General features: G+C 34.9%; 1 protein-coding gene across 2 annotated transcripts; it reads left to right on the forward strand.

Annotated features, from left to right (window-relative positions):
• Positions 1-47,430: 47,430 nt before the first annotated feature.
• Positions 47,431-49,027, forward strand: LOC108484338 (uncharacterized). 2 transcript variants are annotated; one of them, XM_017788090.2, is made up of 4 exons: positions 47,431-47,645; positions 47,789-47,901; positions 48,069-48,283; positions 48,540-49,027. In XM_017788090.2, the coding sequence occupies exons 2-4, from the start codon at positions 47,812-47,814 to the stop codon at positions 48,832-48,834; spliced, it is 600 nt and encodes a 199-aa protein (XP_017643579.1). In that variant the 5' UTR covers positions 47,431-47,645; positions 47,789-47,811; the 3' UTR covers positions 48,835-49,027. The 2 variants fall into 2 exon arrangements, with proteins under 2 accessions (XP_017643579.1, XP_017643580.1); XM_017788091.2 differs by having other exon boundaries at positions 47,437-47,645; positions 47,786-47,901.
• The last annotated feature ends 95,152 nt before the right edge of the window (positions 49,028-144,179 follow it).

Genomic DNA, 144,179 nt, shown 5'->3' on the forward strand with positions numbered 1-144,179 from the left:
GGGGTTGCCTGGTTTACCACCGGATAGAGAAGTTGAGTTCAATATTGAGCTCTATCTTAGTACAGCTCCGGTGTCAATTACACCCTATCGTATGGCACTTAAGGAATTGAAAGAGTTGAAACTTCTGTCGCAAGATTTGTTAGACCAGGGTTTCATTCGACTGAGTATGTTGCCATGGGGAGCATCTGTTTTGTTTGCGAAAAAGAAGTTTGAGACTTTGACGCTGCACATTGATTATCCTTAGTTGAATAAGTTGACCATCTAGAATAAGTATCCACTTCAGAGGATCGATGATCTGTTTGGCAAGTTTTGGGGAGCTTCGATTTTCTTAAAATTGATTTGAGGTTTGGGTACTATCAGTTGAAAGTAAAAGATGCAGATGTTAAGAAGACGACTTTTAGGACTTGTTATTGGAATTTCGATTTTCTTGTCATGGCATTTGGGTTCACGAATGCATCTATTGCATTTATGGACATGATGAACCATGTATTCAATTCCTAACTGGATTGGTTCATTGTGGTTTTAATAGATGATATATTGGTGTATTCTCAGAGGATGAGCATGACGAGCATTTGAGAGTGGTTTTTCAAGTTTTGCGGGAGAAGCAGTTGTATGCTAACTTGAGCAAGTGTAAGTTCTGGCTTTATAAGGTGGTTTTTCTTGGTCATGTCATTTCAGCCGAGCGTATTTGGGTTGATCCGAAGAAGGTTGAGGTGATCTTGGATTGGAAGCCTCCAAGGATTGTGTCTGAGGTCAAGAGTTTCTTGGGCTTAGCTGGTTACTATCTTTGTTTCGCCAAGGTTTTTCGAGTATTGCTGCTCTATTCATGAAGGTGCCTTAGAAAAAATCTGCCTTTAAGTAGACTGAGGCAGAAGAGTTTTGAGAAGCTGAAGTCGGTTTTGACTGAAGCTCCTGTACTGACATAGCCAGATTCTGGTAAGGAGTATATTGTTTTAAGTGATACTTTTTACAAGGGATTGGGTTGTGTGCTGATGCAAGAGGGAAAGGTAGTAGCTTATGTGTCGAGGTAGTTGAGACTGCATAAGTGTAACTATCTGACCCATGATCTAGAGTTGTCTACTGTAGTCTTTGCACTCAAGATTTGACGTCACTACTTGTATAGTGAGAGGTGTGTGATTTACATTGATCACAAGAGTCTTAAGTATCTCCTTACCCAGAATGTGTTGAACTTGAGACAGAGGCATTGGATTGAGTTGCTAAAGAACTATGACTCTGTGATTAAGTATCATCTGGAAAAGGCAAATATTGTTGTTGATGCCTTGATTTGCAAGTCTTTAATTGACTTAAGGGCAATGTTCGCAAATTTCTCGATTTCCAAGGATGGTGGTTTGTTGGCTAAGCTTCAGGTGAAGTTAACCTATGCACAGTAGATTTGAGGGAGACAATCGTTTGATGAGAGTTTGGCTTATCGTATCCGTCAAGTTAAGTTGGGTGTTCTTGGAGATTTTTATCTCAATTCTAATAGTGTTTTTTATTTTCGAGGTCGGATGTGTATTCTGATGAATAAGGATCTGAGACACTTGATTCTTACCAAGGCTCAAAGAAGTTCATGTGCTATGCATCCTGGTGGGAACAAGATGTATCAGGATATTCGGGTTTTGTATTGGTGTCCAGGGTTGAAGAAGGACGTAGCTGATTTTGTTGCTAGATGTTTAGTCTGCCAGAGGGTTAAAGATGAGTATCAACATCTGTCTGGGTTACTTATGCTAATTCAGATTCCAAAGTGGAAATGAGAGCAGATTACGATGGATTTTGTTTCGGGTTTGTCATTGACTCCATCTGGAAAAGATTTAGTTTGGGTAATAGTGGATTGGTTTATGAAGTGTGTGCATTTCTTACCTGTACGTATGACCTTCAATTTGCAATAGTTGGCCGAGCTTTACATTAAGGAGATTGTCAGATTGCATGGAGTTTTAGTTTCTATCATATCGGAGTGGGATCCACGGTTTACGTCGAGATTCTGAAAGACGTTGCATGAGGCTTTAGGTTCGAAGCTTCAATTCAATAAAACTTATCATCCACAGTCAGATGGTTAGTCTGAGAAAGTAATCTAGATTCTTGAGGATATACTTTGGAGATGTGCTATCGATTTTGGTGGCATATGGGATCGACATTTGTCGTTGGCTGAGTTCGCATATAACAGCAGTTATAAGAAAAGTATTCAAATGGCTCCGTTTGAGGCACTTTATGGTAGGAAGTGTAGGACTCCACTATGCTGGTCTGAGATAGAGGAAAAGAGGAATTTGGGTCCTGATTTGGTTTGTGAGATCGAGGACAAGGTGAAACTTATCTGTGAGTGGTTGAAGGCTACTTCAAATGGACAAAAATATTATGCTAACTTGAGACATCGAGATATTGAGTATTAGGTTGGTGATAAGGTGTTTTTGAAGGTTTCACCTTGGAAGAAGGTTTTGAGGTTTGGGCAAAATGGTAAGCTCAGCCCAAGGTTCATTGGCCCTTAAGAGGTTATTAAGCGGATTGGACCGATTGCTTATCGTCTTCTGTTGCCTCTTGAGCTTGAGCACATTCACCATGTCTTTCATGTTTCCGTGCTACGAAAGTATAGATCGGATCCTTCCCATGTTGTTCCTATTAAGGAGATTGAGGCTCGATCTGAACTTTCGTATGAAGGGGAACCAGTTGCGATCCTAGACCATTAGGTCAAGGTGCTACGCAATAAGATGGTTCCATTGGTCTTCGATTTAGGAAAATTTCAAGGACGAAATTTAGGAAAATTTCAAGGACAAAATTTCTTTTAAAAGGAAGAGAGTTGTATAGCCTCGAAAATAGGTATAGTAGTTTCGAGTAAGTTTATCAGGTTCTGAGTGAAAATTGGGAATTAATCGGGTTAATTAGCGATTTATATTCTTAATTAGTTAGCTTACTTTTATCTAAAAATCGGTAAATAATATTACGAAAAATAAAAAATATTTTTAGAAAATTTACTTTTATGGTTTTAAATAATTTTGGGTAAAAATAAATATTTTGGGTTACATTGGAATTTAAAAATAATTTAAGATAGGGTTTAATTGCGTGACTTAAAATAATAATTAAATTTGACTAATTTGAAAAATAAGGGAAATGTGTAAGAGGTTTTATAACAAATAAATCATATTTTTGAAATTTCGGAGGGAATAGGGGAAGTGGCCTGGTGGCAAATTCCCCAACTTTTGAAAATTAGGTGGGGGTTTTCAGTTTTAAAAACTCTACAACTACTTCACTTTTCACTCATTTTTCACTTGAATTATGATCTTTTCCTCTCTTTTTTTTTGCTTGTTTTCATTAAACTATCTTTCTCCCAAAATTCTCTCTAAAATCTCTCGAAATAATTTTCAAAGTTTGACAAAAAGTCATCCGAATTTCTTTAAGCATTTTGATTCAAACTTATCAATGATTTGAGTTCAATTAAAGGTAATTCTCAACTCTAAACCTGTTTTTAAGTTGATTTCAATCATTATTTTTTTAATCAAAGTGATTATAATGGATTTTCAACTTTAATTTCTTCTTTCTTAAACATGAGGATCAATAATGGTGGATCTTTAATTTTGAGTTGGAATCCAAATATTAATGGATGTCTAAGCTCAAAATAGGTCTAATAATTGGTTTTTAATCTTAAACCAAAAGATCAAACACGTTTTATGGATCAATTTTGAGAAATTCGAATTTGATCAAGAACATGGATGATTTTTTCTGGAAAATGGTTTAAATGATGAAATTAACACTTGGAATACATGTTATTGGACTAGGAATAAATATTAGAAGTGGTTTGGGGTGCTGAAAAGGGGGTTTAGTTGAGGAATTCCATATTTCGGCTTAGTTGTGCAACGTCGATAAGGTAGTTTAGAACAATGGTTTAGATTCATATACTTTATCAAATTTTGTATTTCTTGTTGCTCTTGCTAGTTTGTAATGCATACTTTTTCTCTGTTAAACCTCCACATCAAGAGGAAGAACATGCAAATCACAATTGAGGCTCAAACTTGCTTATTACACGTTTATCCAAGTTTTATTACACGTTTACTGTAACACCCCAAACCCGGCCCAGACGTTATGGCCGAATCTGACGTGCCACGTTGGAGTTGAAAACCCACGTTCCATTTTAGTGTTTTAAAAACCATATATTTTGTTGAGTTAACAAAGTGTATGGAAGCTGGACACTAGGTAGGTATTCGAGACAGAGGAGGTGAGCCATGAAGGCTGCTTAAGTACCAAGCTCTTTGATTGGATCCAATCCTAGACATGCCCACAACCATAGCCACACTTTGTTATATCGAGTTTAAATTTGTTTAAGAGGATGTATTTGATAAATCGATTAATCGTGGTGTTGAGATATTTTGAGAACAAGTATCGCTTTGAAAACACGTCCTAAGTATAGCCCATTTGAACAATTATCAACCAGGTTTGAAGTTATTAAAAATAAAATAATCCCGAAAAGAAATAAAAGAAAAGTTAAAAATGGCCTTATTACAACCCAAAAATAAATAATAATTAAAGGAAATTAACTAAAAACCAATGCTTATTTAAAGGTCCAAAGGCGATCACCGTGGCCACTCTCAATCCCCTCCGGCCCAAGTCCCCACATTCAAGGCTCACTTGCAAGGTTAAGGAAAGGGGGTGAGTTTGGAAACTCAGTGTGCAACAAGCCCCTTTCAGAGCCCAAAACAATAACAGCCTGTTGGGTCTAAGCCCAAATCCAATCTCAAACATGTACTGGGCCATAGCCCTTTTCATATTTCATATTTCATAACACTGGGCCGAAGCCTTTTCAAATTTCATATTACTGGGCCGAAGCCTTTACTGTAAACGATATGGCCCATAGGCCCATTTCAATATCACATATAATGTCAATGAAAGAATGTAAACCCATCTGAGGAGACTACTCAACCCACCATCCGCTACTCTCCACCCGTACCAACCAACACACCATGTGGGGATTAACTCGACCTACCCCGCCATAACTCTCCACTGGCAGCTTAGCTGCTTTATCATATAACTGGAGGCCTAGCCTCTTTTAATAATTGGGGCAAAAGCCCTTTTTATAACTGGGGCATAAGCCCTTTAATAACTGGGGCGTAAGCCCTTTTGATAACTGGGGCATAAGCCCTTTTGATAACTGGGGCATAAGCCCTTTAATAACTGGGGCATAAGCCCTTTTTCACTTCCTCCATTCATATAAAAACCCAACCCAATGCATTTATGAATACATCATGTGCATATCATACATATCATGTGCATATCATACATGTCATGTGCATATCATATATACCATGTTTATCAAAATCCCATGTATTAAAATCATACATAAACCCTAGGGGTATAATGGTCATTTTTACCTAGGGGCAAAACGGTCATTTTCATGTTATAAGGGTAATCTTGTAATTTTACAAAAAAATTAGGGTTTCCATGTTCATTAACAGTTACTAACAATTCATAGGTGCAAACAGTGATTCTGGCCCATTTTTAGCGAAATCGAGTTATTGGGCCTAAAACCCCTAATGGGCACCAACCAACACACCATGTGGGGATTAACTCGACCCACCCCGCCATAACTCTCCACTGGCAGCTTAGCTGCTTTATCATATAACAGGAGGCCTAGCCTCTTTTAATAACTGGGGAAAAAGCCCTTTTTATAACTGGGGCATAAGCCCTTTAACAACTGGGGCGTAAGCCCTTTTGATAACTGGGGCATAAGCCCTTTTGATAACTGGGGCATAAGCCCTTTAATAACTGGGGCATAAGCCCTTTTTCACTTCCTCCATTCATATAAAAACCCAACCCAATGCATTTATGAATACATCATGTGCATATCATACATATCATGTGCATATCATACATGTCATGTGCATATCATATATACCATGTTTATCAAAATCCCATGTATTAAAATCATACATAAACCCTAGGGGTATAATGGTCATTTTTACCTAGGGGCAAAATGGTCATTTTCATGTTATAAGGGTAATCTTGTAATTTTACCAAAAATTAGGGTTTCCATGTTCATTAACAGTTACTAACAATTCATAGGTGCAAACAGTGATTTTGGCCCATTTTTAGCGAAATCTAGTTATTGGGCCTAAAACCCCTAATGGGCCCTACTTAGCCGATTTTGTCATCTAGGCCCATTTAGCCTATATCCATAATAGTATTAATAGTCTTAACATGCAATTTAACAGATTTTCGTTTTCTACCAATTTTACCCAAATGGGCCCGAAAGCCTATTGGGCCCTATTTCAGCCCCTCGAGGCCCAACTTACCGTGAACGCTAAAAACACGTTCTTACCGTTCCCAATGTTCCTGATCATCATCTCAACGAATCTAACTAACTAATGAGCATTCGCTTGCTTACGAGTCCTCGAAATGCCAGAATTTCGGCATTTCGGCATTTATCGCTTTAAGCTAGGAAAAAGGGTTCGTTACACACCTGTTTGGAGATATTCCTCGACGAGATCTCCTACACGATTTCTCCTATAATCCATCGTTAATAATCAGCTTCCCATAATTGAACCAATCCAAAAATCATCTAATACCAATACTTACACATTCGGCCACCATCCATAATGGCCTTAGGAATCTTACCTTTGTCGTGATTGATGACTAGGTCTAGCCACTCCGGTGGTCCAAGCTACTCCAAGTCGACACTACACCTTGATGCTCCTCCACTAAATAAACCACAAAAATATTAAAAGAAGACCCCATAAGGCCTATACCCACATTCGGCCACCTCCCTAAACTAGAGGGGTTTCGGCTTTTGGCCAAAAGTTACTCTAGGAATTGTTTAGAGTTCGAGTACTTACCACAGTCTTACTCCTCTTGAATCCGGATGCCTAAAAGGTGAAGGAATTGAACGCCAACAATTGAAAAGGAAGGAAAAAGGTTGCTGGTCACAAAGAATCGGCACCCCCCTATCTTCACTGATTTCGGCTTTTGCAGATTTTGTAAGTAGAGATTAAAGAAAGAAATAATAAATGAGTAGAGGAAAGTAATGGGCTGGTTTTGAAAAGAAAAGGAGAAAAGATGAGAGGAAAGATGGTAGATTCAGCTAGGGAAGAAGAAAGAAGAGAAAAACTAAAACAAAAGAGAAAACGGCACAGCTAAGACCCTAATGCCGAAATTGCTAACCTAATACTCCTCTGCCGAAATCCCCTCTCTAATCCCTTCAAATCGGCTAGGCTCTATCCCTTTCTCAAATCCCTAAAATCTCTCCCCTTATCCCTCGTTAATCCATGCATCTTGACTATTTTAAACTCTCTCCCATAGAGTTCCATCCAACTTTAAACTCTAGCATGCACAAGCATAAAAATAACATTACCTTTGCCATTCTAGGGAATCGAACCCAGGTCTTCCTCTATGCTCCACACACCACTTTTTTTGGAGCTTAGTGGCGTCACCCTTGCCACTTTACCAAGGCTCTTTTTGTGATACACTTTACCCACAACTTTATATAAGGGCACCTCGCCAGAACCCCTAACTCCTAAGTCCAAAATTTAAAAAAATTCTACCGGGTTTTGGCCAACTCATAGGCCTTCCATAAGCCCATTTACATACCTAAATTATGAATTCCATAATCACATACCAAATTTTAGAAACTTACTTAAAATATCAAGAATCGCGAAAAACCCGAAAATCAGGATGTTACAACTCTACCCTCCTTAAAGAAATTTCGGCCTCGAAATTTACCTGATCCAAACAGTTGAGGGTACTGCTGACGCATTGCCTCTTCAGTCTCCTAAGTAGCTTCTTCCTTGCCATGGTTCCTCCAAAGTACCTTCACTAATGGGACTGACCTCCTTCTCAACACCTTGACATAACGATCAAGTATTTGCACAGGTTCCTCTTCAAAGGTCAAATCCGGCCGTACCTCGATTTCTGCAACTGGCACGATATGAGTTGGGTCAAAACGATATCGCCTTAGCATGGACACATGGAAAACGTCGTGAATACGATCCAATTCTGGAGGTAACTCTAGCTGATAAGCCACTGGCCCTATCCGCTTAATGATTCGGTAAGGCCCAATAAACCGTGGGCTTAACTTACCCTTCTTACCAAATCTCAAAATCTTCTTCCAAGGCGAAACTTTCAAAAAGACCATGTCCCCTACCGCATATTCAATATCCTTACGCTTCAGATCGGCATAAGATTTTTGTCGATCCACCGCCTCTTTTAACCGATTCCTGATCACCTTAATCTTGTCTTCAGTATCTGCTACCAACTCTGGTCCAAGTATTTGCCTTTCCCCCAATTCTGCCCAACAAGTAGGCGAACGACACCTTCGCCCATATAGTGCCTCATATGGAGCCATCTAAATACTTGCTTGGTAACTGTTGTTATACGCGAACTCCGCCAATGGCAAATGGTCCTCCCAGCTGCCTCTAAACTCAATAGCACAACCCCTCAACATATCCTTTAAAATCTGAATAACCCTCTCTAACTGCCCATCCGACTGAGGGTGAAAAGCCGTACTGAAATCCAATCGCGTTCCCAATGCCTCATGCAACTTCTGCCAAAACCGAGATGTAAACCTTGGGTCTCGGTCTGAAATTATCGACGCTGGCACCCCATGGAACCGTACTATTTCCGCCACATACAAATTGGCCAACTTCTGAAGTGAGTAATCCGTTCGGACAGGTATGAAATGAGCAGATTTCGTGAGTCTATCCACAATCACCCAAACTGAATCCTTCTTAGAATGTGTCAACGGTAATCTACTTACAAAGTCCATAGTTACCCTTTCCCACTTCCAAAGTGGTATCTTTACCGGTTGTAACAATCCCGAAGGTAGTTGATGCTCGGCCTTCACTTGTTGACATGTCAAACATCTTCCTACAAATTCGGTCACTTCTCGCTTAAGCCCAGGCCACCAATATTGCTCTCGCAAGTCATGATACAACTTACTCCCTCCTGGATGCATAGCACAAGGTCCATTATATGCCTCTTTCAAAATCATCAATCTCAAATCGGAGTTCTTCGGCATACAAATTCTCCCTCGAAAACAAAGAACTCCCTCACTATTTAACCCAAAGTCCGGATTCTCCCCCTTCTCAACTTGCTGAAACCGAGAAACCAACGACTCGTCCTCCAACTGTTGCTTCTTAATCTGTTCTACCCAAGTTGGTCTCACTTGTAACTCTGCCAACAAACTTCCATCATCATACAAACTTAGACGAGCAAACATCGCCTTTAATTCCGCCACAGCCCTTCGACTTAGCGTATCAGCCACGACATTCGCTTTCCCTGGATGGTACTCAATCGAACAGTCATAGTCCTTTAACAACTCTATCCACCTTCGCTGCCTAAGATTCACTCTCCTTTTGAGTCGCAAATCATGAAGACCGTATAGATGATGCATTTCTCTCCATACGTAATGCCTCCATATCTTAAGTGCAAAGATTACACGCCAATTCCAAGTCATGCGTAGGGTAGTTCACCTCGTGCGCTTAAGGCGTCGTGAAGCATAAGCGACCACTTTACCCTCTTACATCAACACGCAGCCCAAACCTACATGTGACACATCGCTGTACGCAGTGAAATCCTTACCAGACTCTGGCTGAATCAACACTAGCGCTTCCGTCAAAACCTTCTTCAACCTCTCAAAAGCCTATTGCTGCTTATTTGTCCAAACAAAAGGTGCTCCCTTCCTTATAAGTTTCGTTAACGGTGCTGCCAACATAGAAAATCCTTCCACGAATCTCCGGTAATAACCTGCCAACCCCAGAAAACTTAGAATCTCTGTTACCGACTTCGGTGGCTTCCATTCCAGAATTGCTTCAATCTTTCGAGGGTCCACTTTGATCCCCTCGGCAGACACGACATGCCCTAAGAAGGTAACTTCCTTCAGCCAAAACTCGCACTTACTAAACTTTGCATAAAGTTGCTTCTCCCTTAACACTTGCAGCACTACACGAAGATGCTCATCATGCTTCTCTTCCGTTTTCAAATACACCAAGATATCATCAATAAAAACGACTACGAACCGATCCAAGTATGGTTGGAACACCTGATTCATCAAATCCATGAATGCCGCCGGTGCATTAGTTAGTCCAAAAGGCATTACCAGAAACTCATAATAACCGTATCGAGTCCTGAACGCCGTCTTATAAATATCCACCTCTTTAACTCTTAATTGATGATATCCCGACCGAAGGTCGATCTTCAAAAACACCGAGGCTCCTTTAAATTGGTCGAACAGATCATCGATTCTTGGTAACGGGTACTTGTTCTTGATTGTCAGTTTATTCAACTACCGATAGTCAATACACATTCGTATGGTCCCATCTTTCTTCTTTACTGAACAAGACTGCAGAGCTTCACGGGAAACACTTGGTCTTATAAACCCTCTATCCAACAGCTCTTGAATCTGAGCTTTCAATTCTACCAACTCTTTTGGTTCCATCCGATAAGGCGCAATAGACACAGGAGCTGTTCCAGGTAGTAAGTCGATTCCAAACTCGACTTCTCTGTTCGGGGGTAATCCAGGAAGATCATCTGGGAATACATCCTGAAATTCCTTAATAGTCCTAACCGACTCTACCGTTATCTCCTCAAGTCCCGTTTGACTTACAAGGGCCAAGTACGCCTCACAACCTTTCCGAATCAACTTCTCGGCTCTTAACGCCGAAACAACATTGGACAAATAATCCCTTCGTTCCCCTATGACCATTATCTCCTTATCTTCAGCAGTTTGTAGTACCATCCTCTTTGCAGCACAATCCAACGTCGCCTTGTGCTTAGCTAACCAGTCCATGCCCAAGATAAGATCAAAATCCCCAAAGGGCAGCTCCATCAAGTCTCCTTCAAAAATTTTATCTTGTGTCACTAACGGTATTGCCCTAAAAAGTTTATCTACCTTAACCGAATGTCCCAATGGGCTTATCACTGATACCCCACTCACAGTCTCCTCAGGAAGCACATCCAAATCCCCAGATACATCACAAGCAACATACGAGTGAGTGGAACCCACATCAATCAAAGCAGTGTAAGGCATGCTATGAATGAAGAACGTACCAGTTATAACATCAGGAGCGTCACCCTCCTCACGACGTCATGCAGCATGAACCAACGCCGGTTGTCGAGCTTTAGCGTGTCCAGCACCTCTGCCAGGTGCCCCACGTCCTCGTCCATTACCATTTCCACCTCTACCTTGCCTACGACCCCTCTGTGGTGGTGGTCCTCCTCGTCGTGGTTGGACATCCCTTTGCTCTGCAGCTAGCTCCTGAGCTGTCCTCCGAGGACACTCTCTAAACTTATGCCCCTTAGACCCACATCGAAAACATGCTCCAGTTCGTTTCCAGCACTCCCCCATATGCACCTTACCGCAGTCTCTGCAAGCCTGCAGTTTATAAGTATTTACTGGAACTGCTCGAACCAGTTCCTCCATCCTTGCTCTTTTAACATTTCGATTCGTGGCACTTGAGGGTCTAAAATCCCTCTTAAATCTGGGTCGATCCTTCTCACGATTCTGTCGCTCAGTCAGCTTCACCTCCTCGGCTATCTTAGCCTTCTCTACCAATGTAGCAAAACCACGCTCCCTCTGTGGAGCTATCAATATCCTAAGCTCATCGCGGAGACCATCCTCAAATCGGACACTGCGCTCATATTCAATTGCCACTATCCCACTAGCATATCGACTCGACCTCAAAATTTCGCCTCATACTGCTACACTGTCTTATCACCCCGAGTCGATTCAAGAATTCCTTCTGACGAGCATCCACATAGCTTGCCCCAACATACCTCCCTTTAAAAGCAGTTTTGAACAATTCCCAGGTTACTTGCTCAATTGGGGTACTCTCCCTTACGGTGATCCACCATCGGTATGCCTCATCACGTAGCAGCGACACAGCTCCTTTCAACTTTTGCTCCACTGAGCAGTCTAGATCGGCCATGATCCGTTCTGTTGCCTCTAGCCATTATTCTGCCACATTTGGGGCTACTCCAGATACACCCCTAAATACTTCTGCCCCGTTGGCCCGGAGTCGCTCCGATATAGACCCCCTATTCACTGTCCCAGTACTAGCTCCAACAACACTTTCTAATACCCTTAACATGGCTTGGGACAAAGCGTCATCCCCCGTAGCCCGATCATAAGACCCAGTCTCCGTTGCTGGTGGCACAGATGCCTCCTCAGCTGGCCTATGCCCTGAGGATGAAGATTCAGCTTGCACCCTTCCGCGACCACGTCTGCGACCTCGTCCACGAACTCCTCTTGTACTCATATCGACTTATCTGATTTACGAATTTTATGAAATTAGTATAATGTTCCACTATTTATTAAGAAAAATGTCTTATGAAAATGTAGCAGTTCAAGAATTGTTTTCGTATCGTCATAGTCTAGCTACAGTCTCATTTCTATCGTTTCACAGTTTAACCCTATCTACAGCATCATAGTAGAGTCTCAGCACTATTCATAATATCATATCATTATCATATATCGTAAAGAAAATATACTTACAGACTTGGTACCGGGGATTCAGTGCGCCACTTCTTTCTCCAATCCATTTAGAACTTGAAAACCATGTTTTTGATCATCGAAAATAGAAATTTGAAAACTTTGATTTGAAAACTCCCTTTATTTTGAACTCTTGATTTAAAACAGAAAAAGCTGGTACCTTTTAACATATATTCTCCAAAAACATCTTTAAAATGAACTTTTCAAAAACCATTTCCAAAAATACCCTTCTTAGGCCTAAACTTTCGAAAAATTTTCAGACCCGATCCACAGCCGAGTTGTTGCAACCTAGGCTCTGATACCACTAAATGTAACACCCCAAACCCGGCCCAGATGTTATGGCTGAATCTGACGTGCCACGTTAGAGTTGAAAACCCACATTCCATTTCAAAGGTTTTAAAACCATATATTTTGTTGAGTTAACAAAGTGTATGGAAGTGGGCACCGTGAGGTATCTCGAGACAGAGGAGGTGAGCCATGAAGGTCGCTAAGTACCAAGCTCTTTGATTGGATCCAATCCTAGACATGCCCACAACCATAGCCACACTTTGTTATATCGAGTTTAAATTTGTTTAAGTGGACGTCTTTGATAAATCGATTAATCGTGGTGTTGAGATATTTTGAGAACAAGTATCGCATTGAAAACACGTCCTAAGTCTAGCCTATTTGAACAATTATCAACCAGGTTTGAAGTTATTAAAAATAAAATAATCCCGAGAAGAAATAAAAGAAAAGTTAAAAATGGCCTTATTACAACCCAAAAATAAATAATAATTAAAGGAAATTAACTGAAAACCAATGCTTATTTAAAGGTCCAAAGGCGATCACCGTGGCCACTCTCAATCCCCTCCGGCCCAAGTCCCCACATTCAAGGCTCACCTGCAAGGTTAAGGAAAGGGGGTGAGTTTGGAAACTCAGTGTGCAACAAGCCCCTTTCAGAGCCCAAAACAATAACAGCCTGTTGGGTCTAAGCCCAAATCCAATCTCAAACATGTACTGGGCCATAGCCCTTTTCATATTTCATATTTCATAACACTGGGCCGAAGCCTTTTCAAATTTCATATTACTGGGCCGGAGCCTTTACTGTAAACGATATGGCCCATAGGCCCATTTCAATATCACATATAATGTCAATGAAAGAATGCAAACCCATCTGGGGAGACTACTCAACCCACCATCTGCTACTCTCCACCCGTACCAACCAACACACCATGTGGGGATTAACTTGACCCACCCCGCCATAACTCTCCACGGGCAGCTTAGCTGCTTTATCATATAACTGGACGCCTAGCCTCTTTTAATAACTGGGGCAAAAGCCCTTTTTATAACTGGGGCATAAGCCCTTTAACAACTGGGGCGTAAGCCCTTTTGATAACTAGGGCATAAGCCCTTTTGATAACTGGGGCATAAGCCCTTTAATAACTGGGGCATAAGCCCTTTTTCACTTCCTCCAATCATATAAAAACCCAACCCAATGCATTTATGAATACATCATGTGCATATCATACATATCATGTGCATATCATACATGTCATGTGCATATCATATATACCATGTTTATCAAAATCCCATGTATTAAAATCATACATAAACCCTAGGGGTATAATGGTTATTTTTACCTAGGGGCAAAATGGTCATTTTCATGTTATAAGGGTAATCTTGTAATTTTACCAAAAATTAGGGTTTCCATGTTCATTAACAGTTACTAACAATTCATAGGTGCAAACAGTGATTCTGGCCCATTTTTAGCGAAATCGAGTTATTGGGCCTAAAACCCCTAATGGGCCCTACTTAGCCGATTTTGTCATCTAGGCCCATTTAGCCTATATCCATAACAGTATTAATAGTCTTAACATGCAATTTAACAGATTTTTGTTTTCTACCAATTTTACCCAAATGGGCCTGAAAGCCTATTGGGCCCTATTTCAGCCCCTCGAGGCCCACCTTACCGTGAATGCCAAAAACACGTTCTTACCGTTCCCAATGTTCCTGACCATCATCTCAATGAATCTAACTAACTAATGAGCATTCGCTTGCTCACAAGTCCTCGAAATGCCAGAATTTCGGCATTTCGGCTTTTCGGCATTTATCCCTTTAAGCTAGGAAAAAGGGTTCGTTACACACCTGTTTGGCGATATTCCTCGACGAGATCTCCTACACGATTTCTCCTATAATCCATCGTTAATAATCAGCTTCCCATAATTGAACCAAACCAAAAATCATCTAATACCAATACTTACACATTCGGCCACCATCCATAATGGCCTTAGGAATCTTACCTTTGTCGTGATTGATTACTAGGTCTAGCCACTCCGGTGATCCAAGCTACTCCAATTCAACACTACATCTTGCTGCTCCTCCACTAAATAAACCATAAAAATATTAAAAGAAGACCCCATAAGGCCTATACCCACATTCGGCCACCTCCCTAAACTAGAGGGGTTTCGGCTTTTGGCCAAAAGTTCTCTAAGAATTGTTTAGAGTTTGAGTACTTACCACAGTCTTACTCCTCTTGAATTCGGATGCCTAAAAGGTGAAGGAATTGAATGCCAACAATTGAAAAGGAAGGAAAAAGGTTGCTGGTCACAAAGAATCGGCACCCCCTATCTTCACTGATTTCGGCTTTTGCGGTATTTCGGCAGAAGTAGAGATTAAGGAAAGAAATAATAAATGAGTAGAGGAAAGTAATGGGCTGGTTTTTGAAAAAGAAAAGGGAGAAAAGATGAGAGGAAAGATGGTAGATTCAGCTAGGGAAGAAGAAAGAAGAGAAAAACTAAAACAAAAGAGAAAACGGCAAAACTAAGACCCTAATGCCGAAATTGCTTAGCTAATACCCCTCTGCCGAAATCCCTTCTCTAATCCCTTCAAATCGGCTAGGCTCTATCCCTTTCTCAAATCCCTAAAATCTCTCCCCTTATCCCTCCTTAATCCATGCATCTTGACTATTTTAAACTTTCTCCCATAGAGTTCCATCCAGCTTTAAACTCTAGCATGCAGAAGCATAAAAATAACTTTACCTTTGCCATTCCAGGGAATCGAACCCAGGTCTTCCTCTATGCTCCACACGCCACTTTTTTTGGAGCTTAGTGGCATCACCCTTGCCACTTTACCAAGGCTCTTTTTGTGATACACTTTACCCACAACTTTATATAAGGGCACCTCGCCAGAACCCCTAACTCCTAAGTCCAAAATTTAAAAAAATTCTACCGGGTTTTGGCCAACTCATGGGCCTTCCATAAGCCCATTTACATACTTAAATTATGAATTCCATAATCACATACCAAATTTTAGAAACTTACTTAAAATATCAAGAATCGCGAAAAACCCGAAAATCAGGATGTTACATTTACTTATTGCGATGGATGTATTATGCCAGTATAATTGATTGATTATGCCAATATAATTGGATGTTTATGTGTTAAAAGATTATTTTACATGCCAGGGATAAATTTATTCTTAATTCTTAAAATAGCATGTGATGTTATGGTGAAAATGTTAACATGTTGCGACTTAAAATTTAATGCTTAATTGCTTTGATTTATGCATGATTAGGTCCAAATTACTTGATTTTTTTACTATCATTTACTGAGCTTTTTAAGCTCACACCCTCACATGTCGTGCAGAGAATTTCCGGGTGTAAAGAGTTGACAAGCGAGTGCAAGGGCGATCCAAGAATAAGGCTCAGTAGTGGCCTATGAAATTTACTTTAGAGACTATATAGGGGCATTGTGATGCTTTTGCGACTAGTATTATTTTACTTGTAATGGACATTGGACATTAAATTTTGGACTTTAATTTTGTTAATTTTATAATTGCTTTAATACATGATTTTATGTCCAATTGATTTTTGATTTATGGTATGTTGATGAGTGTTCATACAGTGGTTGATAACACGGTGCATGAAGCATGTATTTTATACTAACAATGTTTAATTGAAACTTACCATGGAGTGGATTGCTTACGGCTAAGGTATGTAGTTTGTGTGAATTAATTGATGTTTTCAAAGCATGTAATTGGGTGTTAAATTTTGATTAATTGTTGCATATTTGTTGTAAATAAATTAAATTAGAGATGTGTGGATATTTATGGTAACTAATTGTAGCTATTTAAAGTTTAATGGATAAGTAAAACATGTAAAAATGAGTAATGAAAATGAATTTGTGACAAAATAGATGTAGTGGTTTGCACACAGTCGTGTGTCTTTTCACACAGGTGTGTGGGTTTTTGAGGGTTTGATTATTTTTGTTTTTATAACCTAGTATTCTAATTTGCTTAATTTATAATTTAGTCCTAAAACTTGATTAGATTAATTGAAGTAGGGAAACTTGGTAATATTTTAGGTTTAAACTTGTAACTATTAATATTTGGTAGAAACACTCTTAACTTTTAATTTGAAGAATTTACTAAAAGTTTGTTAAAGTTACGATTTAGTCCCTAATAATAAAACTTGAATTAGACATAGTAAATGAACTCGAATTAAGCTAAAATTTTTAGGGCTTGTATAATTTGATTAAAAGAAGGTCAGTAACTATTTAGTAATAAAATGGGGAAGTTTAACCTTAGGTGGTATAATTACCAAAATACCCTTAGGTTTAAATACTTAGAAAAAATTTAAAAAATTATTCACAAATTGCTTCCGCATTAATAAACTATAAAAATAAAATAAAGTTAAGTAAATAAATAAATAAAACATAAAAATAATATTACCAACAAACCAAAGATTAAAACAAAATTTTCTCTTTTTTCACATCAGGATTCGAACACAAGACCAAGGCAAACTAGCAACACATTCTACCATCGAGCAGCGGGCTCATTCTGACACTAAAATGCTAAAATAAACTCAACTGTTCAAACTACCCATTAACCCTAACTACGAACCTCAAAACTTCTAACTCCAAAATTCGGGGTGTTATAGCTTTATTAGCAGGTTGAGACAAAACTTTATTTTTCCACGATATTTCATTTCAAATTCTTTTTTTAAACAATTTATTGCATTTTTAAACTATGTAGGAGTTCTAATAATATTTAAATCATCAACATAAATTGCAATTATATGAAATTCTTATCCATATCTTTTTATAAAGACACGTGGGCAAATTTGTATAACTTTCTTTCAACAAATATTCTCTAAGATGATTGTACCACATTCGTCTAGATTGTTTTAATCTGTATAAGGATGTCCTTAATTTGATTGAATAATCTTCCCGGTTTTGTATCCTTTTTGGATAATAAATCCTACAAGGATTTTTATAGAAATTTCACTATCTAGTGAGCCATATGGATAGGCTATAACAAAATCCATTAGATGCATATCAATTTTTTCATGTGCTTCTAAACTTATAAGATATGTAAACGTGATTGCATCCGCTACACGAGAATATATATCTTCATAATCAATGTCAGGACTTTGCAAAAATCCTTGTGCTACAAGTTGTGCTTTATATCTAACGATTTCATTTTTCTCATTTCGTTTTCGTAGAAATACCCATTTGTACCCTACCGAATTTACAACTTCAGGTGTTTGGACTATAGGTTCGAAAACCTCACATTTAGAAAGAGAGTTTCATTTTACTTGTATTGCATCTTTCCAATTTGACCAATATTTTCTGTTTCTACATTCCTCACATATTTAGGTTCAAGATCTTCTTTTTCTATTACTATTTTTGCAGCAATATTATACACAAAAATGTTGTTGAAAACTATATCTTTTCGGTTCCTTCTTTTTCTTATAGTGACATAACTTATCAATATTTCTATGTACCTAAACATCTTTTGGATGTCTTTGGCCTCTTTTTAAGCACTCGCCTCTAGAATATAACCATCTAGAGTATTTACTCCTTTCCTTTTACGAGGATTCTATCTTTGGAATCGATTGATCAACCACGCTTCAAGCAGGACTTACTTTCATTTGCACTAGCAGATTGTCCTACAGCGACATCAATTCTTATTGGAGCATTTTCATCTGGCATATGAGATATAGTAACTCTTTCCAGGTTAGTAAATGCATATGAAAGTTATTTTGCAATATTTTGCAAATATATTATCTTCTGAACATATAGTTCACACTGATTTGTTCGAGGATTTAAATGAGATGATAATGATGCATCCTATGTAATTTCCTTCACTAGTTTTTCCTTCCTAAAGCTGGGAATACTATTTAATAAATGATAATTGGTAAATCGTGTTGTAAATAAATTTCCTATCAGAGTTTCAAGATACTTCATTATAGAAAGGGATTCATACCCAACATATATTCCCAATCTCTTTTAGGGACTGACCAGTATTGCGCATGTGCGCATAAAACTACGATTTTATAAAACAATTTTTAAAGTCTAGTTATACTGCAAGCGTACAGGTCATTTGTAATATTTATAGTGTTACAATGGAACACTAAAGTATTCCAAGGATCAAAACCAAAGGAGATGCAGATTGAGTGATAACTAGCATACACGATAGAGTCTAGGCGACTACTAATACGAATTTATAGTACAAAAAATCATAACAATGAAATCTTGCAAGAAAATTAAACAAGCTAATCTAGGAACTAAATTGCAAAGAATGTGAAACTAAGAATATAACCAAATAAATGACTAACAGTGGTTGGTTGATTTCAACGTGGTTCATCGATTCTTAGACAAGGAACTGAAATCACTTAAATTACTAAGTGGCTCATTTTATCTTTCGATCTCAATTTTATCGACTTAGCTCTGATTTATCTCTCGATCTCATCGGTTAATCCAGGATTAATGAATGGGTGCGTAACAAGATTACCTTTTGGTCTCACTTGCCTAGATATTCCCTTAGGGGCATCACTTCCTAAGTTTTTAGTTCTATTCGATTTAGTCCAATTTATTAGGATTTAGTCCTTAGCCCAAAAATCAGCTTACCCACAACTCCATCAACCAACCCCCTTTGGGGTTTAGCTACTCATGCTAAAAATAAAGGAGATGAACATGAAAATGGAAAATAAAACAACCATTAAAGTAAAGCTTAAGAAAAATACGAAAGTTAGGATTTTAATGCAAACAAAACTAAATAACATGAAACTAAAAGCATTTAACAAGAAAATCTAAAAAAATAAACATTAAAGGAAAAAGCTTTAACATATTTAAAGTAGAAGAAACTAAAATACATCAAACTAAAGCTTAAAGTGTCTTAGAACCAAGGTACATGGACTAAAAGTGCAAATAAACCTAAGCTACAGTGGTAACTAACTTAACTAACACTAAGAACATTAAGAACAAAAAGTAAATGCAGAAAAATAAGTTCCAAGCTAAGTAAGAAGAAGAGAAAATGAAAACCCTAGAAAAAGTGCAAAAAAACTAAGAGAAAACCTAGAGAAAACTAAACTGAAAACTAAGATAATGTGAGCCTCTCTCCTCCTCAGTCAATTTTGGCTATTTTAAATTGTCATCTGACGGTTTTTCATTGCCAAAAATGCCCCTACACGGGAATTGGGTGATTGGTGGATCGAGTGGACAAAGACTACCCTTGAAACGCCTTAAATACTTTATTTCTGTTTTTGTAAACATCTAACACAATTGTGTATCTACTTCAGTTGTTAAGTTTTTTGGGTGTGTGTGAGGGGTCTTGGGTTCAATTCTCACTTTTGGTAAATTTTGTTATTTTTCTTAATCCAAGCCTTACCCTTGTTGGGTGGGCTTATATTAAATTGGCTGTCAATTCTTATCAAAATGAGCCTGCTAGTTCGAGTGGTAAGGGAGTTAGTATGTTGGAGGTCCTATGTTTGAATTTTTACGCGTGCATGGATGTTATATTTTTGCTCGATTATCTAATGGTGTTTTGGTGGAGTTAAAATTCTAAGGGAGTTTAAGTAGCGGATTAGTGGGAGATAATTAAGGGATTTGTGGGATATCTTATTTTTATTTTTTTTCTCTTTCTTCCAAGTTCCCAAATAATTTGACGTTTCTTCCCTGTTGTCTGGCTATGTCATGTTCGAAATTCTATCGAAATCCTGTTCAACAATTCTTGTTTTCAGTTCTTCAGTGTATTTGTGCAATTTGGTAAGTACAAGGGGTGATTTTCGTATGGATTAGGGTAGTCGTTTCTTTAAGTTGTTCAATCGTTTCTATTCTTTCGTTCCGTTGGTTGATTTCAAGTTTTGACAGTAGTGAAACGTGAGGAACGGGGCTCTCCTCTTGCAGATTTGTAGTCACAATTGCTCGGAGTTTTGGGGTAAGTGATGAACGCTTATTTTGAACTGTTGTCGGTTTCGTGGGTTCAGGTAATTGTGAATAAAACTAATTTTGGAAGGTTTGTGGTATCGATTTTAGGTGCTGGTCAGCTCAAGAGTGATTTTACGTCAAAAAAATATTAGGTGTGTTCTCGAATTATGAAAAACGAGGTTTCAACGAAAGTTAAAATTGCCTACTGTCGATGCCACACAAGTGTCAGCAGTGTGGGTGGTCGTGTGCAAGACACGACCGTGTGTTTGACGAGGGCATGGCCGTGCGCATGACACGATCGTGTGATGGTGTGGGCGTGGTCGTGTGGGCCACACGGGCGTGTGGATTCTGGGCCAGGCCGTGTAGGCAACACGGGCATGTGGGCCCATAATTCTAAAATTTTTCCTAAGGTCGCATGGGTCGCTCCGATTGATTGTAGGTGAACCGTAGGGTCGGTAAGGGCTAACCAAACCCTAGATTAGGATATTAATTGTAAGGCCCCAAATATAGGGCTAATAGTTTCGAGTAAGTTTTTTGGGTTCCGAGTGAAAATTGGAAATTAATTGGGTTAATTAGCGATTTATATTCTTAATTAGTTAGCTTAATTTCATCTACAAATCGATAAATAATATTTGAAAAATAAAAAATATGTTATTAGAAAATTTAATTTTATGGTTTTAAATAATTTTTGTATAAAAATAAATATTTCGCGTTAAATTGGAATTTAAAATTGGGGATTAATTGGGTGATTTAAAATAATAATTAAATGTGACTAATTTGAAAAATAAGGGAAATGTGTAAGAGGTTTTATAACAAATAAACCATATTTTCAGAATTTTGGAGGGAAATGAGCAAATTGTAAAACAAGGGAAAAAGGGGAGTGGCCTGATGGCAAATTCCCCAAATTTTGAAAATCAAGTGAGGGATTTTTAGTTTTAAAAACTCTGCAACTATTTCACTTTTCACTCATTTTTCACCCGAATTGAGAGCTTTTTCTTTCTCTCTTTTTTTTTTTTTGCTTGTTTTCATAAACCAAATATCAAAGAATAGATCTAAACCTTTTCTCTCTCAAAATTCTCTCTAAAAGCTCTCGAAATAATTTTCAAAGTTGGGCAAAAAGTCATCCGAATTTCTTCAAGCATTTTGATTCAAACTTCCAAATCAATGATTTGATTTCAATTGAAGATAATTATCATCTCTAAACTTGTTTTTAAGTTGATTTCAATCATTATTTGTTAATTAAAGTGATTATAATAGATTTTCAACTTTAATTTCTTCTTTCTTAAACATGAGGATCAATAATGGTGGATCTTTAATTTTGAGTTGGAATCCAAATATTAATGGATGCCTAAGCTCAAAATAGGTCTAATAAGAGGTTTTTAATCTTAAACCAAAAAATCAAACACGTTTTATGGATCAATTTTGAGAAATTCGAATTTGATCAAGAACATGGATGATTTTTCTGAAAAATTATGAAACAAATTAAATGATGAAATTAACATTTAGAATACATATTATTGGACTAGAAATGAAGATTAGAAGTGGTTTGAGGTGATGAAAAGGGGGTTTAGTTGAGGAATTCTATATTTCGACTTAGTTGTGCAACGTGAGTAAGGTAGTTTAGAACAATGATTTAGACTCGTATACTTTCTCAAAATTCATGTTTCTTATTACTATTCTTAGTTTGTAATGCATACTTTTTCTCTGTTAAAGCTCCACATCAAGAGGAGGAACGTGCAAATCAGAATTGAAGCTCAAACTTGCTTGTTGGAACACATTTTTGCTTAAAGAGCTAAGTGTAGAGGTGAGTGATATTAAGGGTAATTTGGTAAATTGGCCTGATTATGTGTTAAATTAAAGGCTTAATTGGTTTTATTAATAATTTAATTGCATATTGAAGGGATGGATTTGCAAAAATAGGTTTTATTTTATAAAAGAGCAAAATGGCAATTGGTTTTGGTAAGTTGTGTATTATGTTTTTAGCATGATTAAATTGTATGGAATAAATTGATATTTTGAGCATGAATTGCTGATTTATTGAAATTTATTGAACATTTAATAAAGGTGTTCTAACTGGTATATGAATATTGGGAAAATGATATTTGCTATGCTTAATTTTATTGATGTTAAAATTGCTTAGCAACATGCTGTTACTTGCATTTTAACATCCTAAATTAAGTGATTAAACAACATGTTTCCTTGGATGTATGATTATATTGGAAACATTGCTTGGTGGATCCATTGGATATAGTAGGCATACCATAGGATTTGTGAGTACTCACCATTATTTGTGATATTGTGAGCATATGGCTCTTGGTGGACTGATTTATTTTGGAGTAGATAAGGGAGTGTTGTGCTTGAGTTTCCACTCATCGGGTTATTTGAGACACTATAAGGGAGCGTGTGGCTTCGACCCACTCAATTCGGAGGCCTGTTTTTTTTATTTATGGGAGTTTAGAGATCCGTTTATCCAATGTTTTATTACACGTTTACTTATTGCGATGGATGTATTATGCCAATATAATTGATTGATTATGCCAATATAATTGAATGTTTATGCGTTAAAAGATTATTTTACATGCCAGGGATAAATTTATTCTTAATTCTTAAAATAGCATGTGATGTTATGGTGAAATGTTAACATGCTGTGACTTAAAAATTAATGCTTAATTGCTTTGATTTATGCATGATTAGGTCCAAATTACTTGATTTTTTTACTATCATTCACTGAGCTTTTTAAGCTCACACCCTCACATGTCGTGCAGAGAATTTTCGGGTGTAAAGAGTTGAAAAGCGAGTGCAAGGGCGATCCAAGAATAAGGCTCGATAGTGGCCTATGAAATTTACTTTAGAGACTATATAGGGGCATTGTGATGCTTTTGCGACTAGTATTATTTTACTTGTGATGGACATTGGAAATTAAATTTTGGACTTTAATTTTGTTAATTTTATAATTGCTTTAATACATGATTTTATGTCCAATTGATTTTTGATTTATGGTATGTTGATGAGTGTTCGTACAGTGGTTGATAACATGGTGTATGAAGCATGTATTTTATACTAACAATGGCTAATTGAAGCTTACCATGGAGTGGATTGCTTGCGACTAAGATATGTAGTTTGTGTGAATTAATTGGTGTTTTCAAAGCATGTAATTGGGTGTTAAATTTTGATTAATTGTTACATATTTGCTGCAAATAAATTAAATTGGAGATGTGTGGATATTTATGGTAATTAATTATAGCTATTTAAAGTTTAATGGATAAGTAAAACATGTAAAATCAAGTAATGAAAATAAATTTGTGACAAAATAGATGTAGTGGTTTGCACACAGTCGTGTGTCTTTTCACACGGGTGTGTGGGTTTTTGGGGGTTTGATTCTTTTTGTTTTTATAACCTAGTATTTTAATTTGCTTAATTTATAATTTAGTCCTAAAACTTGATTAGATTAATTGAAGTAGGGAAACTTGGTAATATTTTAGGTTTAAACTTGTAACTATTAATATTTGGTAGAAACACTCTTAACTTTTAATCTGAAGAATTTACTAAAAGTTTGTTAAAGTTACGATTTAGTCCCTAATAATAAAACTTGAATTAGACATAGTAAATGAACTCGAATTAAGCTAAAATTTTTAGGGCTTGTATAATTTGATTAAAAGAAGGTCGGCAACAATTTAGTAATAAAATGGGGAAGTTTAACCTTAGGTGGTATAATGACCAAAATACCCTTAGGTTTGAATACTTAGAAAAAAATTAAAAAATTGTTCACAAATTACTTCCGCATTAATATACTATAAAAAATAAAATAAAGTTAAGTAAATAAATAAATAAAACATAAAAATAATATTACCAACAAACCAAAGTTTAAAACAAAATTTCCTCTTTTTTCACATTAGGATTTGAATACAAGACCAAGGCAAACTAGCAACACATTCTACCGTCGAACAGTAAGCTCATTCTGACACTAAAATGCTAAGATAAACTCAACTGTTCAAACTACCCATTGACCCTAACTACAAACCTCAAAACTTCTAACTGCAAAATTCTTGGTGTTATAGCTTTATTAGTAGGCTGAGACAAAACTTTATTTTTCCACGATATTTCATTTCAAATTATTTTTTTAAACAATTTATTGCATTTTGAAACTATGTACTAAAAGTTTGTAAAAGTTATGATTTAGTCCCTAATAATAAAACTTGAATTAGACACAGTAAATGAACTCGAATTAAGCTGAATTTTTTTGTGCTTTCATAATTTGACTAAAAGAAGGTCGATAACTATTTAGAAATAAAATCAGGATAGTTTAACCTTAGGTAGTAAAATGACCAAAATACCCTTCGATTTAAATACTTTGAAAAAAGTTTTAAAATGGTTCACAAATTGCTTCTGCATTAATAAATAGATAGTTAGTTAGTCATAAATGAAGGTTGGGGTGTGCATCGGGTGGTCGTTAGCTGGAAAGTTGCTTCAGTGGTTAATGTGACATTTCAAATTTGGGTCAGTCCATTCGGGTCCAGTTTGGGGTGTCACATTAATTAAGCACTTAACCACTCACTTCCTTGTTATCATTTTAACAAGAAAATAATTAAAACATGGGATGATATTTTCTAAGGGTTTGAAACAAATTTGCACCAAAAAAGGTTAATGAAAAGGAAGGAATTCGAACGCAGATCATCAAGGCCAGCTCTACCAGTAGTCAATCACAATAATTGATATTTATTTATTGTCAAATGAGCAAAATATTATCTAAATAAAAATTCGATCATGAATACTCTCGATTCATTAACCCAATTTTTAACAACCGAGTTTTAGGATGTGACACTTTTTGTCCAAGTTTGTCCCATTGACAAAAGCGATGTTGTGATACTCAGAAGTGGATATTGCGATACCTCGGGCAGTGTTAAGCTTTGGGGTCTTCTTTGAAGGGTGGATATCATGATACCACTAAAGGGAGTCTTCCATCTTCTATACCGTTAGAGGTATCATGATTCCAATGTGTGGATATCGCGATAGCTTTTTGTTTGGTTCCATTCTCGTTCGTTTTCAACCTCTAACATGTCCCTTCATCACTCAATTACACGTCAGGCCTCCCGATGACACCATTTGCCAAATTGGTTTGCAAAATGGGCAAAAATGAGACATTTTCACTTATTAACTAAAAATCTAAAAAAAAAAAACTCTATAAAAGACGCTATTTTGCTCGAGAAAAAGCTCCTTAAATATATCAAAAAAGCCTTATCTACCACATCAATCTGTGGCAGATTAAGGGCCCATATTTGTGTTGGAAAATTTTCAGTTTAAAAATGGTTATTTGCCACAACGAAAAATTAAAATTTAAAAATCAAGTCAGTTTGTGATATTTATAACAATAAAGTTTTCTCGAAAAATACATGTTCTTTGTGTGAGACGGATCCTACACATTCTTGGCTTTCAACCGAATGATCTTCTCTACTATTCTCGTACCACAAATCGCTTTGAGTGTGGGCTCGAACGATCACAAATCAAACACAAAACCAAAAATAATTTTTTTACTTTCAGTAGGGAAGTAAATCTTTCTCTGTAGAAATCGGTGGAATTGTTATTCTGAAAAATAAAATTGATACTTAGAAATAAATTCTCACTATTTTCGAGTAAAATAAAAATACTAAAAACTTATTTGTTAATAGCTTTACCAGTGTTATCTATTTATAGAGAGAGATAGAACAATCTTGTTTGAATTAATAGGATAAAATAATACTTATCTAATCGAAAAACAACTCCCCGGTTCTACTAGGAGAAAGGGACTGACTAACCCTATTGATCTACCATGATTTACACTATTATTTATATCCCTTTTCAAATAATTTTAGTTGTTTTAATAACTAATTCAAGTCATTTTAGTACTAATTCATGTTTTTATAATTGAAGTAGTAATTTATGCTTTTAAATAGTTTTACATCATTTTGATACCAAAATAAGGTTCTGTGGTCATGTAAGGTTAACCGAGCTAAAGATGCAACTCAATAAATCTACGCCAAAGTCGTGACATAAAAAACCAAAAAAATAGCCTCGAATGTGAAATTGGAGTGAATGTCGCGACATTGGGTTACGATGTCATGACATTGAAGATATAATTTGATCTGCTATAATTTGATATGTCAAATTAGGCTCTTAATTACACTTAAAGAGCTTTTTCTCAAGCAAACTAGGTGTCTTTTCTTTACTTTTTTTGATTTTTAGTTTTTTTTAATAAATAATTTTTTTTTTTAGTTTTATGCCCTTTTTTAGACCCAAATTGGCCAACAATGCCATAGGAAACCTAAAATTGAGATTGAGTGGTGTAGGGAGTCGATAATGGCCTGAACGTGAAGAAAACATCACTTAGAAGGGTTATCACCATATCGAAGCATGGAAGTTGTGATAACCCTGATATTGCTGAAATGAGGAAAATTAAGGTCATCTACAATTGTATCGCGATAACTAACCACGAAGATTTCGATGCCAAGACCTCTAATACTCTAAATCTCAAGACTATTTTAGGTATCACAATACCCAAGCCTAAGTATCGTGATACCGCTGCCTGATGAGTGAAAAAACTATAAGGGCAATTTTATGTCTACCAAGCTTAAATTTATTTTTCATTTAAGGGCATAATGGTCAATGTTAGGTAAAATTTTAGTAGGTTATAAATACAACTTTATACGCCTTTGTTTCCAGATTTTGGGGCCTGAACACTCTTCTTGGGTTTTCATAGTTTTAGGTTAGCGTTTTTCTTTTCTTTTCATTTTTTTAGATTAGGTTTTCTCCTTTCTTTTTAGAATAGATTTTGTTTTTGTTGTTTTATTTCTTTCTTGTTGAATACTATGTAAAAGAGAGAGGATTAAACTCTTAAGCCTTCATTTAACAACGTCATACAACAATCTTTCTAGCTAACTAGTAATGGCTTTCTACTTGATCTTGATGTTCCCCATAGGAATCCATGAGCTAGATTTTCAATTTTGTTGTAGATTGTGATTAGAATTTGGGTCGTAGCCATAAAATAATTGGAAACCATAAGTAATACTAACTTTCCCAATATGAGACGGCCAGTAAGTGACAACTTACTAGCATCCCACCCATTTAGCTGATTCTGAATCTTATCCAAAATAAATTGAAAAGTATTAGTCTTGACTTTGTTGTGAAAAAATGGCATACCAAGATATTTCCCTAAATCGTTAACTCTAGAGAAACCTAGTTTTCCATACACAATTGTTGCTACTTCTTTAGAAAAATTGCGATAGAAAAATAATTGAGTGTTTTGTCTATTAACTTTGTGGCCAGAGAAAAGACATAATTGATCCAGAACATGCTTTAGACAATTTGCTCCATTTTCATCGGCTCTACAAAAAAATCACCATATCATCAGCAAAAAATGGATGAGACACACTTGATCCTCTACGTAAATAGCATTAACAGTCTAATCTTCCTTATTAAATAACTACTTTAATCAAGTGACCCAATCGTTCCATTCCAAGTATAAAAGGGTATGGAGAGAGCGGATCTCCCTATCGCACCCTCTAGTTGGCTTTAAACTCTCTGAAAGAGATTCATTCCATAGCAATTGCATTGTCGATGAAGAAATGCACTTCATAATCATTCTAACAAATGATTTTGGAAGCCTAGCATCCAACAGTGTGTCATTTAAAAAAATTCTATCACACCCTATTATAAGGCTTCTCAAGATCCACCTTGATTACCATCCAACCTTTTTTGCCTTTAGTATTCTTCATGGTGTCGCTTCCAAGTAACAATAATGTTATCAGAAATGTTTTATGATGTAATGAAATTTGATTAATTATATTTTACCAGAACCTGCATAGCTTCTCGAAAACTAACAATTGTCTTTGTAATAATTTTACACAAAACCGTATATAAGCTAATAAGGCTATATTGACTGATCAAATTTGCACTAATTTTGTAACACCCCGTACCCGAGACCGTCGCCGGAGTCGGACACGAGGGGTTAACGGGCTTAATCCACTTACTTGCAGTTCATTTTAAAATTTCAGACAAATAGGCTAAGCGTGTCACTTGTCACCTTAAAAATCATATCTTGAGTTCTACAACTCGAAAATCAGTTTCGTGATTTTTCCCTAAAACTATACTCATATATGAATCTAAAATTTTTTTCTAGAATTTTTGGTTGGGCCAATTAGTACAGTTTATTAGTTAAAATCCCCCATGTTACAGGGATCGACTATACTGACCTTTGCACATTACGACTTGGATATCTCCCTGTACAGGGCTTCAATACTGATTCCGTTTGTTTCTACAGAAACTACACTCAAAAAGGAATCTGTACATATATTGCATGACTTCTAATTATCTCTGGTCAATTTATAATGAATTTCCAAAGTCGGAACAGGGACTCTAGATGCTGTTCTGGCCCTGTCTCACGAAAACTTAAATATCTCTTAACATACTGTTCATATGATCGTTTCGTTACTTTCCTATGAAAATAGACTCGTCAAGGTTCGTTTACATAATGTATTCACTATTTAATTCCATTCCTACTATTTTTAGTGATTTTTCACATCCACGTCACTTCGCAATTGTCAAGATCTGTCTTTAAGGTAGGCTTTACCTATTTCATAGTTTCCATGATTCAACTAGCCCTTTAACATAAATAGCACAAAATATGATCATGATTAACCATCCCAATGGCTAATCGTTTCCAAACATTTTCATACCTCTTAATGAACAGCATACAATGATTATAATACCATGCCCAAAGTATACTTAAGCCATTTTCGCATGGCTATCCAAATTTACAGAAAACCGAAAGGTATATGACCTACAACAAAAGGGTAGTCCTATACATGCCATTTCAAAGTCCAACCAAAAATATACCGAAAGGACCTTTGATAGTGTGGGCGACTTCGACTTCAAAATCCCGAGTCCGATAGCTGAAGAACCAAAATCTATAAAACAGAGAATCAAAGAAACGGAGTAAGCATTTAATGCTTAGTAAGTTGAGTTATGAATTTAGACACAACCAAAGTATAGCATTCATGTAGCTAAACAGATAATTTCATATGCACAAATTCTCAATATCATACTTACTTCACATTACCAACCCTTATATTCATACACAAAGATCAACTTAGCCAAAGGCCGGTAGCTCATCTATCAACTGAGCGAATACTCATTTGTAAGGGCTCAACTAATTCAAAGCACATACGAAACATACCTCATTGTTGGGATTTTACCCGCGTATTAACTGAAATTTTTACAGCAAGATCATTCATTCCGAATCACGTACCTTGAATTTAACCGGATATAGCTACTGCTTCAAATGCCTTGAACATAGCCCGGTTATAGTAACTCGCACAAATGCCTTCGGACTTAACCCGGATTTAGTAACTCGCACCAATGCCTTCGGGCTTAGCCCGGAATTAGTAACTTGCACAAATGCCTTCGGATCTTAGTTCAGATTTAGTTACTCGCACAAATGCCTTCGGATCTTAGTCCGGATATAGTCACTTAGCACAAAGCCTAGCCCGGACATCATTCGAATAACCATGCACATTTATCAATAAATAATGACACATTCGTATTTCATTTTCATTAGCAAAACTCAAACACAAGACACTTATCACACTTGCAATTTCGGCTCAATAGCCACACACAAAGAGCATGATTTTTGATTTGCTTAAAACATGATCTAATCAAATCATAATCTAAGTTCCATTACTCGAAAACTTACCTCGGATGTTGTCGAACGGCTTCAACGGCTATTCAATCACTTTTTCCTTCCCTTTATCCAACTTTGTTCCTCTAGGCTCTTGAGCTAGTTCACACAAGTTTAACTTATTAAAGTCTCATTATGCTAGCTTATGGTCGAATATGACAAGAAATTTAATAGGTCATATAGTCACCTTCTAGCTCAAATACACAATGGTCATACGCATTTTAATCACCTTAAGCAATTTAATACAATTCATTCAAGCATCAAAGAGAAGCTCAAGGTACTTAGCCCATATATACATTAGATATTAAAGTCCCATATGTACGAAATCACGTGTCGAATTTAACATATTAGCTAATATTCCCTTAGCGAATTTTCTAAGTCAAGATAAAGCCATCAATATGCTTACCTATGGCGAACATACACATTAACTCATGCACTCATTCATGTGGCGAACATACACATCTATGCTAAGGCCGATTGCAACACTTAATACGTTCTACAAGTATGGTCACTTGTATTGACTAAACACCATTTTGTTTCAAGCTCAAAACTTGGCTAATACACATATATACACTATTAATCAAATACTAACATTTTGCATTTCATCTTACTACCATTTCACATCTACTTTCTACCATGGCCGAATGCATCAAGACACCATTTCAAAATACTTCATGGGTTTGAGGTAAAACCAAGAAAGAAACTCATGAATATCGAGATATAAGCACTAACATTGTTCATCTAGATTTAGCATGACACAACATCCATCACCCTTATATTTACCATAGCCGAAAACCTTACTCATTCCAACATTCAAATCTCAACTTGGGTCACAAAATAATTTGATATCTCACCAACACAACATCAACACCAAGCAAGAATGATGTATCCATGGCAGTGTCATTTCCATCACATAGCAAGATTTAGACCATGGGCTAGGTAGAACTCAAGCTAACAACTAAAACATGCATGCATCTCATGGAACATCATCAAACATACCTTAGCCTAGTTACATGCATGGCCGAACCTCTTCAACCTTTCTCCTTCCTTCCTCCTTAAAATTTTCGGCCAAGGATGAACCAAAGGATGAACACTTTTTTTTTTGTTTTTCTTTCCTTCAACTCACGGCAATGGGGGGGCATGGATGAGACCATTTCCTTTTTTTTTTCATCACTCCTCCCTTTCATTATTTAATTACCATGCTCATTATTTTATTTTTCCTAACATACACCATTGTCACAACATGTTTTATGACATGTTTTGCCCATCACCCTTTGTCATGGCCGGCCACTAGCAAATAAAAAGGGGGAAATTGACATGCAAGTCCACCCCTTTGATTACATGCACTAATAGATCCTTATAGATTTACCTATTACATTTCAAAAGTGTCACACATAAGTCCTATCGACTAATTTCACATGCAATTTACTAAATCGAAGCTTAAAACTTTCACACATTCATAATCACATATTTTAGACAATAGATATCATATTCAAATAATTTGGTGACTCGGTTTAGCGGTCCCGAAACCGCTTTCCGACTAGGGTCACTTTAGGGCTGTCACAAATTTTTTTAGGAATAAGGGCCAAGAGAGTTCTGTTAAGTCCTATGATGGATGAGGGATTGCATTTTCTACAAATTCTCCACAACTCGTGTGAGCAGCATCGTGTAGCTTACATTCTGACCCACAACTCATGTGAGCAGGCCCATTTCACTGCTCGTGTGAGCATTGATGTAAAGGAAAGGTTATAGTTATTTGTAAAGGCACACTTTGTGTGAGCTTTCCTGAGTATCCAATGTAATTCTAAATGGCTCAACAGGTAATAAAATGAATGAAACGGTGACTTAAAGAAAGGTTCATGACTATGTGAAAGGGTTGATGCTCATGTAATGTATCTTATGAAATTCTACTTATGATGTAAATGAGTTTATGTGTTATTGATGAACCTATTAATATGTGAGTTCAATAATGCTTGAATAGGCTTATACTAAACTCATGGCACTAGTAATGGTTTATGTTTAATATCTAAATTGTAATATTGGAATTAGTAAGTAAGCAAATGGAATGAATCATGATCATATGGTAATGATGATGAATTAATTGTTATGTTTATACATGGTTGATTTCATATGTATCATGAACAAGTATACTAACATGTGAGTTTGATGGTGTTATATAGGCTTTTATTATACTTATGGCATTGGTAAATGTTTATACTTATTCTATAAATTTCATTATTGAAATGGTAAGTTATGTTTTAAGTCTATACAAGCTTACTAAGCATTCATTGTTACGTAGTTATTTTCCTTGTTTTATAGACCACCAGAAGCTCAATTTGGTTGGAAGCTCATCGGAGACCTATCACACTATCCAGTAGACAATTCGATAGTTTTTGAGTAATTTGACTAAGGTTTATAATGGCATGTATAAGGTGATTTGTAATAGTAATTAGTGAGTGTGTAAATGATAATTTAGCATGTTTGTGCCTTGATGTTTATGTAAGGTTGATGGACTTGTAATGCTTGTTATGTTAAGTCCCTTTGATCACTTTAGGTAATTGATGTGCATGGTCATATGGTATGTTGATCTTGGCTTGGAAATGGATATTTATGATGTGTTCTAGTTACATAATGGAATTAGGTATTCATGCTTAAAATAAGGCAATATTAACATGTTTAGGCAAATTATATTTGGATGCAAATGTGGTGTCTTTGAATGACATGTTGGTTAGGTGAATTAGGTTGTTTTGAAATGGTATAATTAAGCAAGTTTAAATGGTGTTTGAAACCCATGGATGTGTGTTTAAATGATTTGAAAAGTTATGTATGAAATGGTTTTTGAAATGGCTTGATTTTAGGTAATTTTGGATTCACACAGCTTGGAACACGGGTGTGTGACATAGACGTGTGAGGCACATGGCCTGGCGACATGGTCGTGTATCATCTGAGGATTTGTTGGGGTTTAAGTCAGTGAGTTACAAGACCTAGCACACGAGCGCATGACATGGTAGTATGATACGGTCGCGTGACCCTATTCAGTGAGTTAATAGGTGAAGACACGAGCTGTAACACCCCAAACCCGGCCCAGACGTTATGACCGAATCCGACATGCCACATCGAAGCGTTCAAAACATTTTATATTGTTGATCCAGAAAAACCTACTTAGTGTTTTAAAAGATAATTTCATTATAGGTTAAAGTGAATGGAAGTCATGCACCGTAGGAAACCGGAAAAGAGGAGGTGAGTCTATCGGACTACTTAAGTACCAAGCTCCCTTCGGATCCAATCCTAGACATACACACCGCCATTGCCACACCTTAACGTCATGTATATTTCTAGGAAACCGATTTGATTAAGTCATTTTTAGGAAAAGTGATTAATTTTGGAAAATACTTTCATTGTGGAAGCTTTGCTTGTTGTCATGTTATTTTGAAATCAATTGTTGTTTTTTTTTTTTGACAACGCGCCCTAAAGCTATCCAATTTCAACAGTTAAAATAAGTAATACCTATTAAAACCATCAAAAATAATTAAGCGGCCTTATTACATTTAAAAACCCAAAACTTCAAACGTAAATAAAAGGATGTCCAGTTCACGAGAAGAAAATCAAACTTTCGAGCGGGTGGCCACTCCGAATTCCCTCACGACTTCAAGCCCACTATGGTTGGGGATTTCTGCATGGATGAAAATAAAAGGGGTGAGTTTGGGGAAACTCGGTGTGTAAGGAAAACCCATTCAAAGCCCAAGTCACTCAACCCACGAAATGAATAAGTGGCCTTAGCCTGAATGCAATTTAGAATAAAGCCCATAGGCCCATAATGAACGAGCAGATATTACATGTTTATGCGAAACCAGCCAGATTCATCTATAACACCCCGTACCAGCCTTACACCATGTGGGAGACTACTCGACCCACCCAACCGCTACACACCACGTAAATCGCAATGAGGTGCCGGATATTGTGACGAAGTCACCAGATATAGATATTGTGGCGAGCCACGAATCAGATATATGTGGCAGAGCCACCAGATCAGATAATTGTGGCATAGCCACCAAGACAGATATATGTGGCAGAGCCACCAGATCAGATAATTGTGGCATAGCCACCAGGACGCTTCCTCCATAGTATAACCCAAGTCCCCATGCAACAGATATATAATCATGGCATACATCGTACAGAATCAGATCGTCATGCTTTTTAGTCAAAAGTAACCCTAGGGGTATAATGGTAATTTTGCATACATAAGGGTATTCAAGTAATTTAACTATTCTTAAGGTTTTCATACATAACATAGCCATTTACGTACAATCAGAAACACTTACCGCGTTTTCTTACCAATTTGGGCCCGTTGGCCCATTATCCGTTTTTGGCCCATTAAGCCCAAAAATATCGAAATGCATGGAATCGCGCACTCTGCAGTCTTATCACTTTAATTTACCATATACATCAAACTATTAATCTCATGAGCATTCACACACTCGCAAGATCTCAAAATACCGGGTTTTTGGCATTTCGGCATTTCGGCTTGTGCCGATCTAGCCTATAAGAGGGTGTTAGTTACACACCTGTTTGCGACGATATGCTGACGAGATCCACACACGAACTGCCTACAATTGGATTACTAACACATTAATCTAACTATTCAAATACGAACTACGTATTAACCCCTTACAATATTCGGCCAACCACACCTACAGATCATAGTAAGCTTATAAGAAAACAATAAGCAACTCATTAACAAATTTTTGTCAATGTTTACCACATAATCATAATTTCACTGCAAGCTGTCTTCCTGAGCAACAGTCACTAAATTATTTATAACTGGAGCTACGAAACTCCAAATCAAGTGCCGTTAATTTTCCCTGAAAATAGACTCATATATCTTCTATCCATAAAATGTTCAAAATTTTTGGTATGGCCAATAAATACCAGATTTTTCTTAAAGTTTCCCATGTTTCACTGTTTGACTAATCTGACCACTCTTCATTAGGAATCAAATTTCTCATTGTACAGAATTCAAAATATGTTCTCATTTATTCCATTTGAAACTAGACTCTTTAGTCTTTAATTACATAATTTATTCAGCTTCTAACTCATCTTCCACAATTTATGGTGATTTTCCAAAGTCATGTTACTGCTGCTGTCCCAAGCAGATTTATTACCAAATCACTCTTTCACACCTAACTTGCATGCTTGTTATTTAAACATGTATATCACCAATCAATCATCACATATCTATGATTTTACTTAAGTCTAATCTCCATTTCATCATTTTAAAGCACAACATGTTAGTCGATTTTTCCCCTTAGCATCTAAGGCACATGCATGCTCATTTGTTTGGCTCAACCTCACCTATCTTCCATTTTTCATCAAAAGAACATGAAACAACAACCATTTCCTTCATTTTAATTCATGACTAAATGCTCACAACACAACTAAAAACCAAAATATGCTTCAAGAGTTAAGGTAGAATCAAGAAGAACTCATGAACATCAAGATAGAAGCAAACTACCATGAACTTACCTTCAATTTTCTTCCCCAAGTGACCGAACATTCAAGAGCTTTCTCCTCTCCTTTCTCTTCTCTAACTTTAGGCTATGATGAACAAAGATGGACAAAACTTTGTTCTTTTCACCCCTTTTTTTTTAATAAAATTTCATATTTCATCCATTTAATTCTTTAATACAAAAGACATGAAATTCCCATCTTGGAACATTTACCTAAACCATTATCATGGAACATTTACCTAACCCATTATCATGGAATATTTACCTAATCCATTATCATGGAACATTTACCTAACCCATTATCAATTTGTTCCATGAATTATGGATATCAAGTGCTCATATTGTCTACAACAACGTGATGGTTGGCCACTTCATGTAAAATGGGAGGTTTGTCATGCAAATCCTCCTATTTTGCACTCCTATTTATTTGGCCACTTCAATTTAGCCTATAGCATTTTCAAACATTTTCACATAGGTTCTATTTCATAATTTCACCCCCTTTTTCTTATGGAACAAAAATTAACTAAAATTGCCGGGTTCTATCTTAAGCTTGGGCCTTCCAGAGGCCCACTAACATAATTAAACCTATGCCAACATTCACAGAATTCCCAAAAATTGGGGAGTTACACGAGCTGGGACACAACTGTGTGTCCCTTGTTCGAAAGTTACATGGCCTAGGGCTATGTCACACGGGTTGGCTACGCGAGGTGTGACCCTTGTTTTGAAATTTTTGCATCTTTTTCCTAAACTTTCCAGTTTTTTTGAAATTAGTCTCGAATCGTTTTTAAGATATTTTTTAGGGCCTCAAGGGCTCGATTTAGAGATAGAATGCATGTGATTAAATGGTTTATGATATGTTTAGATTATTTAAATGTTAATAAGTTAAATGTTTTAGATTGTATGGTAATGCACCGTAACCCTAATCCATCGACGGAAACGGATTAAAGGGTGTTACAGTTGGGACTTTCTGCACAATTTTTAATAAAGTAATCAGTTTTATATTTAAAAAAAACAAGTTACATACTTTATATTTATGCCAAGTGGCGCACTCTCATTCTTTTTACATTGAATTCTATTTTATTCTAATATTTTTTATTAATTTTTAAAAATTCTTTCCATTTAATATATAATTTTTAAATATAATTAAAAATGAAAACTGATTAAAATATTTGTAATTAAAATGATCTTTAAAAGGATTAATTTTGCAAAAAAAATTATATTTTTTATAGTTAATTAAACAAATATTAATAATAATCGATATATTATTAAAATATATTTTCACATTATGATGTGTATCAAGTAAATACATATAAATACTAATATTATGGTGACAAAAATATAATATGTTTATCTATGTTACTAGTTAAAAATATTATAAAAAAATATCAATATCATTATAAATGTTAATAAGTTTTATACTAATTTTAATTATAAGTTTATAAATAAATATTAAAATATTTGATTAGATTGAATTGGTTGAATAAGAGGATAAATACATTGATACAGGAGGACATGGGTTTGAGTGTGTTGAAATACATTATTAGAACCTATAATTTTAAAAAAATTGAATTTCAAATAAAATAATAAAACCCACTTTTTAAAATAAAATAAAATTCAAAGGACTTACTTAAAAAATATAATTTATAGAGACTAAATTATGAATTTATAAAATAGATTTTTTTCCATTTTAAGAATTTTATGACTAAATAGTAATGTTTTAAAAATACTATGGTGTGTATCAATTAAATACATAAATTTTAATAATCTTCTGTTAATATATTTTAATAACTTTTTTTATTTTAGGGTTTAGAGTTTTAGTAATCAAATATGCTTATTGCAATACGAATGTAATAAACTGTTGTCAATTTTGTTGTATTTTTCATTTACGTTTGAAAAGAATTTAAAAAATTAAAAGCTACCCTAATAGATAATGATAATCATGTTTTTAAAATTTAAATAAATATTTAATTAAATAAAAATAATTAGATAATCATAATTTTAAAATTTAAATAAATATTTAATTAAATAAAATTTTAATTAGATAATTTATCCATTTGATTTAATTTAAATATTTCTTTATATATTATTTTTAATATTATCTATTTTAAATTTAAATTTAAATTTTATATAATTTTAAAAATTAATTATAACATTTTAAAGAATAATTCGAATAAAATTATTTCAGTTGTAAGTTTATCTCATTTACTTTGAGTTACTGTGTTATCCAAAAGCCTTACTTAAAAGTACTTCATGTTTTACCTTTACGATCCGGGATAATAAAAATAATAAATTTAAAAATAAAAATTAATTAAAGAAAAATAATTTAATAAATAAAATAAACTAGAAAGAAATCTTAAAATTTACTTGAATTGTACTCTTCGATCTTTGACCTCACTAAAATCATCAATTATTTCGTTTACATCAAGATTTTTTGCATTTTTTTTCTCAATGTACACAATCAAAGACCTTAAAAAAATCATCTTCCATTTTGCTACAAAGTCGAGTCTTCACAATCTTCATAGAAGAAAAAGCATGTTCTGAGGATGCTGTTGAAACTGGAAGAGTCAATATAAGACGTATCAATTTGTCAACGAGTGGGTACATGACTGACTTTCCACTTTCAACTAAGTTTCTACAAAGTTCATAAAGTGTTGATATTTTTCTCAAATTAGAATACTTACCTACATCAAGTTCATAATGCTTCAACTCATATGGGAGACGTTCTTTCTCTTATTGAGAAAAATCTTCTGGATAGAACTTGTTTACAAGAATGCAAATTTTATCAATATCAAATAACTTGAAAAACTTCTTGGGATCTAAAGCTGTAGTAAGAGTGAGAAGCTCGACAATATTTTCGTTAAACCTACTCTTAAATTCTTGCAACTGAGTATCTATTGTAGCAAAAAATATATCCACCCGATAATGATGCTCTACTGTAACATCTTCCTTCTTGTTGCGACTACGACCCACAATGTATTGAGCATTCATATATTGTAATATCCCGAATTAGGGCATAATCAGAATAGTGGTTTCGTGACCACAAATCTGAGATAGAAATAATTATTTTATAATTATTTTGATGTTTATGATATGATTGCATGATTGTGTGAAAATTTCGTGATGAAATCGTATGCCTAAAGTGCTTAAATTGAAATTAGGGACTAAATCGAATAATTTGCAAAATTTGCATTCTAGGAGTTTTTAGTATGAAATTGTTTTGGAATATTAATGAGGAGGTCTTAAATAGAATTTGACCAATTTCTAAGTCTATGGACAATAATTGGACATGGATGGAATTTTTGGAAAGTTTAGTAGTAAGGGCATTTTGGTCATTTAGTTATTAAAATGAATTAAAAATAAAATTAAAAGCCAATTTTTGTCCATCTTCTTCATTAGGCCGAAATTTCAAGGGTTCTCCATAGTTAGGGTTTGTTTCAAGCTTCCAAGCTCCATAGTAAGTGATTCCAAGCCCCGTTTTTAATGTTCTTTACGTTTTTGGAATCCCGGTAGCTCGATTAAGCTTATGCTAGCAATAATTCAACCTAGGGTTCATATTTGGAAAAATACACATAGGTGAAATTTGTGTATTTTGGTGTTTTATGATAGAATATGAGGTTTAAATTATGTTAGACAACTTGTACTACTCGATTTTAAGCGAAAACGAGTAGAAGGGCTTAATCGGTAAAAATACCTAATAGTCATAAGTACATGTTAGAGTGTGAATTTGATGTTGCCATAGAAGGGAAAAATCATCAGCATGTCATAAAACATAATAATAAGGGATGAAGTTTAATTCCCGAGCCTAGGGGAAAAAGTGTAATTATGCAAAAGTTTTCTCGAAAAATACATGTTCTTTGTGTGAGACGGATCCTACACATTCTTGACTTTCAACCGAATGATCTTCTCTACTATTCTCGTACCACAAATCGCTTTGAGTGTGGGCTCGAACGATCACAAATCAAACACAAAACCAAAAATAATTTTTTTACTTTCAGTAGGGGAGTAAATCTTTCTCTATAGAAACCGGTGGAATTGTTATTCTGAAAAATAAAATTGATACTTAGAAATAAATTCTCACTATTTTCGAGTAAAATAAAAATACTAAAAACTTATTTGTTAATAGCTTTACCAGTGTTATCTATTTATAGAGAGAGATAGAACAATCTTGTTTGAATTAATAGGATAAAAATAATACTTATCTAATCGAAAAACAACTCCCCTGGTTCTACTAGGAGAAAGGGACGACTAACCCTATTGATCTACCATGATTTACACTATTATTTATATCCCTTTTCAAATAATTTTAGTTGTTTTAATAACTAATTCAAGTCATTTTAGTACTAATTCATGTTTTTATAATTGAAGTAGTAATTTATGCTTTTAAATAGTTTTTACATCATTTTGATACCAAAATAAGGTTCTGTGGTCATGTAAGGTTAACCGGGAGCTAAAGATGCAACTTGGGGCTGAAACTGCTGCCAAAGTCGTGACATAAAAAAACAAAAAAATAGCCTCGAATGTGAAATTGGAGTGAATGTCGCGACATTGGGTTACGATGTCACGACATTGAAGATATAATTTGATCTGCTATAATTTGATATGTCAAATTAGGCTCTTAATTACACTTAAAGAGCTTTTTCTCAAGCAAACTAGGTGTCTTTTCTTTACTTTTTTTGATTTTTAGTTTTTTTTAATAAATAATTTTTTTTTTAGTTTTATGCCCTTTTTTAGACCCAAATTGGCCGACAGTGCCATAGGAAACCTAAAATTGAGATTGAGTGGTGTAGGGAGTTGATAATGGCCTGAACGTGAAGAAAACATCACTTAGAAGGGTTATCACCATATCGAAGCATGGAATTTGTGATAACCCTGATATTGCTGAAATGAGGAAAATTAAGGTCATCTACAATTGTATCGCGATAACTAACCACGAAGATTTCGATGCCAAGACCTCTAATACTCTAAATCTCAAGACTATTTTAGGTATCACAATACCCAAGCCTAAGTATCGTGATACCGCTGCCTGATGAGTGAAAAAACTATAGGGGCAATTTTATGTCTACCAAGCTTAAATTTATTTTTCATTTAAGGGCATAATGGTCAATGTTAGGTAAAATTTTAGTAGGTTATAAATACAACTTTATACGCCTTTGTTTCCAGATTTTGGGGCCTGAACACTCTTCTTGGGTTTTCATAGTTTTAGGTTAGCGTTTTTCTTTTCTTTTCATTTTTTTAGATTAGGTTTTCTCCTTTCTTTTTAGAATAGATTTTATTTTTGTTGTTTTATTTCTTTCTTGTTGAATACTATGTAAAAGAGAGAGGATTAAACTCTTAAGCCTTCATTTAACAACGTCATACAACAATCTTTCTAGCTAACTAGTAATGGCTTTCTACTTGATCTTGATGTTCCCCATAGGAATCCATGAGCTAGATTTTCAATTTTGTTGTAGATTGTGATTAGAATTTGGGTCGTAGCCATAAAATAATTGGAAACCATAAGTAATACTAACTTTCCCAATATGAGACGGCCAGTAAGTGATAACTTACTAGCATCCCACCCATTTAGCTGATTCTGAATCTTATCCAAAATAAATTGAAAAGTATTAGTCTTGACTTTGTTGTGAAAAAATGGCATACCAAGATATTTCCCTAAATCGTTAACTCTAGAGAAACCTAGTTTTCCATACACAATTTTAGGGGGGCTGGCAGCGATTCGCCACTGTACTAGTGGCTCGCCAGTGATATACGACATGAACAAAAAGTGTCGGGATGAAGTTAGAATTGGCCGAATCCCCTGATACCATTTACTTTCATCTATGGAATGATTCGGAAAAGTTACAATTGGATGAAGTTGTGGTGATCAGTTTTGTCATGACTCCTGCCTAACTCTATTTTCATTGATCGGGATGTGAGTTTAAAAATTATATAATCAAATACACTAAAACATTAAAATAAATATTTTTCAATAAATTTAAAAATAAATTAAAAATAATTTATACTTAAATAATACTAAGATAAAAGTAAATATCTTTAAAATGGTAAGAAATTAACAATAAAATAAACAAAAATAGTAGCAATATAAAATGAGACCAAAACAATGCAAAAATAGTAGCAAAAATAAAGAAAACAACAATATTGTTGTTTATTGCAAATTCGAGACAGGACGGGCCCGAGCCTAAAAAACTTACATGAGTTTTTTGTCTAAGTCCGTTTTTCGTGCCTATATTTTTTGTAACGCCCCAATTTTCGGGAATCCTGTGAATGTTGGCATAGGTTTAATTATGTTAGTGGGCCTCTAGAAAGCCTAAGCTTAAGATAGAACCCGACAATTTTAGTTAATTTTTGTTCCATAAGAAAAAGGGGGTGAAATTATGAAATAGGACCTATGTGAAAATGTTTGAAAATGCTATAGGCTAAATTGAAGTGGCCAAATAAATAGGAGTGCAAAATAGGAGGATTTGCATGACAAACCTCCCATTTTACATGAAATGGCCAACCATCATGTTGTTGTAGACAAAATGTACACTTGATATCCATAATTTATGGTACAAATTGATACAAATTGATAATAGGTTAGGTAAATGTTCCATGATAATGGGTTAGGTAAATGTTTCATGATAATAGGTTAGGTAAATGTTCCATGATAATAGGTTAGGTAAATGTTCAATGATAATAGGTTAGGTAAATGTTCCATGATAATGGGTTAGGTAAATGTTTCATGATAATGGGTTAGGTAAATGTTTCATGATAAGAATATCATGTCTTTTGTATTAAAGAATTAAATGGATGAAATATGAAGTTTTATTAAAAGAAAAAGGGGTGAAAAGAACAAAGTTTTGTCCATCTTTGTTCATCATAGCTGAAAGTTAGAGAAGAGAAAGGAGAGTAGAAAGCTCTTGAGTATTCGGTCATTAGGAGGAGGAAAATTGAAGGTAAGTTCTTGGTACCTTGCTTTTATTTTGAGGTTCATGAGTTCTTCTTGATTCTACCTTAACTCTTGAAGTATATTTTGATTTTTAGTTGTGTTGTGAGCATTTAGTCATGAATTAAAATGAAGGAAATGGTTGTTGTTTCATGTTCTTTTGATGAAAAATGGAAGATAGGTGAAGTTGAGCCAAACAAATGAACATGCATGTGCCTTAGATGCTAAAGGGAAAAATCGGCTAACATGTTGTGCTTTAAAATGATGAAATGGAGATTATACTTAAGTAAAATCATAGATATGTGATGATTGATTGGTGATATACATGTTTAAATAACATGCATGCAAGTTAGGTGTGAAAGAGTGATTTGGTAATAAATCTGCTTGGGACAGCAGCAGTAACGTGACTTTGGAAAATCACCATAAATTGTGGGAGATGAATTAGAAGCTGAATAAATTATGTAATTAAAGATTATTGAGTCTAGTTTCTAATGAAATAAACAAAAACATATTTTGAATTCTGTACAATGAGAAATTTGATTCGTAATGAAGGGTGGTCAGATTAGTCAAACAGTGAAACATGGGAAACTTTGAGAAAAATCTGGTATTGATCGGCTAAACCAAAAATTCTGAAAATTTTATGGATAGAAGATATATGAGTCTATTTTCAAGAAAAATTAACGGCACTTGATTTGGAGTTTCGTACCTCTAGTTATAAATGATTTAGTGACTGTTGCTCAGAAAGACAGCTTGCAGTGAAATTATGATTATGTGGTAAACATTGACAAAAATTTGTTAATGAGTTGCTTATTGATTTCTTATAAGCTTACTATGATCTGTAGGTGTGGTTGGCCGAATATTGTAAGGGGTTAATACGTAGTTTGTATTTGAATAGTTAGATTAACGTGTTAGTAATCCAATTGTAGGCGGTTCGTGTGTGGATCTCGTCAGCATATCGTCACAAACAGGTGTGTAACTAACACCCTCTTTCTTAGTCTAGATCGGCAAAAGTCGAAAAGCGAAATGCCAAAAGCGGTATTTTGTAGATTTGCGAGTGTCTGAATGCTCGTAAGGTAAATCGATTAATGTTTTTGGTAAGCTGCAAAATTTGGACTGCAAAGTGCATGATTTACGTGCCCTCGATATTTTTGGGCTTAATGGGCCAAAATTGGAATGATGAATAACGGCCCAATTCGGTAAGAACCCTCGATGCGTGATTCTCGTTAGTACGTGAAAGGTAGGAATATGCATGAAAAACCATAAAATAGATAAATTACTGAAATACCTTTAAAAGTGGAAAATTTACGCTTTACCCCTAGTAGATAAATTACCAAATACCCTAGGGTTAAATTGACCTAAATGCATGTTTGATTGTTGTTATTTACTGCATGCCATGTTGTTATTATCGATGCATGGACTGGGATATTGACGGAGGAAGTATTGAAAGTGGCTTGTCCACGATCTTGGAGGCTTTGCCTCAATTCTTCGATAATCTGAGCAAAGCAAGGTCAAGCAATGTGGAGTGTTAAATTTGGGTGGGTTGAGCTATTCCCACATGGAGTGTATGGCTGGTACGGGTGGAGTGTAGTGGTTGGTGGGTTGAGTAGTCTCCCAAATGGGCTTGCATATGTTTCTTGATGTTGCATGTATTTTGAAATGGGCCTATGGGCCATCTTTATTATCTGAATAAGGGCTAAGGCCCGGTTTATTATGTCTGAAAAGGGCTCGCCCAAGATATCTGTTACCCAAATGGGCTTGCATATGTTATTGATGTTGCATGTATTTTGAAATGGGCCTATGGGCCATCTTGTTATCTGAATAAGGGCTAAGGCCCGGTTTATTATAATCTGAAAAGGGCTCGCCCAATACCACTGTTACTGAATGGGCTTAGGCCCAATGGGCTTGAGTGACTTGGACTTTGAATGGGTTTTCCTTACACTGAGTTTCCCCAAACTCACCCTTTTATTTTCATCCACGCAGAAATCCCCAACCATAGTGGGCTTGGAGTCGTGAGGGAATTCGGAGTGGCCACCCGCTCGAAAGTTTGATTTTCTTCCGTGAACTGGACATCCTTTTAATTACGTTTGAGGTTTTGGGTTTTAAATGTAATAAGGCCGCTTATTTATTTTTGATGGTTTTAATATGTATTACTAAGATAGGTATTACTTATTTTAACTGTTGAAACTGGATAGCTTTAGGGCGCGTTTTCAAAAACAACAGTTGATTTCAAAATAACACGACAAAAGCAAAGCTTCCGCAATGAAAGTATTTTCCAAAATTAATCACTTTTCCTAAAATGACTTAATCAAATCCGTTTCCTAGAAATATCCATGACGTTAAGGTGTGGCAATGGCGATGCATGTCTAGGATTGGATCCAAGGAGCTTGGTATAGCGATCCGATGGACTCACCACCTCTTTTCCGGTTTCCTACGGTGCACGACTTCCATTCACTTTAACCCTTAATGAATTAATCTTTTGAACATTAAATACGATTTTCGGACTTAGAATGGATTTTTTTTTAACGTTTTGATGTGGCATGCGGATCCGCCATAACTTTTGGGCGGGTTTGAGGTACTACATTTTTTTTAAACATTCCCACTTTTCGAACAGGTCTTCATACCAAGTTGAATGGCCCAATCCATAGTCGTCTAATATATTGTGTGCATAATGTATAAAATAAATAATTTTAATATAAAGTGATTTAATATATTTTTATTAATAAATACCATTAATTTGTACATCGCATGCGAGAATACAAACTTGTATATATTCTATATCAATATGATGTTATAAAAAGAAAATAAATAGTTCACATTACAATTTTTTTTGGCACATGACACTTTTCATTTAAAGCACTTATTTACAATTTGGATAAATTATTATTTTTATTTGTTACCTTTTAATTTTTAAAATTATTCCATGACTCCTGTTCAAAATTTTTTTATAATTTTTATATGTTAAACATAAAGTTGATTTTAAATAAATTATCTTTTTATTTTTAGATTTTAGATAAATGAATTGACTTTTATATTATTATATTAAAGTTAATAAATATTAAATTGTTAAACTTAAAATATTTAAAAGAGACACATATTAATAAGATTTGTATTTTTCAAATATAATAAAAGTTAATTATATTAAATAATTAAATCGAATATTAACAATTTTACATTAAAACAAGTAATTTAACGATATATAAAACAATGATGAATGTTGTATTTATATTTGTACCATAGCTTAGAGGTGATCATGGGCGGGTCAGTCGGGTTCGGGCCGGGCCCATATAAATTTTTAGGCCCGTCTACTAGGCCTGGACCCGGCCCGGCCCGAAATATGGGCCTAAAATTTTGCCCAAGCCCGGCCCGAAATAAAATTATTAAGCCCGAGCCCGGTCCGGCCCGACCCATATTAATTTTTTTTTATTTCATTAAATAAAAAAATTTAAAAATATAATAAATCAAATATATTTAAAAACATAAAAACAAATATTAAAACAAATAAAAATAATACTAAAACAATTCTTAAAACAATACACAAATTAATAATATAATAAAAAATCGTTATATTAAAAATTTAAAATAATTAAAAATAAAATAAAAAATATATATTAATATATAATTCGGGTCGGGCCGAATTCGGGCCAAAAAACTCTTACCCGAGGCCCGGCCCATTTTCTAAACGGGACTCATTTTTTTGCCTAAGCCCATTTTTCGGGCTTATATTTTTACTCAAACCCTCCCATTTTTTGGGCGGGCCTTCGGGCCGGGCCGAGCCGTCCAGCCCATAATCAGCTCTACCATAGCTTAATTTAAATTATTTTTAAATTTAAACAGTTAAAATTCACTATGTTGCGGAAAAAAAAAAAAAAAGAGTTCACTACCTAGGACATTCGAGATTCCTAGAATATAGCAAATATAGTTGGTGACGTGAGCTGGAAATGGAAGAAATGAAAATGAAATGGATAAACTACATTTATAGTTATCTAATTATTGATATGTATCTAATCATAAAAATTATAAAATAATTATTTAAATAAATGCAGAAGTTTTTAAATCAGCATAATAGCAATTGTGACGCTCAATTTTATACATTATGTTAATTTAATTTTAATTTTAAAAATTTAACCCTAAATATTTATAAATTATGTAATTTGATTTTTTCAATTTTGTTATTCTTTGGACCCTTTCACCTAATTGGACCCTTTCACCTAAAAGCCTAAAGAATTCTATCAACTAAATTTGATCCAAAATATACCAAAATGAAAACACCAAAAATCCAATATAATAATTTTAATATTTTCTCATTCTTTTAAAATTAACCTTTGATGTCACAAATAAAAGTAAAATTACAAAAGAAAGATCAAATTACAAAATGTGTAAATATTGAGAGTTAGTTTTTTGGACACAAGACTAAATTGACACAATTATAAAATTTGAGAGTTAAAGTTGTTATTATGTAAATCTTAAAAGTAGTCAAGTTACCTTTCCGTTAGTAATTTAATAGTTGGTGATTAAAAAAAAATTCAAATAGTTGGGTGACTAAAAAAGAAAAAGTGAAATAATTAGATGATCATTTTGTAATTTTTTACAATTGAGTAACCAAAAAAAAATTATTAATAATTATGTGACTAGCGGTATAGTTTGCCCAAATGAAATCTAAAAAGAAAGGGGTAAAAAGGTGATTGTAAAGGGCGATTGATAAGAAGAGATTTAGGGGGATAACCGGATTCTATTTGACTTATACTACTAATACTAATTCATACATGGACTATATGTTCTTCTTCTCCTCCTGATATTGATCCTGCTCGACCTTTGACGCAAGTCAAGAAAAGGAGTCCTTTTTCATCCTTCTGCCCAGGTACGTTTGTATATTGCTTCCACAAATATAATTCATCCATCGATTTTTTCGATCGGTTTTTATCCGCCAAAAATTCTTTCTTTAATTTAATTGAACTTTTCTTTTTAATTTAAAATTTTATTTTTACTATTCAACCGTAGCAGAATCGCCTAATCAAAAATCAATCATGGCTGTAACCATCAAGCGAGCGGCCCTCATCGTTGCCAGTCTTGGTGTCTTATCTTTTATCTTTGGAGTCATTGCCGAAAACAAGAAGGTTTCTGTATTTATTCTATTTCCCCCTTAACCCTAACTGTTGTGATCTTCTACAGTTATTTTAGGGTTTATTATTATTGTGAATTCTGAATATATATTGATATTTGTTGACGATGAGATTATTTTTGGGATAAAAAAAATGTTATTCCATTTGGTTTTAAATCACAGCCTGCCGCTGGAACTCCAATTTCTGGAAAAGATGTGGTTATTTGTAAGTATCCATCGGATCCTTCGGTGGTTCTGGGCTACCTATCGGTTGCATTTCTGATACTATCCACTCTCACTGGCTATTGGTCTCTGTTTTACCCCTACAGAGGAAAATCTGTTCCACAGTCTGTTCTCTTCCAAAACACTAGTTTCTTCGTCTTCTTCAACATTGCCTTGTAAGCGCTACTCTCTCTCTCTCTCTCTATATATATATATATATTTTAGTCCAGGATTATGTAGATTCAATGATTTCCTTATGATTATGTTGATTCAGTGATTTCCTTAATCCTTACTAATCTGATTGACTTGCTATTTCAAATTTCACATCATATAATCCTCCTTTGACTTTCCCCCGACACTGGTCACATCATATTTTCCGATTCTATTAAACTCACTCAAGTATTCACACCCTTGTTGATCCGGTTGTGGCAGGTTTACAGGTGGCTTAGCAGCCACTCTGCTCTTGTGGCCGACGATCACAGAGCACCTTCACTTGATCCGGAATGTTCATCACAATCTCTCCACTGAATGTCCTACTGCTAAGACTGGACTCCTTGGTGGTGGTGCGTTTGTTTCCCTTGATTCAGTCCTATTTTGGTTAGTTGCCCTTATGTTGGCTGGTAATGCCCGAGAGGATCACTTTGATGAAGTTGAAAAAGACAGGAAAGTTGAGCATGCTCAGGTTCTCGCATCTGCTGAATACCATGTCAAAGGGGGTGCTGTGTAATGCAGTTCGTGGCTCATGTTCCATCATCAACTGCCAAATATTTGTCCCCAACTATCTTCACTTTTATGTATATGGTTTAGACTTCGTTTCCATTTCTAAGTAGTAATTATCCGCTAGTAGTATTTGTTCAGCATCTCCAAGGTACGAATATTTCTTATTGTCAATTCTCATCTTTCTATGGTGCTTTTCTAAATCCTGATTCTCGAATAATACCTATAGTCTTTTCTCTGTTTTAGAAAACAAAAACAAAAGCAACCAACTATAGGATACACGACTTTTTGCTGCACATTTGCCATCTGCTTAACTATTTGATCAAGCGGGTGTGATGTTTGGTGGCCCTAACATTTAGTTGTTTCACCATCTACTGAATCTCTGTCATTAAAGGTTTATTTTCTAATGAATTGCAGTACGAACCTTCAGAATATGTTTCCATTTTAGGGTAGAATTATACTGACGTAATATACAATACCCAAATCGTAAAGTTGTAAAATATCATTTTTGATAACATTAGTCTGCCCTGCATAAGTATCATTCTTAACAACGTTAGCGTGCCCTGCATCTATGATGTCTTGGAAACAAATGATCAGCATAACTTATTCACCTCGAGATCTCGCCTTTAGTTCACTTCTAGTAGGGCTGAAATTATTACCCACCAATAGTTTATATGGAAGCTTCAATTTCTGCAACTTCTTCCAATCAAGAGAACAGTTTTGCTTCCACAGGAAATCGTGTACAGATTGTAAAGACAACTTGCCACCCTTACTGAACTTCCAAACTTACCCTCTGCACCCAGCGCAGAAAAACTTCTAGATGGGCACCAACGCAACCTGCTTCTCCACCATTTTATGATCAACAGCATCACTATAAGCATGCTCAGCTTTTTATTGCTCTTGGCCGGCCAGAATATCGTTAGTCCTTCAAAGGGCCTTTCTGGTCAACTCCCCTCTGTTGTTGCAATGGAACTTACTAACGTTCTTAATAATCTAAATGGTACCAAAGAGTGAATCAAAAGTGCCAAGATATGGTTCATGCAGAGGTCTACATTTGCACCGGCTTTGACTGAGGCACTTAGAGATAGGGTACTTGCTGTGGATGATTGAGAGAGCCAATTTCACGTGATTCATCTTGCCAATGACATTCTCTTTGGCATATGGCTGGTGTTGTTTAGTTTCCGATGGTTTCTTGGGAAATTATGAAAGAAGTTATTAAAAGTATGAGCAAACGAAAAAAAATATTTATCCTTCAGAAATTAAAAAAGAAAAAAAAAACTATTTAACATAGGTGAGAAGTGAAAATTAAAAAAAGTTATATATGAAGTGGATAATTATTTTCATATATAGTATTTTTATAAAATAACTGACTTAAGTTTTTTAAAGATACTATACAAAAATATTAAATGACATTATTGCCTTTTATAATAATATTTATTTAAAAAGGGTTTTAAGACATTTTCCTTAGTACAAAATTAACTAATAAGCAAAACAATTTTAAGTAATAAAAAGTTTATTTTTCGAAAATTGCCAAATTAATATGTAAAATCACATCATACACAAGAAAATTTTGGTAACTTATCATTTAAATTTTATTTAGTAACAAACATTTTTATTTAGAAAATGTAATTTAAGATATTTGTATTTTATATTACATACATAACTACTTTCTTTATAGTATTTAAATAAATAAATAATCAGAATTATATAATAATATGTGTGGGATATGGATTTGAAAAATTAGATTTCATTTGTTATATAAATTGTAAGAGCTAAATGCAATTAACTAAGAAATACTATTATAATGCAATTAATTAAGCTGGTAGAATTTTGAAATTATTTTTTTAGGTAAAACTAAGTTATCTTTCATGTCTATTTAATGATATCTGGAGATAAATTTTTCAAGATTCATGACTGCCCTCTCAACAATATCGTCTCCAAAATTCGAACTCAAGTTTTCTCATTAGGAATGTAATAATTACTATTAGAATGATATTTTTATCTTTTCATATTTTTATATAAAAATCTTTAAATAAAGAAACTACAAAATTGTACTTAAAACAAATAAGACTAAGAATCGAACCGTGCTAAATGAAAATTTGTACACAATCCTTTACCACTTCACTTATAATTCATTCAATAAATTATTTTTATAAATATAATTTTATATTTGTAAATACATAACTTCTTTAGGAATTTCAAATTCAACACTAATTAACCATCTAAGAAATCTATAAGATTAAGAAACTGTGGAGTTATGCCTTGTATTTGGGCTGAAACAGAGAGTGACATCGCAATAAGGAGAAGCTCCTCACCCCGACGAGCTACCGACGCCACGGCGAGAAGAAGACTGTCGTCCCAAAGATGCAACACCGCCTTGTCTCGGCGACACGAATTCCACGTTATGACGTCGCGGCGTGTCATGCAATTTTTTCGACTTTCTTCTCCTAGTTAAACTATGTTTTTAGTTTCTCACTTAGACTCTGATTAGTGTAGGTTAATTTAATACTATTTGACCTATGAATTTAACCTATAAATAGGTCATTTTTCCACATTAGAAAAAATAACGTATTAGCTTTTACAAGCTTTCTAAAAATTTTGTATTTAAATATTCTTATTTCGGGTTTCGGGCTTTAGTTTATCTCTATCTTTGTTGTAACACCCCTTACCCGTATTCAACGCTGGAATAGGATATGAGGCATTACCGGACATATCACATGAACAAACATACAATTTCGGGTTATACATTTGCGTCCAAATTAAAACTTTTTGCATTTAATTATAAAGTCCCTAATATGAGCCTACGAGGCCCAAAACATGCTTTGGAAACGGTTTGGGCCGAGAACTTTAGAAAATTTTACAAAACTTAGAAAATTTTTCACTAAACATGAGTCACACACCTGTGTGGATATGGGACATGCCCGTGTGGGCAAGCCGTGTGGTCACACGCGCTCGTGTCTCGAACCCGTGTAACTCTCTGTTTGTCACTCAAGAACAAATTGAAGACACACGGCCATGTCACACGCTCGTGTGCTAGGCCGTGTGGTCAATTTAAAATTTATGATTTTTCATTAAATAAGTGCAGACTTCACACGCTCGGGACATACACCCATGTCCAAGGCCGTGGCCCTCACACGACTAAAACACACTATCGTGTCTCTGCTCGTGTACTCAATATTGGGCATTCTGCTTTGCAAGAATTAGGGTGCAGAGGACACAAGGCCTAAACACATGCCCATCGGGGCAAGTCGTGTGTCATACATGGCCTAGACACACGCCCATGTGTCTACCTGTATGGAAAAAATAAGGCTATTTACCAAGCCATTTTGCCACCCTTTAATGCACACACCTACACAACATAACATAGCACCAATCCAAGCATATACATACAACCAAACATCCACAACCAAGACATCAACCCATAATTCATGAAAGGCATCATTATATGAATATACTTATAACCAATATTAGCCCATTCCTAATGGCCTTATACAAAATGAACTTCTAACCAATATAAGCCAACATATTTGGCCAAATCAATATGACACATAACAAAATGACCAAGTCCCCTATACATGCCGTAACTTAAAATGTTGAATTCATTGGTACCAAAATAATTATTGATAGTGTGAATGGATCTCCGACGATCTCCGAACCCCGAGCTAGCTTGATGACACTATAAGACAAGTGAAAGGAAGGGGAGTAAGCTATATAGCTTAGTAAGTTCCTATGCAAATAATAAGCATCATAACCCCACAATTAACATACAATTAACATGAAAAAGATTAGCATGAACGTTATCAATATCTCGTAGTCATAACTTACTCAATCACAATCCTACCAAGAGTCCATCACATATCGAGCTCATTAGCTATGAGTTTTACGTATATACCTGTACCAACTCGCAACATAACCATATCTTTTCACAACTTTGACATTCCCTTTGAACACTCGGAATATTAACGAATACTCGAAAATCTTGCACACAAGTGGCCCATATATATAGCCGAAGCTACCTCATATCTCATAATACATATGGGCTCATTTTTGAGCTATTCACGGGTCTGCTCACACAAGCTGTCAGTCAGGACATATCTATATAGTGCTGCTCACAGAAGCTGTCAGGTAACCGCAACACATGCCGGACTACCCAACCACTGGCAGGACGTACGAGACCAGCAATCAGATTACATAATCGCATATACACAAGGATTCCTAGTGACATGTCACTCGTATCCTATTCTATTCTTAAGGTTCAACTGGGATTTTTCGCTTGTCAAAACTTTGTCGAATACATCCAAAGAGTCAATCACAATTCATACAATATTAAAACATTCAAAACATAAATATAGCAATGCATTGTTTACATAAGAACTTACCTCGGTTCAAAAATAGTAGAATTGGATCTAATCGTCAAACACTTTGTTTTTCCCCCGATCTAGGTCCGAACCTCTTTTTTCTTGATCTATAATAACAAATTTAACTCATTTAATACTCAAGTTATTCAATTTAGCCCAAAAATCATATTATGGAAAAATTACATTTTTGCCCCTAATGTTTCACATTTTTACAATTTAGTCCCTAGGCTCGTAAATTGAAATGTATTCAATTTATTCAAAACCCAAGTCTAACCAAACCATTTTTATACTTATACCAGCCCACATTTTCCACTTAATCACACTTTTACTACTTATTTTATAACTTTTACAAATAAGTCCTTTTTGATATTTTTACCGAAAATCACTTAGCAAAAGTTGTTTATCTTACAGCTAACATACATTTTCTACCATTAGACATCAAAATATGCAAATATCTAACATGTGTAAAATTGTAAACTTCATCTTTCTTTCAAATTAGTCCTTGAAATAGCTAGATTAGGTTACAAGGATCTCAAAAACATGAAAATCATTAAAAACGGGGTAGAATGGACTTACAATCGAGCTTGGAAGCTTGAAAAACCCTAGCTATGTCTTCCTCTTGTAAATTTTGGCCAAAGGGGACTAAATGGATGAAGATGAAGATTTTATTTAGTTATTTTGGCTTTATTTGACAAATGACTAAAATGCCTTTCATGCATAACATTAAAATTTCACCTAATCATGTACATTTTTGTCCATCTAATTAACAAATGGTCTAATTACCATCTAAGGATATTCAATTTAAAATTTGATAGCAATTAGACACCTCTAGCTTCTAGAACACACATTTTGCACCTATTACAGTTTAGTCCTTTTAGCTAAATTAAATGCCCAATCGATAAAATTTTCGAACGAAATTTCCACAAAATAATTCCATGAAATTGTAAACCACAAAAATATAATAAAATAAATCTTTCTATGTAGGATTCATGGTCCCGAAACCACTGTTCCGATTTGGCCCTAAAATGGGCTGTTACAACTCTCCCCCCTTTAGGGATTTTCGTCCCCGAAAATCTTACAAGTAAATAGGTTCGAGTACTATTTTCTCATAGATTCCTCAGGTTCCCACGTACCTTCTTCGACCCTATGTCTTTTCCATAAAACTTTCACTAGGGCTATACTTTTATTTCTCAACTGTTTAACTTCTCGGGCTAAAATCTTGATCTGTTCTTCACCATAAGTCATATTAGGTCAAATCTCAATCTCTGTCAGAGAAATCACATGTGAGGGATCAAAATGGTATCGTCACAACATTGACACATGAAACATATTATGAATCTTTTCTAACTCTGTCGGTAAAGTGTGCCACTGTCCCTATTTTTTCAGTAACCTCATACGGCCCAATGAAACGTGGACTTAATTGCCTTTACAACCAAATCTCAGAATCTTCTTCTACGGAGATACTTTCAGAAATACCTTGTCACTGACTTAAAATTCAATTTCTTTCCTTTTCAAATCTACGTACGAATTTTGTCGATCTGAAGCGGCTTTCAAGCAATCACTTATTACCTTTACTTTTTCTTCGATTTCTCTAACCAAGTCAACCCATGAATCTGTTTCTCACTATGTTCTGTCCAATACAACAGAGTTCGACACTTGCGGTCATACAATGCTTCATATGGTGCCATCTTTATACTCGATTGAAAACTGTTGTTATAAACAAATTCGACCAATGGTAGATATTTCTCCTAACTACCTTCGAATTCTAGAACACAACATCAGAGCATATCTTCAAGAATTTGGATTGCTCTTTCAGATTGATCGTCAGTTTACGGATGAAAAGTAGTACTAAAATTTAACTTCGTACCTAAAGCTTCTTGTAATTTCTTCTAAAATCTCGAAGTAAATCTCAGATATCTATCCAAAATAATAGAAATAGGAACTCTGTACAATCTAAAAATTTCAGCAATGTACAATTCAGCTAGCTTATCAAGTGAATAGTCAGTACGTACCGGTATAAAATGAGTGATTTTTTCAATCTGTCAACAGCAACCCAGATGACCTCGTTCTTTTTCGGAGTCAAAGACAAACCCGTTACGAAGTCCATTGTAATCTTATCCCATTTCCATTTAGGTACCATCATTGGCTGAAGTAAACCTGAAGGCATTTGTTGTTCAGCTTTTACTTGTTGACAAATTAAATATTTCGATACAAATTCAACGATATCTCGTTTCATACCTAACCACCAAAACAATTTCTTCAAATCATTATACATTTTCATACTACCTACATGAACTGATAAACAACCTCTGTGTGCCTCGTATAAAATTTTCTGAATGAGTTCATCATTCTTTGGTACACATACTCTATCTCGAAACATCAAACAATTATCTGAACCGATCCGAAAGTCTGAATCACTGCCCGTCCGATTCACACTGAGCTCTTTTAGTTTGCAATTCATTATCATTTTTCTGAGCTTCACAAATTTGCTAAAGAAATATTGGTCTAGCTCTCAACTAGGCCAAAATTGAACCGTCATTAGACAAAGTCAATCTCGTACTCATAGTTCTCAAAGCAAACAAGGACTTCCTGCTCAAAGCATCTACAACTACATTTACCTTTCCCGAATGGTAGTCGATCACTAGTTCATAATCCTTCAGTAACTCAAGCCATCTCCGTTGTCGCATGTTCAGATCTTTCTGAGTTATCAAGTATTTTAAACTCTTATGATTAGTAAAGATAAGGCATTTATCACCGTACAAATGATGACGCCAAATTTTCAAAGTAAAAACGATGGCGGCCAATTTCAAGTCATGCGTCGGATAATTCTTCTCGTATAATTTCAACTGTTTCGAGGCACAAGCTATCACTTTGCCCTCTTGCATCAACACACATCCCAAACCACTCAATGAAGTGTCACTATAAATTACAAATTCCTTTCCTGATTTAGGTTATACTAAAATCGGTGCCCCAGTCAATAATGCTTTCAATTTCTCAAAACTTTGCTGACATTTTTCAGACCATTCAAATTTAACATCTTTTTGCAACAACTTGGTCATAGGAGTAGCAATTATCGAAAATCATTTGACAAAATGTCGGTAATAACCGGCTAAACCCAAAAAGCTTCAAACTTCAAATACATTCCTTGGCTGTTTCCACTCAACAATTGTTGAAATCTTACTTGGATCAACCACAATACCATCACCTGAAACGATATGTCCCAAAAATCTAACTTCTCGCAGCCAAAACTCACTTTTACTGAATTTAGCAAACAATTTCTTATCTTTCAACATCTGCAATACAGTTCTCAACTGTTCAGCATGCTCGGACTTATCTCGAGAATAAATCAGAATATCATCGATAAACACAACCACAAACTTATCTAAATACGATCGAAAAATTTAATTCATCAAGCCCATAAAAACTGCTGGAGCATTAGTTAGTCCGAAAGGCATAACAAGAAATTCATAATACCTATACCTTGTCCTGAAAGTAATCTTCAGCACGTCCAACTCTTTAACTCTCAATTGATAGTAGTCAGATCTCAAATCAATCTTTGAGAATACGCTGCTCCTTTTAACTGATCAAACAAGTCATCAATCCTCGACAAAGGATACTTGTTCTTTATAATCAACTTGTTGAGCTGTCGGTAATTGATACAAAGTCTCATAGATCCGTCTTTCTTCTTTACAAATAACACTGGAGCACCCTAGGGAGAAGAACTCGATCTCGTAAAACCCTTATCTGTCAACTCTTGCAACTGAGCTTTCAATTCTTTCAATTCAGTCAAAGCCATCTTATACGGAGCAATTGATATTGGTGCAGTCCCAAGTACTAAATAAATAGCAAACTCAACCTCTCTGATCGGAGATAACCCAGACAACTCCTCTGGAAACACATCCGGATATTCACTGACTACCGACAATGATTCAATTTTCAATTCAGACATTTTTGTATTCAACACATAAGCAAGATAAGCTTCACAACCTTTCCTTACGTACCTCTAAGTAGACATAGACGAAATCACAAATTCACTTGATTCATTGGTTTCAACCCGAATAACTTCACCATTTTTACATTTCATTTTAATAGTTTTCTGTCTACAATTTACTATGGCATCATGTAGTGTCAACCAATCCATACCAAAATAACATCGAATTTGTCAAATGGCAATAACATTAAGCCAGCCAGAAAACAACAACCTCGAATCATTTGTGTATTCAACGCCGGAATAAGGTACGAGGCATTACCAGACTTATCACACGAACAAATATACAATTATGGGCTATACATTTGCGTCCAAATTAAAACTTTTTGTATTTAATCATAAAGTCCCTAATACGAGCCAACGAGGCCTAAAACATGCTTTGGAAGTGGTTTGGGACTAAACCGAGAACTTTAGAAAATTTTACAAAACTTAGAAAATTTTTCACTAAACATGGGTCACACGCCTGTGTGGATATGGGACATGCCCGTGTGGGAAGGTTGTGTGGTCACACATGCCCTCGTCCTGGACCTGTGTAACTCTCTGTTTGTCGCGCAAGAACAAATTGAAGACACACGGCCATGTCACAAGCCCGTGTGCTAGACCGTGTAGTTGATTTAAAATTTATGATTTTTTATTAAATAAGTGTAGACTTCACACACCCGGGACACACGCCCGTGTCCAAGGTTGTGGGCTTCACACGGCTGAGACACACTGTGATGTCTCTACTCGTGTACTCAATATTGGGCTGTAATGCCCCCACGCCCGAAACCGTCGCCGGAGTCGAGCTTGAGGGGTTACCGAACATAATTTATCAAATTACGAACTTCAAATCATTTGTTTCTACATTCACAGCTTTCTAACTACCCGCGTCACAGTTACAAGAAAAATCATATCTCGAGTTACGAAACTCGAAATCAAGATCCATAAATTTTCCCTAAATCTAGACTCATATATCTATTTACTAATATTTTTATATAATTTTTGGTTGGGCTAATTAGTACAGTTTATTAGTTAAATTCTCCCCTATTTTAGGGTTTGACTGCTCTGACATCTGTGTATTACGAATCAGATATCTCTCTATACAGAATTTAAATGACTACAAGGTTTGTTTTTATTAAAACTAGACTCAATAAGGAATCTGTACATATAAAGAAAAACTTCTAATTATTTTTTTAAAATTTATTATGAATTTTTAAAGTCAGAACAGGGGATCCAAAAATCACTCTAGCCCTATTTCACAAAAGTTTAAATATCTCATAAAATATAATTTATATGCCTGTTTTGTTCAATCCATATGAAAATAGACTCATTAAGCTTCAATTTCATAACTTACTCATTATTTAGTTCCATTTATACTATTTTTAGTGATTTTTCAAATTTATGTCATTGCTGCAGCAATATTCTGTTTTAAGGCAAGTTTCATCTTTCCATGAATTTTTATGAACTAGATAACCTATTAAACTTCCATAATATCAAACATGATCTAAATTAGCCATCACCATGACTTATCAATATCAAACATTTTCTCAACCAAACATGGCCTTATCATAAAATTATATTTACACAAAATAAGTATATTGCTATACATGCCATACTTAAGTTTTACAAGCCATTTACCCAGATGAAAGTCCTTCGGATAGTGTGATCGAACCTTCGACCCGTCCCGATTCCTGAGCTGGCTTGTTCAAAACTACAGTAAATAAAGAGGAGGGAGTAAGCATAAATGCTTAGTAAGTTCATATGTAAATAACAAGTAACATAACAATACAAATATACCAAACAACTTTAGCTTGGTATCACCAAAACATATATCACATTTCTAAACATCATTCATCATCTTACCACCTTATCGTTGTTGTATCTAATTTCAACCCGAGGGTTAAGAACATACCTGTCCAAAGTGTCCATTTCACAACACTTACCAAAACGTCACTTGCATCTTAAGTGTTCTTCCATTTCACTAGAAATTTCACCCGTTGAACACATCGAAATACAACTCGGATACACGGATAATTTGCACATAAGTGCCTCATATGTAATCAAGAAATCATGTAACCCGTCCCTAAGTGAACTCGGATTCAACTCAACGAGCTCGGGCGTTCGCATCCATAAGTGAACTCAGACTCAACTCAACGAGTTCGGACATTCGCATCCATAAGTGAACTCGGACTCAACTCAACGAGTTTGGATGCTCAACCATCCTAGTGACATGTCACTTGTATCCTAATCTATTCCTAAGGTTCAAACGGGATTTTTTTCCTCGATCTCGCATCTTTTCCGTCTTCCACGGAATATCGGAACCGATACTCGGTGATAGTTCATACTCATCCAGTAATTCACATAATTACATATTATTCAACAATAACCACAAAGCATAATATTTCATGATAATAATCAGCATCATATCATATAAACAACATTAAATTGCTTAAAATGACAATTATGTTACTACATTTACACATGAACTTACCTTGGTACCAAAATATAAAGATTTTGCAATTTAGTCCACAATCTTTTCTTTTCCTCGATCGCGACTTGAATCTCGTTTCTCTTGATCTATAATGCCAAATTAATCTTATTTAATACATACATTCATCAAAACAGAATTTAATACGAACTTTGGAAAAATTACACTTTTGCCCCTAAACTTTTGCATAATTACACTTTTGCCCTCGGGCTCGGAATTAAACTTTATTCCTTATTCTTATGTTTTATAACATGCTGATCACTTTTCCTTCTATGGCAACATCAAATTCTCTCTCTAACATATACTTGTGACTATTAGGTATTTTTGCCGATTAAGCCCTTTTACTCGTTTTCACTCAAAATCGAGTAGCACAAGTTGTCTAACATAATTTAAAACCTCATATTCTATCATAAAACATCAAAATACACAAATTTCACCTATGGGTATTTTTCCAAATATAAACCCTAGGTTGAATTATTGCTAACATAAGCTTAATCGAGCTACCGGGATTCCAAAACGTAAAGAACATTAAAAGCGGGCTTGGAATCACTTAATATGGAGCTTGGAAGCTTGAAACAAACCCTAGCTATTGAGAACCCTTGAAATTTCGGCCTAATGAAGAAGATGGACAAAATTGGCTTTTAATTTTGTTTTTAATTCATTTTAATAACTAAATGACCAAAATACCCTTACTACTAAACTTTCCAAAAATTCCTTCCATGTCCTAATTTTGTCCATGAACTTAAAATTGGTCAAATTGCTATTTAAGACCTCCTCATTAATATTCCAAAACAATTTCATACTAAAAACTTCTAGAATGCAAGTTTTGCAACTTATTCGATTTAGTCCCTACTTTCAATTTAAGCACTTTAGGCATAGAATTTCATCACGAAATTTTCACACAATCATGCAATCATATCATAATCATCAAAATAATTATAAAATAATTATTTCTATCTCGGATTTGTGGTCACGAAACCACTATTCCGATTAAGCCCTAATTCAGGATATTACAACTCTCCCCCCCTTTTAAGGATTTTCGTCCTCGAAAATCTTACTGGTAAATAGGTGTGGATATTGGTTTCTCATAGTTTCTTCAGGTTCCCATGTAGTCTCTTCTACCCCATGCTTTTGCCACAATACTTTCACAAGTGCAACACTTTTATTTCTTAGTTGTTTGACTTCTCGAGCTAAAATCTTAATCGGTTCTTCTTCATAAGTCATATCCGGTCGTAGTTTAACTTCTGTCGGTGAAATTATATGTGAAGGATCCGAACGATACCGGCGTAACATAGATACGTGAAACACATCATGAATCTTCTCTAATTCAAGTGGTAACGCTAGCCGATATGCTACCGGTCCAACTTTTTCAATTATTTCATACGGTCCAATAAAACGCGGACTTAACTTGCCCTTTCGTCCAAATCTAAGGACTTTCTTCCATGGAGACACTTTCAAAAATACCTTATCACCAACTTGAAACTCCATTTCTTTTCGTTTCAAATCTGCATAAGATTTCTGTCTATCTGAAGCAGCTTTCAAACAATCTCGAATCACTTTCACCTTTTCTTCGGTTTCTTTTATTAAATCAACTCCATAAATCTGACTTTCCTTGAGTTCAGTCCAATACAATGGCGTCTGACATTTACGACCATATAATGCTTCATAAGGTGCCATCTTCAAACTTGTCTGATAACTACTATTATAAGCCAATTCTACCAATGGTAAGTACCTTTCCCAACTATCTTGAAATTCCAATACGCAACATCTGAGCATGTCTTCAAGAATCAATTACTCTCTCGATTGTCCATCGGTTTGTGGATGAAAGCGGTCTGAAATTTAACTTTGTACCTAATGCCTCTTGCAACTTTTTCCAAAAGCGTGAGGTAAACCTCGGATCTCTATCCGAAATGATTGACAAAGGTATCCCATGAAGTCTAACAATCTCTGGATATACAATTCAGCCAACTTATTAAGAGAATAATCAGACGCATTCGGAATAAAATGAGCCGATTTAGTCGATCATCAACTATTGCCCGGATGGCATTTTTCTTCCCTGGAGTTAACGACAACCCTGATATAAAATCTATAGTAATCCGATCCCATTTCCATTCAGGAACCATAATAGGCTGAAGTAATCCCGAAGGTACCTGGTGTTCAGCTTTCACTTGTTGACAAACTAAGCACTTTGATACAAACTCGAAAATATCTCTTTTCATTCCACTCCACCAGTACATTTTCTTTAAGTCATTATACATCTTCGTATTGCCCGGATGAACCGCCAAACAACTATTATGTGCTTCATGCAAAATCTTTTGAATCAACTCATCATTTTTTGGTACACAAACCCGATTTTTAAACATCAAACAACCATCAGAACCGATTCTGAAATCTGATCCCATATCAGCTTCACACTGTTTTCTTTTGGCTAGCAAATCTTGATCATTTTTCTGAGCTTCAAAAATCTCTTGTAAAAACATCGGTCTTGCTCTTAACTCTGCTAGAATCGAACCGTCATCTGACATTTTCAACTGATTGTTCATAACTCTCAAAGCAAACAACAACTTTCTGCTGAAAGCATCGGCTGTAACACCCCTAACCCGAGACCATCGCCGGAGTCGAACACGAGGTGTTAACAAACTTCAAACCACTTATTGATAATTTCCCAGACAAGCTGCCAATCTGTGTACTAGTCGCTTCAAAAATCATAACTTGAGTTCTACAATTCGAAAATCAGTTTCGTAATTTTTCCCTGAAACTAGACTCATATGTCCATCTACAGATTTTTTTCTAGAATTTTTGGTCAAGCCAATTAGTACAGTTTATTAGTTAAAGTCTCCCATGTTACAGGGGTCGACTACGCTGACCTTCGTACGTTGCAACTCGAATAACTCCCTGTGCAGGGCTTCAATACTGATGCCATTTGTTTCTATAGAAACTAAACTCAAAAAGAAATCTATACATATATGGCATGATTTCTAAATTTCTCGGGTTAATTTATAATGAATTTTCAAAGTCGGAACAGGGAATCCAGAAACTGTTCTGGCCCTATTTCACGAAAACCCAAATATCTCTTAACATACAACTCATATGACCATTTCGTTTCTTCCATATGAATATAGATTCATCAAGGTTCATTTACATAATTTATTCACTATTTAATTCCATTCCTACTATTTTTAGTGATTTTTCACATCCACATCACTGTTGCTGCCAGCATCTATTTCTAGGGTAGACTTTCTCTAACACATAGTTTCTATGATTCAACCACCCCTTTTCATATATAGTCCAAAATATAATCATGATGACCCATTCTAATGGCTGGTCATTGCCAAACATTTCGTGCCTCTTAATGAGCATATACATACCAAATGATTATAACATTATGGTCAAAACATTTATAAGCCATTTTCGCATGGCTATTCAAAATTTTACATACCAAGTTCAAACAAAACATAATAGCCTATACATGCCGAAATGTTCTCTTAGACCATCTAAGAAGAAGATACCAAAAAGTTGCTAGTCGGTGTGATAACTTCGATGACGGTCCCGAATACGCAAAAAGTCGAGTCCAAGAAACCTAAAATAGGTGACAAGCAAACACCGAATGAGTATATAACTCAAGAAGTCATAAGCAATGCACTACCAACCATTAATAACATTATCGCAAAAGGAAACAAAATGGAACGAGGCTAATTACTCCATTCAAACCGAACTATACCATAGTTCCTTAGACCATTCGATTCAACCACATACCAAGTTACACATTCACATTCCATATACTAATCAATAGGATATTTGAAGCATTTCTATACACCATTTTGTTTTCGTCACAATCATACATCTACATGACCTTTCACTCATTCCACGATAATTCTTATGTACGTGACTTCAATTTACATTGTCAAATAGGTTCAAACTTACCAAGCTCAACCCCAAATATAAACATAGCGCCTATTAGCCATGAACTCAAGGTAATTACCCGATCTGCTGTCCGTGATCAATTCAATAGTGTCGCACACTCAGTGTCAATAGTGATTCAAAAGCATATAGTGAGTCCGCACACTTAGTGCTATATAATCAACTCGCACACTTAGTGCTATATGATCAAACTCGCACACTTAGTGCTGTACAAGTTTTAAACCTGCACACTTAGTGCCATTCTCATGATCTCAAATGTTTATACCCGCACACTTAGTGCCGAAATCAACAACTCAATACATCTCACCTCTTTTCCTTTCATTCAATACTTCCATCACCACATACATACATGTATATAAATTCATCATTCCTTTCGGCATAATTATATAGACATTATGTCTATTCAAATCAATACAAAATATATGCTTAGTGACTTACCTTGTGTTGGGTAAAATAGTCCAAGTCGGCTACTCGATGACCTTCGTCTTTCCCTTGCTTGATTCTCCTTCTTTAACTCCTTGAGCTTAATCAATAAATCAACTAGTTTAACCATCTTGCTAAACATTCATAATTCAATTACACATGCATATGTATGTTTGTATATTCGGCAACCATCCTCACTTATTACCCATTTAGTCAATAATCTAAGCGAAGATAAGGCTTCAATATGGTTGCCTCTAACCGAATACATGCACACCAATCTACTTCATTTGGCCGAATATGCATGTCTATGTTGAGGCCAATTTTACACTTAATACTACACAAAAAACAGCATACATTTTACTAACTAACGATTACATATTGTAGCTCAATACACATCTCTCATTTATTTCATAACCAAAAACAACATCACAAGCAAATATACACCTTAAAATAGTATATATGTCATACCAATACATCATGTGCAAACATATATTCATGTAGGTGCAAGGGCCGAATCTCAAGTTGTTTATATCCAAATATAAACACATATCCAAAGCTCAAATCTTACCTACCATGCAACATGCATGAATCATACTTATGGATATACCATGACCGAATACATCACAACACCATAATTTTGGTCATGATTAAGCAAAGAACTTAATGTCTTACTCAAAATACTAAAAGATATGTTTGTATATTTGGCAACCATCCTCACTTATTACCCATTTAGTCAATAATCTAAGCGAAGATAAGGCTTCAATATGGTTGCCTCTAACCGAATACATGCACACCAATCTACTTCATTTGGCCGAATATGCATGTCTATGTTGAGGCCAATTTTACACTTAATACTACACAAAAAAACAGCATACATTTTACTAACTAACGATTACATATTGTAGCTCAATACACATCTCTCATTTACTTCATAATCAAACAACATCACAAGCAAATATACACCTTAAAATAGTATATATGTCATACCAATACATCATGTGCAAACATATATTCATGTAGGTGCAAGGGCCGAATCTCAAGTTGTTTATATCCAAATATAAACACATATCCAAAGCTCAAATCTTACCTACCATGCAACATGCATGAATCATACTTATGGATATACCATGACCGAATACATCACAACACCATAATTTTGGTCATGATTAAGCAAAGAACTTAATGTCTTACTCAAAAATACTAAAAAGATATGTTTGTATATTTGGCAACCATCCTCACTTATTACCCATTTAGTCAATAATCTAAGCGAAGATAAGGCTTCAATATGGTTGCCTCTAACCGAATACATGCACACCAATCTACTTCATTTGGCCGAATATGCATGTCTATGTTGAGGCCAATTTTACACTTAATACTACACAAAAAACAGCATACATTTTACTAACTAACGATTACATATTGTAGCTCAATACACATCTCTCATTTACTTCATAACCAAACAACATCACAAGCAAATATACACCTTAAAATAGTATATATGTCATACCAATACATCATGTGCAAACATATATTCATGTAGGTGCAAGGGTCAATCTCAAGTTGTTTATATCCAAATATAAACACATATCCAAAGCTCAAATCTTACCTACCATGCAACATGCATGAATCATACTTATGGATATACCATGACCGAATACATCACAACACCATAATTTTGGTCATGATTAAGCAAAGAACTTAATGTCTTACTCAAAATACTAAAAAGAAAGTCCAAGAGCCATCAATCCACCATCACATATACCATTAGCAAGCTTCATATTTAACATGCAATGGCATTAACACAAAATCCACCTTGGCCAAATACCATCCCCATGATATAACAAAGATTTGAACCATGGGCTAATAAGAACATCAAGCTAGCAACTAAAAACATGCATGAATCTCATGGCACAACCTCAAACATACCTTAATCTTGATGCAAGTATAGCCAAATCTCTTCCTAATCCCCTTCTAAACCAAACATGAAGCAAAAATTCCTTCTTTCCTCTTTGGTATTTTCAGTCAAGAGAGAATGAAATGGATGAGCAAAATTTTTTTCTTTTCTTTTCTTCAATGCACGGCAATGGGGGGGGTTCACTCACACACATTTTTTTTCTTTCTTTATTACCCATACTTATTTGTTTATTGTTTCTCCCTAATGCACCAACAAAACATGTTTCATGACATGTTTAGCCCATACTCCCTTGTCATGGCTGGCCACCTCCTATAAAAAGAGGGATATTTGACATGCAAGGCCATTGTTTTGCATGCATGCTTTAATTAGTCATCACACATTTCCCCATCATACTTTCAAAGTTTTCTACTAGGTCCTTTCTAGTGAAATTCACATTTATAACTCTAAATCAAACATCAAAAATGTCACACACGAATTAACACATATCATAAGCATCAAAATGAGCATTAAATTATTTTTATGCCTCGGTTTTGCGGTCCTGAAACCACATTCCGACTAGGGTCAATTTTGGGCTGTCACATCGGCAACCACATTCGCTTTTCCCGGATGATAATCAATAACAAGCTCGTAATCTTTCAATAACTCTAACCATCTTCGCTATCTCAAATTCAAGTCTTTTTGTGACATCAAGTATTTAAGACTTTTGTGATCGGTATATACTCGGCACTTTTCACCATACAAATAATGTCGCCAAATCTTCAAAGCAAACACCACTGCAGCCAATTCCAAATCGTGAGTAGGATAATTCCTCTCATGAGGTTTTAATCGCCTCAAGCATAAGCCACCACTTTTCCTTCTTGCATGAGGACACACCCAAACCATTTAGAGAAGCATCACTATACACCACAAATTCTTTACGATTCGGGTTGTATCAACACCGGTGCTTCAGCTTAATAACTTTTCAATTCTTGAAACTCATTGAAATTCTTCCGTCCATTCAAATTTAACATCCTTTCGGAGTAGTCTAGTCATAGGAGCAGCAATTATAGAAAATTCATTTACGAACCGCCGATAATACCCAACTAGCCCCAAGAAAATCCTAACTTCAGTTACATTTTTCGGTGGTTTCCAATCAACAATGGCTGAAATTTTACTAGGATCAACCCGTATACCATCACTTGAAACAATATGACCCAAATATCCAACTTCCCGGAGCCAAAATTCACTTTTACTAAACTTAGCATACAGCTGCTTATCTCTCAAAGTTTGCAAAACTATCCTCAAATGCTCAGCATGCTCTGTCTCATCTTTTGAATAAATTAAAATATCATATATAAACACCACAACAAATCTGTCCGGTATGGCGAAATATGCGATTCATTAAGTCCATAAACACAGCAGAGCATTCACAACCCGAATGGCATAACTAAAAATTCATAATGACCGTACCTTGTTCTAAAAGCAGTTTTAGGCACATCTGACTCTTTCACTCGCAGCTGATAATACCCAGATCTCAAGTCAATCTTTGAAAACCATGTCGCTCCTTTTAGCTGATCAAACAAATCATCAATTCTCGGCAATGGATACTTGTTTTTGATTGTCACCTTGTTTAACTACCGATAATCAACACATAATCTCATAGAACCATCCTTCTTTTTCACAAATAACACGGGAGCACCCCAAGGTGAAAAACTCGGTCTCACAAAGCCTTTATCACCAACTCTTGCAATCTGCGACTTTAATTCTTTCAACTCTGTTGGTGCCATTCTATATGGAGCAATCGAGATCGAGCTGTTCCCGGTATCAAATCTATACCAAATTCTACTTCCCTGACTGGAGGCAAACCCGGTAATTCTTCTGGAAATACATCCGCAAATTCACACACAACCGGCACTGATTCAACTTTCTTTTCAACTTCTTTTGTATTAATTACATACGCCAAATAAGCTTCATAACCGTTTATCAAATATCTCTGAGCCGACATCGAAGAAATCATACTAAATTTTGCCTCTGATTTGTCTGGTTCAACCCGCAAGATTTCACCACTTTCACATTTTAATTCTATAACCTTTTCTTTGCAATTTACTATAGCATCATGCAATGTCAACCAATCCATACCCAAAATAACATCAAATTCATCAAATGGCAACAACATCAAGTTGACCGGAAAATAATGACCCCGAATCATTAAAGGGCATTTCTTGCTTACTTTATCAACTATCACGCATTTACCTAGTGGATTCGACACTCTAATCATAAATTCTGTGTTCTCAACAGGTATATTCATACTAGACACCAGTTTTATGCATACATATGAATGAGTAAAACCGGGATCAATCAAAGCAATAACATTAGTATCATAAAGAGAAAATGTACCGGTAATCACATCGGGTGAGGAAGCATCTTCACGCTTTAATAGCATAAGTTCTAGTGGAACTCTTACTTGAGATCTAACTGTTGCATCTCGGCTACATTCTTCTTTGCTTGTTTCACTTCCACTTTTCTGGATACCTTCCCTCGAGTCTGCACCACTAGATTTTACATTCTCAAATTTTTCTTTCTCACTCTCTCTGGCGTCTCTAATAAAATGATCCGGAGAACCACATCGAAAACATTCATTTGCTCTGCACGGACCAAAATGATTTCTACCACACCGCTGGCACTCGGGTTTAACAAATATTGTATTTCCCACACTAGCCGCAGAAGTAGTCTGAGATTTAGCACCCACATTCTGCTTCTTAAAATTTCCATATGATTGCCCAGCTGAAACTTGGGAACGAGGATTCATATTTCTTGACTTTCCGGGTTGCTGTGAAGGTGCATTACTCATTGGTCTTTTCTTCCAATTTCGTGTTTGATTCTACCTTTTCTTTTCCTTCAAGAGTTCTTCAGCCTTACAAGCTCGATCAACCAGTACTACCATTTCTTTCAGTTCAAGGATCCCGACAAATGCCTTAATGTCTTCGTTGAGCCCGTCTTCAAATCGTCGGCACATCTTGGCTTCAGAGGAACATATTTCTGGCATACTTACTCAATCGAACAAACTCTCTTTCATATTCGAGATCATTATATTACCTTGCTTCACTCAAGAAACTCTTTACATTTCGATCAATAAATCTTTCACTAATATATTTCTTCCAAACTCTTCTTGAAAGAATTCCGTGTTACCCTCTCTTTCGGTACCACCGAATTCAAAGTCTTCCACCAATTATAGGCTGAATCTCTCAACAAAGATGTAGCACATTTCAAACATTCTTCGGTGTACAAGATAATTCATCAAATACCGGATAGAATTTTCAAGCCGAACTCGCTTTCTCGCATCATCATCAATATTTGCTCTAAATTCTTCACCCCTTGTTTACGAATTCTATCAACGGGGTTCTATGAAATTTTATCATATCCACTCCCTGAGGCATCGGAGGCATAGGTTGAGGAATTAGGAGAGGTGGGGAGGTCGTACATTTGGGTTCGTCTGAACGAACTCGAGGTACCATGCACTCATCATTTGGAGAAAGGCTTCCGATCCCTTTCTCCTCCTTCCCGACCAACAAGAGGAGGTGGGTTTTCACGGCGCTGCCCTTCAAATGGAGCTGGCACATTACTCTCTACTTCATCTCGCCATAGCAGATCGGGATCCATTTACTATATAAAAATTCATTTAAAAGGTCAAGTCGTCACACTATCACAATTCATACATATGGCATGTATAGCAAAATCCGTACATACAACACGTAGTCCGAGAACCGACTAAACCTGCTCTGATACCACTAAATGTAACGCCCCCACGCCCGAAACCGTCACCGAGTCGAGCTTGAGGGTTACCAACATAATTTATCAAATTAAGAACTTCAAATCATTTGTTTTTACATTCACAGCTTTCTAACTACCCGCGTCACAGTTACAAGAAAAATCATATCTCGAGTTACGAAACTCAAAATCAAGATCCGTAAATTTTTCCTAAATATAGACTCATATATCTATTTACTAATATTTTTCTAGAATTTTTGGTTGGGCCAATTAGTACAGTTTATTAGTTAAATTCTCCCCTATTTTAGGGTTCGACTACTCTGACATCTGTGTATTACGAATCAGATATCTCTCTATACAGAATTTAAATGACTACGAGGTTTGTTTTTCTTAAAACTAGACTCAATAAGGAATCTGTAAATATAAATAAAAACTTCTAATTATTTTTTTAAACTTTATTATGAATTTTTAAAGTCAGAACAGGGGATCCAGAAATCACTCTGGCCCTATTTCACAAAAGTTTAAATATCTCATAAAATATAATTTATATGCCTATTTTGTTCAATCCATATGAAAATAGACTCATTAAGCTTCAATTTCATAACTTACTCATTATTTAGTTCCATTTATACTATTTTTAGTGATTTTTCAAATTCATATCATTACTGCAGCAATATTCTGTTTTAAGGCAAGTTTCATCTTTCCATGAATTTTTATGAACTAGATAACCTATTAAACTTCCATAATATCAAACATGATCTAAATTAGCCATCACCATGACTTATCAATATCAAACATTTTCTCAACCAAACATGGCCTTATCCTAAAATTATTTACACAAAATAAGTATATTGCTATACATGCCATACTTAAGTTTTACAAGCCATTTACCCGGATGAAAGTCCTTTGGATAGTGTGATCGAACCTTCGACCGTCCCCGATTCCCGAGCTGGCTTGTTCAAAACTACAGTAAATAAAGAGGAGGAGTAAGCATAAATGCTTAGTAAGTTCATATGTAAATAACAAGTAACATAACAATACAAATATACCAAACAACTTTAGCATGGTATCACCAAAACATATATCACATTTCTAAACATCATTCATCATCTTACCACCTTATCGTTGTTGTATCTAATTTCAACCCGAGGGTTAAGAACATACCTGTCCAAAGTGTCCATTTCACAACACTTACCAAAACGTCACTTGCATCTTAAGTGTTCTTCCATTTCACTAGAAATTTCACCGTTGAACACATCGAATACAACTTCGGATACACGGATAATTTGCACATAAGTGCCTCATATGTAATCAAGAAATCATGTAACCCGTCCCTAAGTGAACTCGGACTCAACTCAACGAGCTCAGGCGTTCACATCCATAAGTGAACTCGGACTCAACTCAACGAGTTCAGATGCCTAGTTACATTTCACGAACTCGGACTCAAGTCAACGAGTTCGGACATTCGCATCCATAAGTGAACTCGGACTCAACTCAACGAGTTCGGATGCTCAACCATCCTAGTGACATGTCACTTGTATCCTAATCTATTCCTAAGGTTCAAACGGGCTTTTTTTCCTCGATCTCGCATCTTTGCCGTCTTCCACGGAATATCGGAACCGATACTTGGTGATAGTTCATACTCATCCAGTAATTCACACAATTACATATTATTCAACAATAACCACAAAGCATAATATTTCATGATAATAATCAGTATCATATCATATAAACAACATTAAATTGCTTAAAATGACAATTATGTTACTACATTTACACATGAACTTACCTTGGTACCAAAATATAAAAATTTTGGAATTTAGTCCACAATCTTTTCTTTTCCTCGATCGCGACTTGAATCTCGTTTCTCTTGATCTATAATGCCAAATTAATCTTATTTAATACATACATTCATCAAAACAGCATTTAATACGAACTTTGGAAAAATTACACTTTTGCCCCTAAACTTTTGCATAATTACACTTTTGCCCCTAGGCTCGGGAATTAAACTTTATTCCTTATTCTTATTTTTATAACATGCTGATCACTTTTCGCTTCTATGGAAACATCAAATTCTCTCTCTAACATATACTTGTGACTATTAGGTATTTTTGCCGATTAAGCCCTTTTACTCGTTTTCACTCAAAACCGAGTAGCACAAGTTGTCTAACATAATTTAAAACCTCATATTCTATCATAAAACATCAAAATACACAAATTTCACCTATGGGTATTTTTCCAAATATAAACCCTAGGTTGAATTATTGCTAACATAAGCTTAATCGAGCTACAAGGATTCCAAAACTTGAAGAACATTAAAAGCGGGCTTGGAATCACTTACTATGGAGCTTGGAAGCTTGAAACAAACCCTAGCTATGGAGAACCCTTGAAATTTCGGCCTAATGAAGAAGATGGACAAAATTGGCTTTTAATTTTGTTTTTAATTCATTTTAATAACTAAATGACCAAAATACCCTTACTACTAAACTTTCCAAAATTCCTTCCATGTCCTAATTTTGTCCATGAACTTAAAATTGGTCAAATTGCTATTTAAGACCTCCTCATTAATATTCCAAAACAATTTCATACTAAAACTTCTAGAATGCAAGTTTTGCGACTTATTCGATTTAGTCCCTACTTTCAATTTAAGCACTTTAGGCATAGAATTTCATCACGAAATTTTCACACAATCATGCAATCATATCATAATCATCAAAATAATTATAAAATAATTATTTCTATCTCGGATTTGTGGTCACGAAACCACTATTTCGATTAAGCCCTAATTCAGGATATTACATGGGCATTCTATTTAGCAAGAATTAGGGTGTAGGGGGGACATGGCATAAACACATGCCCGTGGGGCAAGTTGTGTGTCGTACACGGCCTAGACAAACACCCATGTGTTTACCTGTGTGGAAAAAAATAAGGCTATTTACCAAGCCATTTTGCCACCCTTTAATGCACACACCTACACAACATAACATAACACCAATCCAAGCACAAACATACAACCAAACATCCACAACCTAGACATCAACCCATAATTCATGAAAGGCGTCATTATATGAATATACTTATAACCAATATTAGCCCATTCCCAATGGCCTTATACAAAATGAACTTCTAACCAATATAAGCCAACATATTTGGCCAAATCAATATGACACATAACAAAATGACCAAATCCCCTATACATGCCATAACTCAAAATGTTGAATTCTTGGTACCAAAATAATTTTTGAAAGTGTGAGTCGATCCCTAAAGATCTCCGAGCCCCAAGTTAGCTTGGTGACACTATAAGACAAGCGAAAGGAAGGGAAGTAAGCTATATAGCTTGGTAAGTTCCTATGTAAATAATAAGCATCATAACCCCACAATTAACATGAAAAAGATTAGCATGAACGTTATCAATATCTCGTAGTCATAACTTACTCAATCACAATCCTACCAAGAGTTCATCACATATCGAGCTCATTAGCTAAGAGTTTTACGTACATACCTGTACCAACTCGCAAAATAACCATATCCTTTCACAACTTTGACATTCATGTTGAACACTCAGAATATTAACGGATACTCTAAAATCTTGTATACAAGTGCCATATAAATATAGCCGAAGCTACCTCATATCTCATAATACATATGGACTCATTTTCGAGCTATTCACGGGCCTGCTCACACAAGATGTCAGTCAGGATGTAGCTATACAAGGTCTTGCTCACACAAGTCTGTCAGTAGCATGAAGACATGCCGACTACCCAACCCTTTGGCAGGGACGACGTGACCAAGACCGGATTACATAATTCAATATACACATGGTTTTTTAGTGACATCACTCGTATCCTATTCTATTCCTAGGGTTCAACCGGGATTTCTCGCTTGTCAAAACTTTTTCAAATACATCCAAAGAGTCAATCACAATTAATACAAAATTAAAGCATTCAAAACATAAATATAGCAATGCATTATTTACGTAAGAACTTACCTCGGTTCAAAAATAGTAGAATTGGACCTAATCGTCTAGCACTTTGTTTTTCCCTCGATCTAGGTCCAAACCTCTTTTTTATTGATTTATAATAACAAATTTGACTTATTTAGTACTCACATTATTCAATTTAGTGCAAAAATCATATTATGGAAAAATTACATTTTCCCTTAATGTTTCACATTTTTACAATTTAGTCCCTAGGCTTGTAAATTGAAATGTATTCAATTTCTTCAAAACCCAAGTCTAGTCGAACCATTTTCATACTTATACCAGCCCACATTTTCCACTTAATCACACTTTTATTACTTATTTTATAACTTTTACAAATAAGTCCTTTATGATATTTTTACTGAAAATCACTTAGTAAAAATTGTTTATCTTACAACTAACATACATCATTAGACATCAAAATACACAAATATCTAACATGGGAAAAGTTTTAAACTTCATCTTTCTTTCAAATTAGTCCTTGAAATAGCTAGATTAGGTTACAAGGATCTCAAAAACATGAAAATCATTAAAAATAAGGCTAGAACGGACTTACAATCGAGCTTGAAAGCTTGACAAACCCTAGCTATGCCTTCCTCTTGTAAATTTCTGCCAAGTGGGACTAAATTGATAAACATGAAGACTTTTATTTAGTTATTTTGGATTTATTTGACAAATGACTAAAATGCCATTCATGCATAACTTTAAAATTTCACCTAATCATGTCTATTTTTTTCCATCTAATTAAAAAATGGTCTAATCACCATCTAAGGACCTTCAATTTAAAATTTCATAGTAATTAGACACCTCTAGCTTCTAGAACACACATTTTGTACCTATTACAATTTAGTCCTTTTAGCTAAATTAAGTGCCCAATCGATAAAATTTTTGAACGTAATTTTCACGAAAAATTCCATGAAACTGTAGACCACAAAAATATAATAAAATAAATCTTTCTATGTCAAATTCGTGGTCACAAAATTACTGTTCTGATTTGGCCTTAAAACAGGCTGTTACATTTGTACTATTCATTTTTGTCATTATAGTTAAGCCAATCAGTAAGGGCTTTTTTCTTGAGGGCGACAAGATTTAGTTGCTTATGAATTTTGGTGAGAGTTTCGTGGTGATTATGGAGAGAATTTTATACTCTTTTTTATAGTGCCTTATGAGATTTAGGGTTTTATTTATCGATTTACTCTTTAAGATTTTGAGCTTTGTATCTATGGTTTTGGATAATGTACGTTTAGTACATTTAGGTTAATTTTCTCCATATTGTACTATTGTTTTTTTTACTCAATTAGTGAAAAGCTAGAGCCTCATCTACCTGTGGTTTTTCCTTCTTTGAGGGTTTTCCACATAAAATATTTGTATTCATGCTTCTCCATTTTTATTATCTTGTTATTTATACATGTTGATTCCTGATAAACTGGTCTCAAAGCTAGTTTTGTTTTCGTAATCAACCCATTCAAAGATGGAAACAGCAAAGTTTGATATTGATAAGTTCGATGGCATCACAAATTTCTATTTGTGGCAAGTTTGGATGATGAAAATTCTAATTCAGGGCAATCTTGAGAAGGTCCTTACAGAGAAGAAGCCTATAGACATTGATAAATTAGAATGGGATAGGTTAGATAAAAAGGCTTTATCCATGATTCAATTATGTCTAACAAATAATATGTTGCAGGAGGTTTTGATAAAGAAAATGACATTCACCTTATGGAAAAGGTTAGAAACCCTTTATGCGACAAAATCTCTAATTAACTGTTTGGGCTGAAAAAATAGTTGTACACGTTCCACATGAATGGAGGTGGACACCTTAGAGATCACATTAGTCAATTTATTACTCTTTTGAATGATTTAAAAATGTTGAGATTCAGAATGATGATGCAGATCAGGATATCCTATTATTGTGCTCTTTACCCTATTTATACAATTTTTTTAGGAGACCTTGATTTATGACAGACATAATCTCTCATTCGAAGATGTGAAGGGTTATCTGCTGAGCAAAGACAAACTCGACAATGAGTTTGGCTCAGATAGAAAGTCAGATAGGCAATCCTCGATTTTGGTAGCATCAAGGAAGTGAGACAAGAGATGTTGTTATTGTAAGAAGTTAGGTCATGTTAAGGTTTATTGTTACAAATTATGAAATAAAATGGCTACTAAGAGCAATAAGGAAGATTTAGGCGGTACTAATTTGGCCAATGACAAGGGTGATGATTTCTTGTTGGTGTCAACAAATGAAAGCTCCGAGCTTAAGTTCGAATGGTGTTAGCTCGAAAGGATCAACTCGAGATTGACGATAAGGAGGTTGAATCAACCTTTGAGAAGTTGTGATGGAAGCAGCAAAAATTGTGCAACAAAGAACACAAGGATTTATAGTGGTTCGGCCCCAATTGCCTACTCCACTACCTTAGCTTTCCACAACTAAGGATTTTCTCAAATTCACTAATTTGGTAACCTTTGAGGACAATGTTTAACCTTATAATCTCTTTTAAGACTTATACCCTAAAATCTTAAGATACAACTCCCTCAAGGTTTCTACCCAAGCCTTAAGAATAAAATCTCTCTCAAAGGAGATACAAATAAGCAAACAAAGAAAACAATCCTCACAAGATCATGATGTTTTCCAATTAAGCACAAATACAAAGAAGAACACTTGAGCTAAATGAATACAATGAAAGCTCACAAATGTCTATAAAAAATTATATGAAATAATTAAGCTCTAGGTAGTTTTGATTTATCTTTAAGCTTTGCACATTGCTCTTCTTTTTGCTAGACCTTTGGAAGATGGTATTTATACCCTCTAATTAATTTCTAACCGTTGTGGTTGTAGAAGTGAATGTAGACGTTAAGGATGAAATACCAGGTTATTAACTGCACCTGCAGTAACGAGTATCAATACTTACAAAAAAGGTATATATATTTTTTGTAATTAATGCAGATTTCAGGGACTGTTGGAGCAGGAATATCGATACCTTATGAAATATATCAATACCTTAAGAAAAGTATCGATACCAGATAGATACCTACCAGGGTTTAAAAGAAATAAAATGTCAATTTGGTATCGATCATCAGAGAGGTATTGATAGCTTGTAAAATATTGATACTTAGACAAAAAGTATCGATACTTTTTGTCATGGAGCAATTCTAACTTGTTTGAAAATGGTTAAAACATATTTGAAAATGTTTGACTCAATTAACCATTTCAATTTGATTTTATCAAATTGATCAACTTTACTTTTATTCAAAAACACTTTAATTTGTTATATCAAAACTTATTATCCAATAAGGCTTAGTTTAACAAGAGGATCCTGAATTTGGGTCTTTTTACATGTGTCCCAATAAGGACTGGTTCTTCATATACAGTTCAATTGAAGGTGGAATTGTGCATATGGGGAATGGTTCACCTAGTAACGTAACCAGTATTGGTATTGTTCAGATCAGGATGCACAATTAGACAATTAAGACACCGTTAGATGTCAAACATGTACCCAACTTAAAGAAAAATATCATCTCCTTTGGAATTTTAGACTTGAAGGGTTGTAGAATTAACATCTAGTCAAGCGACATTAAGGTATCCCATGTGGCTTTCGTTTTGATGAAAGGTTAAAAAAAGTGACAAGTTTTATGTTTTAGAAGGATCAACAGTGATTGGTGAAACATGACGTCGCTTGTCTTTTAAAGAGTCAAAGTCGACTTGTTTGAAACGAAGACAACTTGGTCATAGAAGAGAAAAAGGTATGACTATTTTGTAGAAGAGATGTTCTCTTTTGGGCGTAAGATTTAAAAAGATAAGGCACTGCATTCATGAAAATTAGACCCAAGCCAGTTTTTATTGCGCACGAGTCGAAGGCTAGAAGTCTTCCAACTTTAAAACACAGTTTTGACTCAATTAATACCCTTCATAGATTGATATAGGCCCATGGTGGGCTTTGTTAAAGAAGGTGTTGTGGAATAACTAGTCAAGGTGGAGATTTGTAGAGTTATGCCTCGTATTTAGGCCGTAACAAAGAGTGATGTCACAACGAGTAGGAGCTCTTCGTCCCGATGAGCCACTAACGTCACGACGAGAAGAAGACCATCATTCCAACAACGTGAATTCCACTTCAAGACGTGGCGACATGTCATGCAATTTTTTGCCTTTTTTCTCCTAAAAATATTTTTTTAGTTTCCCACTTAAACTCTAATTAATGTATGTTATTTTAATATTATTTGACCTACGAATTTAGCTTATAAATATGCCCTTTTTCCACCCTAGAAAAATAATCCATTACACATTTAGGTATTAGCTTTTACAAGCTTTCATAGAATTTTGTATTTAAATTTTCTAGAATCTTATTTTGGGTTTCAGGGTTTAGTTTTATCTCTGTTGAGATCAAAATACACTAAGGGGGTGAATTGGTGTTTTAAAAGGTTTTCAGGAAATGGAAAAAATCGAATGACTTAAGAAATTATAGTGGTTCTGTGACAGCCCTAAAGTGGCCCTAGTCGGGAAGCGGTTTCGGGACCGCTAAACTTAGTCACCAAAATTATTTGGATGTGATATTTATGGTCTAAAACATGTGAATATGAATGTGCAAAAATTTTAAGCTTCGATTTGATAAATTGCATGTGAATTTAGTCAAAAGGACTTGTGTGACACTTTTGAAATGTGATAGGCTAATCTACAAGGATCTAATAGTGCATGTAATCAAAAGGAGGACTTGCATGTCAATTTTCCCCCTAATATGTAGTGGCCGCCATGAGCATGGGTGGACAAAGTGTCATGGCTAAAACATGTCATAAACATGTTGGGACAATGCATTATGTAAGGGATAATAAAATAAAGAGCATGGGCAATGTGTGTTTGTTCCCCCCTTTTGCCGTGAGTGGGAGGAAAGAAAACAAAAGAATGAAAAAAATGTTCATTCTTGAACATCCTTGGCGAATAGAGGAAAGGAAGGAAGGGAAGAGCTGGAGAAAATCGGCTATGGTGGTTGTTAGATTAAGGTATGATATCATGTGATTCTTTTGGAATTTTTGTGAAGATGAGAGTGTTTTGGTGCTCATAACATGACCCATGTGTTAATTTTTGAGTTTTGTGTTGCAAGAAACATTTGGTTATGTCCTTATATGTCAAATTGATGATAAATTTTGATATTTGGTGAATGAATATGGGTTTCGTTCATGGTAGATAACAAAGAATGTGGTTGTTGTTCTTGTAAATTTGGATGAAATTTTGATGGATGATTGGAGCATTCGGCTAGGGTATAAAGGAAGGATTTTGATTGTTTCATCTATGTATTGATGATGAATGTGTTATGGAAAGAAATCGGTCTTCCTAAGAATATGATTTGTGAATGTTTATATTAGTAATAGCCAAATTAAAGAGGTTGATGTCTTGAACAAATGTTGATTATATGATTTGAAAATGAGATATGTTAATGATGAAGTATAATCGGCCATGGAGGTAGCTCATTTTGGAAGTGTGATTTGTGGTATATTTTTCTTTGTGGTTGATTATAAAAATTTGGCTTAAGTGAGGTAATTGGTAAAAGATGTGTTTATGATGTAATACATATGTTCTCATAAGCTAAGTTATGTATATGTGATATCTTGCATATTGGTTGTTATGGTAAGGTTTGAGATATTGACGTATGAATATGTTTTGTTTGTGGTTTGGCAACTAATGGTTAAGTTGTTAAGTTACATGCTTGAGTAGTAAATATGTTAAGAATGGTTCTAAAATGTATATGGATGTCGTGTGATTGTGTTTGATTGGGAAGTAAATTGTTTGATTTAGCTTAAGAGCAAAAAGGATCAAAGTCGGATAAGGGAAAAGAGAAAGTAAACGAATAGCCGTGGACATCTAATCGTCGACCACTTCCGAGGTAAGTTTTAAGCGATTAATCGTTGAGTAAATTCAATCATAATAGGACATAATGAGTTGATTTGATAAGATATGATGTGGCCATGATATGTCTCAAACCTAAATGGTAAGTTCATAAGTGTTTGGACTTGGAGATTTAAGAGCAAATTGTAATAAATTGTTTGGACAGCAGCAGTAATGTGATTTTAGAAAATCACTATAAATTGTTGGTGTGGAATTATAGGCTGAATAAAATAAGTAATCAAAGCTTAGTTGGTCTAGTTTCTTATAAAAGAGACCGTGGAAGTAAAGAAATTTCCTATAAAGAGATATTTAAAGTTGTGCGGGACAGTGTCGGAATGACTCCGAAATCCCCTGTTCTGTTTTTGGAAAATCATTATAATTTGTACAAAAATGGTTATAAGATAAGATTTATATGTTTAGACTCCTTAATGAGTCTAGTTTCAAATGGAATCAAATAGAATACATTATGAATTCTGTACAATGAAAAATTTGATTTGTAGCGAAGAGTGGTCAGATTAGTCAAACAGTGAAACAGGGGAAACTTTAAGAAAAATCTGGTATTGATTGGCCAAACCAAAAATTATGAAAATTTCATGGATGGAAGATATATGAGTCTATATTCTGAGAAAATTAACGGCAAGTGATTTGGAGTCTTGTAGCTCCGGGTATAAATAATTTAGTGACCATTGCTCAGGAAAACAGCTCGTAGCGAATATGTGATTTTGTTGTAAACATGGATAAAAACTTGTTTTAGTTGCTCATAAGCTATTGATTGATTCCATACTAGAATTCTAAATTGTGATATTGTAAAATGATACATGAGTGTTAGATGGATCTTTGATATCAAAATTTGTGAAATTGTAAGTTTATGAGTATTCGAATATGAAATGATAGTATGGCGTGAAATTGAATTATTCGTTGGAAAATGATTGATGAAGATTCGGCCAAGACCAAGTCTGTACATAATAATATATGTATATAAGGCCTAATGGCCGATGTGATGAACGTGAAAATGTATATATATGTGATAAGGCCTAATGGCCGATGTGATGAATGTGAAAATGTATATATATGTGATAAGGCCTAATGGCCGATGTGATGAACGTGAAAATGTATATATATGTGATAAGGCCTAATGGCCGATGTGATGAACGTGAAAATGTATATATATGTGATAAGGCCTAATGGCCGATGTGATGAACGTGAAAATGTATATATATATGTGATAAGGCCTAATGGCCGATGTGATGAATGTGAAAATGTATATATATGTGATAAGGCCTAATGGCCGATGTGATGAATGTGAAAGCGTATATCTATATATGTGGTAAAGCCGAATGGCTAATGTGAATGTTGTAACATGTGATCAAGTGTACATGAAATTTGGAAATATGTTCCGGTGAGACCCGATGACTACGTGTGGAGATTATGTCCGGCACGACCCGATGACTACGTGTGGAGATTATGTCCGGTAAGACTTCGTAATAAGAATTGCTTATAAAATATACATAATGCGAAAGGTTAAACAGTATGTACTCCAAGTTTATATATGATGCATACGATATATCTATGTCACATGAGCTCACTTTTATGTGAGAGTTTATCCGCTGTTGTATATGATGAGATGTGCATATTCGGTAAAGGGATGGTATGCCCAAGGAAGAGGGAAATAAAATACGAACAACTATGTTATAATTTGATTGTTATCTGTTGACACTGCTTAAAACTTACTAAGCATTATAATGCTTACTCCGCTTATTCGCTTCCTCCGCCTTATAGGTCTCATTCTTGGCTACTGTGCTCGGGATCGTCAAGAACTAGTCACACTATCACTATCCACTGTTTGGTACTGCTATGTTTTGGAATATCTTATGGCATGTATGGAATAGACTAGTAGTGAGAGGATATTTTGGTTAATGTATAGGACTACCCTTTTGTTGTGGGTCATGGACCCTTTGGATTTGTATAATTTTGGATAGCCATGCGAAAATGGCTTATAAATGTTTTGAGCATAATGTTATAATCATTCGGTATGTATATGCTCATTAAGAGGCATGGAAATGTTTGGCAACGATCAGCCATTAGAATGGTTCATCATGATTATATTTTGGACTATATATGCAAGAGGGTTAGTTGAATCATAGAAACTATGTGTTAGATAAAGTCTACCCTAAAAATAGATGCTGGCAGCAGCAGTGATGTGGATGTGAAAAATCACTAAAAATAGTAGGAATGGAATTAAATAGTGAATAAATTATGTAAATGAACCTTGATGAATCTACTTTCATATGGAAGAAACGAAATGGTCATATGAGTTATATGTTAAGAGATATTTAGGTTTTTGTGGAACAAGGCCAGAACGGTTTCTGGAATCCCTGTTCCGACTTTGAAAATTCATTGTAAAGTAACCAGAGATAATTAGGAGTCATTCCATATATGTATAGATTCCTATTTGAGTCTAGTTTCTATAGAAACAAACAGCATCAGTATTGAAGCCCTGGACAGGGAGATATCCAGGTCGTAATGCATGAAGGTCAGTGTAGTCGCACCCTGTAACAGGGGAGAATTTAACTAATAAACTGTACTAATTTGCCAGACCAAAAATTCTAGAAAAATATATGTAGATGGACATATGAGTCTAGTTTCGGGAAAAAATTACGAATCTGATTTTTGAGTTGTGGAACTCAAGTTATGATTTTTAAGGTGACAGTGACGCAGTCAGCCAACTGCCTGGAAATTTTTTTTTTTAAAATGGACTGTGAAAGTGAATGGTTTAAGCCGTTAACCCCTCGTGTCCGACTCCGGCAGCGGACTCGGGTACGGGGTGTTGCAGGTTCGGCCTCAATTGCCTACATCCACTACCTTAGCTTTCCTCAAATAATGATTCCCAAAATCCACTAGATTTGAACCTTTAAGGACAACGTTTAAACTTACAAATCCTTATCTTTTCAAAGGTAAGATAAAACCACTTCCCTTTAAGGTTTTCGACCTAAAACCTTAAGTAACACCTCACAAGTGAGAAAAAAATAGTGATGAATAAGATGAAACCTCTAAAAGGTAGATAATCAACAATTAAACACTTTCACACAAAATTAGAACACTTGAAAGAATATAGAAAACTTAACTCACAAACGTGTACAAGAAAATTTTAGTAAAAGATTGATAAATATTGGGAAATTGAGTTCTTGGAAGTTAGGCACTTGTTTCTTGTCTTTTGTTGACTTCAATGGGGAGCCTTGACCTTTTATTTAAGTCCTCTAACAATCTTATGAACATTTTTAGCCGTTAGAAACAAATTAGAGTCATTACAGCCATAAAAACCAACATTAAATGTAGTCTGCAGCTTCATTGTACTGGTAGAAGGAATCTTGTATCAAAAGAAGTCTTTCCAAAATATGATCGTTGGGCTTGTTCTATCGATAGAAGTTCTCCTGTATAGGTAGAACTCTAAGGGATTCATTTTGTATCAGTAGAACTTATCAGAGTATTGGTAGAAGTGCGGGGGATGCTGAACTTTGGCTAATGACGTGAATTGTTTCGGTAGAAGTCCTAAAGGTATTAGGAGAAGTGTAGGAGATGATGAACTTTGGCTGCTTATTAGACTTGTTTCGGTAGAAGTCCTTAATGTATCGATAGAAGTCCTAAGCCAAAACTACCTTACTTACTGAAGTGCGTTCTATTGATAGAAGTCCGGGTTGTTTCGGTAGAACCCAGAGTTGTATCAGTAAAACTCCCAATTCTACCGATAGAATTCTGTAGCTTTTTCAAGTTCTTTTCATCTTAAGTTCTACTGATATTTGTCCACTTAAGTATCGGTAGAAGTCTTTTAGACTTCAAAAACTCGTTAAAAAATAATTTAATACAAGGCTTTTTAACAATTTATTTTTTCCAACACTTTGAAAATAATTTTAAGGACTTATAAACATTTTTTACAAATTTAATTAGGGGATTTTTAATATTCTTTTTGTTATATCAAAATACTTGAAAAACTAGAGTTAACAATCTCCTCCTTTTTGATATAACAAAAACATTTTGAAAAAATTTGCTAATTCCCCCCATCTTAAACATTATTTTCAAAATAAGCTCCCTTTTTGAAAAAAAAATTTTTAGACGTCATCTCATTTTAATTTCCAACTTAAGAATTTGGCTTTAAGATTAAGTTGAAAGAAATTTTTTTGATGCAAATTTTGCATTTTTCTCCCCCTTTTTGTAACATAAAAAAGAATGTATGCTTGAAAAACTAGGGGAATAATTGCACAATATTTGAACATATGGAGACATAAGAATAAAAAAAAAAAAAGAAAAATGAAGAAACCAAAGGCAGTGAAAGGAAAAACATCCCAAAGCAACTAAATATGCAACCAATATAAATAACCCAAATATCCAAAGAAAGACAACCAAACAATCAAAACAGTGATATAATCCAACCAAAAAGCATATAAAAAGAAACCAAGCAGTGAGATCCTAATAGTCCGATGGGAGGGGAAATTGAGAGTCCAACTTATTAGATAAAATCATATAATACCGTGTAAACAAATATTTACAAGAAAACAAAGTAAAAACATGCTTGAAAGCAATCAAAAGGTGGAAAATACATTTACTAACATACTCAAATTTTGATCTATCATTTAAAATACTATCCAACTTAATTATATTACATATTTAAAACATGTGAGAATTAATAGAAACAATGAATTTTCAAGTTTACAAGTATAATCAAGTAATATACGCAAAGCATGCATAAAACAGCACAAGTGTCCAAGAATGTCAAGAAAATTATACAATAAGCTTATGAAGGCATGTTCATTAGTCCTAACTCTCCCTAATTATCCAAAATCTCTCCTTATCTAAAGGCTAATTATCCAAAATCCCTCTTTATCTAAAAGCTTTGTAAAAAAATCGGCTAGTTGATGCAAAGTATCTACAAATTTTAGTACTACGTCACCTTTTTGCACATGGTCTTTAAAGAAATGGTGTCTTATTTCTATGTGCTTTGTTCTAGAGTGTTAGATGAGACTTTTGGTTAAGCAAATAGCACTAGTGTTATCGTACCTTATATGAATGTGACCTATATCAATTCCATAGTAATCTAATTGTTGCTTTATCCAAAGAATTTGAGCATAACAACTACCTATCATAACATATTCCACTTCAGTTGTGGACAAATCTACATTATTTTGTTTCTTAGAGAACCATGAAACTAGCATGTTTTCTAAGAATTGACATGTTCTGGAAGTGCTTTTTCTATTTAACTTGCATCCTCCAAAATCCACATCGGAGTAAGCATGCAAACTAAATAATGAATCTTTGGGATATCAAAGTCCTAGGTTTGGAGTGTCCTTAACATACCTAAAGATTATCTTAATGGCTTGTAAATGTGACTCCTTAGGAGATGATTGAAATCTAGAACATAAACAAACACTAAACATTATATCCGGTCTACTTACGATAAGATAAAACAATGACCCTATCATAAACCTATGAAGTTTAGTGTCAACACATTTACCTCATTTATCTTTATCAAGCTTTCTTGAAGTGCTCATTGGTGTTGATTGATGCTTCAAGTCCTCCATTTTAAACTTCTTGAGCATTTCCTTGATGTATTTGGCTGGATTGATAAAGATGTCATTTTTTGTTTACTTGATTTGGAGTAATCTTAGGAAATTCTTGACAAAGAAATTCATTAGTAGCACCAATTATAATATCATCAACATAAATTTGTACTACTAAAATGTTTTTTTCTTTAGTTTTTATGAACAATGTGGTGTCTACTTTGCCTCTTCTAAAGCCATTTTCAATTAAAAATTTGGAAAGCCTTTCATACCAAACTCTAGGAGCTTGCTTCAAATCATATAGAGCTTTGGACAATTTGAAAACATGATTTGGAAAATTGGGATTTTCAAAACCGGGAGGTTGTTCAACATAAACTTCTTCATTTATGAAACCATTTAAAAATGCACTTTTGACATCCATTTGAAAAAGTTTGAAATTGTTTGTGTAACACCCCGTACCCGAGTCCGTTACCGGAGTCGAACACAAGGTGCACACAACTCGACTTAATCATTTTCACAGTCTATTTAAAATTTTCCAGACAAGCTGGTTACTGCATCACTGTCGCCTTAAAAATCATATCTTGAGTTTCAAAGCTCGAAAATCAGTTTCGTAATTTTTCCCTGAAATTAGACTCATATTTCCATCTACAACTTTTTTTCTAGAATTTTTGGTCGGGCCAATTAGTACAGTTTATTAGTTAAAGTCTCCCATGTTACAGGGGTCGACTACACTGACCTTCGCGCGTTACAACTTGAATATCTCTCTGTACAGGGCTTCAATACTAATACCGTTTGTTTCTATAGAAACTAGACTCAAAGAGGAATCTATACATATATGGAATGACTCCTAATTATCTCTGGTTAATTTACAATGAATTTCCAAAATCGGAACAGGGAATCCAGAAACCGTTCTGGCCCTGTTTCACGAGAACTTCAATATCTCTTAACATATAACTCATATGACCATTTCATTTCTTCCATATAAAAGTAGATTCATCAAGGTTCATTTACATAATTTATTCACTATTTAATTCCATTCCTACAAATTTTAGTGATTTTTCAAATCCACACCACTGCTGCTGTCAGCATCTGTTTTCAAGGTAAACTTTACCTATTTCGTGGTTTCCATGGACCAACTAGAGGTTTGTCATACATAGGTCCACATATAATCATATTTAGCCATTCCAATGGCTGATCATTTGCCCAACACTTCCATTCAGTCCGTAGTAACATCATGAAACCATACATATATACATAAACACAAATGGTCTAATACCATACTCCACTTTTACGAGCCATTTTCGCATGGCCGTACACACATACATCACAAAAGTACTTGAAAAGCAACAAAGGGTAGTCCTATACATGCCATTTCAAAGCTAAACCAAAATTTGTACCAAAAGGGGCCTTGATAGTGTGGGAGACTTCGACTTCCAAAAATCCCGAGTCCGATAGCTGACAAGCCAAAAATCTATAAAACAAAGAAACAAAGAAACGGAGTAAGTAATTTATGCTTAGTAAGTTTGAGCGAAGAATTTAAGCACAACAGAGGTATAGCATTCATATAACTAAACGGATAATTCCGTATATACATACTTTCAAATCATTTCTACTTTACATTCCAACCCCTATGTTCATACATAAGGGATCATCTTAGCCAAATACCGGAAGCTCATTACTCAACTGAGCGAATATTATTCGAAGGAATTCAACTATTCCAATGTACATACGAACATACCTCATTGCTGGAATTTTTGCAAGCGTATTAACTGAAATTTTTACAGCAAGATTGCTCATTCCCGAATCACGTACCTTTGGAATTTAACCGGACATAGCGACTCGCTCGATTGTCTTCGGGACATAGCCCGGTTATAGTGATTCGCACAATTGCCTTCGGGAATTAGCCCGGATTTAATAACTCGCACGAATGCCTTCGGGACTTAACCCGGTTTTGGTAACTCGCACAAATGCCTTCGGGAGTTGACCCGGATTTAGTCACTTAGCACAAAAGCCTTCGGGACTTAGCCCGGACACCATTCGAATAAACATGCATATTTAACACTAAATCATGACACATTCGTATTTCATTTCCATTAGCAAAACCCAAATACAATACACTTATCACTCTTGCACATTTCGGTTCAATATCCACACACAAAGAGCATGATTTCGATTTACTTGAGACATGATCTAATCAAATCATACTTTAAGCTCTATTACTCAAGAACTTACCTCGGATGTTGTCGAATGATCCCGATGGCTATTCGACCACTTTTTCCTTCCCTTTATCGGATTTAGCTCCCCTTTGCTCTTGAGCTTAATTTAACAAATAAATTGATTTAATCATTTGAGCATCGAAAGAGGAATTCAAGGTACTTAGCCCACATTTTTTTTTCATTAGACATTAAAGCCACATATGTACGGAAATCATGAATCAAACTCAACACATTAGTTAGTACTCTCCTTAGCCGAATTTTCCAAGCCAAGAATAGGCGTCAATATGCTTGCCTCTAACCGAATGCATGCACACCAATCCCCTCATGTGGCCGAATATGCATGTCCATGTTGAGGCCAATTATACGCTTAATACCACACAAAACAGCATACATTTTACTAACTAACGATTCCATATTGTAACTCAATACGCATCAATCATTTATTTCATAACCAAACATCATCATATGCAAATATATACCTTGAGATAGTATATATGTCATACCAATACATCATGTGCAAACATATATATATATATATATATATATATATATGCTAGAGCCAATTTCAAAGTTGCTTATATCGAAATATAAACATATATCCAAAGCTCAAATCTTACCTAGCATGCAATATGCATAAATCATACTTATGGATATACCATGGCGAATACACCACAACACCATACCGCTTCGATTTTGGTCATGGTTAAACAAAGAACTTAATTTCTCACTCAAAATGCTAAAAGAAAATCCAAGAGTCCTCAATCCACCATCACATGTATCATTATCAAGCTTCATATTTAGCATGCAATGGCATTAACACAACATCTACCTTGGCGAATATCATCCCCATGACATAGCAAAGATTTGAACCATGGGCTAATAAGAACATCAAGTTAGCAACCAAAACATGCATGAATCTCATGGCACAACATCAAACATACCTTAATCTTAATACAAGTATGGCCAAACCTCCTCCTAATCCTCTTCCAAACAAAGCATGAAGCAAAAACCCCTTCCTTCTTCCTTAGAATTTTCAGCTCAAAGAAATGAAAAAAAAGATGAACAACAATTTTTTTTTCTCTTTTCTTCAACTCACGGCAATGGGGGGAACACTCACCATTCTCTTTTTTTTTTTTCCTTTCATTATTCAATTCCCATGCTCATTATTTTATTTTTTTCTTACATACACCATTGTCCCAACATGTTTTATGACATGTTTTTGCCCATAATCCTTTGTCATGGCCGGCCACTAGCTATTAGGGGGGAATTTGACATGCAAGTCCTCCCTTTTGATTACATGCACTATTAGGTCATTATAGATTAGCCTATCACATTTCAAAAGTGTCACACAAGTCCTAATAACTGAATTCACATGCAATCGACTAAATCAAAGCTTGAAATTTTCACACATTCATAAATACATATTCTAGACAATAAATATTACGCTCAAACATTTCGGTGACTCGGTTTAGCGGTCCGAAACCACTTCCGACTAGGGTCAATTTTGGGTGTCACAACTCTCCCCACTTAAGAAATTTTCGTCCCCGAAAATCTTACCGTAAATAGGTTTGGGTATCGCTCTTTCATAGAGTTCTCGTGTTCCCAAGTAGCTTCTTCTATCCGTGTTTGAGCCATAACACTTTCACTAGCGGAACCCTTTTGTTTCGCAACTCCTTCACTTCACGAGCTAGGATACGAATCGGTTCTTCTTCATAACTCATATCGGCTTGAATTTCAACCTCGATGGACTAATTACGTGCGATGGATCGATCTATAGCGTCAAGCATCGAAACATGAAAGACGTCGTGAATCTTTTCAAGTTCGGAGGCAAAATCAATCGATATGCAACTAGACCGACTCGCTCGAGAGACTTCATATGGCCCGATGAACCTCGGACTCAATTTGCCCTTACGGCCAAATCTGAGTATCTTTTTCCAAGACGAAACTTTAAGAAACACTTTATCTCCCACCGATACTCAATGTCTTTTCGTTTCAAATCTGCGTTTATTTCTCGACGATCTGCGGTACGTCTTTAGACTTTCACGGATTACTTTTACTTTCTGCTCAGCATCTTTAATCAAGTCCACTCCAAAATTTTACTTTCACCGAGCTCGGTCCAAAACAATGGTGTACGGCATTTACGCCGTACAAAGCCTCGTAAGGTGCCATCTTAATACTTGATTGAAAACCGTTGTTGTAAGCGAATTCAATCAAAGGTAAATCATCGTTCCCATGAACCATCGAACTCGAGGATGCAACATCTCAACATATCCTCAAGTATCTAAATTATCCGCTCGGATTGACCATCGGTTTGGGGGTGAAAAGCGGTGCTAAATGCAACTTGGTGCCCAAGGCTTCTTGCAATTTCTTCCAAAATCGCGAGGTGAATCTCGGATCTCTATTCGATACAATAGAAATAGGTACCCTGTAATCTCACAATTTGAGAAACGTACAATTCAAATGAGTTTATCCAATGAAAATCCGACGACGGGATAAAGTGAGCCGACTTAGTCAAGATATCAACAACAACCCAAATCGCATCCTTCTTACTTGTCGACAATGGTAGTCCGGACACAAAGTCCATTGTGACTCGATCCCATTTCCACTTGGGTATCGTGATCGGTCAAGTAACCTCAAGGCACTTGATGTTCCGCTTTCACTTGTTGACATATTAAACATCTCAAACCAAGTCGGAGATGTCTCGTTTCATACCATGCCACCAAAACCGACGTTTCAAATCGTTGTACATCTTCGTACTCCCGGGTGAATTGACATTCGCTACAAGGGCTTCGTTCGAATCATCGAAATGAGTTCAATTCCTTGGAACACACAGACGACTTCAACCTCAAACAATCGTCATCATCAATTTGAAACTCCAATTCCTTGTTCGGATCACACTCAGCCCGTTTTGCAACCAACTCATCGTCAACTTTCTGAGCTTCACGAATTTGATGAGTCAACAATGGTTTGGCCTTTAATTCGCTACTAACACATTGTCGGGTAGAATAGACAAGTGTACATTCATCGTCAGAAGCAAACAAAGTGATTTCCGCTTAAGGCGTCCGCAACCACATTAGCCTTTCCCGGTGATAATCAATGACAAGCTCATAATCTTTTAACAACTCGAGCCAACGTCTTTGTCGCAGATTTAAGTCTCTTTGAGTCATCAAATATTTGAGACTTTTGTGATCCGAATACACATGGCACTTCTCACCAAATAAGTAATGTCGCCATATCTTTAAAGGCGAATACGGTGGCGACCAATTCGAGATCATGGGTCGGATAACTTTTCTCATGTGGCTTTAATTGTCTCGATGCATAGGCCACAACTCGACCTTCTTGCATCAATACGCAACCTAACCCAAGTAGGGAGGCGTCACTATAGATGACAAACTCTTTGCCGATTCGGCTGCACTAATATCGAGCTTCCGTCAAATGAGTTTTCAATTGATCGAAACTTTTCGACACTTTTCCGTCCATTCAAACTTGACATCTTTCTCGAGCGCTTTTGTCATGGGTGTGGCTATCATCGAGAATCCTTTTACAAACCGTCGGTAGTAATCGGCAAGTCCCAAAAAGCTCGAACCTCAAGAATATTTCTGAGGCTTCCAGTTAAGTATGGCTGAAATTTTGCTCGGTCGACTCGAATACCCAATGCAGATACCACATGACCCAAGAAGCTAACCTCTCTAACCGTAACTCACACTTGTGAACTTAGCATATAACCGCTTATCCCGTAAAATTTGCCACACTAATCTCGGTGCTCGCATGTTCGGTCTCATCTCTTGAATAGACCAAGATGTCGTCTATGAACACAACTACGAACCGATCCAAATATCGTTCAAGATCCGATTCATCAAATCCATAAATACCGCAGAGCATTAGTGAGCCCAAACGGCATCACTAAGAACTCGAGTGACCATATCTCGCTCAAGGCGCTTTGGGTATGTCCGAATCTCGAATTAGAATCGATAATAGCCCGATCTCAAATCTATTTTTGAGAACACCGAGGTTCCTTCACCGATCGAACAAATCATTGATACGCAATAACGGATATTTGTTCTTTATTGTCACTTTATTGTCGACGATAGTCGATGCACAACCTCATGGTTCCGTCCTTCTTTTCACAAACAACACCGGTGCACCCCAAGGTGAAAAACTCGGGCGAGCAAAACCTCTATCCACCAACTCTTGCAATTGAGCTTTCAACTCCTTTAATTCCGTTGGTGCCATACGATATGGAGCTATCGAAATCGGTGTGGTCCTAGGTACAAGCTCAATACCAAACTCTATCTCCGAACAGTGGCAAACCCTAATTCTTCAGAAAAACATCCGGTATTCACAAACCACCGCATGATTCGGTTTTATTTCTAACTCCTTATCATCAAGTACATACGCAAGGTATGCTTCGCACCCTTTCTTACATATTTCGGGCCAACATTGATGATATTACAACGGCAACCCTTTAAGTCCGTAGACTCAACTCGGATCATCTCGTTATTTGCGCACCTCAAATCAATAGTCTTGCTTTTGCAATTCACAATCGCGTCGTGCACGGTCAACCAATCTAAACCGAGGATAACATCAAATTCACAAACGGCAACAACATCAAGTCCGCGGAAAACAGAACCTCGAATTACTAGGGGCATTTCTTACACACTTTGTCGACAAGCACGTAACCCCAAGGGATTTGACACCGAATTACGAACTCAAGAGACTCAATAGGTAAAGTCTTCTTGGATGCTAACGTTTCGCATATATAAGAATGAGTAGAACCGGTCAATCAAAGCAATCACATTAGTATCAAAGAGAGTGAAAGTACCGTAATAACATCTGGCGAGGAAGCATCCTCACGTGCGAGTATTGCATAAGCCCTAGCAGAGCGCCGAGCCTCGGATCTGGTCGTAGCATCTCTAGATCCTCTCGACCACCACTAGCATTGCCCGTATTTCTAGATGGTCTACCTCGAGCGATGGTAGCGCCGGTTTCCCACTCGATCTACATTCTGCTCGCACAACCTCGGGCAATCTTTAATGAAGTGGTCAACCGATCCGCACTTGTAACAGAGCGGTCACGGAATCTACAACTTCCGAATGCCACTTGCCACAATGTCGACAATCCGCTCGTCTCGACGTTCATTCCCAACACCGGCGAATCGGCGCCTCGTGTACCCATTGTGGGTCGATCACGATCTTGTCTAAAAGGCCCGAAGTGCCTCTAGACCGCCCACATCATCACGAAATTTCTTCGATGCTGTTGAAGAGACTTTCCGAGGATCTTTTACTTAAACTCTCTAGTTCCCACATCAACTTTTCGCTTTTCTTTTCTAAGCTCTTGACTTTACAAGCTCGCTCGACAAGTACTACGAACTCTCGTATTTCAAGAATGCCAACGAACATTTTATATCTTCAATCAGCCCATCCTCGAAGCGTTTACACATGATAGCCTCGGACGAAATACATTCCCAAGCGTATCTACTAAGTCTAACAAATTTTCGCCATAATCAAGAATCGACATAGAACCTTGCTTAAGCTTAAGAAATTCCTTCCGCTTTTGATCAACAAATCTCGATCGATATACTTTTTCCAAACTCGGTTTGGAAAAACTCCCAAGTGACTTGTTCTCGGGCACAACAAGTCGAGTACTCCACCAATAGTAGGCGAATCGCGTTGCAAGGAGATAGTACACTTTAGGCATTCATCGGTGTACAAGATAGCTCATCGAGTATCGGATAGTGTTGTCCAACCAAAACTCACTTGCTCGGCATCGCCGCTATCCGTAGCCTTAAATTCAAGAGCCCCATGTTTTCGGATTCATCAACTGGGGCTTATTCGACCTTATTTGGTCGGGCTACGGAGGCATTGTAGGTGCGGGGTTGTGTTTGTTGGGAATGGAGGTTGTGGAACAACAGATTAGTTCGAATGTATTGGTTGAACCAATCATTCATCACACTATAAAAAGCTTGCCTAGCCTCATCATTCGGATTGCTAGCAATAGGTTAAGAGTCCGCGGTCTTGTCCCTTGTCGTGAACAGCGCCACACTCTCCACATCATCAGCTATCGCTCAGTTGGGATCGGGATCCATTACTATAAATAAACACAATTTCAAACGTCAGAAATCACCACACTATCAAATAATCACATAAAATAGCATGTATAGCTAGACCCAAACGCATTACGGTAGTCCTAGAATTGACTAAACCGTAGCTCTGATACCAATAAAATTGTAACACCCGCACTGAAGTCCGTTACTGAGTCGAACACAAGGTGCATACAACTCGACTTAATCATTTTCACATCCATTTAAAATTTTCCAGACAAGTTGGTTATCGCATCACTGTCGCCTTAAAAATCATATCTTGAGTTTCAAAGCTCGAAAATCAGTTTCGTAATTTTTCCCTGAAATTAGACTCATATTTCCATCTACAAATTTGTTTCTAGAATTTTTGGTCAGGCCAATTAGTACAGTTTATTAGTTAAAGTCTCCCATGTTATAGGGGTCGAATACACTAACCTTCGCGCGTTACAACTTGAATATCTCTCTGTACAGGGCTTCAATACTGATGTAGTTTCTTTCTATAGAAACTAGACTCAAATAGAAATCTATAAATATATGGTATGACTCCTAATTATCTCTGGTTAATTTACAATGAATTTCCAAAATCGGAACAGGGAATCCAGAAACTGTTCTGGACCTGTTTCACGAGAACTTTAATATATCTTAACATATAACTCATATGACCATTTCGTTTCTTCCATATGAAACTAGATTCATCAAGGTTCATTTACATAATTTATTCACTATTTAATTCCATTCCTACAAATTTTAGTGATTTTTCAAATCCACACCACTGCTGCTGTCAGCATCAGTTTTCAAGGTAAACTTTACCTATTTCGTGGTTTCCATGGACCAACTAGAGGTTTGTCATGCATAGGTCCACATATAATCATATTTAGCCATTCCAATGGCTGATCATTTGCCCAACACTTCCATTCAGTCCGTAGTAACATCATGAAACCATACATATATACATAAACACAAATGGTCTAATGCCATACTCCACTTTTACGAGCCATTTTCGCATGGCCGTACACACATACATCACAAAAGTACTTGAAAAGCAACAAAGGGTAGTCCTATACATGCCATTTCAAAGCTCAACCAAAATTTGTACCAAAAGGACCTTGATAGTGTGGGAGACTTGACTTCCAAAATCCCGAGTCCGATGGTGACGAGCCAAAAATCTATAAAACAAAGAAACAAAGAAACGAGTACATAATTTATGCTTAGTAAGTTTGAGCGAAGAATTTAAGCACAACAGAGGTATAGCATTCATATAACTAAACGGATAATTCGTATATACATACTTTCAAATCATTTCTACTTTACATTCCAACCCCTATGTTCATACATAAGGGATCATCTTAGCCAAATACCGGAAGCTCATTACTCAATTGAGCGAATATTATTCGAAGGAATTCAACTATTCCAATGCACATACGAACATACCTCATTGCTGGAATTTTTGCAAGCGTATTAACTGAAATTTTTACAGCAAGATTGCTCATTCCCGAATCACGTACCTTTGGAATTTAACCGGACATAGCGACTCGCTCGATTATCTTCGGGACATAGCCTGGTTATAGTGATTCGCACAATTGCCTTCGGGAATTAGCCCGGATTTAATAACTCTCACGAATGCCTTCGGGACTTAACCCGGTTTTGGTAACTCGCACAAATGCCTTCGCGAGTTGACCCGGATTTAGTCATTTAGCACAAAAGCCTTCGGGACTTAGCCCGGACACCATTCGAATAAACATGCACATTTAACACTAAATCATGACACATTCGTATTTCATTTCCATTAGCAAAACTCAAATACAATACACTTATCACTCTTGCACATTTCGGTTCAATATCCACAAACAAAGAGCATGATTTCGATTTACTTGAGACATGATCTAATCAAATCATACTTTAAGCTCTATTACTCAAGAACTTACCTCGGATGTTGTCGAATGATCCCGATGGCTATTCGACCACTTTTTCCTTCCCTTTATCGGATTTAGCTCCCCTTTGCTCTTGAGCTTAATTTAACAAATAAATTGATTTAATCATTTGAGCATCGAAAGAGGAATTCAAGGTACTTAGCCCACATTTTTTTTTCATTAGACATTAAGTCACATATGTACGGAAATCATGAATCAAACTCAACACATTAGTTAGTACTCTCCTTAGCCGAATTTTCCAAGCCAAGAATAGGCGTCAATATGCTTGCCTCTAACCGAATGCATGCACACCAATCCCCTTCATGTGGCCGAATATGCATGTCCATGTTGAGGCCAATTATACGCTTAATACCACACAAAAATAGCATACATTTTACTAACTAACGCATTCCATATTGTAACTCAATACGCATCAATCATTTATTTCATAACCGAAACATCATCATATGCAAATATATACCTTGAGATAGTATATATGTCATACCAATACATCATGTGCAAACATATATATATATATATATATATATATATGCTAGAGCCGAATTTCAAAGTTGCTTATATCGAAATATAAACATATATCCAAAGCTCAAATCTTACCTAGCATGCAATATGCATAAATCATACTTATGGATATACCATGGCCGAATACACCACAACACCATACCGTTTCGATTTTGGTCATGGTTAAACAAAGAACTTAATTTCTCACTCAAAAATGCTAAAAGAAAATCCAAGAGTCCTCAATCCACCATCACATGTATCATTATCAAGCTTCATATTTAGCATGCAATGGCATTAACACAACATCTACCTTGGCCGAATATCATCCCCATGACATAGCAAAGATTTGAACCATGGGCTAATAAGAACATCAAGTTAGCAACCAAAAACATGCATGAATCTCATGGCACAACATCAAACATACCTTAATCTTAATACAAGTATGGCCAAACCTCCTCCTAATCCTCTTCCAAACAAAGCATGAAGCAAAAACCCCTTCCTTCTTCCTTAGAATTTTCAGCTCAAAGAAATGAAAAAAAAGATGAACAACAATTTTTTTTCTCTTTTCTTCAACTCACGGCAATGGGGGAACACTCACCATTCTCTTTTTTTTTTTCTTCCCTTTCATTATTCAATTCCCATGCTCATTATTTTATTTTTTTCTTACATACACCATTGTCCCAACATGTTTTATGACATGTTTTTGCCCATAATCCTTTGTCATGGCCGGCCACTAGCTATTAGGGGGAATTTGACATGCAAGTCCTCCCTTTTGATTACATGCACTATTAGGTCCTTATAGATTAGCCTATCACATTTCAAAAGTGTCACACAAGTCCTAATAACTGAATTCACATGCAATCGACTAAATCGAAGCTTGAAATTTTCACACATTCATAAATACATATTCTAGACAATAAATATTACGTTCAAACATTTCGGTGACTCGGTTTAGATGGTCCCGAAACCACTTCCCGACTAGGGTCAATTTTGGGCTGTCACAGTTTGAACATGCAAAATCTAATAACATCCTAATGGCTTCTAAACTATCTACCAGTGCATAAGTTTCATCATAGTCTATACCTTCCTCTTGGCTATATCATTTGGCAACTAATCTAGTCTTGTTTCTGACAATGTTACCATTTTCATCAAGTTTATTTCTAAAGACCCATTTAGTTCCTATAGTTGGATGATCACTAGGTCTATCAACTAAATTTTGTACTTGATTTCTTTCAATTTGATTTAATTCGTCTTGTATAGCCAGTATCCAAAATTCATCATTTAATGCATCATCAATGTTTTTAGGTTCTATGCAAGAAATGAAAGCAACATAATTAGAAGTATTTCTAATTGAAGATCTAGTAATTACCCCTTTAGATGGATCACCAATGACGTGTCCATCCTTAACATATGAAAGCTTTCTTGGGTGGCTAGATTCTCTTTTAATGTGAGTTGGTTCTTGGAGTTCATCAAATTTAAGTTCTTGAACCAACTCACTTACACCTTGATCTACATGTGATGCTTGATTTTGCTCAACTTGATATATTTCTACATCATCAAAATCAATAGATTCCTTTCTAGAAGGAGAGTTAGATTTATAAAAAAAATAACATGTATAGATTCTTCTACAACAAGTGTTTCTCTTGTTAAATATTCAATAAGCTTTAGAATTTGTGGACAAACCAAGAAAAATAACTCCATCACTTTTGGCATCAAATTTTCCAAAATTTTCTTTTCCATTATTCAAAACAAAACATTTGCAACGAAAAGGATCAAGTGACTTATGTTAGGCTTTCTTCCTTTAAAAATTTCATAAGAAGTTGCCTTCAAACTAGGCCTAACCATAGCTGTATTTATAATATAGCAAGAAGTGTTTATGGCTTCTACCCAAAAATATCTTGGCAACTTATTTTCACATAACATTGTTATAGCCATTTGTAATAGCCCATTTATAGTGAAACTCAAACAGTGGTTTTGAGGCCACCATTCTGACGAGTAAATTATTATTTTATTATTTATTTAGTGTTTATGTGATTTTATTAAGTTTGTATTAAAATTTCATTAAAAATTTTTGATGTTTGCTTGGTTAATAAAGTAAAAATGACTAAATCATACAAAGTGTAAAAGTCGAGTTCTAATAGTTAAAAGGGCTAAATGACTATGGAAATGGAAGTAAATGGACTTAAATTGTAATTATACCATTCATAAGGTTAGTGGATGTGCATGGCAAGGTTTTACTGAAATTTTGGAAGTTTTTAAAGGTTAATATGGTAATTCGTAAATTAAACATAAATTAAATAAAACAAAGGTTACCCCATCTTCTTCAAATTGTTTCCACCGAAATTTCAAAGGAAGAAAGAAAAAGCCATTTTAGGGTTCTTAGGTTCGACTACTTCAAGTGTGTGCATGTAAGTGATTTCAACCCCGTTTTTAATGATTTTTATGTTTTTGATATCATTTTAGCTTAATCTAGCTAGCCCGGGGGTCAATTTGTGAAACTAATAAAATTTGAGGTTATTACATGAATTTTCTTGAATGGTTTTTGATGTTAACTAATAGATTTTGAATCTTGGTTGAAAAATGAACAAGTTTTGTAAAGTGATTTTGATGAATTTTGGAAATTAGGGACTAAATTGTTAAATGTATGAATTCTAGGGTTTTAATATGAAATCATGATAAACATGGGTAGTTTCAAGATCCCTTGTATATTTGGTTAACAGGGATTGAGATTAAAATGGTTAGATTTTAAGTTATAAGCTTAAGGACTAAATTGTGAAAAATCAAAATGTTAGAGGAAAAATGGTAATTTTGCATAAATATGAAATGTGGATTAAATTACATACTAGAAGATTAAAGTGATTGAAATTGTCTATTTAGATCAATATAAACCACATACGGCCCTAAATCGAGGCAAAGCAAAAGCTTCGTATTAGTTCAATTTAACTTCTACGCCCCTAGCTGTCGAGGTAAGTTCGTATGAATGATTATCGTATTAATGCTATTAAAATCTTATGTTATTATGTTACTTATAATGTTAATTGAATGATGTATAAACAAATCAATGCTATGACGGTTATCGAGTCTCGATTGAACCTTAGGAATTCTTAGGATACGAAAGACATGTCATTAGGGATTTCATATTTGAGGTGCTGGTCTTGAATATCCTACCAATGGCTGAGGTCCTTCATTTGTTGCAGATACTCCACAGCTCGTGTGAGTAGCATCATGTAGCTTACATTCTGACCCATAGTTCGTATGAGCAATAATGTAAAGGAAATGTTACGATTATATGTAAAGGCACACTTCGTGTGAGCATTCTCGAGTACCCGATGAAATTCTAGATGGTTCAATGGGCAAGAAAAGGGAACAAAAAGGTAAGTATGCAATTGTATTGAATCATGAAATTATAGGACATTAAAGATGCAAAGGTTATGTTTACATATGATGAACACATGTTTTATGGATGATATCATATATATTTATATGAATAGATGTGATAACTTGTAGATTGATGATGTTGTTTAGGCTTCTGCCAAGCTTGCGGCTATGGTTGATTTTTTTGCTTATGCTTTATATGATACAAATGAAATGGTATGCTAAGTTTGGTTTATACGAGCTTACTAAGCATTATTTGCTTAAGTAGTTTCTTTTCTATGTTTTATAGATTATCAGAAGCTTGATTTGTTTGGAAGCTTGTCGGAGATATATCACACTATCTAGAAGTCAATTTGGTAGTTTTTGTGTATTTTGGCCAAGGTTTATAATGGCATGTATAGGGTGGTTTATTATGATGTTTTTGATGAACATGTAAAATGGTAATTTGATATGTTTGTGCTTGGATGCTTATGGATTGTTGATGAACTTACGATACTTGTTTAGGTATATCATTTTGGCTATTTATATGTGTCCATAAATATGATTCTTTTGTTAAGTTTGTAATGGCTTGATAATGGTATTTCATTTTATGTTTTGAAAATGGCTAATTGAGCTATATTTTATTACCTAATTCGTCTAGAATTGTATGTATGGAATTATGCATATAAGCATGTCTAAGTAAGTGATGTTTGGTTGTTGTTTGTGGTGCCTTTATATGGAATATTGGTTAGTTGAATTAGGACTCTTAAAATGGCTATTATATGTATGGGTTGATAGGGTTTTGGTGGCTTGAAAGTGTGCAAAAATTATCTAGATGGTTATCCATGAAATGGTGTTGGAAATGGCTTGATTCTAGTAGAATTTTAGGTCCAGACGGCTTGAGACATAGGTGTGTGACTTAGTCGTGTGTGGCATATGGCCTGGCGATACGACCTTGTGGCTCAGCCGTGTATGGTACACGGCCTGGCGACATGGCCGTGTGTTATCTGAGAGTTCCTTTGTATGCAAGTTAGTGAGTTACACGGTCTAGCACATGAGCGTGTGACAGGGCCATGTGACCCTACTTAAAGAGTTACACGGGTGAGGACATGGGTTGGGACACGACCTGTGTCCCTGGTTCAAAGGTTACATGGGTTTGTGTCTCAGCCGTGTGAGGGACACGGCCGTGTGACCCCTGTTTCTAATTTTTTGTAACTTTTTCCTAGACTTTCCAAATGAATTCAAATTGGTCCCGAATCACTTCTAGGGTATTTTAGGGCCTTGAAGGCTCGATTTAGGGACAGTATGTATGTATTTGATTGATTTATTATTGTTTATTTTATTGAATGTAATTAAGTTTAAATGTTCTAATTGTATGGTAATGCTTCGTAACCCTAATTGAACTATATTTAGTGGTATCAGAGCTACGATTTAGTCGATTCTCAGACTAAATGTAGCATGTATGGAGTCTAGAAATAAATTTCATTATATAACCTGTGATAGTGTGATAACTCCTGACTCAAATTGAACTATGTTGTCATCTAGATAAGATGTCATCCAACCGAGCTGATTTCGATGAAATAGAAAGTAATGCACAAGCCTCCATTCACAAAATAGCTTCTAGAGGTAGTAGGCTAGTGTCTGAGGGCTAAGGAGGAGAGGTTAAAGAAGCCTTCTTCTAGATAATGTCCAAATGGTTTACAGAGTTCGTGAGAATGAACCCAATGGCTCAACGACCTCCACCCCGGCCCGTACCCCAACCGGTCCCTGTAGTTCCTTAGAGTTTGGAATCAATGCAAGTAAGTAAGCCTCTAGTTGATAAAATCCAAAAGTATGAGGCTGAAGAGGTCCTTGGTACAACTAAAGACGATCCAGAGAAAGCTGAGTTCTGGTTAAAAACACCGTGAGAGTTTTCAATGAATTGTCTTGTACATCGACCGAATGTTTAAAGTGTGTTGTTTATCTGTTGAAAGACTCAGCTTATTAGTGGTGGAACACTTTGATCGCGGTAGTATCGAGGGATCGTTTAAATTGGGAATTCTTCTAGACAGATTTCAGAAATAAATATGTAAGTCAGAGATTTCTCGATAAGAAACGCAAAGAGTTTCTAGAATTGAAACAAAGTTGTATGACTGTGGCTGAATACGAATGGGAATTTGTGCAACTTAGCAAGTATGCTGGAGAGTGTATACCATCAGAGGTTGTCATGTCTACCTCTGGTTGATAGTGTAACTCCCCTTACTCGCGTTCGACAACGGAAAAGGGTATGACGCATTACCGAATATATATACATGCAATCGTATAAAATTGGGTCATGAATTTGCGTTCAAATTTAAAATTTTCACATTTCATCTTAAAGTCCCTAATATGGGCCTACGAAACCCAAATCATGCTTTGGAAACGGTTCGGGACCAAACCAAGAACTTTAGAAAACTTTAAAAATTTTAATGAAAAACAGGGGCACACTCTCCTGTGATATTAGGACATGGCCGTGTAGCTCACATGGCCATGTCCCTAACCCGTGCACTAATCTGACTTGCCGTTGCGAACAAATTTATGTCATGCATAGATATCACCAGTCATTCATCCACATATGTAAGCATACACATCCTTGAAATGCATCATCATGGACTTATAATATAGCCAATATACCAACATCAAATGGCCTTGCACAACAATGAACTTTCAAATAGCATAAGCCAACATTTTAGGCCAAAACAATTATGACACATACAAAAATAACCAAGTTCCCTATACATGCCATGACTTTAAGTATAAGTATTATCAATACCTAATTTGTTAGTTTGATAGTGTGATAGGTTCGCCGGTGACTTCCAACCCGAGCTAGCCTGAAGTCATTATAAACACAGAAAATAAATGGAGTAAACTATATAGCTTAGTAAGTTTGTATGTAAGTAATAAGAAATTTATTAACATGCTTTTACCAATTCTCACAATATGTTCTCAAGATAATACAATCATAATTGCACATAGTTCCACTATTTACTCTCGTTCATCTCAAGCTATCTACTCAAGTAACAGTCACTAAATTATTTATATCATGAGCTACGGAACTCCAAATTAAGATCCGCTAATTTTTCCTGAAACTAGACTCACATATATTCTTACTATAACTTTTCAAATTTTTTGGTCTAGCCAATAAGTACAGTTTATTCTTTAAAGTCTCCCCTGTTCTGCTGTTTGACAGTTTCAAACCTTCTTCACTAAAAATTAATTATCTCATCGTCTGAGATTCGGATGATGTTCCTGTTTGTTTCTATTGAAAATAGACTCAATAATAATTTTTAAAATATAAACTCTAACCAATAATTATTTATAAAATTTTTAATGATTTTCCAAAGTCAGAACAGGGGATTTCGAACTTCGTTTTTCTTGATCTATAATATCACACTCGACTTATTAAATTATTATACTATTCAAATCAATCGAAAAATCATATTATGGAAAAATTAAATTTTTGCCCCTAAAGTTTCACATATTTACAAATTTACCCCTAGGCTCGTAAAATGAAATGTATCCATTTTTCTCAATACCCAAGCCTATTTGATTCATATTCCCTCTTATAGTAGCCCCAAATTTTCACTAAATTACATTTCCTACACATATTTTACAACTTTTACAAATAGGTCCTTTTATGAAATTTCATAAAAAATCACTTAGTAAAAGTTGTTTATCACACTCCAAACTTTCATATTTTTCCATAAAACATCAAAACACATGTATGTCATCCATGGGTAAATTTTAAACACAAACCCTAGCTCAAAATAATTGTAGAAATAGCTAAACTGAGTTATGAGATCTCAAAAATGTAAAAATCATTAAAAACGGGGTTAGAACGGACTTACAATCGAGCTTGGAAGCTTGAAAAACCCTAGCCATGGTTTCCCCTTCTGAAATTTGGCCATGGGGTTGAATATGGACAAAAATTGACTTTTAGTTTTGTTTTTAATTCATTTTAATTATTAAATGACCAAAATGCCCCAAACTTAAAAATATTCTATTTCACCTATTTCATATCCATTTTTGTCCAAAAAATTAATCAATGGTCTAATTACCATTTAAGGACATCTAATTTAAAATTTCATAACAATTGGACACCTCTAACATGTAGAAATTAACTTTTTCACTTTTTACAATTTAGTCCTTTTGACTAAATTGAGTGCCCAAACGTCGAAATTTTCATGAAATCATTCCGTGAAACCGTAGACCATAAAATATAATAAAAATAATTTTTTCCTCGTCGAATTTGTGGTCTCGAAGCCACTATTCCGACTAGGCCCAAAATCGAGCTATTACAACTCTCCCACCTTTAGGGATTTTCGTCCCTGAAAATCTTACCAGAAGAAATTGCTTTCAACTATCATGAACCACTTTCACTAATTTTTCTAGAATTACAAATCATATCAACCTCATATATCTCTTTCTAATCACCTTTGAACTTTAACACACAGTGTCGGAACATATCGTCAAAGTTTTGAATTACTCTCTCAGACTTATCACCGATTTACAGGTGTATTACCGTGCCAAGATGCAACTGCATACTCATAGTTTCCTATAGCTCTTTCCATAATTAGGATATAGCCCTCGGATCTCTATCTGTAATAATGGAGACTGATACTTCACATAATCGAATAATCCCAAAAACATCTTACTCGGCTGGTTTGTTAAACAAGAAATTTGTACACAATCGATCAATCACAATCCGATAACATCTTTCTTTTTGGAGATAAAGATAATTCAGATACAAAATCTATAGTAATTCTATCTCATGTCACATCAAGGTTATCACTGACTATAATAGACTTGAATGCTCTTGATATTTGACTTTTATCCATTATCAAATCAACATCTGAGCATAAACTCAAAAATATCATGTTACATGATCACCAAAACATCTATTTCAAATAACTGCGTATTTTTATTACTTCCAAAATGAACCAACGAGCTCCTGTTGAGCCTCGTACAAAAATTTCATGCATAAGCTCTGAATTCATCTGCACACAATTTCTATCTCAAAACAATAACATCAATCATCAGGTCAGACTTGAAATTCAGAATAAAAAATTGACTCATACTGAACTTGTTTAACTTACCATTCATTAGCACATTTATGAGATTCTCAATCTTGAAATGAAAACATCACTTTAGCTTTTAATCTAGCTAAAATCAGATCATCATCAATTAAGATCAATCATGTAACCCACTCACAAAATAAACAAAGATTTTTTCATTCAATATTTGTAATTGTATCTGCTTTCCCAGAGATTAATTAATAACTACTCGCGATCTTTCAATAGTTCAAGTCTTTAACACTATCTTAACTTCAGATCTTTCTATGACATTCGATACTTTAATTCTTGAAATCAAGGAACATATGAAACTTTTTTTCGATTAAACGATATCACCAAATTCTCAATACGGACATAAAAGTGATTGTCTCTAAATCATTGGTCGAACAGTTCTTTTTAATGTAACATTAACCGAATGAAAACATGTACCAATACTTTACATTCTAGTAAAAAAACACATTCGAATCCATTCAATAGTGCATCACTAAAAAATCATAAATTCATTACTCAATTCAAACTGAACTCAAAACCAGAGCTCCGGTTAATAATATCTTCAACTGTTTCCAACTTAGCTAACATGCATAGATCATCCAAATTTTCATAAATGTGATAACCATATTATTCAGAATAGCTTTAACTCATAATAAATTCATCAGATTAGAACAAATCTAATAGTTATATCTCGGTATCATACTCTCTAGAATATTAATCCGTCATTCAGGCTGTCCATCGATATACTCGTGAATGCACAAAATTTATTACCATAACTGAAGATACTTTAACTACATGTAACTCAAATCACATTTTAACTGGCCAGCTCACTCTGATAGAAACAACTGAGTCGATTTCGACTGTCAAATAATAACATAACAAAATGCTCCTTTATTCATGCTATTAAAACAACTCAAACACACAATCTTTCAAAATTCTCTTATTATGCTAATCAAAGACCTTTACAATTGCATTTGCTCAAGGAAACAAAATATCTCAATTGAACTCATTGGCTTTAATCAAACTTGCCTGAGGAAAGAAAACCATTATAACATTTGAGTTTGAACTTTCACTATCCATACCTCTTCCGATAGAAATTCTTTTCACAAAAATTTAAGGAATCCTGATGCCAGAATCACCACGTTTTCGTGATCAAACCGGGATAACATCCATAACAGACATAGCCATCACAAGTTAAAGAATACACATACTAAAAGTTCGAGAACACAATTCAGAAGGAAATAATAATAAAGACCTTGACGATTCCTCAGAAAAATCTAAAAGAAAATTATGCTTACTCGTTCTGGAATCAATTGTAACAAAGGTAACATATTTACAGTTATACATATTTTAACTAAATCAATGCTCAATAGTAACAGAACTATAGCCTCACATAATTTTCACCATTAACTTTTCATACCAAACATATTAGAATAGACTCCAAAGAGAACGGTAAGATATACTAATCATCAATCAGCCAAACCACAGTGCTTTCATTTAACATTATTATCAGCCCTCATTCTCATACGGTAAGAATTTCATCAGATAAGGAACAATCACACACACACACACACACACACACACACACACACACATATATATATAATACTCAGAAGAGATCATCATAATCTACTCAATTGCTATTGTTATACTCAGACATTTTTACAAGTCGTAATTCGTTTCTCTGACCATTTCTGTCATTACCAATCCTGTATTATTCAATTCACTAACGTAAATCAATCTGGAAGAAATTCCAGAAAACATATACTTTAGTCATCATACCTTTTTAAGCCGATTGACCGAGATTAACTTTTTCTCTAACCGTGACATTGCAAAGTCCAAATAGTCTTTAGAATAACCTGGCATCCTTTCTAAAACTGTATTTACTTACTCAACTATTTTCAACTCTATCCATATTATTAGCAAATCTGCTACTGAACTCTTTAATCTTTCACTGGTGAACTCATGCAGGACAAATCTTATGAAATTTCATTATTAGATATCACATTAGTAAGGGGGTGAGGTCGTAAAGCATCTAACTTGACTCTCATACATACACATATGGCTTAACATTCATCAACATCATCACAATTATACAATTCACTTCAGGAAATGTAACACACATATTTATGTTACACTAACTTTCCGATTATCTTATTCAAACAAGTGCACTTATACATGCATTCCACTATTTACTCTTGTTCATCTCAAGCTATCTACACAAGTCACAGTCACTAAATTATTTATACCTTGAGCTATGAAACTCCAAATTAAGATCCACTAATTTTCCCTGAAACTAGACTCACATATATTCTTACTATAAAATTTTCAAAATTTTTGGTCTTGCAAATAAGTACAGTTTATTCTTTAAATTCTCCCCTGTTCTGCTGTTTGACAATTTCAAACCTTCTTTACTAAAAATTAATTATCTCATCGTATGAGATTCGGATGATGTTCTTGTTTGTTTCTATTGAAAATAGACTCAATAATAATTTTAAAAATATAAAATCTAACCAATAATTATTTTTATAAAATTTTTAATGATTTCCCAAAGCTAGAATAGGGGATTTCAAAATCATTCTGACCCTATCTCACGAAAATTCAAATATCTCGTAATATGAAATTCTTTTGCTTACAACGTTTTTTTGTGACAGCCCAAAATAGACCCTAGCCGGAATGTGGTTTCGGGACCACAAAACCGAGGCATAACAATAATTTAAAATTTATTTCGATGCCTATAATATGTGAGTATTCATGTATGACATTTTTGATGATTGATTTAGTGTTATAAAGGTGAATTTCACTAGAAAGGACTTGTGTGAGAAAATTTAGAATTGAGATAGGCAAATGTGGAAGTGGCCTATTGATGCACACTAGGAAATGTTGTCCTTGCATGTCAAATTCCCAAATTTGACTATAGTGGCCGCCATGGTGATGAATATGGGCAAAGAAAACATGTTTCAAACATGTTTTGCTAGTGGTGCATGTTAGAAATAATAAAATAAGAGTATGAAAAAAAGGAAAAAAAAAGTGTTCATCTTTCACCATTGCTCTTGGCGAATGTCCTAAGGAAAGAAAAGAAAATTTTGCTCATCCATTTTCACTTCTTGGCCGAAAATACTAAGGAAAAAGGGGGAGGATTTTTGCTTCATGCTTGGTTTGGAAGAGATCTAGAAGGAGATTTGGCTAAGTTTGCATCAAGATTAAGGTATGTATGAGGTTGTGTTAGGGGTTTCATGCATGTCTTGGTTGCTAACTTGATGTGCATGTTAGCCATGGCTCAAATCTTTGTTATGCCATGGAAATGGTATTTGGCCAAAGTTGTTATGGTGTTAATGCCATTGCATGCTAAATATCAAGATTGATAATGATTCATGTGATGGTAGATTGAGGGTTCTTAGATTTTCTTTTAGCATTTTTGAATGAGATACTAAGTTCTTTGTTTAACCATGACCAAATTGAAACGGTATGGTGTTGTGGTATTCGCCATGTTGTATCCATAAATATGATTCATGCATGTTGCATGGTGAGTAAGATTTAAGCTTTGGATATGTGTGTATATTTGGATATAAGCCACTTGAGAATTCGCCATTGCACCTACATGAATATATGTTTGCACATGATGAATTGGTATGACATGTATACTATTTTGAGGTGTCTATTTGCTTGTGATGTTGTTTTGGTTATGAAATAAATGAGAGATGTGTATAGAACTACAATATGTAATGCGTTAATTAGGAAAATGTATGCTGTTTTTTTGTGTAGTATAAAGTGTAAAATTTGCCTCCACATAGACATGCATATTCGCCAAAGGAAGTAGATTGGTGTGCATGTATTCGGTTAGAGGCAACCATATTGAAGCCTTATCTTGGCTTAGATTGTTGACCAAATGGGTAATAAGTGAGGATGGTTGCGAATATACAAATATACATATGCATGTGTAATTGAACTATAAATGTATAGCAAGATGATTAAACTAGTTTATTTATCTATTAAGCCCGAGAAGTTAAAGAAGGAGAAACAAGCAAGGGCAAAGCCAAGGACATCGAGTAGCCGGGTCGAAACCGTTATACTCAACACAAGGTAAGTCCTTAAGCACTTGTTGTGAGAACTCCTTGATAGATATTTTCTGAGTGATTCTCCTATTTATTATTATGATTATATGTACAAATTGAATTTAGTAAATTGCTTTACCATGATGAATTGACATAAGGCACAATGTGTGCAAAGACCATATGGCACTATGTGTGCGATTTACTATGGCACTATGTGTGCGATTCACTATGGCACTATGTGTGCGATTTACTATGGCACTATGTGTGCGATTCACTATGGCACTATGTGTGCGATTCACTATGGCACTATGTGTGCGATTTACTATGGCACTATGTGTGCGATTTACTATGGCACTATGTGTGCGATTCACTATGGCACTATGTGTGCGATTTACTATGGCACTATGTGTGCGATTCACTATGGCACTATGTGTGCGATTTACTATGGCACTATGTGTGCGATTTGCTATAGCACTATGTGTGCGATTTGCTATAGTCACATTCGGTTGTGGAAATAAATTGTGCATGAACGAGGTAAGTGAGTGAGTTACTAACTAAATATCGAATTGGGATTGTACGGTGTACGCATAAAATTATCTAGTGCATTGTTGTTCCAACTTGAGGAAACGGATTCAAATCGATTGGGCTGACTTGTCGTTTGATTTGGTTGAAGGATTGGGCATGAGATCGAACCAAAATTTTAGAAATTGCAGTATAGTTTGATATGGCTGGAAACATCTATTTTGTATTATTTGATTATTCACTTATGATTGTTATTGTTGATGGTAGAGTAGTGCTTACGACTTCATGAGTTATGTACTCATTTGGTGTGCTTATTTGTTGTTTATTTAGGTTCTTGATCCATTTTATGCGTGCTTGGGACTGTCATCGAAGTCATCACACCGTCTAGCGACTTTTTGGTATCTTCTTCTTAGATGGTTTAAGAAAACATTTCGCATGTATAGGCTATTATGTTTTGTTTGAACTCGGTATGTAAAATATTGCATAGCCATGCGAAAATGGCTTATGAATGTTTTGAGCATAATGTTATAATTATTTGGTATGTATATGCTCATTAAGAGGCATGGAAGTGTTTGGCAATGACCAGCCATTAGAATGGGTCATCATGCTTATATTTTGGACCATATATGAAAAAGGGGTGGTTGAATCATAGAGACTATGTGTTAGAGAAAGTCTATCCTAGAATATGATGCTGGCAGCAACAGTGACGTGGATGTGAAAAATCACTAAAAATAGTAGGAATAGAATTAAATAGTGAATAAATTATGTAAATGAACCTTGATGAGTCTATTTTCATATGGAGGAAACGAAACGGTTATATGAGTTGTATGTTGAGAGATATTTGGGTTTTAGTGGAACGGGGCCAGAACGGTTTCTGGATTCCCTGCTCGAACTTTGAAAATTCATTATAAATTAACCAGAAATAATTAGGAGTCATACCATATATGTATGAATTCCTCTTTGAGTCTAGTTTCTATAGAAACAAACGGTACCAGTATTGAAGTCCTGCACAGGGAGTTATTTGAGTTGTAATGCGTGAAGGTCAGTGTAGTCGGCCCCTGTAACACGGGTGACTTTAACTAATAAACTGTACCAATTGGCCCAACCAAAAATTCTAGAAAAAAATCTGTAGACGGAAATGTGAGTCTAGTTTCAGAAAAAATTTACGAAACTGATTTTCGAGTTCTAAAACTCAAGTTATGATTTTTGAAGCGACTAGTACACAGATTGGCAGCTTGTCTGGAACTTTTCAATAAGTGGTTTGAAGTCTGTTAACACCTCGTGTTCGACTCCGGCGACGGTCTCGGTTCGGGGTGTTACATTTTTTATGTGAAAAGAGACTCAATAATATTTAATTTAATATCTGATTCTATTTCCAGCTTTGCAAATCATCTCACTTCACTTCCAACTTTAAAAAATCTACCATAATAATATTAAGAACTTAGATTTTCTACCGTAGTAATTTCTATTAACTACAATCATTCCACAAATTTCAACATGGGTATGCTAGTTCATGATCCTAAGGTTCCAAAAATATAAATTATAAGCAAAAATGATCATTAACATACCAACTAATTTGAGCTTCAAACTAAAACAACAATGGTCGAATATGCTTTCTCCTTTCCCCAAATCAACATGCATGTAAAAATGAAACTTAAAACTCATTCCCTCTCTCCATTGAGCTATTTGTTTCTTCTTTTTTTTATTCCTTAACAATATAAAATTATACAACCATCATAAGTAATTATTTATGTCTATTTTAATATAAATTCCTCATCGTGGCGGCCACTATAAACAAAAAGGAATATTTGACATGCAAATCCCTCATGTTAACATTTCATGCATTATTTGACACTTTACAAATTTACCTATCACACTTTCAAGTTTTATCACATGAGTCCTATCTTATAAATTTTACATACAAATGACAAAATCAAAGCATGAAACTTCCACACATGCATTTACACATATAATAATCATAGAATTTAACAGTTAATTATTTTTATGACTCGGTTTTGTGGTCCCAAAACCACTTTCCGACTAGGTTCAAATTACGGATGTCACAACTCTCCCCCTCTTTAGGGATTTTCGTCCCTGAAAATCTTACTGGTGACTACGTTAGGATAACGTCCTCTTGTTTTAAAACAAATACATAACATCAACTCAGATATTCATAACCCACATTTTCATTCATATATATATATATAAGCCGTAACATGGCCGAAAGTATACATGTTCTTAAACATCCTAATGAATATCCTTTATAACATTATCATATCTAAATATTCAACTTAACTTATTTCCAAAAGAAGATCAACTTCCACGCACTGAACATTTAGTTCATTCAATACATCCAATCATATTTAAAGTTACCCGTGATACAATGAATAGGCATAAAGCTTAACACAAGTGATGCCAGTACTAAACACGGTCTTACACACTATCACAAATCAATGCCGTCGTCCTAGACGAGATCTTACATGAAACGAAATCCACACACACAATGCCCACTGACCGATCTTGCACACATAGTGCTCGGTTAAAGAATTCGCACACACAGTGCCTCAATTCATTCGCACACATAGTGCCTATATTCATTCGTTATTACACATTGAAATAACTTAACCCAGTCTATAAAACATCATATAAGTACACTTTAAACGTGTCCTTTCATTTAACTTTGAATTCATATAGTAATGAACACTTAAACTTTGCTCGAATCACCGGCATTAAGCCTGCTAGGCATGAAGGCCTGATTACACATCACCGGCATGAATGCCCTTCAGGACTTAGCCCGGATGCAACACCAGCACGAATGCTCTTCGAGACTTAGCCCGGATATAACACTAGCACGAATGCTCTTCGGGACTTAGCCCGGATATAACACTAGCACGAATGCTCTTCGGGACTTAGCCCGGATGTAACACTAGCACGAATGCTCTTCGGGACTTAGCCCGGATATATAACTCTCAATTCTCATGTACATATACATATATAACAATACACATTAGTATATCATTTATATTACTTGAATACAAACACAACATGCTTATCGACCATTCAACTTTCAGTTCCATAGCCACATACAAAGATCACATTTATAGTCGTAACACTCTTTCAAAATTGCATCACTTATACCCTTATAATTCAATCTAAATCAAAATTCAAATACGAGTACATGATACGTACCTGATCAACTTAATAACTTAAGCATATCCAAGTGAAGTTATATCGCAAATTCTCATAGTCAGAAGCTTGCTACAGCTCGATCGGGATCAAAATTCATTACAATACAATAAACACATTTTAATAGTCAAAAATCATCACACTATCATTTTATCACTTTATGGCATGTATAAATAGACTCACGCGTGCCACGTTAGTCCTAGAATCGACTAAACCGTAGCTCTGATACCAATAAAATGTAACACCCCTATCCCGTATCCATCGTCGGAATAGGTAAAGGGGCATTACCGGACTTGAAACTCATATCAGAACAGTAAAAATCTTGAAATTTTTTTTTTTGAAGTAAAGAACATTCCTTTAGATAAATACTAAAGACAGCCAGGGATACAAATTTAAACTTCTATAAGTACACATTCAAAAGATGCCATTTTCGCATGGCTTATATACATTAACCAAAATATTCTTCGGCCACTGGTCTATTCTATACATGCCATAAAATAATTCAAAACATAACAGTAATAAGTAGTGGATAGTGATAGTGTGACTAGTTGCTGACGATCCCCGAGCCTGTAGCTTCCAAATGAGATCTATAAAACAGAGGAAACAAAGTAAACGGAGTAAGCATTACAATGCTTAGTAAGTTTTAAGCAGTATCAACAGATAACAATCAAATTATAACATAGTTGTTCGTATTTTTACTTCACTCTTCCTTCGGGCATCCCATCCCTTTACCGAATATGCACATCCCATCATATATAATAGGCAGATAAACTTTCACATAAAAGTGAGCTCATGTGACATAGATATATTGTATAATTTCACATAACCCCTCACACTGATCCGATGTCACATAATCATAGGAATAGTCTCATTGATTGCTCACGTATGCATCACATAACTACCCTATGATTTAGTTCAAATCAAGCTCACATATAAACTTGGAGTACATACCTGTTTAAACTTTCGCATTGAATATATTTATAAGCAATTCTTATTGCGAAGTCTTATAGCTTTAAACTTTACTCGGATTATCAGCGAGACCTTTAGCTCAGATGAAATCTCCACACGAAGTCAGCGGATCTTAACCCAGACATAGTCACCACATATGGTCATCTGGTCTTTAATCCAAGGTTTACATCATAGAGTTTCATGCATATTTATTCACATGTTACAACATTCACATTGACAATCATATTTGTAATTCATTTACCTTATCAAATATCTAATAAAACACACCTTCCGCCGTTTGTCATTTGGCTACAATATATATATATACTCATCTCATACATATCTTACATTAGCCATTTGGCTTTACCACATATCCATCTCATACACGTTTCGCATTAGCCATTCGGCTTTACCTCATATCTATCTCATACACATTTCTCATTAGCCATTCGGCCTTACCACATATATACATGTTCACATTCATCACATTGGCCATTCGGCCTTATCTCATATATGCATGTTCACATTCATCACATTGGCCATTCGGCCTTATCACACATACGCATGTTCACATTCATCATATTGGCCATTCGGCTTTATCACACATATATATACAGGTTCACATTCATCACATTTGCCATTCGGCCTTATCTCATATATACACATTCACATTCATCACATAAAATCCTAAATCAAAATATAAATTTTCATGTATTCACATCACAATTATCCAAATATACTTCTCATACCACATATACTTTCATGTATACACTTTGTCTTGGCTGAATCTACATCTATCATTTTCCGATGAATAATTCAATTTCAAGCCATACTATCATTTCATATTCGAATACTTATAAACTTACAATTTCACAAATTTTAATATCAAAGATCCATCTAACACTCATATATCATTTTATAATATCACAATTTAGAATTCACGTATGGGTTTAATCAATAGCTTATGAGCAACTAAAACAAGTTTTATCCATGTTTACAACATGACCACAATTTCTCTACAAGCTGTTTTCTTGAGCAACAGTCGTTAAATTATTTGTAACTAGGGCTACGAAATTCCAAATTATGTGCCGTTAATTTTCCTGAAAATAGACTCGTATATCCTGTATCCAAAAATTTTCAGAATTTTGGTTTGGCCAATCAATACCAGATTTTTCTTAAAGTTTACCCTATTTTACTGCTTGACTACTCTGACTACTCTTCACTAAGAATTTAATTTCTCATTGTACAGAATTCAAAATATGTTTTTGTTTATTTTTTTTGAAACTAGACTCATTAAAGAGTCTAAGTATAAAATTTTATCTTATAATCATTTTTGTACGATTTATAATGATTTTCCAAATACTGAACAGAGGATTTCGGAGCCATTCTGACTCTATCTCACACAACTTTGAAAATCTCATTATCGGCAACCCCTTTACTTACACGATTTCTTTTATACGAAACTAGACGCGTCAAGCTTTAATTACATAATTTATCCAGCTTTTAACTCAACTCCCACAATTTATGGTAATTTTTCCAAAACACGCTACTGCTGCTGTCCCTAGCAGATTTATACAATTTACTCAGAAAGTTCTCATTCACATATTTAAAACATAATATCATATTCATCCCGTTTTAAAACTTAAGACTTACAAAGGAATCAAACTCAAATACTTAAGAACTTACCTTAAATGTTGTCGGACAACTACGAATCGACTATTCCATTTGTTTCGCTTTTCCCTTTTTCGAGTTAAGTTCCTTTCGCTCTTGAGCTAGGTAAAATAAATTAGTTTGTTTAATTACTTAACTAATTTATTTAGATTCAAACATTAATAATTTTTCTTAATAAGAAACATACGACAACTAATTAACAACCATTCATTCACATCTTTATTCTTGATTACAATCGGCCATTATAACATATACAAATGCATATTAACCACTTTGACCGATTGTCCATTAACCACTAATTCATATACATAAATTTTACAACTCAACTCATCCTTCTCCACATTATTTACCTTAATTCACATTCGAAATCATAGAACACATACTAACGATTTAACGTTACAATTCAAATTTTCACACACCAATAAACACATTCGCAAAACTTCATTTCAATTTACTTTACTAATTAATCATTGAATTTACCATTTCCATAATTAACCAAATATACATATAATTTATTAACAATCCCTAAATTCTTGAATTTTATAACTTAACACCATGCTAATTTAATTTATAGCATTAAACTCCTTGCAAGCTAATACTAACAAAACTCATGGTACAAAATATTTTAATTACTCACTAAACCTAGTAATTCAATTCAAATTTCCAGCAAAAAGAACAATCCACCAAAATAGTCCCTAGACTTCACAAAATTAACAATTTAACCTCTAATTCTATCAAAACAACTTCAAGCAAGAAAGTTTTTCAAGAATGGCAACTTCCACAAAAGTCATAATTTCTCTAAATTTCCACATGAGTAACCTACTACAAAATTTTAAGGTTCCAAAAATATAAAATTTAACTGAAAATAATCAAACCATCCCAATGAAATAAGCTTCAAAATGGCACTTAAAGGCGAATGATGCTAACCTTTTTTTTCTCCCCAAATCGGCATGCGAGAGATGAAGCTTTAATTTTGTTTCTCTTCCTCTTCTTTCCCCACTACTCTATTTGTTTCTTTTATTTTATTCCTACTTTCATATCATTTTCATTTTCTTATTATAACTTAACATATATTACATATATATATATAATTCTCTCATAATTATCCACTAACCAAAACTCATCAAATTAATGGACTATTTATTTAAATAATCCTTTATTATAATCTCACTTTGAAATTTAATACTAATTACTAATTTATCTCCCACTTAAGTTAATCATTGTACTTAATTAAACACTAATAATTAAAAATTATCAAACTATCATTCTACTCGTTTCTAAAATGACTATGTAAATATTAATCTCAATTTCATATACCATTTAATTCAAAACATTTAGCTACTTGTTTACACTTTTACACATTTTCCCCAAAACATTTACATCCTATACAATTTAATCCGTTATATCCACCAAGTTAATTCCGCAATTAACACATAACCCACTATTGCCAAATACTTAACCCTTAATATACAGCGTGTATATGTATATCTTTAATTTATAATAAAATCCTTCTCATTTATAATTTACTCAATTAAATCCTTAATTTTTAAATGTAGTAAAATTTACTCTATAAAATAACACAAATTCAACATCAAGCACCCAAACAAAACTCTTTCAAATAAAAGACTTCAAAATATGTCAATGACGTATTTTTTTTATACATTGATAATTTCACATAAATAAACAATTTAATCCACCATATTTTTAAAATTTTCCATAATAATCCTCAATGTGAAATTTCATGAATTGACTTTGCAAATCATCTCACTTCACTTCCAACTTTAAAAAATCTACCATAATAATATTAAGAACTTAGATTTTCTACCGTAGTAATTTCTATTAACTACAATCATTCCACAAATTTCAACATGGGTATGCTAGTTCATGATCCTAAGGTTCCAAAAATATAAATTATAAGCAAAAATGATCATTAACATACCAACTAATTTGAGCTTCAAACTAAAACAACAATGGCCGAATATGCTTTCTCCTTTCCCCCAAATCAACATGCACAGAAAAATGAAACTTAAAACTCATTCCCTCTCTCCACTGAGCTATTTGTTTCTTCTTTTTTTTTATTCCTTAACAATATAAAATTATACAACCATCATAAGTAATTATTTATGTCTATTTTTAATATAAATTCCTCATCATGGCCGGCCACTATAAACAAAAAGGAATATTTGACATGCAAATCCCTCATGTTAACATTTCATGCATTATTTGACACTTTACAAATTTACCTATCACACTTTCAAGTTTTATCACATGAGTCCTATCTTATAAATTTTACATACAAATGACAAAATCACAGTATGAAACTTCCACACATGCATTTACACATATAATAATCATAGAATTTAACAGTTAATTATTTTTATGACTCGGTTTTGTGGTCCCAAAACCACTTTCCGACTAGGGTCAAATTAGGGATGTCACATTATCACACTTCAAACTTTTATATTCTTCAATAAAACATCAAAACACATGTATGTCATCCATGTGTAAATTTTTAACACAAACCCTAGCTCAAAATAATGGTAGAAATAGCTAAACCGAGTTACGACGATCTCAAAAATGTAAAAATCATTAAAAATAGGGTTAGAACGGACTTACAATCGAGCTTGGAAGCTTGAAAAACCCTAGCCATGGTTTCCCCTTGTGAAATTCGGCCATGGGGTTGAAGATGGACAAAAATTGGCTTTCAATTTTGTTTTTAATTCATTTTAGTTACTAAATGACCAAAATGCCCCAAACTTAAAAATATTCTAGTTCTTTTTTGTTGATTCAAGAAAAAGTTGGGTATTGGTTCTTGGAATATTAATGATATATAGAAGAATATCCACATTTTTGTCCAACAAATTAACCAATGGTCTAATTATAATTTAAGGACCTCCAATTTAAAATTTCATAACAATTGGACACCTCTAACATGTAGAACTCAACATTTAGTCCTTTTGACTAAATTGAGTGCCCAAACGTCAAAATTTTTGAACGAAATTTTTATGAAATCATTCCGTGAAACCGTAGACCATAAAAATATAATAAAAATAATTTTTTTTCTTGTTGGATTTGTGGTCCTGAAATCACTGTTCCAACTAGACCCAAAATTAGGTCGTTATGGATAGAGCATACAAGGCCGAGGAACTTAGCAAAGCAAAAAGAAAAGTTGATTTTGAGGCTCATGATATAGGAAAATAGCCTATGGGAAAATCATTCTCGTCTCCATTGAAGAAATCAAAGGAATTCCACAGTCGTTCATTAGCTTCGGTGGGTTATTCTAGGAGAGATAAAGGAAAGCATCTGTAACATCCCGATTTACGGTCTAGTTAGAATAATGGTTTCGAGACCATAAATTTGACGTAATAAAATTTATTTTTATTATATTTTTATGGTCTACAATTTCACAAAATGATTTCGTGATAATTTCGTTTGAAAATTTTGACGTTTGGGCACTCAATTTAGTCAAAAGGACTATATCGTAAAAAGTGCAAAAGTTGAGTTCTACATGCTAGAGGTGTCCAATTGTTATGAAATTTTAAATTGGAGGTCCTTATATGGTAATTAGACCATTGGTTAAGTTGGTGGACAAAAATGGACATGGTTAGGCAAGTTTCCAAAGTTTTTCATTAAGGGCATTTTGGTCATTTAGTTATTAAAATGAATTAAAAAAATTAAAAACTAATTTTTGCCCATCTTCAACCCCTTGGCTAAAAATTTCATGGAGAAACCATGGCTAGGGTTTTTCAAGCTTCCAAGCTCGATTGTAAGCCCATTCTATCCCCGTTTTTAATGATTTTGATGTTTTCGCAATCCCCACAATAAGATCTATCTATTTCTACCATTTATTTGAGCTAGGTTTGGTGTTTAAAATTTAACCATGTGCTACATGTGTGTATTTTTATGTTTAAGGGAGGAATATGAATGTTAAACGGCTTTTACTAAGTAGTTTTCGGTGAAAACGCTAAAAAGGACTAATTTGTAAAAGTTAGACAATTTGTCATAAAAGTATGATTTAGTAGAAATTTTGGGATACTATAGTTCTGAAAATGATTCGGCTAGGCTTAAAGTGCAAAGAAATTGAATAAAAATCATTTTACAAGCATAGGGCCCAAAGTGTAAATATGACAAAGTTTAGGGGCAAAAAAGTAATTTTTCCATAGTATGATTTTTGGATCACATTGACTAATGTGACTAATAAATAGACTAAATATGATATTATAGATCAAAGAAAATGAGGTTTGAACCTAGAACGGGGGAAAAACGAGAAATTGACGGTTATGTCCCTTTTGCCATTTTGGTGTCGAGGTAAGTTCATGTGTAAATAATGCAACCGTATGTTATGTATTTAGTATTTTGATATTGCATGAATTGTATACATTTGTTTTTATGAAATTGATTAATGACGATTTTGACGAGGTTTCGAGAAATGAGAAATCTCGATTTAACCTCAAGGGTAGAATATAAATGTCACGATATTAGAGCTACTGAGATTCCGTATAAGACCATATCTGGGATATGGAAACAGTGTGTGATTTTGTATAAGGCATGCCAGGGACATGGCATCGATATGATATTTCATGTAAGACCATATCCGGGATATGGCATTGATACAGTACTAAGAGTATGAGATCCCTGAGCATACTTAGTATTCTGATGTGTTCAATGGGTAAATTAAAGATGAGTATGAGAATGAAGTTACTAAGAGTAAACAGGCATGTACGTAAGCCTATAATTGTAAATTCATGATTATTGTGGAAATAATTATTTATTACCCATAATGATTGATAGTGCACATACTCGTGATGTTGGATATATGATGAATATGAATGATGATTATGTGTTAGGCTGATTGGCTGAATTGAGATGTGACCTAATATGTTTATATGCTTGAATTGTATTTCAACGGGTATGCTAAGAACGAGAAAGTATGTGACTATATTACGAATGGTACAGGTATGTGCACGAAACTCATGTGAAGTGAATTTGATATATGATGAATTCTTGGTGAGAATGTACATGAACAAGTTATGCTTGTGAAACATTGATAACCTTGCGACAAATGGTCTACATTTATGATGAATGAATGCATGATAAGTTTTGATATTGATCATGTGATAGGCTTAGGAGCCTAATTGATTGTGATATATTACGGTTCATTTATTAAAATTGTGTTTCATTGGATATGAGGAAAAGAAAGTCAGCATAATTGCCAAATAAGGACATTATGAGAATATAGTAAGATACGAGCTTAGACAAGTGAAAAGTGATTGAACTATATGTTGAAACTATGATTACTCACAAATAATGTGCATGTGATTAAGAGGATGGAAATAACTTGTTAGTTAATGTGATATGTTATAATGGGAAGACTATAGTTGTAATGCCCCAATTTTCGGGAATTCTGTGAATGTTGGCATAGGTTTAATTATGTTAGTGGGCCTCTAGAAGGCCCAATCTTAAGATAGAACCCGACAATTTTAGTTAATTTTTGTTCCATAAGAAAAAGGGGGTGAAATTATGAAATAGAACCTATGTGAAAATGTTTGAAAATGCTATAGGCTAAATTGAAGTGGCCAAATAAATAGGAGTACAAAATAGGAGGATTTGCATGACAAACCTCCCATTTTACATGAAGTGGCCAGCCATCATGTTGTTGTAGACAATATGAGCACTTGATATCCATAATTCATGGTACAAATTGATAATGGGTTAGGTAAATGTTCCATGATAATGGATTAGGTAAATATTCCATGATAATGGGTTAGGTAAATGTTCCATGATAATGGTTTAGGTAAATGTTCCAAGATGGGAATTTCATGTCTTTTGTATTAAAGAATTAAATGGATGAAATATGAAATTTTATTAAAAAAAAGGGGTGAAAAGAACAAAGTTTTGTCCATCTTTGTTCATCATAGCCTAAAGTTAGAGAAGAGAAAGGAGAGGAGAAAGCTCTTGAATGTTCGGTCACTTGGGGAAGAAAATTGAAGGTAAGTTCATGGTAGTTTGCTTTTATTTTGAGGTTTATGAGTTCTTCTTGATTCTACCTTAACTCTTGAAGCATATTTTAGTTTTTAGTTGTGCTGTGAGCATTTGGTCAAGATTTAAAATGAAGGAAATAGTTGTTGTTTCATGTTCTTTTGATGAAAAATGGAAGATAAGTGAAGTTGAGCCAATCAAATGAACATGCATGTGCCTTAGATGCTAAAGGGAAAAATCGGCTAACATGTTGTGCTTTAAAATGATGGAATGGAGATTATACTTAAGTAAAATCATAGATATGTGATGATTGATTGGTGATATACATGTTTCAATAACATGCATGCAAGTTATGTGTGAAAGAGTGAATTTGGTAATAAATCTGCTTGGGACAGCAACAGTAACGTGACTTTGGAAAATCACCATAAATTGTGGGAGATGAGTTAGACGCTGAATAAATTATGTAATTAAATATTAATGAGTCTATTTTCAAATGAAATAAACTAGAACATATTTTGAATTTTGTACAATGAGAAATTTGATTCGTCATGAAGAGTGGTCAGATTAGTCAAACAGTGAAACATGGGAAACTTTAAGAAAAATCTGGTATTGATTGGCTAAACCAAAAATTCTGAAAATTTTATGGATAGAAGATATATGAGGCTATTTTCAGGGAAAATTAACGGTACTTGATTTGGAGTTTCGTATCTCTAGTTATAAATGATTTAGTGACTGCTGCTAAGGAAGATAGCTTGCAGTGAAATTATGATTATGTGGTAAACATTGACAAATTTGTTAATGAATTGCTTATTGATTTCTTATAAGCTTACTATGATCTGTAGGTGTGGTTGGCCGAATATTGTAAGGGGTTAATACGTAGTTCGTATTTGAATAAGTTAGATTAACGTGTTAGTAATCCAATTGTAGGCGGTTCGTGTGTGGATCTCAAATCAAGATATCGTCATAAATGTGTGTAACTAACACCCTCTTTCTTAGTCTAGATCGGCAAAAGTCGAAAAGCCGAAATGCCAAAAACCGGTATTTTGTAGATTTGTGAGTGTGCGAATGCTCGTGAGGTAAATCGATTAATGTTTTTGGTAAGCTGCAAAATTTGAACTGCAAAGTGCATGATTTCTGTTCCATCGACATTTTTGGGCTTAATGGGCCAAAATTTGAATGATGGGCCAACGGGCCCAATTCGGTAAAAACCCTCGGTAGTGATTCTGTTAGTACGTGAAAAGTAGGAATATGCATGAAAAACCCTAAAATAGATAAATTACTGAAATACCTTTAAAAAGTGGAAAATTTACAGTTTTACCCCTAGTAGATAAATTACCGAAATACCCCTAGGGTTAAATTGACCTAAATGCATGTTTGACTGTTGTTATTTACTGCATGCCATGTTGTTATTATCTGATGCATGGGACTGGGATATTGACGGAGGAAGTACTGAAAGTGGCTTGCCCACGTACTGGAGGCTTTACCTCAATTTACTGTTAACTGAGCAGCAATGTAACACCCCACGCCCGAGACCGTTGCCGGAGTCGAACATGAGGTGTTAACGAACTTAATTCATTTATTTACACAGTTCATTTTAAAATTTCCAGACAAGCTGGCTAACTGCGTGACTTTCACCTTAAAAATCATATCTCGAGTTCCAAAACTCGAAAACTGATTCTGTAAATTTTCCCTGAAACTAGACTCATATATCCATCTCCAGATCTTTTTTCTAGAATTTTTGGTTAGGACAATTAGTACAGTTTATTAGTTAAAGTCTCCCCTGTTTCAGGGTTTGACTACTCTGACCTTCATGCATTACGACTTAGATATCTCCCTGTAAAGAGCTTCAATACTTATGCTGTTTGTTTCTAATGAAACTAGACTCAAAAAGGAATCTATACATATAAAGAATGACTTCTAATTATCTCTGGTTAATTTATGGTAAATTTTCAAAATCAGAATAGGGGATCCAGAAAACGCTCTGGCCCTATTTCACGAAAACTTAAACATCTCATAAAATGTGGCTCATATGGTTGTTTCGTCTCTTTCATATGAAAATAGACTCATCAATATTCAATTACATAATTTATTCACTATTTAATTCCATTCCTACTATTTTTAGTGATTTTTCCAACTTACATCACTGTTGCTGTCAGCATCTATTTTAAGGTAAATTTTACCTATTTCATAATTTTCCATAAATCAAATAGCAAATTGACATACATTATTATCAAGGGTAATCCCGATTAGCCATGACGTACGTAGCACCAATAGGACCATGATTGGCCATTCCAATGGCTAGTCATTACCAAACATTTCCACACCACTTAATAACCATATCACAAGACCATAATGTTATACTTCGAAATATACGAGCCATTTTCGCATGGCTATCTGAATACACATTACCAAAGGGTACTTAATTAACAACAAGGGTCAGCCCTATACATGCCATTTTCAAAATTGAACTAAAAGAGTACCAAAAGTGGCTTAGATAGTGTGGATGACTTGACTTTGACACTCCGAGTCCGATGGTGACGAACCAAAATCTATAAAACAGAGAATCAAAGAAACGGAATAAGCATTTAATGCTTAGTAAGTTTGAGTAATGAAATCATGCACAACTGAAGTATAGCATTCATATGACTAAACGAATAATTTCATATACACACATTCTCAAAATCACACCTACTTCACATTTCCAACCCTTATATTCATACATAAGGAATCAACTTGGCTAAAGGCCTGAAGCTTGTTAATCGATTGAGCGAATACTATTTTAAAAGGAATCAACTATTCCAATGCATATCTGAAACATACCTCATCGTTTGATTTTACGAGTGTAATAATTGAAATTATTACAGCAAGATCGCTCACTTCAAACCCAAGTACCTTCGGATTTAGCGAATATAGCAACTCGCACAAATGCCTTGGTCTTAGCCGGATATAGTCAATAGCACAAATGCCTTCGGGACTTGGCCGGATATAGTCACTAGCACAAATGCCTTGGGACTTTGCCGGATATAGTCACTAGCACAAATGCCTTCGGGACTTAGCTCGGATATCATTCGAATAATCATGCACATATATCAATAAATCATGACACATCCATATTTCATTTTCATTACTAAAGCTCAAACACAAGACACTTATCAAACCTTACCAATTTCGGCTCAATAGCCACATACAAGGAACATGATTTTGATTGGCTTTATAACATGATCTCTATACACATTCGCTACCGTCATAGGTATAAACTAATCACCTCAAAATATCATTCAAGTAGAATCATTATATCTCCGTTTATTCATTATGCTTATATGTCATGACTTAATCAAATCATAAACTAAGTTTCATTACTCGAAGACTTACCTCGGATGTTGTCGAACGACCTCAACGGCTATTCAATTACTTTTTCCTTTCCTTTATCGGATTTAGTTCCCCTTTGCTCTTGAGCTTAATTTAACAAATAAATTGATTTAGTCATTTCGAACATCAAAGAGAAATTCAAGGTACTTAGCCCATATATATATTAGGCATTAGAGTCATATATATATAAAATCATGAATCAAATTCAACATATTAGCCAATGTTCTCCTTTAGCCGATTATCTAAGTCAAGATAAAGCCATCAATATGCTTACCTATAGCCGAACGTACAACATCAATCTATGTATTCATTCATGTGGTCGAATATGCATATTCCAATATGATATCATTTCCATTTCATCTAACACTTAACATTTACCACATATCAATTAACCAACCTTTTTTTTTTATAATTACAAGACTCTTCATCTATTCATGCTCTCATATTAGGTCATCCATGCCTATACTAACCATATAACCAAAAATTCTAAGTTTAAACACAATACAACATTTTAGCACCATGGCGAACACTTCATGAAGTTGCTAAGACCTACCCTTTTCAAATTCTCACACATACTCACCTCCAATCCTTTTATTAAGCACTCAAACTCAATCATTTTCATACCTCATCATTTCAATCACTCACACGGCATGTGTTCAACTCATTAGACAAATCTATGTTTGGCCATTGTACCCATGAGCATTAAAATTTATAATTTGACTAACTTAAACCCTTTTCTTCAACAATTCTTCCTAAAACATAAAGGCTATAACCCAATCTCATCCTTTAATAACTAAAACCGAATGCTCAAACCATCACCAAGATTTCAAAATTTTGACATGGGTTATGTAAGAAATTAGCTAATCAACTAGAAACAAGCTTAAAATTTAAAAAAAATCTAACACAACTTACTAACCTCCCTTAAGCTTAAAGTGACCGAAACCTTCTCTTCTTTCTTTCTTCAATTCGGCCAAGAAGAATAAAAAAGGATGAAGCTTTTTTTTTCTTCTAGTTACGGCAAAATAGGGGAGCAAGGATGAAACAACTTTGGTTTCTCCTCCCACTCCCCTCATATTTTATTGTTCTTAACACAACATGTTATCACAAAATGTTTATAATATGTTTTACCCATCACATTTTGTCTATCCTCATTGTCATGGCCGGCCACTACTATCAAAGTGGGGAAATTGACATGCAAGTCCACCCTTTTGATTACATGCACTAATAGATCCTTATAGATTAACCTATCACATTTCAAAAGTGTCACACATAAGTCCTATTAACTAAATTCACATGCAATTAACTAAATCGAAGCTTAAAACTTTCACACACTCATATTCACATATTTTAGACAATAAATATTATACTCAAATACTTCGGTGACTCGGTTTAGCGGTCCCGAAACCACTTTTCGACTAGGGTCAATTTAGGGCTGTCACAAGCAAGGCTGCAACTGTGGAGTGTTGGGCTGGGTGGGTTGAGCTATTCCTCACATGGAGTGTATGGCTGGTACGGGTGGAGTGTAGTGGTTAGTGGGTTGAGTAGTCTCCCCAAATGGGCTTGCATATGTTTACTGATGTTGCATGTATTTTGAAATGGGCCTATAGGCCATCTCTGTTATCTGAATAAGGGCTAAGGCCCGGTTTATTGTAATCTGAAAGGGCTCTAGTCCAGTACCACTATTACTTGAATGGGCTTAGGCCCAATAGGCTTGAGCTGACTTGGGCTTTGAATGGGTTTTCCTTACACACCGAGTTTCCCCAAACTCACCCTTTTATTTTCATCCACGCAGAAATCCCAACCATAGTGGGCTTGGAGTCGTGAGGGAATTCGAGTGGCCACCCGCTCGAAAGTTTGATTTTCTTCCGTGAACTGGACATCCTTTTATTTACGTTTGAAGTTTTGGGTTTTTAAATGTAATAAGGTCGCTTAATTATTTTTGATGGTTTTAATATGTATTACTAAGATAGGTATTATTTATTTTAACTGTTGAAATTGGATAGCTTTAGGGCGCATTTTCAAAAACAACAATTGATTTCAAAATAACATGACAACAAACAAAGCTTCCGCAATGAAAGTATTTTCCAAAATTAATCACTTTTCCTAAAAATGACTTAATCAAATCGGTTTCCTAGAAATATCCATGATGTTAAGGTGTGGCAATGGTGGTATGCATGTCAGGATTGGATCCGAAGGAGCTTGGTACTTAGCATCCGATGGACTCACCACCTCTTTTCGGTTTCCTACCGGTGCACGACTTCCATTCACTTTAACCTATAATGAAATTATCTTTTAAAACACTAAGTAAGTTTTTCTGGATCAACAATATAAAATGCTTTGAATGCTTCGATGTGGCATGTCGGATCCGGTCATAACGTCTGGATTGGGTTTGGGGTGTTACAATAGTGGCTAGGCTAATGCCAAGGCATGTAAATGGTGTTTATAAGTTAAAGGAGTAAGCACTATGAATGAATAAATAGAAATCTTAAAATCTAATGCCAATTGAAATTATAGTACTCTTATGGATGGATAAAGTAAATGAATGTTAATAGTTGTTTATTATTTGCATATGAACTTACTAAGCTATATTATATAGCTCACCCCTTCCTTTCCCATGTCTTATAGGTTAATTTAGCTAGCTCGAGTTGGAGACCGCCGGAGATGCCATCACACTATTAAGCTATCATCGTGGGTAAAAATGAATACAAACCTCTTAAGTTTATGGCATGTATAGGGGCTTAGTCAATTGTGAATGTGTCTTTACGATTTAGCCAAAGGTATTGGCTTGTAATGGTTAAGGCTTTGATGAAATGTGAAGCCATGTAAATTGGCTTATATTGATATTTGATTTATTTGGTTTTGATGTAATGTGAAGCCATGTAAATTGACTTATATTGATATTTGATTTATTTGGTATAAGGCCATGAGATGTGGCTCATATTGATTATTGGGGTGTAAGCCTATTTATTTAAGTATACATGTGTCTATGCAATGGTGATGTGTTGTGGCTATGAATGCTTGATAATTTAGATTGGATTTGTTTAGTATGATGATAAACATGGCTTAAATGAGAATTGGTAAGTTGGGCTTGACAAAGTATGAAGTCTTATACATGTATAAGTAAAGATGAAATGATCATGGTCATGTCTTGTTTGTGTACGTTTAAGTGCTCACTTATGCCATGCTAAATGCCTTTGAAGTAATGTATGTGTAAGTGCAAATAAAGGTGGCAACTGGCTTGGAAAATAGCCTCAAAGTTATCCATACGAGTAGGCACATGGGCGTGTGTCACACACGGTCTGCCCCATGGGTATGTGATCTGGCCGTGTGTCCCCTTTACCCTAATTTGGTAAGACAAAATGCTCAGTAGTAAATACACGGGTAGAGACACGGTTGTGTGTCTCAGTTGTGTAGAGGCCACGGCCTAAGCACATGGGCGTGTGACTTGGCCGTGTGACCTCAATTTAGTTGATGACGTCATAAACAGAGAGTTACACGGGCTGAGGACACGGGCACGTCCTAAGCCACACGGGCGTGTGAGACCACACGGCCTACCCATATGGGCGTGTGACCCTCCAAAATAGGAAAATATTTTAAGCATTGTATAAGTTTCGAGAGTTCTTGGTTTAGTCCCAAACCATACCCAATGTATGTTTTGGGCCTTGAGGGCCATATAAGGGACGATATGCATGTGAATGAAAAATTTTAAATTTGGGCGAAATTTTATGGCCCGATTTTGTATGATTGTGTGAGTTTATGTCCAGTAAAGCCTCGTAGCCTGTTCCGGTGTCGAATACGGGTAAGGGGTGTTACAGCATCATTCAAGCTCGAAATCTCAGGTTAGATCTGTAACGAGTGTGGGTAGTGTCAGGAACAACAAGCCTAAATGTCAGTAATGTAATAGACAACACTTCGCTGAATACAGATTGAAAGATGGGTCGTGTTTTAAATGCGGTTCTTATGATCATTATCTCAGAGGCTGCCTTGAAAGGTATGATAAAGAAAAGGCGCAGAATACTTGTTCGAGTAACACGGCTGCTGGAGGGAGACCACCTCGGAACACTGGAAATACGAGTGACAGTCAAGGTGGAACAAAAAATTCTACTGTTAGATTTGAGGCACAGGCACCAGTTAGGGCCTATACAATTCATGCTCGAGTGGAAGCTTCAACACCTGATGTGATCACTGGTACATTGTCTATGTTTCATACTAATGTTAATGCTTTGATTGACTCAGGGTCAACGCACTCATATGTATGCACAACTTAAGTGTCGGATAAGAAAATACTTTTTTAGTCTACTGAATTTGTGATTAAAGTAACAAACCCTCTTGGTCAATATATATTAGTTGATATAGTTTGTAAAAAACTGTCCTTTGATGATTCGGGGTTGCAACTTTCTGGCTAATTTGATGTTATTACCCTTTGATGAGTTTGATGTAATTCTGGGTATGGATTGGTTAACTCTGCATGATGCTGTTGTGAACTCTAGACAAAAGCATATCATGTTGAAATTTCAGAATGGTTAAAGGATTCGAATTGAATGAGATAGATTGGATGGTACATCTAATGTTATTTTAGCTATGACGACACAAAAATATGTTAGAGAGGGCCGTGAAGCGTATTTTGCTTATATATTTGATTCCAAAGTTTTAGAATTAAAATTAAAATAGGTTCCAATTGTATTTGAGTTCACAAATGTGTTTCCAGAAGAATTACCAGGGTTACCACTGATCAGAGAGGTTGAGTTTGCTATTGAATTACTGCCGGGAACATTTCTGATATCAATAACTCCGTATAGAAGGGCACCTATAGAATTAAAAGAGTTGAAAGCACAGTTGCAGGAATTGACAGATAGGGGTTTTGCTCGGCCCAACTTTTCTTCTTGGGGTGCTCTTGTGTTCTTTGTCAAGAAAAATGACAGTTCAATGCGATTGTGTATCGACTCCCGACAGCTCAATAAAGTCACGATCAAGAAAAAAAAATATCCTTTACCACGTATAGATGATTTGTTTGATCAGTTGAAAGGTGTAACAATATTCTCAAAGATCGATCTCTATTCTGGATATTATCAGTTACAAGACTTGGATGTGCCGAAAACTATTTTTAGAACTGGGTACGGACATTATGAATTTCTTGTTATGCCATTTGGTTTGACCAATGCACATGCTATGTTAATGGACTTGATGAATAAAATATTCAGACCGTACCTAGATAGATTTGTTGTTGTGTTTATTGATAACATTCTAATCTATTACTGAGATGAGACAGAGCATGCCCAGCATTTGAGAATTGTGTTACAGACTTTACATGAAAAACAGTTGTTTGCTAAGTTTAGCAAATATGAGTTCTGGCTCCGAGAAGTTGGATTTTTGGGACACATAGTGTCGACAGACGGTATTAGAGTTGATCCGAGTAAAATCAGCTATAGTGGACTAGAAATCTCTAAGAAATGTTTCAGAGGGGAGAAGTTTTTTGGGTTTAGCCAGATATTATAGAAGATTTGTCAAGGGATTTTCGATGATTGCTACGCCGTTGACGAAACTGCTTCAAAAAGATGTCAAGTTTGAATGGTATGAAAAGTGTCAGCAAAGTTTTAATCAGTTGAAAGCATTATTAACTGAGACACCTGTGTTGGTTCAGCCAGAATTCGGTAAAGAATTTGTGATTTATATTGATGCTTTATCAAATGGTTTAAGTTGTATCTTGATGCAAGAAGTTAAACTAGTAGCGCATGTTTCTCGACAGTTGAAACTGCACGGAAAGAATTATCCTACTCATGATTTAGACCTTACAACTATTGCATTTGCTTTAAAGATTTGGCGAAACCATTTGTACAAAGAAAACTGTCATATCTTCACAGATCACAAGAGCCTAAAGTATTTGATGTCACAAAAAAATTTAGACTTGAAATTATGATTTGATCATCGACTATCATCTGAGAAAGGCTAATGTCATTTCTGGTGCCTTGAGTAGAAAATCTCTGTTCTCTTTGAGAGCTTTGAACACATGGTTGACATTGAGTGATGATGGCTCAATATTAGCTAAATTAAAAGCAAGACTGATGTCTTTGCAACATACTTGTGATGCTGAGAAACGTGATGCTGAATTGATTGCTAAACGGAAATAGATTGAGTCGACATCTGATTTAGACTTTCATGTTGGTTCAAAAGATAGTTTTTACTTCAAAAACAGGTGATTCCAAACTCATTAAGAAGATTTTACAGGAAGCTTATATCAGTACCTTATTGATACATCCTGGTAGCAAGAAAATGTACGGTGATTTGAAACAGATGTATTGGTGGCTAGGTATGAAATGGGAAATTTCAGAGTTTGTATCAAAATGCTTAATCTGTTAGCAAGTTAAAGCCGAACATCAGGTACCTTCTGGTTTATTACAACCTATGATGATTCTAGAGTGGAAAATATTCCAGAATGGAAATGGGAACATATTACGATGGATTTTGTATCAGGATTACCTCTATCTCCAAGAAAGAAAGATGTTGTATGGGTTATTGTAGATCATTTGACGAAATCCGCGCATTTTATTATAGTGCGTACTAGTTATTCACTTGAGATATTGGTAGAATTGTATGTTTCTGAGATTAGTAGATTGCATGGTGTGTCGGTTTTTATTATCTCTGATAGGGATCCACGATTTATGTCTCGATTCTGGAGTAAGTTACATGACGCTCTAAGTACTCAACTGCATTTTAGTACATCATTTCATCCACAGACCGATGGTTAGTCTGAGCGAGTAATTCAAGTACTCAAAGATATTCTTCGATGTTGTATTTTAGAGTTCGAAGGTACTGGGAGAAATTCACGTCGTTGGTTGAATTTGCTTACAATAGCAATGATCAAGCTTGAATTAAAATGGCACCGCACGAAGCTTTGTATGGCTGAAAATGTCGAACACCGTTATATTGGACTGATCTGAATGAGAAAAAGTTATTCAATGTTGATTTGATTCAAGAAACCAAAGAAAAGGTTAAAGTAATACATGACAGTTTGAAAGCAGCTTCTAATCATCAAAAATCCTACGTAGATTGGGAATGAAAAGATATAGAGTTTCAAGTCGGGTACAAGGTATTTCTAAAAGTATCACCTTGGAGGAAAGTGGTCTGATATAGAGTAAGAAAGGATTCATAACATATTTCATGTATTGATGTTACGATGGTACCGATCAGATCCTTCACATATTATTTCACTTGTAAATGTTGAAATTCAGCTAGACATGACGTATAGTGAAGAACCAATTAGAATTTTAGCTTAGGAAGTTAAAAAATTGAGAAATAAAAGTATAGTGTTAGTTAAAGTTTTCTTTCAACGACACGGAATCGAAGAAGCTACCTGGGAATCGAAAGAAACTACAAAAGTGCAATATTCGAAACTATTTTCTAGTGAGATTTTTTAGAACGAAAATTTCTTTAGAGGGGAGAGTTGTAACAGACTGTTTTCAATGAAATCAGAATAGTGGTTTTGGTACCATAATTCTGATGAGTAAATTATTATTTTATTATTTACTTAGTGTCTACATGTGTGATAACCCGAATTAGGGCCTAATCGAAATAATGGTTTCGAGACCACAAAATTCGAGATAAAAATAATTATTTTATAATTATTTTGAGGTCTATGATATGATTGCATGATTGTGTGAAAATTTCGTGAAGAAATTTTATGCATAAAGTGCTTAATTTGAAGTAGGGACTAAATTGAATAAGTTGCAAAACTTGCATTCTAGAAGTTTCTAGTATGAAATTGCTTTGAAATATTAATTAGGAGGTCTTAAATAGCAATTTGACCAATTTCTAAGTTTATGGACAAAAATTGGACATGGATGGGATGAAACTTTTGAAAGTTTAGTAAGGAAGGGCATTTTGGTCATTTGGATATTAAATGAAATAAAATGGGAAAAATAACACAAAAATGATCATCTTCTCCACAAGTTGCTGCTGAATTTTTTTCTCCACCATAGCTAGGGTTTCAACACTTTTAAGCCTTGATTATTAGTGATTTCTATGCCCATTTTTAATGTTCTTTATATTTTTGAAATCCTCGTAGCTCGGTTTACCAATTTCTACCAATATTTTGAGCTAGGGTTTATATTTAAAATTCTAACCATGGATGATATGTATGAATTTTGATGTTTTATGGTAGAATATGAAGTTTGAGATTGTGTTAAACAACTTTTGCTAAGTGATTTTTCGTAAAAACGAATAAAATGACATAATCAGTAAAAATACCTAGTATTCATAAGTACATGTTAGAGTGTGAATTTGATGTTGCTATAGAAGGGAAAAATTATCAGCATGTCATAAAACATAAGAAAATAGGATGAGGTTTAATTTACGAGCCTTAGGGAAAAAGTGTAAATATGTGAAAGTTTAGGGGCAAAATGGTATTTTTTCCAAAGTTCGTACTAGGGGCTGTTTTGATGAATGTGTGTATTAAATAAATTAATTTGGTATTATAGATCAAGAGAAAAGAGATTTGAGTCGAGATCAGGGGAAAAATAAAGTTTACGAGGAATAGGCTCGACTATTCTCATTTTGTATCGAGGTAAGTTCATATGTAAATATTGTAATATAACCATTATGTTAAATCATTTAATGCTTTTTATACGATATTATGATTGTTACCATGTAATTCTATGCTTTGTGGTCATTGTTGGACAACATGCAAAAATTTTATGAATTATGTGAAAAATGTGAAAGACTACCGAAGTATCGTCATTGGTATTCCAAGGAGAATGGTAAAGGAGTATGAACGAGGAAAGTCCTGTTGAACCTTAGGAATAGATTAGGATATTTGGGCATCCGAGCTCATTGAGTTGGGTCTGAGTTCACTTATGGATGCGAATGTCCGAGCTCGTTGAGTTGAGTCCGAGTTCGTGAGATGTAACTAGGCATTCGAGCTCGTTGAGTTGAGTCCAAGTTCACTTATGGATGCGAATGCCCAAGCTCGTTGAGTTGAGTCTGAGTTCGCTTATGGGCTGGTTACATGGTAGCTTGACTACATATGTGGCACTTATGTGCAAACTTTCCAAGTATCCGAGTTATATTCCGATATGTTCAACGGGTAAAATTCTAGTGAAATGGAAGAATACTCAAGATGCAAGTGACGTATTGGTAAGTGTTGTGGAATGGGCACTTTAGACAGGTATGTACTTAACCCTCGGGTTGAGACTTGATACGACAACAATAATATGGTAAGATGATGAATGATGAATAGAAATGTGATACATGTTTTGGTGATATTATGCTAATGTTGGTTGGTATAATTGCTTTGTTAAGTTTTTTGTTATTTGCATGTGGACTTACTAAGCATCTATGCTTACTCCTCCTTTTCATTCTTTGTAGTTTTGACAAGTCAATTTGGAGATCGGAGACGATGGAGGCACGCCACACTATCAACGGACAATCGCAGATAATGACTTGAAATTTTTGGAAATATGGCATGTATAGCATTCCAATCATTTTGTGTGTATAATCTTACGATATGGCCCATGGATGGAATGGAAATGTTTGAGAATGATTAGCTATTGGAATGGCTAATCAAGTTTATATATGATAACACGTATGCTTTATGTCTTAACTAAACCATGAAAATCCTTGGAAAGGTAAAATTGGCCACAAAATAGAATTAGACAGCAGCAGTGACGTGAATTTGAAAAATCACTAAAAATAGTAGAAATAGAATTCAATGATTAATAAGTTATGTAATCGAAGCTTGATGAGTCTATTTTCATATGGAAGCAACTATGAGTTATATTTTATGAGATATTTAAGTTTTAGTGAAATAGGGTCAGAGAGATCTCTGAATCCCCTGTTTTGAATTTAAAAATTCACCATAAATTGTACAAAAACTATTATGAGTTTTACCTTACATTTATGAAATCTTTATTTAGTTGAGTTTTATGAGAAACAAACAGAATAGTCATTGAAACTCTATACAAGGAGATATATGATTCGTAATACACAGGGGTCAGAGTAGCTAAACCCTGAAACAGGGGAAACTTTAACTAATAAACTGTACTAATTGGCCCTATCAAAAATTCTAGGAAAAAAATTAGTAAGTAGATATATGAGTCTAGTTTCAGGTAAAATTTACAAAATTGGATTTCAGGTTTCGTAACTCGAGATATATATTTTTTAGCGACTGTGATGCAGTTAGCCAACTTGTCTGGAAATTCTAAAATAAATTGTTTGAGCTGTTTAATTAATGAATTAAGTTCGTTAACACCTCGTGCTCGACTTCAGCGACGGTCTCCGGTACGAGGGCATTACAACATGATTTTATTAAGGTCGTATTAAAATTTCATTAAAAAATTTTGATGTTTGCTTGGCTAATTATGTAAAAAGGACTAAATCATAAAAAAATGTAAAAGTGGAGTTCTAATAGTTAAAAGGGCTAAATGACTATGGAAATGGAAGTAAATGGACTAAAATTGTAATTATACCGTTCATAAGGTTAGTGGAAGTGCATGGCATGGTTTTATTGAAATTTTGGAAGTTTTTAAAGGTTAATATGGTAATTGGTAAAATACACATAAATTAGATAAAACACAGGTTACTTCATCTTCTTCAAATTGTTTCTACTGAAATTTGAAAGGAAGAAAAAAAAGCCATTTTAGAGTCATTAGGTTTGAATACTTCAAGTGTGTGCATGTAAGTGATTTCAACCCCGTTTTAATGATTTTTATGTTTTTAAGATCTTTTTAGCTTAGTCAAGCTAGCCCGATTGTCAATTTGTGAAACTGTTAAAAGTTAAGGGTTATTCCATGAATTTTGTTGAATGGATTTTGATGTTAAATGATAGATTATGAATCTTGGTTGAAAAATGAACAAGTTTTGTAGAGTGATTTTGATGAATTTTGTATATTAGGAACTAAATTGTTAAAGGTATGAATTCTAAGGTTTTAATGTGAAATGATGGTAAGTATGGGTTGTTTCAAGGTCCCTTGGTTATTTGGGAAACATGGATTGAGATTAAAATGGTTAGATTTTAAGTTATAAGCTTAAGGACTAAATTGTGAAAAGTTAAAATGTTAGGGGCAAAATGGTAATTTTGCATAAATATGAAATGTGGATTAAATTGCATACTAAAAGTACTAAAGTGATTGAAAATTTCTATTTAGATCAAGATAAACCACGTACGGCCCTAGATTGAGGCAAAGCAAAAGCTTCAGATTAGCTCGATTTAGCTTTTACGCCCCTAGCCATCGAAGTAGTTCGTATGAACGGTTATTGTATTAATGCTATTACAATTGTATGTTATTATGTTACTTCTAATGTTAATTGAATGATGTCTAAACAAATCAATGCTATGATGGTTATCAAGTCCCGATTGAACCTTAGGAATTCTTAGGATACGAATGACAGGTCATTAGGGATTTCATATTTCGGGTGTTGGTCTTGAATGTCCTACCGATGGATGAGGTCCTGTATTTTTTGCGAATACTCCACAGCTCATGTGAGCAGCATCGTGTAGCTTACATTTCAACCCACAGCTCGTGTGAGCAGACCCATTTCACAACTCGTGTAAGCAATGATTTAAAGGAAATGTTACGGTTATATGTAAAGGAACACTTCGTGTGAGCATTCTTGACTATCCGATGAAATTCTAGGTGGTTCAATAGGCAAGAAAAGGGAACAAAAAGGTAAGTATGCAATTGTATTGAATCATGAAATTATGGGACATGAAAGATGCAAAGGTTATGTTTACACATGGTGAACACATTTTTTATGGATGATATCATATATATGTATATGAACAAGTGGACTAACTTGTAGATTGATGATAGTGTTTAGGCTTATGTCAACATTGTGGTTATGGTTGATTTTTATGCTTATGCTTTATACTCTACAAATGAAATGGTAAGTTAAGTTTGGTTTATACGAGCTTACAAAACATTATTTGCTTACGTAGTGTCTTTTCTATGTTTTATAGATTATCGAAAGCTCGATTTGTTTGGAAGCTCGTCAGATATCTATCACACTATCCAGAGGTCAATTCGATAGTTTTTGTGTATTTTGGCCAAGGTTTGTAATGGCATGTATAGGGTGGTTTATTATGATGTTTTTGATGAACATGTAAAATGATAACTTGATATGTTTGTTCTTGGTCGCTTATGGATTCTTGATGAATTTATAATGCTTGTTTAGATATATCATTTTGGCCACTTATATGTGTATGTAAATATGATTCTTTTGGAAACTTTGTAATGGCTTGATAATGGTCTTTCATGTTATGTTTTGTATGTTTTGAAAATGGCTAATTGAGGTATGTTTTATTTCCTAAATGGTCTATAATTGTATGTATAGAATTAAGCATATAAGAATGTCTAAGTAAGTGATGTTTGGTTGTTGTTTGTAGTACCTTTGAATAGCATATTGGATAGTTGAATTAGGACTCTTAAAATAGTTATTATATATATGGGTTGATAGGGTTTTGGTGCCTTCAAAGTGTGCACAAATGATCTAGACGGTTATGCATGAAATGGTGATGGAAATGGCTTGATTCTTGGTGAATTTTAGGTCCACACGGCTCGAGACACGAGCGTGCGACTTAGCCGTGTGTGGCACATGACTTGGCGACATGGCAGTGCGTCATTTAAGAGTTCCTTTGTATATAAGTCAGTGAGTTACATGGCCTAGCACACGGCCTAGCACACGGGTGTGTTGGAAAACTCAGAGAGTTACACGGCTTGGTACACGGTTGTGTGACACGGTTGTGTGACCCTACTTAGAGAGTTACACAGGTGAGGACACAGGCTGGGACACGATCGTGTGTCCCTAGTTTGAAGGTTACATGGGCGTGTGTCTCAACCGTGTGAGACACACGGCCGTGTGACCCCTGTTTCCAAATTTTTGTGACTTTTTCGTAGACTTTCCAAATGTATTCAAATTGATCCCGAATCGTTTCTAGGGTATTTTTAAGGCCTCGAGGGCTTGATTTAGAGACAATATTATGTATTTGACTGATTTATGATATGTTTATGTTATTGAATGTAATTAAGTTTAAATGTTTTGATTGTACAGTAATGCTCCATAACCCTAATCTGGTGACAGATACGAGTTAGGGGTGTTACATCATTTTTTCTAAGGTCCTAATTTTCCTCTCAACAAGTCCATTTTGTTGAGGGGGTTCTAGGTGCAAAAAAATTGTGACTAGTACCATGTTCATTACAAAAATTATTAAAGCTAAGGTTTTCAAATTATTTTCCATGATCACTTCTTACACTTGAGATTGAATATCCCTCTTGGTTTTGAATCATTTTACAAAAAGTACTAAATTTTCCTAAAGCTTCATCTTTTGAAAACAAAAAGAAAACCCATTTATACTTAGAATAGTCATCAACAATAAAAAACCCATATTGTTTACCTTCTAAACTCATAATTCTAGTGGGTCCAAAAAGGTCAATATGAATATGTTATACTACTCTAGATGTAGAAACTATATTTTTAGATTTAAAAGATGCTCTCCTATGTTTATCTTTAGCACATGCATCACATACTTTATCAAAGTTAGTAGAAAAGTTAGGCATGCCAACAAATTCATTTTTAATAGGCTTTTAAATAACACTCATGCTCGCATGTCCTAATCTTCTATGCCATAACCAACATATGTTTTCATTATCAGCCATAAAGCAAAAATTAGAAAAAGATATGTCATCCAGATGCACCACAAAAATATTACCTACCCTATGTCCTACGAAAAGAATCATATTATGTACAAAATTTACAACTTTGTACCCTTTAGACTCAAATATTACTTTGAATCCCTTCTCACAAGTTGATTAATGCTAAGGATTTTATGCTTAAAACCATAGAAATAAAGCACATTTTAGTGAGAGTGAAAATATTTATACCGATAGAGCCAATACCTTCAATAAGCCCTTTAGAGTTATCAACAAATGTAACTTTTCCTCCATTCTTTGGCATAAGTTCCTTGAAATGGCTTGTCACGAGTCACGTGTCTAGAGCATCCACTATCAAGGTACCATGAGTTCTTCTTAGAGTTGCTTGCTTTGAAACAATGTAATATCCCTAAATAGGGTTTAGTAGTTTTGGGTATATTTTTCGAGTTTCGAGTGTGAAACTAGGAATTTATGGGGTTTCTAGTAATTATTAATTTAATCTAGAAGGTTAATTTTATCTAAAATCGATTAAACAATGATACGGAAAAATAAAAATATTTTGGAAAATTAACTTTAAAGTAATTAAATAATTATTAGTGAAAATAATTAATTTGGGTCAAAAAAATTTAAATAATTTTTATTGGGGGTTAATTTGAGCTAAATTTATTTATTAATTAAATTGGGTTTAATTGTAAAACAAGGGAGAGTATTTATTTGGAAAATAAACCTTAAACTTCGGAATTTTGGAGGGAAATGATTAAATTTTTAAACAAGGGAAATGTGAGAGTGGCTATTAAGCAAATTCCCTAATTCTTAAATTCTGGTGGGTTGTTTCAGTTTTAAAAATAATGCATCTAGCCTAGTTTTCACACAATTTACATCATATTAGAGAGCTATAAATTTTTTTTTCTTTGCATGGTTTTAAAGATCTATCATTAGAGAATAGATCCAATTTATTTCCTTCTCAAAATACTCTCTCAATTCACCCGGAATTACTCTCAAAAGTAGCCAAAAATATTCTGAAATTTCTCAAGATTCTTGAATCAAGATTTTCAATCAAAAGATTTAGAGCGATTCAAATGTAATCTTCAATCCTAAACTTATTTTTATGAAGATTAGAAACATTTTTACATGATTTGAAAGTCAATAAAAAGATTTTTTTATCAATGTCATCTTCTTTATGAATTAATGGTCGATCTTGAATTTTGAGAGGAAATCTACAAATCAATGGATGTTCTAACTCAAAATGGATCTAGTAAAAGGTTTTTTGTCTTATTTATCAAGATTAAACATGATTTGTAAGGTAATTTGAAGAAATCTGAATTTCATTATCTTCATGAATTAATTCTCCAGATTTTTGTGAAATTGATGCTTAGTTTATGTGTAATTGATTTAGTATTGATGTTTGGAAGTGAATAGGAGGGCTGGAGAGGTTGATTTTGTGAGGAATCGAGTTTTCAACTTGATGTTACAAATCCAGTAAGGTATCTTTACGAGTGAATTTTGATTAGCATTGTTAATTAAAAATTGTGTTTAATATAGCTTTGGAAAGGTGGTAATGTCTACTTTACCTCTGTTAAAGCTCCGAATCTTGAAGAGGACCGAGATAACCAAAATTGAAGCTTGAAATTACCTAGTTTATCACTTGTTGTGATAGAGTAAAATTGTGTGGTGAGTGTTTCTAAGGGCAATTTGGTAAATTGACCCTCAATTATGCTCAATTAGTATATTAATTATTGATTAAAATTAATTAATTATGGATAAATGGTTGATTTTGCAAGAATGATATTAAATGTGCAAAAAAATTGAATTTGTATTTAAAAAAAAATGGCAAGTGAATTTTTGGGTTGTGTTGTGCTATTTAATTAAATTAATTTTAAGAATGATTTTAAGCATGTGTACTAAAATTTTTTATCATGATATATTGTTGTTCCAATTGGTAACAGATTATGGAAAATTGGCAAATGAATTGCTTGATTTAATTGGATATTAAATGCTATTTTACATGTTACACATAAGCATCTTGTCACATTAAATTAAGCACACTAATGATTAATTTATATGCTATGTTTGATTGAATATATTGGCAACATGCATGGTGGATCCATTGGATATAGTTGGCATGCCATAGGATTTGTGGGTACTCACCTTTATTTGTGACATTATAAGCATATGGCTCTAGGTGGACTAATTTGTTGGAGTAGATAAGAGAGTGTTGAGCATGAGTCTCCACTCAATGGGTTATTTAAGGCGCTATAAGGGAGCGCGTGCTTCGGCCTGCTCAACTTGGTGGATTGTATTTGATATTTGTGGGAGTTCAGAGATCCGTTTATCCGATGTATGATCACCCGATTAAGGCATGAGAAATGAATGTCAATATATTTATGTGTGATTGTTGTTATATCAATTGATGATTAAAAGCCATGAATGATTGATTTTTGGTATTGTAAATGCTTATGGAAATTAAATTGGCATGTTTAATTATTTTTGGTTGACAATTGCTGAATGATTGGTTGTGAATTAAGCAAGAATTGGATATTAATTTGCTTCTTGTTATTATTAACATTCACTGAGCTTTTTAAAGCTCACACACCCACATTCGTGCAGATAATCGTCGGGATTGAGAAGTCGAGAAAGAGAGTTCCAAGAGATTTAGTCTTGGTAGAGATTTTATTACAAATTTTAGAGACTATAGTCGGGCATTGTGGAACTCCCGGGAATTAGTTGTGTAACACTCCTTACCTGAGTTCGATGCCGGAACAGGATACGAGGTGTTACCAGACTTAAACACATACAAACATACACCTCCTAGATATGAAATTTCGCTCCAAATTAAAACTTTTTACAATACCTTAGTGTCCCTACTATGGGCCTACGAGGCCTCAAACACACTGGAATAGATTTGGGACTAATCTGTGCAATCTAGAAAACTTTGTAAAATTTCAAGCTGACAGGGGCACACACCCGTGTGGAAGGGCAACATGCCCGTGTACCTATTTAACATGGCCATGTTGAAGGCTTCTGTGACTCACACAGCCTGAGCATATTGGGACATGTTCGTGTCCCTAGCCCTTGTGAATTTATTTTTTGATTCCAACCTGCAGGAGTTTCCACACGGGTGGGCACATGCCTGTGTCCATGACCCATGTCCCCCACATGGCCATCACATGCCCATGTGCAAAAACCTTAACATTCTATTTCTGACGTCAGCAACCCCTTAAGGGCACATGCTCGTGTGTTAGGCCGTGTCCTCCACACGGCTGAGACACACGACCGTATCTCTACTCGTGTGTTTACTACCATGCATACTGACTTGAAAAATTGAGGTGCAAGGAATACACGGCCAGACTACACGCTCGTGGGGCAGACCATGTGTCACACACGATCTAGACACATGTTCGTGTGTCTGCCTATGTGGACAAAAATAAGGCTATTTACCAAGCCTTTTTTCCATGCTTACTTGCACCAACCTACACAACAGCAACCAAAACCAACCCAAGCATAACACATATAACCAAAACAACCACAACCATGAGAAATTTGCATCAAATGCATTTAATAATAATAATATTAGCCAACATTAAGGGCCTATACAAAATGAATATCACATCCATCATATGAGCCAACTCTTATGGCTAAACTAACAAGACACTAAACAAAAGATTCAAGTCCCTATACATGCCAAAGTCAAAATATTAAACTAGCTATACCAAGGCTTCAGGTGATAGTGTGATCGATGCCTCCAACGTCCCTTAATCTCCGATACTAGCCTTATGGCACTATAAGAAAATGGAAAGGATAGGTAGTAAGCATAAAGCTTGGTAAGTTGCATATAAATAAGTAACTACATCAACCATGCATATTATAAATCTAAACAACATTCTTGAGTGAACATGGGTAAATATCACGACATGCTTATATATATCGCAAGTATAAACCAAAGATTTCAATAACGTCCTAAGACCATTATCTTAGCTAGAACTTGCTCATGTCATTCTTACCATCAAGGTAACATAACTAGACTCATATCTCATGAGTTTCGAATAAGAACCTGTACCACTCACAACATGATTATATCATTCCATATCATTTTCATAAGCTTTTAAAATGACCCGTGAAACCATTCGAAATAGTAAATGATATTTGACAAGCTTTGCACAAGAGGATGAACTATCGATGCCATGTTTCAAACATGGTCTTACACTAGCTCACATGTTGAGATCGATGCCATGTCCCAGACATGGTCTTACACTAGCTCTCATCTCAATGCTAAAGCCATCTCCTAGACATGGTCTTACACTGGCTTTCATAATGTGGCCGATGCCATGTCCTAGACATGGTCTTAATCTAGTGCACATATCAATGCCAATGCCATGTCCCAGACATGGTCTTACACTGGCTCTCACAACATCGCCGATGCCATGTTCCAAACATGGTCTTACACCAGCTCTCACATCGTGGCCGATGCCATGTCCCAGACATGGTCTTACACTGGCACTCATATCACCCAAATGTCATAGCATAGATATCCAATCTATTCCTAGGTTTAATCGGGACTCTACTACATTGAATTTCATCATGCATTATTCATAAGCTATTTCAACCATATTACGCAAAATTAATCATTCAACACATAATAATGATAAAGTTGCCTTACTTACGTACAACTTACCTCGGTATACAAAAAGTGAAAGACTATTTGGATTTAGTCTACTTGCTTGGCCTTCCCCCGTTCTAGGTTCAGATTTCGTATTTCTTGATCTAAAATGATAAAGATTCACTAATTTAATCATCATTTTAATCAATGCATTTCATAATTCATATTTTGGCAAAATGACCATTTTGTCCCAGACTTTCACAAAATTACTATTTTACCCCTAGGCTCGTAAATCAATTTTTATCAAATTTTCTCACTAACCAAGCCTAGTCGAATTCTTTTTATACTAGAAGCAGCCCACAATTCCCATTATTACACACATTCACCACATAATTTATAACTTATGCAAGATGGTCCTTAGTTAGGGTTTTCATGAAAACTACTTCATAAAAGTTGTTTGTTTTGCAACTAGGATTCATTTTATTCCATAAAAAAATTCAGAAAACAACATGTAAACTCTCATGGAAAAACCCTAGACTTTTAACTATTTTGCAAAATAGTCCCCTCATTAGCTAGATTATGCTACAAGGGTCCCAAAAGTACAAAAATTTTCAAGAAAGGCCATCAAAATCACTTACTTATATGGGTAAAGAGCGACTGAAATTTTGAAGCTCCAAAACCCCTATTTTTGTTGGTATTTTCGGTGGAGAGGAGAAAGATGAAAGGTGATAGCTTTTTCTTTTTATTTTATTATAAATCTTGTCAATTTAATCACCCAATTTCACCTAACTTTGACCTTGAAATTTCTTTGTCCCTATGATCGGCTATTAAAAATTTTTTGGTCTATTTACTCAATAAAGACCTCTAATTTAATATTCCATAGCTATTTGACACCTTTAGCTAGTAGAACAAAACTTTCATACTTTATGCGATTTAGTCCTTTTTCGCAATTAAGCATGCAATCACTAAAATTATTTCACCAAAATTTTCATGTACTCATACAAACATGCTATAACACATAAAATTATATTAAAATAATTTCTTTGATCTCAGTTTAGTGGTTCCAAAACCACTGTTCTGATTAGGCCCAAAATTGGGCTGTTCTTACCATTAAAAAGGTTTGGGTATTAGTCTCTCATAATTTCCTTGGGCTCCCATGTGGCCTCTTCAACCTCATGTCGATGCCACAGTAATTTCATGAGTGCGATACTTTTATTTCTCAATTGCTTGACCTCTCGGGCTAAGATTTTAACCGTCTCTTTGCCATAAGTCATGTCTGATCGAATCTCAACCTCTGTTGGCGAAAGAACGTGTGAAGGGTCAGTACAGTAATGGCACAACATCGACACATGAAAAAAATTGTGGTTCTTCTCTAACTTGGATGGCAAGGCTAGTTGATAAGCTACCTGTAACACCCCTTACCCGTATCTAAGGCCGAAACAAGGTACGAGGCATTACCAGACTTAACCATACACATAGACAAAAAATTGGGCCATAAAATTTCATTTGATTCAAAACTTTTTGAACACATGCATAGACTCATATTTAAAGACATATAACGTGGCATAAATGAGCACTTACACATCCATAATCATGCAATAACATGTCATTCAATTTAAACGTATTTGCTTACCATCCTGTATATAATATAAATTCTTACATTAACTAGAACTAGACATGCTAAATCTTATTCTCATTTTATACCATCATAATGTAGTTACCAATTTGTCTATTAAACATCCATATTCAAGGCAACATTACACATTTCCATTTAATTTGTAATCCACTGGCCTGCATTTAATTTACCTGATGTATTACCAATCATGCATAACAAACAAAGTTAACTATATCATCACATCAAAACATAGGACATGGCATGATTAATTAAACTCATAAACCATAATGGATAAGGACCACATCTCATGATCATATATGATAACTCAATGCAAACTAATACGTATGGTCAAAGTCATAATAATAATACATATCACAAACCAACTT

The sequence above is a fragment of the Gossypium arboreum genome, chromosome 6, assembly GCF_025698485.1.
Source record: "Gossypium arboreum isolate Shixiya-1 chromosome 6, ASM2569848v2, whole genome shotgun sequence".
NCBI classification, from domain to species: Eukaryota; Viridiplantae; Streptophyta; class Magnoliopsida; order Malvales; family Malvaceae; genus Gossypium; species Gossypium arboreum.

Excerpts from the sequence above, each read along its gene's own strand:
- LOC108484338 (XM_017788090.2), top strand. The coding sequence starts at position 47,812 with ATGGCTGTAACCATCAAGCGAGCGGCCCTCATCGTTGCCAGTCTTGGT. Across the intron at positions 47,902-48,068 it reads TCATTGCCGAAAACAAGAAG|CCTGCCGCTGGAACTCCAAT; the intron begins GTTTCTGTATTT and ends TTTAAATCACAG. Across the intron at positions 48,284-48,539 it reads GTCTTCTTCAACATTGCCTT|GTTTACAGGTGGCTTAGCAG; the intron begins GTAAGCGCTACT and ends CGGTTGTGGCAG.